This window comes from Myotis myotis, unplaced genomic scaffold, assembly GCF_014108235.1.
Source record: "Myotis myotis isolate mMyoMyo1 unplaced genomic scaffold, mMyoMyo1.p scaffold_m19_p_8, whole genome shotgun sequence".
Taxonomy (NCBI): domain Eukaryota; kingdom Metazoa; phylum Chordata; class Mammalia; order Chiroptera; family Vespertilionidae; genus Myotis; species Myotis myotis.
Window position 1 is genome coordinate 35192907 of NW_023416390.1, and position 116898 is coordinate 35309804.

The following is a 116898-nucleotide window of genomic DNA, read 5'->3' on the forward strand; positions in this document are numbered from 1 at the left end:
AAATATATTTAAAAAAACTACTACTATAAAAAAATAAATAAATAAATAAATAATAAAAAAGGATGAGTCACCGACATCAGAGATAGCTATCCAAAGGCATCAACAACACCTAGATTCCTAAAAATTGATGTTGATCATAAAAAAACATTCGTTTGATTGTCTTTACCTGGCCACTAATAATATTGGTCATTATAATAGTTACTAGAGGCCCAGTGCGTGAAATTCATGCGGGGGCGGGGCGGAATCCCCTCAGCCCAGCCTGCACTCTCTCCAATCCAGAACCCCCTGTGGGATGGCCGATTGCCGGTTTAGGCCCGATCCCTGGTTGCCCCACACAGCCTGCTGTTCAGTCATTTGGTTGTCCCTCACTAACCCCCTGCCAGCCTGGTCACCCCACACAGGCTGCTTGTTCAGTCGTTTGGTCATCCCTCACTAACCCCCCTGCTGGCCTGCTTGTAGGCAGCCGTCTTGTGAGGGTGTGAGCGTTAATTTGCATATTACCTCTTTATTACATAGGATACTTGTTCTCTGGGCTTTTCTCAAACCTGGTAGCCCAACTGTTAATAATTGCTGAAGGTGTATAAGATAATGTTTGTATTATCAATAGTATTTTTTTATGGTTTCTCTTTGGAAAATTTAGAAGGAATGTTATTACAGAAGGAAGGAAAGGGATGTGTGTGTTTTTGAGAGGAGTTAAAAGGAAGTAGTTTGTACAATATTAATTCTGAATGAGTAAAAAGAGAAACTAAGAAAGACAAGAGAAGTTGTAGAAGACCAGTAGAAAAGGAATCTTGAGAAAGGAATTTTATGTGTAAATGTGTGGACAAACTGGGACCACATGACAAGTTCAGGGGAGGCCTGCATGGCGGCCTTACCAACTCAGAAGCTCAAAGAAACCACTTAGGATGGTTTGAAATTTAAACTTCCTAACTAGCCCTTGCCACTTTGGCTCAGTGGATAAAGCATCAGTCGGTTGACTAAAATGTCCCGGGTTTGATTCTGGTCAAGAGGCAATCAGTCAATGTGTCTCTCTCACATCAAGATTTCTCTCTCTGTGTTCGTCCCCCTCCTTTCCATTCTCTCTAAGAAATCAATGGAAAAATATCCTCAGGTGAAGATTAAACAAACAAAAACCTTCCTAACTAAAAGTGAGTCATTGCATGTAGTCATGCAGGTAGTCACATCCTAGGCCGGTATCTTCTTTGAGGAAGGTCATTCTTTACCACCCTGGCTGGTGTGGCTCAGTTAGTTGAGCACTGCCCCATGTACTGAAAGGTCACCAGTTCAATTCCCCACAGGGCACTTCCTCCTGAAAGGTATCTAGTTAGATTCCCGCTCAAGGCACATGCCCAGTGGGAGTGTGCAGAAGGCAGCCTGCTGATATTTCTCTCTCACACTGATGTTTTTCTCCCTCTCCCTTCCTCTTCCTCTAAAGTCAATAAAAATAGATATATTTTTAAAGGCAATCTTTACCTTAACTGAGCCTGTCTGTTGTCTTTCCCATCTAGGATGACATACATTTGAAATGTCAAGGTTATTTCCTTTACAGACCCTTCAGGGCCCAACCTTCCACCAGAGCAGGAGACACAGAATTCCTCATTGATATCTTGTTCTCGAATATACCATCTCCATGAGCTATAAATGCTGATAGCTAACGATCCTGTACCCACCAATGTAAAAGAACTATGTGTCCCTCCATTTTGCCTTATTATCCAATCCCAGAGAATGGATTTCATGTAGCCCCCTTTACAGATTCCTCCTTTGACTGTAATCTATAAAATAAGGTGCAAAACTGCCACTATCCAGAGCATTTTCTCAATCCCTTGAGATTTTACTTCCCAAGAATTGTCATCAGTTTGGCTCAAATAAACTCGTGAAAATTATGCACAGGTTTGGATTTTTCTTATGTTGACAATTATGGGAAGAACCCAATTATGGGAAGATGCTTACTCCCTAACCCAACAAAAATTACTAACTATATTAATTCAGATGGAAGCTGTAGTGGTTATAAAAACATGGTCCTCTATAATGCTGCTCAGGCACAGGAAACGTACATATGAAACTCTTACTGTCCTCCTAGCCTCTGGAAAATGTTAGATGGTAATAATAATTTACACCATTGTGTTCTTACAGCCTTGGCCCTGATTTATCCTTAAAGTTACAGTCCCCAATTGTACAACTAGCAGGAATCAGGTTAATAATGATAATGGCAGTTGAGTGCTTCCAATGGGAAGTAGATAGGCCATATTAAAACAAGACCAACCACAACAACACCCATTTCATGGTCAGATTGTAAAAACCAAAGAGATGCATGGTGTGCCCTCAGACTCTAAGTAAATATTATACTGGGTACAAAATGCAGGAAAGTGAGATGGCAGCAAAACTTAAATCATGATAGCTTTCAGGTTAGAAGTGATCCAGAGGGCTTTTTTCTTTTTCTTTTCTTTTTTCTCTCTTTTTTTTTTTGTTAATCCTCACCCAAGAATATTTTTCCATTGATTTTTAAAGAGAATGGAAGAGAGAGGGAAAGGCAGAGAGCAACATCGATGTAGAGAAACACATTGACTGGTTGTCTCCTGCACAAGCCCTGACCAGGGAGGAACCTGCAACCAAGGTACATGTAGCCCCCTTCCGGATTCCTCCTTGACCAGAATCAAACCTGTGACCCTTTGGTCCACAGGCCGACGCTCTATCCACTGAGCCAAACCAGCTAGGGCCAGAGGGCTTTTTTATATTTCTTTTTAAAAAAATACCTTTTTATTATTTCAGAGAGTAAGGGAGAGAGAAAGATAGAGACATCGATGGGGAACATCATTGATTGGCTGCCTCCTGCACGCCCCCTACTTGGGATTGAGCCCCCACCCCGGACATGTGTCCTGACCAGGAATCAAACTGTGACTCCTAGTTAATGGGTCGACGCTCAACCACTGAACCACACTGGCCATGCAGAGGGGCTTTTTTCTTTAAAATGTTTTTATTGGTTATTTTAGAGAAGAAGGGAAGGGATAGAGAGGTAGAAACATCGAAGAGAAAAAAACATCATTGATTGGCTGCCTCCTGCATGCCCCTTACTGGGGATCTAGCCCGAAACCCGGGCATGTGCCTTGACTGGGAATTGAACCGGTGACCTCTTGGTTCATGGGTCGATGTTCAACCACTGAGCCACACTGGCTGGGCAAGAGGACTTTTTCTTCTCTTTTCTTTTTAAATATTTTTATTGATTTCAGAGAGGAAGAGAGAACCATCAATGATGAGAGAAAATCATTGATTGGCTGCCTCCTGCATGCCCCTACTGAGGATCGAGCCCTCAACCAGGGCATGTGCCCTTGACCAGAATCAAACTTGGGACCCTTCAGTCTGCAGGCTGATGCTCTATCCACTGAGCCAAACCAGCTAGGGTAAGAGGGCTTTTCTCTTAATGAAGGCCCATAACACCTGACTGCCTCCCATTTCTTTGTCTTTCCCTTTTGAGAAAATTTGGCGTTGACTTCCATCAGGTTTATAGTCATGCCCCATCCCCAGTGGTCCATTGTTCAGCAAGACAAATGATGGCACTAAGACTTCCTAGGAATGAGCCTTCCTAGCACCCTGGGAACACATTATCCAACCAAGTGTTTGGTCATCAATGCATCCTTTGGATTGTTTTATGACCTAAAGAAGGAAGTGTGGGTGAAAAGGGGACTACATACCAAACCTGACAAGCTTAGAGGAGACCTGCATGGTGGGCCCCACAAACTCAGAGACCAAAGTAACAGATAGCCTGAACATTAAAATTCCTAATTAAGAGTGGGTCACTGCAGTGGTCGTAACCCACGCCTGTCGCATCTTCCTTGACAAAGTCCATCTTTATATCCACGGAGCTCGTCTGCTGTCTTTTTGCAGCTAAAGCCACACACCCTTGGAATGTCAGAGCAATCTTTTCCGGACCATCTCAGGGCACACCTGCCGCACCAGAGCAGGAGACACGAAACTCCTCATTGTGTTTCGTTCTCTATGTGAGGTAAATGTTGTTAGCAGCCCTGTGTCCACCAGTGCAAAAGAAGTATGTGTCTCTCTGTTTTACTTGTTATCCAATCCCAGAGATTTCCACAATTTACTCTCTCCTACCCTTTAATCTACCACCAATGGATCTCATGTAACCCCTCTTATGTCTCCTGCTTTGATTTAATGTATAAAATAAATTGTAAAACTGCCATTCTCTGATGCATTGTTGTCAATTTGTTGAGATTTTATCTTTCTGGCAATTTTCATCATTTTGGCTCAAATAAACTCATAAAAACCCTCTGCGGTTCCAACATGTCTTACCTGGGCAGTATGTAATAAAGCAAAGAGCCCAAGTTGGGGGTGGGCGAACTTGCTCTTCTCAGGGGCGACCTGGAGTTTATGCTGTAGAGTCCGGTCCACCTGTCCAGCAGTGTGTCCTGCACCGATCCAGTGGGCAGAGGGTAGCCTGGTCCCTGGTGGGGCCTGTCCCTACACCCTGCTAAGTCATCAGAGGGCTCAGGACTCCAAGCCCAGGTCTTATTCATGCCCATCAGTGCAGGGCAGTTGCCTCTGGCAACGGATTCACTCTGGGTGCCACCTTTCCAGGTCCCTGCAGGTGCTCCCGAGTGAGTTGGGAAGAACTGGGTATCCCAGCCCTGGGTGGGTAGCTCAGTTGGTTAGAGCATAGTCCTGATAGGCCAAGGTGGTAGGTTCCATCCCTGTATATAGAGTACATACAAGAAGCAACCAATGAGTCCGGTTCGATTCCCAGTCAGGACACATGCCTGGGTTGTGGACTGGGTCCCAGTGGGGGTCGTGCAGAAGGCAGCCAGTCAATGATTCTCTCTCATAATTGATGTTTCTTTCTCTCCCTCTTTCTTCCTCTCTGAAATCAATTTTTTTAAAAACAACCAATGAATGCATATATAAGTGAAACAACAAATTGATGTTTCCCTCTCACTCTCCTTTTCTAAAAGAAATAAAATAAAAATTAAAGAGGAAAGAAAGGAAGGAAGAGAGAGAGAGAGAGAGAGAGGGAGGGAGGGAGAGAGGGAGGGAGAGAGAGAGAGAGAGAGAGAGAGAGAGAGAACCGTGCATCCCTGTGCTCAGGGCACCGCAGCCATGGGGAGAAGGCAACTCCAGCAAGGAGAGCGCCTGCTGGGAAAGGTGCCTGAGTGTCTGCCCCCTCCACGTGCTCCATCTGTCAATGAGGCTGGGGAGAAAGAATGCCCCGGGCCTGGAAGGAGGCGGGCGTCCCGGTTTCTTTCAGGGAAAAGGAAATCGAAAGGGCTGCGGGTTCAAGATGGGGAGAAGGGGCTCCGCAGAGCAGAAGTGCGGGACTGTGCGCAGGAAGGGACCCCGAAGCCGCACTGGCGCAGGGGCGCCGCAAGGGAGTGCTCCTGCCGCCTCGCCCGCCTCCTGGAGCGGTCCCACCGCGCCCTCCCAGGCTTCCGCTGCAGCGCGCGCCCCAGCCGGGAGGGGGCGCCGCGCGGTGACGTGGGCGGGGTGAGGCGGGGGTTTCAAGCTTCAAGCGTGTTATAAGGCGCGGAGCCTGAGAGCGATTCATTCCAGAGGTGCGCACCGCCTTCATGGCCGCCGCCGGAGCCCGCCTCCTGCTCTTCCGCGCCGGCCTGCTGGTCGCCGCCGCCGCCGCCGCCGCTGACCTCGGGTCCGGGGATGGCTGGGATGCCGGTGCGCCCCCAGGGAACCGCGACCGCCCGGAGCTGCCCGCCGATACCGCGGATCACCGCATGAGGCGTGCCACCACCGGCCTGCCGGTAAGACTCAGACCCCCGAGCCTCAGTTTCCCCACCCGGAGCCCGCACCTCCCTGAGGTCCAGGACACACCAAGGGAGGAGGGCGCTAGCTCCCGGGACCTGCCTGACTTCCGGTGTCCTTTCTAATGTGGGGTGTTCCAGGGAGACAGAAGGGGTCTCGACGCCCCTCTGCACAGCCGGGTATTATAAAACCCGGCCTTGACCTTGGCTTTTGGGTAGTTTTCTTTGGCATTAAAGCAACATTCTATTAGGCCAGTGGAATATGCCGTTTATTTGGGGTCAGAAGGTAGTTGGGAAATACGTGGAAATAACTTGATGTTCATGGGGTTGGAAAGAAACGTAAGCAAATTACTTACTCCCTCCCGCAATCTATTTGGTGAAATTCCCCGTGAAAACAACTACTTTTCGCAGGTCTGGGGGAAGGAGGTGTGAGGGCTGCAGAACCCCAGTGAGGGTGACTTCTGGATGTGCAGGAGTCCCCCTAGCTCCGCCCTGCTCCTTCCTTCCCAGCTGGGGCGAGGGGAATCAGGATGGGGAAGGTGGGTAGGAGGGTGTTGGGAGAGCCCTCGGTGTGGTGGGGCCTTTCAGACAGGAAGGTGGTCGAGTCCCTGCATTATCAAGATGCTCATGCGCTCTGCAAAGGAGAGAGTAGCAGTGGGGCCTCAGGCCTGAGCATCTGCTCTCAGCATCACACTTGGACCACCAAGGCCAAGGACACCCCTACCTGTGGAGGCAGCCAGCCCTTCTGTCTCCCTGGGAGGGCCTCCCTGAAATCCAGTCTCTCCACCTCAGCTACTTCCCATGGATTGAAGGCAGACCCCTCCCGGACACTCAACCACACCCCTGAGGGGCAGGGCCACCAAATGTTGGGGCTACACTGCTAGGAAGCAGATGGGGAGCCCGGGTGCTTCCAGGCAGGGTTCTGGCCTTGGACCCTCTTTGGGAGTCAAGGTTGCACCAGAGACTCCCCAGCTCCTTTCTGAGAGTCCCTGAGGCTGGAGACCTTCGTCAGCCAAGGCAGCTGCTGGACACCCACTCACACCACAGGCCCATCTCCCAGGTCTCCCGACCAACATGGCTCCACCTGTTTCTGCTCTCCCCACACCAAACTGGACAGGACACGGGGCCAGCTGTGAGGGCCAGCTCGCATGCTCGTGCAGCCCTCGTGGAATCCTGCCATGTGTTTCTACTGAGGGCAGTGTGAGGCTGAGAGTGGCATCACAGGTCCTTGTTTTCGGTGAGCAGCCAGCAGGTTGGCACCTCACAGGGCCCACCACCCAGTGAGACATGGGAAAGCTGGAGAGAGAGACAAGGCCCTGGACCCTTGGAGGCTCCTCCCACAGAAGCCCCCACATCCTCACCACGGCACAGTGGTTGCTGAAGAAAGCCCAGGGCTGGGAGACCACCAGCTCTGTCTCTGATGAAAGGACCTGACCAGCTCTAAAACCCTAGGTCCTTCCATTGGCCCTGGAGTCGGTGCCCATGACCTCATCTAAGCCCTCTGGGGCCAGTTTCTCTCCTAGCTGGCAGCCTTGCCTGGAGCCCAAATCATCTGAGGCCCGCTGCCCAAAGGGCTACAGACCTCTCCCTGGAAGGTACCTGCTGGCAACTTTCCTGTCTGCCATGATTGGTCAGAATGCAGTGTGCAGGGGAATGGATATTTCTGGACCGGTCACTGTCCTTGCTTGGGTCAAATGTCCTGGAAGTCCTGAGGAGGATGGGCAGTGTCACAGCCCATGCACAGGCCTTAAAATCCTGCCATCTCAGTGCTGGGCCACCCAGACCCCCGGACTGAGGGCTGAAATTGGCTTCTGTGGAACTTCAGAAAATGCGGGTGGGATGGGAGGCCGGCTGATAGCTGGAGACCTGGGTAATCAGTCGCCTCTTCCTGAGCACCTGTGGGTGTCAGTGGTCTGAGCCTTCCGGTAGCTCTCCTATGGAGGGAGCTGGAAGAGGCCTGGTGGTGCAGTGGGGCGGGATTGCCACCTGCTACAGAGCTCTGCACCTGTCTTCCTCTCCCACAACGCCCAGATCATGGGGCAGCCCATTCCCCATGGTCCTCCCCAGGGGCTGTGCTTCAAGGGCACCACTGAAGGCCAGTCCTGTACATGACCTCCTGAAAAGTGTCCTGTCCAGTCTGCTCGGTGGACACCCGCTGCGAGGAACAGGGGGTGGGAACCAACCTGATGCTTTCTAGGAGTCCACCACCGAGAGAACACCCAGCCAGGACCCCTGGGAGACCTGGAAAGCCTTCCTCAGGCACAACATGGAGAACGCTAAGGCCAGGAAGAACAGAGGCAAAGGCAGGAAGTTGGAGGTGAGCAAGGCCAGCCAGGATGTGTGTGCGAGGAGCCTCCAATTGTGGGCCCTCCGTGAACCCCCCGCCCACCACACCCCTCGCCGGCCCCCACTGGCACGCCCTGAGCACTTCACCAAGCAGACTCTTACCTTGGGCCTGGGGTCAGAGAGCACAGAAAGTGTCAAGCCAGAGGCTCAGGTGGCTCTGGGGCCTGTTCTTACCATTTACCCTGCACCTCTGGAATGCCAGGCAGCCCCATCAGCTCTCCTCCTTCCACATCCTGCTATAGGAGACCTGCGCTGGCCTGGGAGGGCAGCTTTCAAAGCATGGAACCTCATTGCCTTCTCCGCAGTCTGAGGCCCCAGTGGGAGCCCCTTTTGCCTGCCTGTTAGAGGCAGGAGCTTGTCAAGCAGGTGCCCATCGTTCCCAGCCTGTCCATTCAGATGTCTTCACTGCCAAGTTTCCCTTCCAGCCATGCCCCCGAACCTTTGTCCTCCTGAATGACTCAAGGCCCATCAACTCATCAGAACTGGTGAAGGAGTTCCGGCGGCTGCTAGAAGGTAGTAGATGCACACCATGTGGGAATATACCCCCGGGTGTGAGTGGGGCTGGGGAAGGTCTCCCACAGGAGCCAAGACAGGCTAGTCCTCAGGATCTGCAGCACCCAATCCGGCCCCTGCACTGTGCCAGGCTCAGGGTCAGGAGTTGGGGGTGGGAGTGTGGTAAAGACACTGCAGAGGAAGGCAGACGTAACCACTCGGTGCTCAGTAGGTGCTTGGGGACCAGCACCCACACCCAACCTGGGAAGTCAGGTGAGTCCAGGAAAGGCCAGATCTGAACCCATACCCCTCAAGTGAGGAGTGTCAGGGAGGGGGTCAGGGCTCTTTAAACTTTCACAGTGCTCCTCTGATTCCCCCAGTGACACAAGGGAGATTTAAGGCTCACCCCAGTCAACACAGGCCCTGACTGCAAACCCCAACTTCTTCCCCTCGATCACTTCTGCCCCTTCCCCTGACAGATCTCAGCTGCCGACACAGAGAGAGCCCCTTGGGAGGCTGCCTGGAGGGGCAGGGAGGACCAGGGGCAGCACAGGCTTAGCATCGCCAGGTCACCATCTGACCCAGGCTGGGCACTGAGATGGAAGGCATAGAGGGAGACAGCAGAGCTGAGCTGAGCTGTGGGACTGGGGGATGTCCCTGCACTGTGGTCACTGCTAATGGGTAGCTCACATTATTTACTAGATTAATTTTATTATGAAGAACCTAGTGACAGAGCCCTTCCCCCACTTTAATTCAGTGTAGTGGCCCATTAGATACCGTTTCAGAGGCTGAAGAGCCTACATATTATTTCCAGTATAGTTGCAATGATTATTTATGTATACCCAGCTTCCTTCCAAAGTTGACCAGGGCTGGTTGATATGATTGTGTTCGCTGATACAATAAAAGCATAAACAGAAAAAACACCGCTACGAAGGGGGCAATGTGGGTAGGATAGGGAGGTGAGGCAGAGAACACGGGCACTGGGTGTGACTCTGCCCTAAACTTCCCGGTAGCCGAAGTGTGAAGGGAAACAGGAGCAGCAGCAGGGTCAGGAGGCAGTTTCTGCCTGCCAAGCAGGCCGAGACTCTGTGAGGGGTTTGAGGGGTGGGGGGCATGGAAAGGAGGGCGGGCTGGGCTCAGCCACCACTTGCTCTGCCAGAATTGGTGCCACTGCGAGAGCGCTTGGAGCTGGGCCTTGCCCCAGAGGAGGCAGCAGGGGACAGGGACAGGGTGCCCTCGCTGACAGAGGCCCTGGCCATGAGCCCACCGCTGGTGGGGGATGCCTTCCACTGCCGCCTGCGCCAGAAAGTGTCGGTGGAGCGGCGGACGCTGCACGAACTTGGTGGCTACTACCTGGTGAGTCCTAGCCTGGAGGGGCCCAGGAGAGGGTGTGTGGTGGGCCCAGGTGACCCTGTCTGCGCTCCACAGCCCGAATCTGAGGGCGCCTTCTATCGCGGCCTGGGCCTGAACCTGACCAGCGGCCAGTACACAGCGCCAGTAGGGGGCTTCTATGCTCTTGCGGCCACGCTGCACGTGGGTAAGTGGGTAAGACCTAGCGCCAGAGTGTGTGGGACTGGGAGTGGGGTAGTGCGGGGGGGGGGGGGGGGGGGGCTCGACTCCGCCCACCGTGACTACTCCCTCCCTCCCCTAAGCCCTCCCTCAGCAGAGGAAGCCAGAGCAGCAGCGCCCTCGGGACCGCCTGCGCCTGCTCATCTGCATCGAGTCCCAGTGCCAGAACCACACGTGAGTGGGTGTGCGGGTGGGGGCGGGGAGTGCAGTTTGGGGCACTGGACCTGGACCCTTTCCTCCATCCTCACTGCCACCCTAACCTGGGTGGCCCCAACGCTCCCATCCCAGCAGCAGGAGCTAACTGGGCTTCCTGGGCACACCCCCACCACCTCAGCCATTTCCAGACCACTCTGCGCGACCCTTCCCCATTAATTCTCCCACCAGCTCCTGTAAACTTCCTTCACTGCGCATGATCATGCCCACCTTCCAACTGCACCTGGTCACTGAGGGCAGGGGTTCCTCCCTCTGTCCCCCCACCCAGAACAGATCCAGACCCAGGCAGATGCTGGCAATAGCTGTTGAAGAAAGGAATAAGTGAAGTTCAAAAGTTCTGATTCTGGTTTTGAAAGCCCTCCACACTGGCCTGACACGGCTTTCTGCGGCCCCTCCCACCTAAGCTGCAGCAGCCAGTGCAGTGGGGTTCCTCAGAGCTGCCCCCAGCTTCGGCCAGGCTTGCCTTTCCCGAACCTGCAGCACAGCTGGCCCTGGGGAGACTGGCCTCTTTTGGGAGCCCAGTTCAGACAGTGCCTCCACCTGGAGACCCGAGACAGCTGTCCCCTTGGCACCTTGCTGGGTCTTGTCAGTTGAGGGACGCAGGTGGGGTCTGGGGTGGAGGCCCTGTGACCCTCTTTCTGCTTTGGCCGCAGCTCCCTGGAGGCTGTCATAGGTCTGCAGAGCAGCGGTGAGCTCTTCACCATCTCCGTGAACGGTGTTCTGTATCTGCAGGTGCAGGGGCAGGCTTGGGCATGGGGGGTACCACCTGGTTGTGGCCATGGGGTGACCTGGCAGGGAGGGGTGCTGGTGGGCACTAAGGGGCTCTGGGTGCAGCACCCCAACTCCAGGCTTGGGAGAGGCGTTGAGACCTCCCAAATCCCACACTGAGGGCTGGTGCTCCTAGTGGTAGAACAGGGGTCAGCTCCAGAGCCCAGACTGACCTCCCTCATGACATCTGAGCCCATTGCCACTGCAGGAAGCAGCACATGTAGTTATTTCCTACACAAATCTCTTTCTAGCACTGGGGATTTGGGCAAGTACTCAAGGAATTGATGCAAAGGTGAGATTCACTAAAAAAGAAAAACTGTCAGTGTGGATGTGAACAGCAGCTCACATTTAAATAGCACTATGCAGGCCCCATTCTGAGTGCCCATTTCACTGTCACGGCGCTCTGAGGGGGGCACTGCCATTATTCCCATTCACAAACAGGGAACAGAGCACAGCACGGTTAGATAACTCGCCGAGCTCACGCAGCAGTCAGGACTGCAGGCCCAGCTGCTGAAAGGCATGTAGTGGTCTGGTCTGGTCACAGGCACCAAACACACGGGGGAGTCAAATGGCTCACGGTGCACCTGGAGTCCTAAAATGCGGGAGGGGTGGGTCCCCGGAGTCTGCAGTTTTGGGAGTTCCCAGGGGATGGGATCCTGCTGGTGTGTGGACCACATCTGGAGCAGCCACGCCAGAGTACTGATCAGTCCCACGGTAGCCCTGCCCCGCAGGTCAGAGACCAGGCCTGTGGGACGGGGCCACCCTCACACCCCAGGTTAGAGCTTTACAGGCTCCATATGCAGCACAGAAGCATGTTGGACTCTTGACCCCCTGCTGGCCCTGAGCAGAGGTTCGCTCTCACAAATGCGAACTGCAGGAGCCCATAAGCGCAGGGGCCAATGGAGCTGGAGAGAAAGCACTAGAACGGGGCAGAGGTGCTGTTTTGAGGGTGTGTGCCAGTGCCCAGGCTGACGCTGCCCGTCTCACAGCTAGGGCAGTATACCTCCGTCTTCCTGGACAACGCTAGCGGCTCCCTCGTCACTGTGCAAGACGGCTCCCAGTTCAGCGCTCTCCTCCTTGGCATCTGAGCAGTATCGAGCTGGATCCCAACAATCCTTGGGCAGTGTTGGAGTGACAGAGGCCACATGCAGGAGAGAGCCCATTCAACTGCACACAGTGGCCCCTGCAGTTCAGCTCAGAGATGGCCACTCCAGGCAGCCTGGGGAGGTGACAAGCAAACCTGCTGTCCCAGAACCAGAAAGGACTTTAAGATCCCGCTTCACCAGAGTTCAGCGCACCCAGGCCTGGGACCCCCGCTGCTGGCCTACTGGCTTGTCTAAAATCTCAGTTCCACCGGCCTGCATGGTTTAGTGGTTGGGTATCAACCTATGAACCAGGAGGTCACAGTTTCATTCCTGGTCTGGGCACATGCCCAGGTGCAGGCTCGATTCCCAGTGTGGGGCATGCAGGAGCCAGCCAATCAATTATTCTTTCTCATCACTAATATTTCTTTCTCTCTCTTCCTCTCTGAAATCAATAAAAATATATTTAAAAAATAAATAAAACCTCAGCTTCTTCACTGTGGCCAAGTCCCGCCCTTTCCATCTTTCTTAAGTGTTGAGAGTGCCGTCAGAGGAACGGCCGGTCTGCCTGCTGGGGTGCCCTGTGTAGAGGGGCAAGGCAGTCTGTGCAGGGCTGCAGGGCCTCCTAGGGTAAGTGAGCTGCATGGAAGGCCAGCTTTAGCAGCAGCCTTCCCACTGTGCCCATCTCCACCTGGGGCTCCCTCCCAACCACGCCTTTGGTCTGTACCAGCCGTGGGCAAACTACGGCCCGTGGGCCGGATCCAGCCCGTTTGAAATGAATAAAACTAAAAAAAAAAAAAAAAAGACCGTACCCTTTTATGTAATGATGTTTACTTTGAATTTATATTAGTTCACACAAACACTCCATCCATGCTTTTGTTCCGGCCCTCCGGTCCAGTTTAAGAACCCATTGTGGCCCTCGAGTCAAAAAGTTTGCCCACCCCTGGTCTGTACTGATCACAGGACCCAAGACTCTCTTTGTGGCCCCTTGGACATCAGACAAGACACTGGACAGGGCTTATGGGGTGGGAGGCGGAGAGTCTGGGCCCAGCTTCCAGGAGCTCCTTTCACTTCTAACATGTACAAGCTAACTGGCACGCTCAACTTGCAGACAGATGATTTATCAAAGAGGAGCGGTAAACCTTTTAATAGACCAAGTCCTTTCCCATCCCCTCTGAGGCTGACTCACTGCTAGGACCCACCAGCCATATGGAAGAGCTAGAACATCCTTGAAGGCCCCGTCCACCCACCTGACCAGGCTGAAAAGAGGCTTCCCAGAAGCTAGCAGCCCCTGGTCCCCACCCTAGCCTAGCAGGGTCCATGGGTTCTGGGGCTCTTCAAGCATCCACTCTAGTTAGACGGAAATAGGCTCCAAGCTCAGACAGGTAGAGATGGAGACCATACTGAGAAAGAACTGGTCTTGAGAGGGCTGGTTCCCACCAAGTCCCCTGTGCTGTTGCAGCAGTGACAGCACCTACATAGCTGTCAGCCTACAGCACATTCCATCTAAGGCAGTGGTTCTCAACCTTCCTGATGCCGCGACCCTTTAATACAGTTCCTTATGTTGTGGTGACCCCCAACCATAAAACTATTTTTGTTGCTACTTCATAACTGTAATTTTGCTACTGTTATGAATCGTAATGTAAATATCTGATATGCAGGATGTATTTTCATTGTTACAAATTGAACATAATTAAAGCATAGTGATTGATCACAAAAACAATATGTAATTATATATGTGTTTTCCGATGGTCTTAGGCGACCCCTGTGAAAGGGTGGTTCGACCCCCAAAGGGGTCGCGCGACCCACAGGTTGAGAACCACTGATCTAAGGAGCAAGAATGTCCCAGAGCAGGTGGTCCTTCTGAAGTTACCCAACCCCCATTCATACACACAATGGGTTCACATGAAATCTGCTACCACAGGATATGGCTCTTGTCACCTTAACCTCTTAGCTGGCCTCAGGATGACTTCCCCAGGAGCCTAAAGCTTCTACTCCTACACAGAAGTAAACATCTCACTCCCAGCTGGCTCCCAACATGAAACCCTGTACCCCTTGCCAGCCTGGCACAGGCACGATTCTCAGTAGGACCTGCACCCGCCCTACTAGGAAGTGCCAGCTGGCCTGGTGTCCTGTGTCCCCACACTCTCTGATAAGGGCTGGTGTAGCCACAGATATTTTAGGAAAGTTATCTTTTACCCTTGAAAAAGCCACAGATCTCTTTCATTTTCTCCACATAAGTATTATAGCCATTTATTAGAGTATTTACTTAGTATTGCCAGATGAAATAATTTATATAACTGACTTTATGAATTGATCAAGTACCTAAGAATTGTTACGTGATTATACAAAGTTACAAAAATAAAGTATAGACCTTAAAATATAAAATCTTAATCGTTTTAGGCCAGGTCCACTGAGGATGGGGAGGAATGACCTCTTTGAGGTGAGGTGGGGGATGACCCCCAGCTGGGGAGGCGGCTTGGACTCTATGAAGGTGGGGGAAGGGACTTGCCAGGGAAGCCACAGTGGCAAGCCTCTTCCAGCTCTGAGACAATGGCACGCTGGGAATTAGGGGCATGTGAGTCACATGTTGACACCTAGTTTGCTATAGGAGGATATTTATCGAGCAACTTATTTCCCAATTGGAGATGTTGAGGCTCTTTCCTTCAATGATGCCAGTTCATCAGCAGCAATGGAGCCTGGCATGTAACTCTCTGGGGAAGGGTGTGCTCAAAATGTTCCCCTGAGGTACTTGTAGCAGGACACCAATCCCACCAACCGACTGGGTGATAAGACCATGTGTGTATGCTGGGCGGGGGCCAGAGAACATTACAGAACAGCTTTCTGAATGGCAAGGTTCTTAAAATCTTACATCATCCCGAGGCAAGCGTTTGCCCAAAACGACCTTAGAGCTGCTTTCCTAAAAAGTAATTACAGCAGTACCGATGGCTTGTTTTATACAGAAATAAGAGTTTGAAAAGTACTTTCTAATCTTCCCGGTAGGCTGATCATGCATGCATTTTCCGCTTTGGACATCTGTAACCGAAGGGTACCACTGTAAGGTGTTATTGGAAGGTGGACTCAGCCCAGCAGAGCTCACTGAATGCACATTCTTACAATGCAGTTGGCTCTCAGAGGCCACACTCCACAGGAGCTTGACTGCTCCATCCGGGAAGTACATTCCACGCCCAGGGGATCCCGATGGGAGACCTGGTAAAAAGCCAGTCCTCCAGAGCCCTTCAGCCAGACTGTGCCTGTTCTCACAGGAATTAGAAACAAGCTGAACCACCGTGCTGCTTCGGAGAGCTCGTCAGGGGCACACCACTCTAGAGTAGATAACTTTGTGTACCAGTCTACTGTCCTGGCTCAGCCTGGATCGAGCTATAAAATGTTCTGTAACCTTATTTTTGTATGGAAATTTGAAAGAAGCTGGAGTGCTCCATTAGCCCTGGGGTTGGGATCCACCTGTCCTAACAAGACGACCAGAATATATTCAAAAGCAAACACAATTAGCTTCTGAAGGGTCACGAGTTTCTCCAAATGTAATGAGATAAGATTAGAAAAAAAGAGAAACTTTTATTTACAACCATGGGAATCCCACAGGAGTACACGAAACACACATAATGTGTACACACACACATAAACCTCTGAAGCCAGCGGCATGCCACGCCCTCAGTGCCCTATCCGCACCAACATCACCGTGACGTTATCCGCCGAACCCCGCTGCACTGCCTTGTTGGCCAGCCTATTGCAGGCTGCTTCGTAGCGGGTATCCACAGCAGGCTTCCCTTCCCGGCTCTGGATCTTCTCATCCTGCCGGGCAGGAAAGGGTGCTGGTGAATAGGGGAATCCTGCACCCCACCACTCTCCTGAGACAGCATCGCCAGAAGGAAGAATTGCTCAGTCCCCATCAGGGCAGGCAGGACAAACTGACCAGTCTCCCGGACATTGAAAATGCACACGAGGATACCCCCCAACAATGGGGATGTAGGGGAGGACTGGGGTGTCAGTAAGGTGCAGCTGGACAACTGGCACTCACTCCCTTGTGCAATTTCTTACCTCAAGGCAGGACAAGATGAAGTTCACAGCTTCTTCTGGGGTAAAGACCTTGAAGAGGCCGTCGCAAGCCAGCAAAATGAACCTACAATACGGGGAAGAAATATAAATGGGTTTTAACAGCAAACTCTATAAAATTGCCAGTGACAGAGGAAAAAGAAACAAACACTTGTCCAACTACAAAAAAAACTAAGATTTTTAAAAAAGTAATTTGACTTCTATGAGACAAAGATTAAAACTACTTAAAAATAATTGTAGGTGGGTCTAATACATCAAAACTGGAACATGCCTTCTGTTCACCAATATTGAAAGTATGAATTCAAACATTAGGTAGGTATTGCACTTTCTTATATAAACGCAAAAGGTACATCACTGAATAAAAACATCAGGTATTATGGTAAATATACACAGAATTTCTTTCGCCACCTGCCTTGAGCCATTTCCCAAAGACATAAAACTAGTGGTTAGACCTAAATGGAACATCCTAGAAGCCATGCTGAGTCCAAGGCCCTAGGAGAACCACCACCCACCTTCACTGTCTGAAAACGGGATTATTTCCCTACCAAAACCCCTATCCTCTGGGCTTCCCAAGGAAAGTCATTCTGAACAATGGTGGCTCAGATAGAAAGATTTTAGTTCTCCAAGCACTAAGGAATGTTCCCCACGGCTTTAACCACCTCTCTTTTCTCACTGTCATACCCAGGTCTTAGTTCTCCTCTTCTGACTGGGCATTCATTCAACAGGCATTGACCAGCACCTAGTCTGTGCCTGGGACAGTGTGGGGCACAAGTCCCAGAAGACTCCTGCCCCTTCCAGTGAGGTGACAACCATCCAGAATGGGGGAACTAGCATATCACACAGCAGGGGCCTGGTCTGGGGGCAGGCAGACAAGACTCTCTGGGGCATCACTCAGAAAAACAGAGGCGGGGCTAGTGGAAACATGTTCCAAGACCCTAGGGTCAGCAAGAGCATAGCGTGCTGAAGGCAGGCATGGAGAACAGGGAGGCTGAGCAGGGAGGACTAAAGTAGGGCTCCTTACTCGCAGCACTGAGACCAAGGCTCAGAGCTATGCTTCAGAAGAGTTCCTACCCGCAAGGCTGCAGCTTGATTAATGAGCCTTTCTCACCTCCCTCATCACTCATTCTTGTGAGCCCCTTATTGAGCTCTTTCCTATTCTCTGCACCACTGCCTCAATTCAGCCCCGTTCAAGCCAGGGCCACCACCATATCCTAATGAGCCCCTGGGCTCCATCCTGCTCCAAACCCCAGCATTTAGGGCTTCCTGCCACCAGGCAGCCAGGCAGTGTGGTGCCTCATCTTCAGGCAGCTTAGAATGGTGATGGACAACTGAATAGACCCTCTTTCTCAACCTAGCTTGGTCTGCCTAAAAATCGCCCATGACCCTCCATCATGAGAAGCTAAAATTCAAACTCCTCAGCATGGAACTCAGTCAGTGGCCATCATCTCTCACCAACATCCCCTGCCAACATTTGCCTATCAATCTGTCAAGGGCAGCAGCCTGGCGCCCTTTCACACCATCCCATTTTAATGCCTTTGTTGTGTGTTTCCTCTACTAGAAAACCCTCTTGTTCCTCCAACAGGGACACCTCCCACCCCCACTGGCCAGGCTCCCAGAGCAGCCCATACTCCTAGGACATGAGTGCCCCCAACCAGACTGTGTGGCCCACTAGAGCAGAACCGTAGAACTGTATTTTTTCTCTCTGCACCTCCAGGGCCTAACACAGTGCCCAAGACACGGCTCCTTACAAGCCAAGAGTTGGGGATAGATAGACCATATTATGTGCATGCCCATGTCTCTAGCGGGCATTTTTACCTGTCATTGGGGGTCAGCTGGCAACGTCTGATGTCTGGCACAGAAGTGACCCCGCAGCGCTTGTACTGCCCATCCCCAATGGATCGGGATACCTCCAGCACACCTAAGACACGCCCGTCCCTAAAACAAAGGGAAAACAATTCAGACTCCATCTGCCAGATCATAAGGCCACAGTACTTACAATCTGATCTTAAAATCAGAAAAATAGGACAGAATGAAAGATGTAGCCTGCAGAATTCACATTAAACAGCATCATGCCCTAGCCGGTTTGGCTCAGTGGACAGAGCGTCAGCCTGCGATTGAAAGGTCTCAGGTTCGATTCTGGTCAAGGGCACATGCCCGGGTTGTGGGCTCGATCCCAGTGGGGGCTGTGCAGGAAACAGCCAATCATAATTTTCTCTCATCATTGATGTTTCTATCTCTTTCTCCCTTTCTCTCTGAAATCAATAAAAATATGAAACAAATAATAATAAAAAAACAAAAACAGCATCATCTCCTGACCTCAAATAATACACAGGAGATGTGCTGAGTCCCCATTGCTCTAGGTCAAGCATGCCAAACTCTCAGCCCACAACAAATATTTTTGCTGCCCAGACAATATAACAGTTATGTAAGAAACGTTTTAATAAAAATTTCATAACTTAATTTTTACAATATCCTGTTACACATAATTATTAATAATGAACTACAATGTTCTAATGACTGATTACTATAATTGTGTTGCATTCATTTCCCTGGCGCACAGGTGCACCATTTCTCTCACTAATACTAGCAGCGAATATTTTAGCAGCCAATTGCCATGTCCTTAGTCTTGGACTAACTTGTTTGGTGTGTTGTGTGCTCCAGGAAATATTTCACTTTCAGAGAACAAAAAAAATAGGTTTATTTGCGTTACACTTATTAATATGCGCAGTTATTCATTGTCTGGTAAGTCAGTGTTCAAGGAAAAATATTAATTTACATTAAAATGTTCCATTATTTTATGTTAACGATGACTCATTTATTTCAGCCCTTTGTATTCAGCATGTCTCTATCGAAATAAACCTATGTTTCTATGAAAATCGAAGCTTTTGTTTTTTTGCGGCCCACATAAACTTAAACCTTGTTTATTTGGCCCATGTTAGCCTTTGAGTTTGACATGTTTACTCTAGGTCCATGGTCGGCAAACTACGGCTGGTGAGCCACATGCGGCTCTTTGGCCCCTTGAGTGTGGCTCTTCCACAAAATACCACGTGCGGGCACGCATACAGTGCGATCAAAACTTCGTGGCCCATTCGCAGAAGTCGGTTTTTGGCCTGGGCGAGGCTATTTTGAAGAAGTACTGTTGATATTTGGCTCTGTTGACTGTTTACTGACCACTGACCTCGGTCATTAATATTCCTGCGGCCTCAGCCAGGCTGTACATTAGAGGGAACAGTGCCCCCTCTGGCTGCACTTATGTGGTTGCAATGGCCAGTTGATTTGCCCAAAGCTGGGAGTGGACTTAACTGGACTGAATAGGGGCTTGGCTTTGTTTTTCTCTTTATCTTAAAGCTCCTTAGGTGATTTGAGCATGCACACAGGGTTAAGAAAAGGTGGAACAGAGGACTATTTTGCATTTCAATCTAATTAGGTTTGGAAAATACTCAAAGTGACCATTCCAGACTCCACAGCACCTTTTGTTTCCACTGGGTATGGGTATGATTAACTTACATACAATTGGTAACACTCTGCATAGCATTACACTTTTACCCATCCTATTTTTAGGTAAAGGATACAAAGATGGTAGGGTGACCCATAAGTGGGACCATGCTGAAATACAGGGGAACAGCAGTCCTTGACTCAAGGCCCCAAGAACAATTCTGGTGGTGCTGCCACTGTGTGACCTTAGGCAGCTGCCACTGGGGGCCCTCAGACTCTCATGTACACAGCCAGAGGAGAAACCAACTGGAGAAGATGCAGGAGAGCTTTTGGCAAACACCAAAGCTGGGCCTGGAGATGCTGCGTGAATGGAGGCACATGGCAGAACATCCTCGCCTGGGCCTGGGCCACTGTCTCAGAGTCAGAATTGAGCCTGGTCCTGGCCCTACACCCTGCACAGTCACCTTCCCCGCAGGAACAGCTGAGGGATCAGCAACAGACTTAACCAGGCACCTGAAAGAAGCAGTACTCCCCATACAATTACTACAGCAAACAGCAGCGGGCGAGGTACACAGGAGCAGAAGTGAAGATGGATATGGTAGGGTTGGGGGAGTCCCTCAGCCCTAAGAGTGCCATTAAGGAAGCCGCTCAAAGCATAAGAATCCAACCAAGTGCTTCTTCAGTGACCAAATGGCCAGGTGCCCGGTGTGGATACCCCTCCGCCACATCATGAATGCAGCTCATTTCAAGGAGACTGAGTATCATGACCTGGGCAGAGGGCTGGACCACCACCTTCATCCTCAGACAAGTTCAACAGGACTACATGCTTCTTCACTACCCTCAGAGTTCTCCCAGACCACCATGCTGAGGAGTGAGGGGTTCTTAAGTTTCAACCCATCAATCCTGGGTACCACCTTCTCTGGCACATTCCCCACTTTTGCTCAGAATTGTGTTAGTTCCCATCCCTTTCCCACCTGCCCATCAATCATAGCTTCATGCTTCCTCAGCCAGACAACTATTTTCCTGCTAGTTACAGACAGAAGCCCTGATGGCTGTGATCTTTGCTGGTACTTTGTTACAGTTTCTCCTTCACAATGAGAGAGAGAGGTACTGAGACGGTTGCCCTGGCGGCCAGGATAAGCTGCACACTGCTCTAACGTCAGCTCCTCTAGCACATCAGCAAAAGCAGGACACAGTCAGTCTCAATGCTTTTGCATCCTCTTCTGACTCAGATGCCCAAGTCCTGTGTCTTATTATGATGGATGCTAACGAAGTAACTGAAGGTGGATTCCAGAATAGCGCCTTTTCAATATCCGAGACCTGAATGTGACCTGGTCCCAGACACATGCACTGCATATTTGTTTATTTAATATATTTTTATTGATTTTCTTTTACAAAGAGGAAGGGAGAGGGATAGAGAGTTAGGGTAGTTAGAAACATCAATGAGAGAAACACCGATCAGCTGCCTCCTGCACACCCCCTACAGGGGATCAAGCCCACAACCAAGATACATACCCTGGATTGGAATCAAACCAGGGACCATTCAGTCCGAGGGCGATGCTCGCCACTGAGCCAAACCAGTTAGGGCTGTACTGCATATTTACATCTAAATGCTACACATGCAAGCTTGCCTCATCTGTCCTGTCCAGTTGCCTTCCTCGTAAAATAAAAATAAAACTGCACCTTCTCAGAGAAGTCCACTGAGATAGTGTGACACACTGCTGCACACAGTATGCTACCTTTGGTGGAAGAAAGTAGGAAAAATAAGAATCTGTACACAGATTTGCTTCTTTCTGTAAGAAGCAGCATTGGAGAGAATCCAGAACTATGAATAAGGGGGACAGGCACGGAATCTATAAATAAGCCTTTTTATTTAAACCATGTAAGTGTGGGTTTTTATTTTTAAATTATAGTAAAAATATACACAAGATAAGATTTGCCTTTAACTATTTTTAATGTACAGTTGAGTGGCATTAACTGAGTTCACACTATTGTGCAGCCATCACCACCATCATCTCCAGAACTCTCTTCATCTTCCCAAACTGAACCTCTGTTAAACACTCACACCACACCCTCTTTCCCTGGAGACCCCCATTTCACTTCCTGTCTCTATGAATCTGGCCATTCTATGCACCTCATATTCATGGAATCATACAGTGTTTGTCCTTCAGTGACTGGCTCATTTCACTCAGCATCATGTCCTCAAGGTTGATCCATGCTGTAGACAATGAGATGATTTCCTTCTTTTATAAGGCTGAATAGTATCCACTATATGGATGGACCACATCTGTTTATCACTTCATTCTACTGATGGACACTAGGATTGCTTCCACTGTTTGGCTGTTGTCAATAATCCTATATAATAAAAGCCCAGCGACCGAATGGCACAACAACCGGAATGACCGTAGCCCCTCACCCTGGCTGGCCCTGCCCCTGATCGGCCCCCATCGGGGCGGGCTGACTGGACCCCACCAGTGTATGAATTCATGCACTGGGCCTCTAGGATTACTATAAACATGTATGTGCACACACCCGTCCAAATCCTTGCTTGCAATTATTTTGTGGAATTGCTGGATCACATGGTAATTCCATTTTTAATATTAGAGGAACCTCCATACTGTTTTCCACCACAACTGCACCATTTTACATCCCCAACAACAGTGCACAAAGTTCCGATTTCACCATGTAAATGGCTTATAATATAGGGGGAAAAGCCCTAAAATCTAAGACAAATTGAAACTAGTGATAATGACCAAGGTGGTTACACAAGCACAGTGAAAGCAATTATTCTAGGTTTACAAACATGTCCTTCATGAGAAATAGTTCAAGGACAAGAGAAAAGGAACTCAAACTTTGTAATAGTGATAATGCAAATAAATGTACTGTTATTAGGAACCAAGATTTTCAGCAAAAAGGACAGATCTATGACTACTGACCCACAAAAGAGAAAGCCCTGTACTGTTAAATTTGAATAACAAATAGCAGCCTACGCTCACCATCTAAAGAGTACTGAACAGACTTAGAATTAGTGACATCCCAGGTGAAACAAGAGTCCCCAGCACACGGAGCTAGGTTTTTAAAGATGAATGGAACAGTCAGCTCAAAAGCACTCCCTTTCACTGGCTACACTGGGGGTAATGTGAGCAGGAAACGCACCAGGACCCTATGACTAGCATCAGCACTGAAATCACACCCCCTGACAAATGGTTCACAGAGCAAGGAGAGAGGAGAAAGGGAGAGAAGCGGAGTGAAAAGAAAAACCACTAGGCCCCTGGGTAGCTCAGTTGGTCACAGCATTGTTCTGATAGGCCAAGGTTGCAGTTTCAACCCCATCAGGGAACATACAAGAATCAATCAATGAATAAGTTAAATTAAGTTAACAAATCAATCTTTCTCTCTTTCCCCTCCCCTCCCCTCTGTCTCTAAACATCAAAAAAAAAAAAAAGAGAGAGGGAAAAACCCCACTAATTTCCATAAGTGCAGGGGGCCATCTTACTTTGCAAATTGATAATGAAAGAATTGAACATCGACCCTGCTTTCTGGGAAGCAAGTATGGTTCATTCATACCCCACTGATGAAGGAAAGCCTCTCCTTGTAGGATGCCTGTTAATACCTGTGGCAGGAATTCCAGAAGCAGGAAATCATCTTTGTCATCCCTATGAAATAGATTCAGACAAGAATCACTAAGGGACCTACCACCATGAGATGAAAGATGGATGCAAAACAGAATGTTCCCAAGGTGCTAAAGCACATCTCTCCAGATCACCTGCTGATCACACAGGAAAACCTGTCCCTTTCCCTGTGGGGACTCATTACCACCAAAGTCCAGTGCTGGGAGCTCAGCAACAGTGACCTGACGTGGCCACTAAAGTGAGGGATAATCAAATATAGGCCACCCCCCAATAAATATTTTTCTAAAAATGTTTAATCTGAATCTAAAGAAGACTTTAGAGCTAATTTCTAGTTTATAGGAAAAACATGCAAACAACTTAAATGATAACATGAAAACACAGGCAAACTCAGAACGTGACCCTATACAACCACTGGCCTAGACAACTGCATGATCCAACCTGAGGAAGAGTGGAGACCATTCTACACTGAATGATGTGAATCCAAGGTGAGCATGAGCGCTGGCTGGACCCTGCTTTCAAACCAAGACACTTTGGGGACAACTTGGAAAAATATGAATACAGACAGAATTACAGATAACCTAAAGAATTATTTTCTTAAGTGTTATCTGCAACTAACTTCCAGATAGTTCTGCCTAGCATACACACACAAGAAGCAAATATGGCAAAATGTTAATTACTAAATCTAGGTGGTAGATATTAAAATGTTTACTCTAATTTTATAAAATGCTTGATAATTTTAATGAAGTGGGAAGGGTAGAGGGAAATAAATGCCCACCAGTCCTAGACTCGGGCAGATGGGGTCACAGCCTGGCCCTACTGCTGAGGAGCAAGGTCCCTGCCACCTGAGCCTCCTTGCCCTCTTCTCTGACGTGCAGGGTTCACCTTGAGCACACTGTCAAATGAGCTCCCTAAGGTGGGTACTGGGAAAAAGGAAGAACCTGCAACAGAGCTGACCATTCACCCATAGGACTGTCAATGTCAAAAGCCTTTCCAAGGAGTTCAGGCAAAGCAGAATTTTAAAGTTATACGAAAGGGCAGAAAAGATGATACTGACATTAACACTGGGATCACATTCTCGACCATTAACTTCTGCAGCAGCCACAATGGGAAAATGGGGCACGTGCCACTGCCCAAGGTCTAGAACCATGCCCACAGTCCCATCAGTGCAAAGATGGCCACACTATGACCAAGGTTATCTCTTACTACCATTCCAGCAATTTTGAACAAACTCAAAGAGTGCTGCCTCCTCTCCAGACCTCTCTGCACTGCTGGCTAGAATCAGCCTGGAGTAAAACTTGTCTAAGGACAAGTGATTGCAGCCTTATATTGCTGATATTTCTCTCTCATCTCCAACAAAAATGTAACACTAATGGTCAAACTGAAAAATGAACCAGAAAACACTTCTGGTCAAATCCATAACACCATGTCCCAGGAGTGAATCCCTGTTAAGTGTATTAAGACTGAAGCCTTGGAGAGATGAATGGAGGTGCTGTGGGCAGAACAAGGGCAGAAGGCCCCTGGCCAGGGGAGCTACTCCCCAGGAAACCCAGAGACCGTCAACCTGTCACATACTTCCTGTCTACATACTTTAGATGTTCTCTCTGAGCAACGCCCCTAAACTGTAACTTATTTAGTTGTGACCAATGATAGTATTTATGGAAGTTCCCAGGACCAGAGAACTGTTGCAAATGGTGACCTTGAATTTGAGGCAGGTTTCCTCCCTTTGCAAATTTAGGAAGGCATGTTTCTTGCACACATTTTGCTCCCACTTGGACCTAGTGAAATCCTACAACCTTCATTCACCTACTTCACAGGTCAGACCTCAGACTCATCGCACTAAAGACTGCATGACAAGGAGAGTTCTCCCCTTGGAGGACTCATGGCCATTCCTCCCTCCCTCCCTGGAGTTCCCACAGTCCCTGGTTACCTGACGTTTCCTCCAGCCTTCTGTATTCTCATTCGTTCTTCATACTGTGTTGGGTTATGCTCCTTGCTGAGACTTAAGGCTGCATGTTTTTGACTCTCCTCATTATAACGACACAGGATTGCCTGGGAAGATGGAGATTACAACAGCAGTAAAATTCAGGAGCCCAGTGCCCAGAGTTACCAGTTGAAGACAAAGGTCAACCATGAAGTTTCAGAGTCAGCTTCCTGCCGACAAACGCGAGTCCAAAGAAGAGCCCAAGTGGCAAAGTGGTGCCACAGTGACACTAGCCAGGGAGAGAGGCCCCGGTGCGGGCCTCTGTTGGGTGACCAGAGTGGGCACTCATCCTCTCTAAGATGTTGTCCTCTCATGGGTGACGCGGAAAGGAGGCAGTTAATGAGCACCAAAGCCCCCTTTGGGCCCAGTTACTAGCTCCCAAGTCTACATGAGGCAAAGATGAGGGCATGCTGACCAAGTGCATCTCCATGTGCTCCTGACACCACATTTACCATGTAGTAACTTCTGGATAAACCTGGATTTTACAGAGGAGGGAGCTGAGGCCTGGAGGATAGGTATCATGTCCAATGTCACACACAGGATTCAAATTTGACTCCAAAGTCCCCCCTCTCCCTTTGTCTTGGTCCTATTTTACTCATGCTATTTTAAGTCACTTGGTCAAAACACTTATGTACTGGAGATAGCCTACTAAGAGGACCTCCAGAATATAAACTCCACTAGGCAGGGACTGTCATCTGTAATGTTCACGGCAGCATCCCTACTGTTTATTTCTTCAGGAAATAAATCACCCTAAAAGCTACAGGGGCTGGGGGCAGCTGTCTTCAGTTCTGCAGATGGTGCTTATGGGTGGGAAGAGTCACTCTGTCACTGTGACTCCAAAGGAACACGAGACGGAGGCTGGCTGAAAAAGCTCCTGACTGAAGGCAGGGGGCTGAACCCACCTTGCAGGAGGCCAGCCTCTAGCTTCGTTTCCCACCACAGGCTGTCAGCAGTGGGAAATGACTGGCTTTTCTCCCTTAGCCTTGTGAACTGGGCTCCTTGCATGAATGGCGCATCACCTAGCACTTTCCTAGCTGCAGCTCTTGAGTTATTCTAACATAACAATGATTTTGAGAGGCAAGGGCCTGTGGTCAGAGATAGGAAGTTAAATGATATTTGTAACTGCACACCAATTAAATTCCCACCTATAGCACTACCCTGACAGAGTACACACACAAAAGGAAACATAGAAAACAAAAAGAATGTATTTGGGTTTTAAAGCAGAAGAGGTCTACTGCAGGATGTAAGTCTTCCCAGGGAACAAAGTGACCCAAGCTCAGCTGCTGCTCCCGACCCAGAATCTACACTCTGCACTGGAGCCCCTGCAGCAATCCCGCAGAACATTCCGACCAGCCTTCGTCATTGCAATCTTAGTCAACAAGCGCCTACTGCCACTCTTCCCCACAGAACATGGTGTTAGCTAAGCGGGTGGCTCCAGAGCCGCATACCCGACTATCTCCGAGGTTGGCAATATAAAGAGTGTTGTCTACAGCCAGAACACACGTGGCAGTGGACCCATCTTTCCAGGCAGGTTTCCTGGGGGGAAAGACATCAGAAATACAGTCACCACCAACATGCTAGCACTTCGAAACTAATTTCCAGAGTTGAATGGGAAGTGGTGTAAACTTTAAAATGAAGAGTTTCCTTAATACTTGCTTTTTTTCTGTTTCAGATTTAGTTAACAATTACAAGAACTTACTTGGTGCCAGGTACTTTTCAGACAGTGAGTGTTAGTATGAAACAGAATCAGAAGATCTGAAATGCATCCAGGAAAAGAACACACACACACATACACACACACACACACACACACTTCATTCATACGTTTTCATGTGGTTTCACTTACTGGCTTGAAGCTTGTTTAAGAAACTCTTCATCAGTATGCTTAAAAGTGTCCAAAAGGCATCTCTTCACAGTTTTCTCCACACTGATTACATCTCCTATTACAGAAGGAACAAAAGAAAAACTCTTAAGGAGGAAAGGTTACCCTCCACCCACTGTCATTCTGTTTCTGAACTACGACCAAGAACAATCTGCATGGCTGGTGTGGCTCAGTGGTTGAGCATTGAACTATGAACTAGGAGGTCATGGTTCAATTCCTGGTCAAGGCACATGCCTGGGTTGCAGGCTTGATCCCCAGCAGGGCGTGTGCAGGAAGCAGCCGATCAATGATTCTCTTTCATCAATTATGTTTCTATCTCTCCCCTACCCTTCCTCTCTCTGAAATCAACAAAAACTTTTTTTTTTTTAAATAAAAACTATCTATTTCTTCACCTACAGGACAGTGCCACTTGCACTGGTGGTAGTAGACTCCCAAGTATAAAGGCAGGACACACACTTGTGTCACAGACATCTCAGGAGAGGTGCCCATCACTCAGAGACATGAGGAGCTCTACAGGCACGCCTGCTCACCTCAGAGCCCACTCCTCACAGGTTTGCTCTTCTACTTATTTATTATTTTTAAATATATTATTATTGATTTCAGAGAGGAAGGGGAGAAGGAGAGATAGAAACATCAATGATGAAAGAGAATCATTGCCTCCTGCACAGCCCCTACTGGGGCTTGAGCCCACAACCTGGGCATGTGCCTGACCAGGAATCGAACTGTGACCTCTTGGTTCATGGGTTGATACTCAATCACTGAGACACCTGGCTGGGCTCAGCTCCGCTCTTTTAATTGTCATGATTTTTGTAAAAGCCAAAACAACATCTCAGTGAGTCACACAAACAGCAAACACCAAGATGAACATGAACTGATGTATTTCTATCTCACCTTTAGGAAATTTCCTGATTAAGTTCTGATGTAAATTCTGTGCAGCAAATTTTGAGGCCCGAATTCCTCCATGTCCATCAAAAACAGCAAAATAGGAAACCCGGGTACTAGGAGAATGATTGAGAATCAATGAGAGTCTCACAGCAAACATTACTCCTCTCCATTAAAGCTTTCCCATCTTATTTCAAACAGTGAACTTTGACACAACAGAGGAAGTCCCACCGGTAAGACACCAGTCACACTGTCATGAATGGAAAACAGGTAATGACACTGAGACAAATGTGTAAATAAATTTCATAGTATTTCAAAATTAAACATGTTTTAAAAATCAAGGTCTATTAACCCTGACTTTTCACTGAAGGTGAAACTAAAATTCAGGATTTTTTCTATTTAAACTAGATTTGGTTTTAAACACCAAGACACAGATAAACAGTTACTGACCAAGAATCAAAAATATCTGTAAGGGTAGGGGGCAGGGTTGTTACTCAAACTTGGACAGATATCTAAATCTTAAAGCCTACCGCACCAGACTTATTCCTATCCCCCTCTCAAGTTTTGCCAGAAAACTCACATATATATGGAATAAATGGCATTTATAAAGGGTTTCAAGAAAAAAATAAAATCCTTATGAGAAAGAACATTTTTACTGCAGAGCTGCTTTTTCCAAACATTTTTGTAATATCTTTTCATTTGGGACATCATGAGCCACAGGAAAAATAAACTCAGAACTCAAAACTGCTATCTTGCAGCATGGTATCTACCAGGTATGGGTTAGTGTTCCCCACCAAAGGGTTTGCCCCCCCGAGGGCTCCTTAGAAGTACCTATCCTGGCTTTAAAAGCAACTCCATAGTACACTCCTGACCCTGGTGAGCATGAGTGCATGCATAAATACACAGATGACCTTATAGGGCCATCATCTCCTCATCTACTGGACAAAAGCCACTAGCACCAATGGCTCCAGCACACTGTATGTTAACAACCAACTGGTGTCAGTTAATGAATGTATCGTATATGTTATGTAATTACGGAAATTAGGTGGTATATATGTAATTATTATATATGTAAACATGTAAGTTAATGACCACCTCCACATCCCACCTTTGGGTTGCTTTTTCTACCACACCAAAGACCTTATCCAGAAGGCTTCATTGAGTTTGTATGGGTTTGGTAATTAATTTCCTGTTTTTCTTCTCCTGATGCCATTCCTGCATCTGGTTCTCTTTCTGTGCCCTCACTAGCTGCACTAGCTCTCCTTCACTGCTGTGTTCAGTGGTTTCCAGCTCTAGCTTCTGGGTCCCAGAACAAGAAAACTCCCTGCAAGCAGCTCTTCAGATTGTGGGGAAGAGAACACACCCTGAAGGCCCCCAATGTGGAGCCATTTCCCATTTATCAGGTTTCTCGATTTCAGCATGACTGACATTTGGAGCTGCACGATTCTTTGTTGTGGTGCGACCTTGGGAGTTGTAGGATTTAGCAGCATCCTGAGCCTCCCCACCAGATGCCAGTAGCACAACCTTCCACTGTGACAACAAAAAATGCCAAAGGGAGGGGGGCTAAAATCAACTGCAGTGAGAACTACCACTGTTGAACCAAGCAGCTCAAGTGTTATGTGTCAATCTTCCTAATAAATACAAAGTGGACAAAGTCCAAAACTGAAATCAGAGCTTGGTCCAGAGACTTTTAGGCCCACCAGGCTTGCCAGAGCAGGGACACTCACATGAGGGATGATAGGGGCCTACACTCCTCCGTGATGTCATTCAGGATGACATGGGCATCCTGCATCTCCTCCCGCTCGCCCTTCCGCTCAGCCACGTAGCCTTTCAAACCAAAAATCACTGAAGAGGCTAAGGAAAAGAGAACAAAAAGCCAATACAAAACTGTGCCCTGCCCTCCAGAAGCCCTAGTCCCAGAGCAAACAAGAGGGAACTCTGGCTATTTTACTCGGCAGTCTTAACAGGCAAACAAGCTCTTCTCCTCAAGGCATCTCCCCACTACAAGTCTGTAACTGAAATCAGACCACTGATGGTCAGGGCTGATCTCTGCAAGGCTAAACACTGGAGAGGAGACAGGCAGATGACAGCAAGTTAGTACAGGACAACTCCGTTTAAGGCATTAAAGCAAAATACCAGAGTTAAGAAATGTACTGTCATTTGAATGGGGGGAGAAGGGGTTCCAGTAAATCTAATCTGGTCAATAATTTAATGAGGACAGAAAAATTCCTACTCTAGAGAAATGCAAGTAGAGTTTATCCCAAAGGTCCTGCTGGACATATGAAAATATGTTATTTTCATGCCTGAGGCTTAGTAAAGAATTTGAACAACTGGTAAGATCAGCTGCTTTTACTCTAAATGAGGGAGAAAAAAATAAAGGGGAGGCACAGATGCCTCCTTCTATTGAAAAGCCTGACTAGCTTAAGCTCACCCTTTGACCCCTAGGGTCATGCAAATGAAGTGAGCACTTTCCGAAGAGCAGCTGTGGGTGGGCAGAGCTCTTTAGGCTAGGGTGCTGAAAACTCAGCTGAAGACCAGCAGAGCAAAGTAGGTCCTCTCACATACCTCCAAGTGCACCCTGCAGCTTTGAGGTGCTTTGTGGTAAAAAAGCAAATAAAACCAAAGGGGTTGGGACAGTGAATGAATCTACAACTATTTATCTTTAATAGGTACTTTTCATTTCCCTTACTCTGTGACAAATTACAAAGCTGACTACAAATTTCAATTGCTTTCCCCAGCCTTGGGCTCTTTCTAGGGAAGTTGCCTACTGAGTTAACCATAGTATCAAAACGCTAATCATCAGGCTATAACAAAGACAGGGAATTTGAGAGAAATGGGTGGTCTGCAGGCTACCTGATCACTAGAAAGGGTTAAGTGAAAACTCTGTGTTGTTTAAGCCTAGGAACAACTGTAGGTTTCCTACCTGACCCAAGGTAGGGTCAGAGACAGAGATGTCCATGGAAAGTAGAGAGAGAGAAGGCAGGAGTAAACTTCAGGAGTCTGTCTGCAAAAAGGGAGCCCTACCCAATTCTTAAATACAGACACAGAGAGTAAGCAGTATCATCACAAAGCTGAGCTCTGGGTTGTTTTAAATTATGAAGTCTAATACATTTGTTTTCAAACTGTCTGAAAACCTTTACAAACTTTCTTTTCCACAAGCTCTTCACTGCCATTCTCCTCTTCTTCAGAGGGTTTTCTCTTTGCTCCTTTCCCTTCATTCTTTACCATCTGGGATATGGAGGTGTCAAGAGAACCTGGAAATAAAGTAAAAGCCAGACAGAAACAGCTGTAGACTTACAAAAAGACCCCTGCAGATCAGGCTCCATCCCAGCCCTCAAAGATAAAATGTCATGTCCAGCAGTCATAGCTCTGAATCCAAGGGCCAGGCCAGTGTGCCTGGGCACCCACAGTGGGAGACCACACCAACCATGAGAGGATCTGCAAGAGAGGCTTCTCAGTGGTAAAAAGAGACATCTGTACTCGGGCTGTAGCACCTGCATGGTGTTGTACATCCACAGGCCCTTATTTACAATTAGGGAAGTTTCCAAAATCTGCAAAGTGACACATACTAAACAAGTTAAAAAAAAAAACACCCAAGTACCAAAAAAGGCTTAAAATGAGATAAAAGTCAGGCTTTAAGAACAGCTGCTGAAGCTATTCTCGGTGACAGAGGGATGAATCTGTGTTCAAAGCCAGAGCTAAGAGCACCTGCAAGGCACGAGCGTGGTGGTGGGCATTTAGAAAGGTCTAACTTCAAATCTTGGTTCTGCCGCTCACAAGAGGGTTGCCCTTACGGCAAGTTACTTAGCTTTCAGCCTGTTTCTTCTTGGGAAGAATATGGTAAACTCAGAGGGTTGTTTGAAAACTGATGGGGACAAGTTATGTAAAGCATTTACCACAGCGCTTCGTCGATCAAGTATCCAAGAAATGGTAGCTGCTGTCATGATAAATGGCCCTACGTATTTTTTGCATTTAGCTATAAAAGCATGCAACTATTTATCAACTACTCTTTGCCAGGCATTTCTAAGTACTGAGGAAAAAGGAAGATGTCTGCATTTTGTAATGTCCTTTTGCAAGTAATTGACTCTTATTTCATACAACAGTATAACACAGCACACATATCCCAACCCATATAATGTGGCAAATTAACAAAATTTCCTGGGTGTTTCCAACAGGATGTCCCAATGGTCTCTTCATTAACCTCCTGTCACTTACTGTTTGTGTTCCCTTTTCCCAATGTGTATGTAAAAGAACCTTCCTTGCTTTTAAATTGGAAAACAGAACATTTTAAAGCTTTGTTTTTGACTTCTAAAAGAATCACACTGAAATAAGAGAATGTGGTCTATCTTCGTTGGGATTTTACTTTATGTCCTAGAATGTAGTCAATTTTTATAAATGTTTCTTGCCTGCTTGAGAAGAGTATCTTTTCAAGAAATCCAAAATAGCCCGGCCGGTGTGGCTTAGTGGTTGAGTGTCAACCTATAAACCAGGAGGTCATGGTTCAATTCCCAGTCAGGGCACATGCCCAGGTTGCGGGATCGATCCCCAGTGTGGGGTATGCAGGAGGCAGCCGATCAATCAATGATTCTCTCATCGCTGATGTGTCTATATCTCTCTCCCTGTCCTTTCCTTTCTGAAATAAAAATATATATTAAAAAAAAAGAAATAAATCCAAAATACTGGATGCAAGATTGGATTCCATATCCAAAATACCTCAATCTTGTTAAGAGTAATGTTGAAATCTTCTAAGTTGTTACCAATTTACTGTCTTTTGCCCTATGGACAACTAAGCCACAACTATGCTGAATCTTCCTTAGTTTTATTAAATCTGTTAGGGGCCCTGCTTGCACACAACATTCATTATAACTAAAAGCACTATCTTTATTGGGAAGATCTTTATTAGGCTAAATTGTATGAGTATGCTATAATTTTTTGGTATAGGTATGTAAGATGACTGTAATACTTTTTCTAAATACAGAAACTATAAGAATTTAATCCATATTTTCTAGACTACTTCCAACGACTTTATGGTAATGAATTAATAATACAAAAAAGAAGTGCACTTGACCTCCAGGGAGCACGCTTATGCCATTCCCTTTCTCTCCTCCACCGCGCCCCCCAGCATATGGCCCCAGGCTAACCCCCTGAATGTCTCCAAGCCCCCCTTCCACCCTTTTTCTCTGACTTCCTAGTGAGCCAAAGCAGCCTAGCCCAGGCTCTCCTGTTGCTTCTTCTAGGTCAGTGGTTCTCAACCTGTGGGTCGCGACCCCTTTTGCGGTCAAACGACCCTTTCACAGGGGTTGCCTAAGACCATCCTGCGTATCAGATATTTACATTACGATTCATAACAGTAGCAACATTACAGTTATGAAGTAGCAACGAAAATAATTTTATGGTTGGGTCCCAATGTAAGGAACTGTATTTAAAGGGCCAGAAGATTGAGAACCACTGTTCTAGGCCCTTCTCTGTTTCACTGCCCTAAAGTATGTTTTTGGTGCAGTTAATAAATTCTTATTTGCTTTCCTACAAACAAAAACCCAACAACAAACAAAAAAAAACGAGAGGTTTGAAAAGCAAGTGTTCTATTTGACAAGAGACAAGGTCTTGTTACCAGAAGACAATTGCATTTGAAAAAAACTGCATCCCCAACTGTTCCCAGGCCACTATACCTTCCCTTCCCCAGGGGAATTCCATGTCAGTTCTCAGTGAGACAGAGTAATAGGTTCCTCATATGATAATCTAGACTCTAGGTCAGTGATGGCGAACCTTTTGAGCTTGGCATGTCAGCATTTTGAAAAACCCTAACTTAACTCTGGTGCCGTGTCACATATAGAAATTTTTTGATATTTGCAACCATAGTAAAACAAAGATTTATATTTTTGATATTTATTTTATATATTTAAATGCCAATTAACAAAGAAAAATCAACCAAAAAAATGAGTTCGCGTGTCACCTCTGACACGCGTGTCGTGTCATAGGTTCGCCATCACTGCTCTAGGTCCTACAGCAGTGGTTCTCAACCTTCGTAATGCCGCGACCCTTTAATACAGTTCCTCATGTTGTGGTGACCCCCAGCCATAAAATCATTTTCGTTGCTACTTCATAACTGTAATTTTGCTACTGTTATGAATCATAATGTAAATATCTGATATGCAGGATGTATTTTCACTGTTACAAATTGAACATAATTAAAGCTTAGTGATTAATCACAAAAACAATATGTAATTATCTATGTGTTTTCCGATAGTCTTAGGCGACCCCTGTGAAAGGGTCGTTCGACCGCCAAAGGGGTCGCGACCCACATGTTGAGAACCGCTGTCCTAGAGGAATCCACTCTATTCTTACTTCCTAAATTGGGACAGGAAAAGAAGTTAAACATTTACAGAACAGGTAGAACCAATGTTAATAGGCTCGATGAAAATAAAATTAAATCAATAAACAGAATCTCAAGAACATATGAATTGACTGGGAAATAACTACGTTAGGTCTTGAATTTCAAGACAATTCCTCCACAGGGTCTATACCAAACACTAAACCAGGGGTCCTCAAACTTTTTAAACAGGGGACCAATTCACTGTCCCTCAGACCGTTGGAGGGCCGGACTATAGTTTAAAAAAAACTAGTCGGCTGCTAAGCAACAGGCAACGGCAGCAAAAACACCCGGCGGGCGGATAAATGTTTTTGGCGGGCAGATAAATGTTTTTGGCGGGCCGCATGTGGCCCGCAGGCTGTAGTTTGAGGACCCTTGCACTAAACCAATGTCATTCAGACCTCATTTTTTTCTTCTTCTTCTTTTTAAAAAATATACTTTTATTGATTTCAGCAAGAAAGGGAGAGGGAGAGAGAGAAACTTCAATGATGAGAATCACTGATCGGCAGCCTCTTGCACACCCCACAATGGGGGTCGAGCCCACAACCCATCATGTGCCCTGACCGGGAACTGAACCGTGACCTCCTGGTTCATAGGTCAAAGCTCAACCACTGAGTCATGCCCGTGGGCCAGACCTCATTTTCTTTCTTTTTTTTTTTTTTTAATATATTTTATTGATTTTTTACAGAGAGGAAGGGAAAGGAATAGAGAGTTAGAAACATCGATGAGAGAGGAACATCATCGATCAGCTGCCTCCAGCACACTCCCCACTGGGGATGTGCCCGCAACCAAGGTACATGCCCTTGACCGGAATCGAACCTGGGACCCTTGAGTCCACAGGCCGACGCTTTATCTGCTGAACCAAACCAGTCAGGGCCAGACCTCATTTTCTTAAATCAAAATTCTTTTTAGTATAAGTGGCAGAAAACAGAAGACCTACATATCAGTATTTATGGGTTCAGGGACACTAAACACACACACACACACACACAATTTATTTCAGAGAGGAAGGAAGAGGGAGAGATAGAAACATCAATGATGAGAGAGAATCACTGATTGCCTCTTGCACGCCCCACACTGGGGATTGAGACTGCAACCAGGGCATGTTACCTTACTGGGAATCCAACCGTGACCTCCTGGTTCATAGGTTGACGCTCAACCACTGAGCCAAGCCGGCCGGTGACACTAAATATTTTAACTCTATTTCATATATTCAGATACTTCCGCTGGATACATTTGGGTCAGGAACATAAGGCAAACCAGAATGACAGATTTTTTAATTAAAAAACATTAATTACGAAGTGGAAAGTAAATTACTAAACTCTTAATTCTTAGTCCACTGTAAGAGGCTGAACCCCAAGGAAGAAAAAAAAAAATCACCAAAAAGTGATGTTATAGCTAGCTAATCTTTTTCCTTCCATCTGATGATGCCTACTTGCGTTTAATAAATCTATGCTATAGTATAATTTAATGTCATCCTAAACCGTAAAAGCTATAAATAAATTTCACAAAAGAGTAAAATATGTATTATTTCCACTAGCACGTTGGATTTTTCCCTACTACTTACCTGACTCGCCACTGCTGGCTGGTGGGAGGTCATCAAAAAGCAAAGGTCCGCCTGGTCCTGAAACACAGCAGGACACTCCGTGAGCCCACAAAACCTGGGTAAGGCATAAGTGTCAGAATCCATCCCACCAGGACGCCTATGCAGGTCACTGACATAAACTCAAAACTGTGTCAATCCAGTGGCAATTCACACTGCGGTAAATAATGTCTTTTAAAGTCCTATCATTGAAAGGAAACAAAAACCTGCCTTACGGAGTTACATCATATTTCAGCTATAATATACTCAAATGAACCAGAGAAAACTGCTCAACATTTCACGCAGTTCCTCAGAGCTAGCAACTAGTGGATTTTTCTGCCTTACCTGATGCCATGGATTCAAAACTTAAGACAGTCCAACACCTAAAACATCTGTGTGTTGAAAATGGGGGAAAGGGAAAAAGATTGAGACAACTACAATCCCAGGATGACACGTTGACACACACCTGGGAGAGCCTGAAGACTGTACCTGAGTCAGTACTGCTGGCCGGAGGGAGGTCATCAAAGAGCAGAGATCCTTTCTGAGCTTCTTTCCCTAGGACATGGAACACCTGCTTAGACTGCGCTTGGGCATCAGCCAGGATGGCTTTTCAAAGGGGGAGACTTTGACATAGGTTTGCTGTTAAGGTCAAATTTTCTCCTCCCGTGGGAAAAAATTTATTTTTAAAATATTTTCTTCACTGCTATTTAATATGGACACTTGTTTCCAACAGTTACAATCAACAACAAAAAAAGCAATAAAAAATGACCCAACAGGCATTGTAAGTAAGGGCCAATGAGTATTTTGAGAAAAACATTCTTCTTGATACCATAATTTCATTACTGAAAGCAACCATTAAAAAAAAACAAACATTTTTATTGATTTCAGAGAGTAAGGGAAGAGGGAGAGAGACAGAAACAGCAATGATGAAAGAGAATCACAGATCAGGTGCCTCCTGCATGCCTCCTCCTGGGGGTCAAGCCAGCAACCCGGGCATGTGCCCTGACTGAGAATCGAACCATGACTTCCTAGTTCAGTGATGGCGAACCTATGACACGCGAACTCATTTTTTTGGTTGATTTTTCTTTGTTAAATGGCATTTAAATATATAAAATAAATATCAAAAATATAAATCTTTGTTTTACTATGGTTGCAAATATCAAAAAATTTCTATATGTGACACGGCACCAGAGTTAAGTTAGGGTTTTTCAAAATGCTGACCTGCTCAAAAGGTCAAAAGGTTCGCCATCACTGTCCTAGTTCATAGGTTGATGCTCAACCACTGAGCCACACCAGTTGGGCCAGTAATCAACATTTAAAAATAAAAATTTTTAAATGAACCCTGGGAAGACAAAAACTGATTTTAGAGTAAGAAAATAATATATACCTCAAGATATAAATTCAGTGCCTAGTAGATTTGTCTCAGTGGATAAAGCGCCAGCCTGCGGTCCGAAGGGTCCCAGGTTCGATTATGGTCAAGGGAACGTACCTTGGATGCAGGCTCCTCCCCTGCCTGGGCCCTGGAGGCAACCAATCAGTGTGTTTCTCTCTCTTTTCCTCTCTCTAAAAGTCAATGGAAAAATATCTTCGGGCAAGGATTACCAACCACCCCATTCCCCCCCACACCAAAAAAAAGATATAAATTCAGCGATAGAGGGATTCTCCAAAGATCAATAGATCTTAAAATTTCCCATTTCAATAACATTCTGAATTAACCACAAAGTAAAATCTCAAAGCACAGAAATAAGAGGCTGAGGGAACCCCATACCTTAACTTGGTGCCTCCAGCCCAGTATCCAATTCAATACAAATCCATGGAAACGATACGGAATTTCAGAAACTCCAAGATAAACTCAGGAGAGAGCCAGGCAAATTTTTAAATTTAAAAATCTGAATGATAACACAACAGAGTACTTGTCTTTAATGTTTTATACTCAATTTTCCCTTTCCACACAAAATTTAATTACAATTCCTTCTTCTCCAACTCCCCCCCCCAAATCTCTATTTATGCTATTAAATACATGAATTGGCACCCGCAGGGCTCAAAATGAAGGTGCGCACGTCCCATGAAGTTTCACATACTGTCTCAAGACAGGCTCTGTCCCATCTCCTATTCCTTGGAGTTCAAGGACAGAAATGTGCTCACTGAAAATCCAAAGCATCCATACTGTCTTTTTGCTTCTATATAGATATGAACTGGGTACCAATTCCATTCTTTTATTTTATTTTATTTTTTTTTAATATATTTTATTGATTTCTTACAGAGAGGAAGGGAGAGAGATAGAGTTAGAAACATCGATGAGAGAGAATCATCGATCAGCTGCCTCCTGCACATCTCCCACTGGGGATATGCCCGCAACCCAGGTACATGCCCTTGACCGGAATAGAACCTGGGACCTCTCAGTCCGCAGGCCGACGCTCTATCCACTGAGCCAAACCGGTTTCGGCAATTCCATTCTTTTAAAAACAAAAACTTTAATTAAAATTTATAAACTCCAAAGAAGGAAATTTCTTCAGGAGTCTTTAGGTCAGAAATACCTTAAATACCTGATAAGTTCCTGATTTAATAAAAAATAACTCTTCTGCCCTAACTGGTTTGGCTCAGTGGATAGAGCATCGGCCTGCGGACTCAAAGGTCCCAGGTTCGATTCCGGTCAAGGGCATGTACCTGAGTTGCAGGCACATCCCCAGTAAGGAGCGTGCAGGAGGCAGCTAATCGATGTTTCTCTCTCATCAATGTTTCTAACTCTCTATCCCTCTCCCTTCCTCCCTGGAAAAAATCAACAAAATATATTTTTAAAAAATTAAAAAACAAAAAAACTCTTCTGCTTTATACATCTAACTCAAATGGAAAATAACTACTAAGCCCTGGCCGGTTTTGCTCAGTGGATAGAGCATCAGCCTGCGAACTCAAGGGTCCCAGGTTCGATTCTTGTCAAGGGCATGTACCTTGGTTGCAGGCACATCCCCAGTAGGGAGTGTGCAGGAGGCAGCTGATCGATGTCTCTCTCTCACTGATGTTTCTAACTCTATCCCTCTCCCTTCTTCTCTGTAAAAAGTCAATAAAATATAAAAAAAGAAAATAACTACTAATTAAAGTATATCCTAATTCCTCAGTATTACCCTTAACATATTAAGTAGTTGCAAATACTTTCATTTTTCTCACAAGCAACAAAGACTCTGGGAAGAATTCAAAAGTAGCATTAGAAGGCCATTAAAAGGCATTCAGCGTAACCGCTTACTCACGAGGAGTACAGGAGAAGGCCAACCTGAAGAACAGCCAAGCCTTCCACCTGTGTCAGGTCAGATATTAAGTTCTGAATTAAAAACTTCTCAGCTAAATCAGGTCTTTTCACTGCCAGTGTCCAATGCAGGAAGTTCTCTTTTACCCAGGTAACACATTTTCAGTCTTGCAAGAATTAATTCCTCACAAGAGTTTCCAGCTTGAGAACTAGCCTGACCCCTCTTCTTTGGTTACAACAGTTTTCAATATGTGTGCTGCAAGAATTTTTAAAACATGCAATACCTGACTACTAGTCAGAGGCACTGATCTCTTTTTCCTTAGATTGTCAAATAAAAAAATGACAGTCAACACAATAGTTGTCCGATGTGAATGAATCAAAATTATACCTATTTTTGGTTCAGATTGGCAAGAAAACATTTTTGGCATGGCGCAGAATTTTTGTAATAAGTTTATGTGTGCCATTACATGAAAAGGGTTGAAATCGCTGGACTAAAATAGTGTCCCAAACTGGGCATCACTCCAAAGACGGCCTATCTCCTACTGCTGAATGGAATGAGCCTCTCCTCTCCTCTCCCCATCTTTCTCACTCTGGAATACGGAGTGATATTTCCATTAAAAACATGAGATTACCTCACATTTTTGTTGGCCACAACTGAGAATAACTTATAAAAATGATAATTAACATTTACTGCCTTCCAGGCACTGTTGTAGTGCTCTCCATATTTTAATACATTTAATTCCTGTAATACTCTTAGATACTACTGTTACGTACTGATGGTGAGACTGAGGCACTTTAAGATAAATACCTGCCCAAAAGAGCCAGTGATGAGTGAGGACTCAAAACCAGGCACCCCGGTTTTCCCAATCCATGCTCTCAGTAAGGTGCTACATTATCTCCACACATAGGCGCTGTTCCAGGAACTACTGCAAGTTAAAGGACCATCTCATTTAACCTTACAACAATCCCATAAAAATAATCCCAAGGCTCTGAAAGATCACTGGAATATCTTCTGCATCAATAAAAGGATCAAACTTAGTAATACCTTGCATCTGGATTCTATAAATAAATAAATACATACATACATACATACATACATACATCCGTAAGTCTTAGATGCTAAAGGTTGCTATCCTATATAATAATCCCATACAATAAAAGGCTAATATGCAAATAAACCAAATGGTGAAACAACCGGAACAATCGGTCACTATGATGTGCGCTGACCACAAGGGGGCGTGTGTGGAACATAGCGGGCATTGGCCACAGTGGGATGGTGGAGCAGGTGAGTTGGGGGCGCCAGACCAAGGTGGGGCACTGCTGGTCACTGTCATTGGGGTGAGCCTCTGGTGGTTACTGAAAATTCTCTGCTCCTGCGCCACAGTCCTGCCTGGTGCTTGCACCTGCTGCCGGTCCCAATCAGATCACTCAGCGCCATCAGCGGGTGCGAGCAGCAGCAACTGGCCCTGATCGCTCCTGAAGGCTTCTCCACCTTCCCCTGTTCTTGAGGGGCAATCAGGGCAGCAGCCGTGGCTTGCACCCGCTGACACCACTGGCCCCGCTCGTGTCCGCTGCTGGTACCGGCCCCAATTGCTCTGTGCTGTCAGCAGGTGTGAGTGGGACCAGTGCCATCAGTGTGTGGGAGTGTCAGTGTGTGGGAGCGGCGGGAGCGTGGCTGCCAGCAGACAGGGGACCGGGGCCATGGCGGGAGGGGCTGGGCGGGGCGTGCGGAGGGTGGGCCAAGACCCGCCCCAAGGCCCACTGCAGCCTTGTGGCCCACAGTTCCTTTCAAGGTGCACGAATTTGTGCACTGGGCCCCTAGTGTACAATAAAAAGATTAGTTTGCCTAACCAGTTTCTTTAAAAATATATTTTTATTGATTTTTTACAGAGGGGAAGGGAGAGGGACAGAGAGTTAGAAACATCGATGAAAGAGAGACATCAATCAGCTGCCTCCTGCACACGCCCCAATGGGGATGTGCCCGCAACCAAGGTCAAGGCACATGCCCTTGACCGGAATCGAACCTGGGACCCTTCAGTCCGCAGGCCGATGCTCTTATCCACTGAGCCAAACCAGTTAGGGCCTAACCAGTTTTTTATGCCTGAATTTTCTCTTCAACTACAAATGCAAAACATGTTTTCCAAACACGAGGTATTAGAAAAAGGCCCTACCTCTCCACCACATTCCTGGACCACAGTAACAGTTGAGTGTATAAGTTCCATTCTCCTTTATGCTCATGTACTTGAGTATGTTGAGCAAAGGACATCCTGGACATCACTCATTCACAGGGTCACCAGAAGTCGGAGCCAACTCAAGGGCATTTTAACACCCAGCACCCACACTTGTGTATGTGCATTTTAATTTTTAAAAGGTAGAAGTATTCTGTACACAATATTCTATGTTGTGTTGTTCACGTAAGCCATCAGGGCATGGTCCAGGCCAGCACACCTGGGTCAGTCATTCTTTCCAATAGCTTCACACTATTCTATAGGGGAAGTAGTGCCCAACACTTGTCAAATTCCCTTACTGACAGGCATGCAAGCTGATTGTTTTGGTTTTTTTTACATGACAAACAATGCCACAATAAATAACCTTTGACATAGATTCTTCATCTGCTAGAATGCTTAAGGTCTGAGTAGTTTAAATTTAACAGGTGCCAAAAGCTGTTCCAAAAAATACTGCGGTAACTTCCACTCCCAACATACTTCACGAAAATGTCCATTCCTTGATATCCTCACCACTATGCTGCCAATTCTTAAAACTGATGAGTGAAAAACATGGTACATCAGTGATCTGCTCCTTTCCTCCATGACTCAGGAAGCTGAGCACAGGACTGGTTCCTGTTTGTGGGCTACTCCCATTTCTTCTTCCATGACCTATCAGGATATAGCCTTTGATGATTTTTCTAATGGGTATCTGCCTTTTTCCTATATTTGTATGAGCCATTCACTTATTAGAGATAGTAAACTTCAGTAATATGCATTGTCGTATTTTGTCCTGCAGAAATTTTTATCTTTACATAGTTAAACCCATTTTAATTTTTATGACTAGAGTTTTTTCTTGCTTAACCCTGAAGTCTTACAATTAGTCTAAGTTATTTCTAGTATCTTAATATTTATTTTATATATAGATGTCCAATTTTAAAAGAAATATTTTGAAAATGGCCTGCCAAGCAAATATGTATTTAGTCCTTGACAGCTGGCAAAGTGTACTGGTGTAATAACCTTAAGTGAAAGAACTACTCTATAATACTAAAACTGAGTTATTGCCAAAGTAACTTTAAACCAGGACACCTTTAACTTGTTTGAAATATCAAACATAAGCTGTCAATATTTTTAAAAATGTTTTTATTGATTTTTAGAGAGAGAGATAAAGGGAGAGGGATATAGAAACATCATCAATCAGCTGCCTCCTGCATGCCCCCTACCAAGGATCAATTCCACAAACCTGCAACCCAGGCATGTGCCCTAATCAGGAATCAAACTGGTGATCTCTTGGTTCCTGGGTCAATGATCAACAGCTGAGAACACCAGCCCAGGAAAGCAGTCAATTTAAAAGACATCAAGTCAAAAAAAAAAAAAAAAAAAAAAAAAAAAGACATCAAGTCAGCACTTCTAGAACTATGATATAGCTGAGAAGTTATTTCTGTCTGATATCAACAAACATACTTCCTCTTTTGGTAAACTATACACACAACTTAGGTTTGAACTGTGCATGTCCACTTACACACAGATATTTTTAACTAACCCGCACAGGTCAAGAGTCACCTCTGCAGTTGGGAGTCCATATACACAGAGGGCAGGCTGTAGTCATATATGTAGTTACAGAAATTTCCATTGTGTGGGAGGTTGGTGCCCCTAACCTCTGTACTGTTTCAACTGTATGTGTGTAAACTTGATTGAGCAATCAAATCCGTAAATACTGGGACAAAAAAAAATACTAATTTAGCACAAAATCTGAAAAAATTTATAAGCACACCTTGCTTCACTGTGCTCCCCTTCATTGGGCTTCACAGGTATTACCTTTTTTTACCAACTGAAGACAAGACCCTCCACCTGCAAAAAGATTAGTGACTCACTTTATCGAGATGCTTTATTACAGTGGTCTGGATCTGAAACTTCAGTATCTCCGAGGTATGCCTATAATGTGTTCTTTCTATATTTTTTCAAACCATAATTAATTAAGAAGCTTAAAGGTGTGATGTTTAAAACAAAAATCATAGAACAAAATACACCTGATGTATCTGAGCAGTGTGATATTTCCTCCCATTGGACACTTAGAGTTTTCACAAAATCCAGTGAGGAGTGCATGTTTTCCCCTTTTAAATAGCTGTTAAAGTTAAGAGCTTACACACTACCTCTACTGAGCACGTGCTGCACCCTGCGCTAAGCCCTGTACAGGTAGTGCTCTCCTACCTGACTAACAGAGGCAGGAACAGCCACAGAAAGCAGGTAATAAGAACAGAGTTGGGATGTGAAACTAGTCAGATCACATGTCCTGAACAATCCTTGTTTCCTGCACAGCTCAGAAATTTGTGATCCCACACACCATGTGTGAGGGTCATGATGGTGCAGTTCAACCCATCCTTCCATCCACTTTATGATGCCAACATTATTTTCTGTTCACTTATTCCATTTTTAATTTTATCAGCCAATACTACAGATTTTCTGAAACAAAGTGTGGCACCTTGTTGGTTTAACTAACTGCCTGTCAAGAGAACTGTGATCCCAATACTGTCACTCACTTTTAGTACTTACCCCTCTCAGCTTCCCATCATCTACAAACATACACATCTTCTTTATTTATAAAGCTGTTTTAAAAAATACATACAGCCAAGCAGGGCCTGTGACTATGTCAGTGCCCTTCTGGAAGGCAGGGAGACTTCACTAATCCATTCCAGGGAAAGGGGTTTTGAACACCATGCATGCAGCCCCCTGGCTCCTCAACCAGAGTTGGAGATGCCCTCCCCCACTGTAGCTGGTCACAGGCTACCAACTTGTAAACAAACCAGTGTGGCACAGCTGGTTGAGCATCAATTGTCTCATGCACCAAAAGGTCACCAGTTTGATTTCCAGTCAGGGCACACGGCCAGGCAGGCTCTATCCCAAACATTGATGTTTCTCTCTCTCCCAAATCAATAAAAACAGCCCAGCGACATGGTTCAGTGGTTGAGCATCAGCCTATGAACCAGGAGGTCACGATTCAATTTCCAGTCAGGGTACATGCCCATGTCCGGGGTGCAAGCTCCATCCCCAGTTGGGGGCATGCAGGAGGCCGCTGATCAATGATTCTCTCTCATCACTGATGTTTCTCTCCTCCCTTCCTCTCTGAAATCAATAAAAATACATTTAAAAAATCAATAAAAACATATTTTAAAAAGTTGTTAGGATCTTCACCAGTATGTAAACTACAACATAGGGAATCTACCTATCTATATATCTATATATAAAACCCTAATATGCAAATAGACCAAACAGAGGAACAATCGAACAACCGGTCGCTATGAAGTGCTCTGACCACCAGGAGGCACGCACGGAATATGGCAGTCGTTGGCAGCAGCGGGATGGTGGAGCAGGTAAGCAGGGATGCCAGACCAAGGTGGGGCGCCGGTCCCGGTCACTGAGGTGAGCCTCTGGTGGTTTTTGAAAATTCTTTGCTCCCATATGCCACAGTCCCATCCGGTGCTTGCACCTACTGCCAGTGCCAGCCCCGCTTGCACCTGCTGCCGGCGCCCAGTCACCCCCTATCGCACCTGCTGCCAGTGCCACAGCCACTGCGTACACCCACTGCCAATGCCAGCCCCGCTCACACCTGCTGCCGGCCCTGATCACCCCTGATGGCTTCTCCACCTCCCCCTGCTCCCGAGGGGCGATTGGGGCAGCAGCCGCACTAGCACCTGCTGACGGCACTGGCCCTGTTCACAGCCGCTGCTGACGCCAGCCCCAATTGCTCTGTGCCATCAGCGGGTGTGAGCAGTGCCAGCGGGACCAGGGGCCACAGCAGGAGGGGCCGGGCGGGGGCGCAGAGGATGGATCGAGACCCGCCCCTGTGCCCACCGCAGCCTAGTGGCCCACAGTTCCTTTCAAGGTGCAAAAATTTGTGCACTGGGTCCCTCGTATATAAATAAAAGGCTAACATGCAAAGTGTCCCCTCAGGAGTTTGACCTGGAGACGTGGAGACCAGGAGTCCGATCACTCGCTATGACGTGCGCTGACCACCAGGGGGCGGCATGAAATGAAGGAAGGCCCCAGCCAGGCCTAGGGACTCTACCTGTGCACAAATTTCATGCACCAGGCCTCTAGTACAGTCAATAATATTGTAATAACTATGCTGTGCATTATGCCGGATGGGCAATAAACTTATGGGGGGATCATTTTCAAGTTACATAAATGTCTGATCACTATGTTGTACACCTGGAAACTAATATAATATTGTCAACTGTAACTGAAAATTTAAAAAAACCATTTTTTAAAAAGTTGTCTGGTTGTTGTATCATCTCAAGGATGCCTTCCTCTAAGCAGGCCCAAATTGATTTCAGGTAAAAAATTATATATATATATATATTTTTTTTTTTTTAAATGAAAAGCTTATAGGCACATCTGTGAATCTAAACTCTTCCCCAAACATAGTTAGATACACGTTATACTCCAACAACAAAGTAAAAATGACTGCATACACAAAGCCACAGTTTTTATGCACAACAGAAAACGAATGGCTTCTGTACCAGTGCAATGGTCCCTGGGGAAAAGCCTGGTGCCATTACAGGGAATAATGGCAGACAGAGACTGGCCAGGCTGTTCCCACGTGACAAGCCAGCATCCAGGCCACGTGAAGGACAGGAGCACCCCCGTTCCAGTGCCCCAAGTTGCAGTGCTCCTCCACACTGGTCTGCTCCGACTGGAGGGCTAGATGTTCCCCCTTTGCGCATATCGCTGCCTGCCTGGAATCTCTGCCAATCACAAGTCTACCCGTCTGTACTAGCAGAGGCCCAATTCCAGCACCGCTTTCCTTCCCACTCTGTCCTGCAACACTCAGCAGTTCCCACGGTCCTTAACTTTTGCCAGTTATCACTGCTATCGCTTGCATTCAGAACTAAGCTCTTAGAAAGCAAAGGCTGGCTCTTATTCACCCTCGTGTCCCCCGCAGTAGCAGTTCTGAACCCGCCTTCTCCGGACTCCGCCTGAGCAGGCACGGCAAAATCCCCTGGGGACTTTAACAGACTCAGGGCCCAGCCCCAGACTTTCCGATTTAGTGGGGATGAGCCTGGAAATCTGTATTTGTTTTTCAAGTGTTCCAGGTTTTCTGCCAACAAGTCGGGTTAGGAAGTAAGGTCTCACCTGCAAATGCAGCACGGAAACGTCAGCAGGATTTGTCCAATTAAAACGCGGACACACAGCAATAACCAAGGCACTGGTCTCCAACGGCTACTGCGTGAGGCTCAAACCCCAGCCTGCAGGAGCTCACCCCCGCGGTCAGGGGCGGGCGATGGGTGGACCTGGGCTGGTGCTCCTGACTCTGGGGAGAGGGAGACTTCCCGAGACCCGGGAAACTACTATCAACCGAAAAATCAGAGAAGCACAGAGGATGATTCTAAAACACGAAAGATAACGCTGACGATTCCTTCAATCTCTGGGGTCAAAACAAACCAAAACAAAACCCTGAACTTGTACACGCACGCGCGGAAAAACGTCGCTCCAGGGAAAAGCGATTCAGACCCAGGCCGAGGGCTGCGGGCTAGAGGCCCCTGACGCCGCGCCACGTGCGAAGGCGGAGGGACTCTGCACCGAGCGGACGCTGAGCTGCCCCAAGCTGGGCTGCCGGCGCGTGGGGGCCGCACACAAAGGCCGCGGGCCCCCCTCTCCCCTGCCCGGTCCGCGCCTCGAGCAGAGCCCTTTCTTCCTACGCAGCGAACATGGCGGAGCGCTCCGGGGCTGCAGTGCGCACGCTGGGGCCGGGCCGAGGCAAGCGCGCTTGCCCGCCCTCTCCTCCCGCCGACCACCTCAGGCGCCGCGGCCTCCAGGCCACCATCCGCCCGCCCGCCCGGCCGCTTCTCCTCGCCGGCAGGGCGGCCCCTCACTTACCAGCAGCCGGCGAGCGCTCCGGCTCCGGCAGGTCCCCGAACAGGTCCATGGCGGAGGCTGGTCGGCGGAGGCAGACACGCAGCCCGCAAGCAGCGGCGGCCTGCACACTCGGCGACGGCAGCGGCGGCGGCTGGGCGGTGGCAGCCAGGGCGCTGTCAATCACCCGAGGGCGGGCCCCGAACGCCACCAATTGGCGCGCGACGTGGCTTGGCCGCCCCAGAATCCTACGCGCGGGCGAAGCTGGGCGGTGAAGGAGTGGGGCCCGGCGCACGCGCACAGGACTCTAGGGCCGCGGCCCAGATGCTGAGGCCGCCATGTTTCCCGGGAGTCCCGGCCTCTCCTGCTGTGCTGTAGCCCGGGCATCCGTTCTAAAAAAGCCTGTCCAGAGAGAAATGTCTAAGCTCCAGGGCAACTATAGTGAGCCCTGATGTCTGGGAGGGCTCCATGGAGCTTTTCACGTGCGTCCGCCCCGTCACCCTCCCACTCCCACTGGGGGGCGGACGTCCGTTCCTAGATCATTCGTTGTAGAGCTGGAGAAACCGAGGCTGAAGGGAGTGGCCCTGTGCGTTAGGACTGAAACCCCCTAAGGTGCCAGAGGGACAGGAGGCATCCCCGCTCTGCCCACACCCTTCCGGCAGGTGCGGGGAGCGGGGCAGAAGGACGCGAGGTCCCAGGAAAGCAGCCTGTGCCCCGGGGGGCCTGGCGCGCACAGCCAGACCTCTCTGTTCTCCGCTGAGTGTGGACGGAAAGGGGCAGCCCACTACCCCTGTCCAGCCCCGGAGGACTGCGCGGGGGCCTCATAAACTCAGGCCTAAGTCACCACCCGGGGTGGCCTGAAAGCAAAACTTCCTAGGTGGGTATCTTCTTGACAAACGTCAATCTTGACCCCAACTGAGTCTGTCCACTGTCTTTCTGCATCGATGACAATGATAACACACCTTCGATGGCAATGATAATACCCCTTCGGGATTATATACCCGGGTAGTCCTTCTCCCCGACCCTCAGGGCGCAGTCTCCCACTGGAGATTGGTTCCCCACACATACCATCCCCGTGTGCTGAACATGTTGATGTGAACTCTCCCGTGCCCACCAAGGTACATGAAGTATGTGTCTCTCCATGTTACTTTTCATCCAATCTCAGAGTTTCCCCCTGCTTTGCCTTCTCCTGCCTCCCCCATCTACCACCAACGATGTCACTAGCTCCCCTCATGCTTCCTCCTTTGATTGTAATGTCTAAAACACAGACTGCAAAGCTGCCCTTACCCAGAGCATTATCTCAGTCCCGTGTAAGATTTCACTTCCGGGCATGTCCTCAAAAGTTGGCTCAAATTAAAGTTCTACGACTTTTCTAAGGGCTGGACGTTCTTTCACGGTCAGTGCCAGTTTGGGGCCAGACACTGGTTAGATGTTTTGCAAATGTTAATTTTATTTAACCTCTCAACAGCTTGTGAGGAGAGTAATGCTGCCTTTCTTAGGTCTGCAGGGGGTTCCCCTGGAGCAGCGGTTCTCAACCTGTGGGTCGCGACCCCTTTGGAGGTTGAACAACCCTTTCACAGGGGTCGCCTAAGACCATCGGAAAACACATATATAATTACATATTGTTTTTGTGATTAATCACTATGCTATAATTATGTTCAAATTGTAACAATGAAATTGGGGGTCACCACAACATGAGGAACTGTATTAAAGGGTCGCGGCATTAGGAAGGTTGAGAACCACTGCCCTGGAGTCCTCAGGTGAGATCCCATTAGCACTGGAGTAAAAAGTCTCTTATCAGGAATGGTTCCTATATCTACTAGCTAGAGTGGGAAAACCTCATAATACATGGGATATGTGTGTGTGTGTTTGCAGGAATGTGCCCAGGGCACATTGGAAATGCAAAGAAATTGTCGACTCTGAGCACACTTGGGCTAGACACCCCCAGAACCTCCTATGATACGTGGAGTTCAGGGCCCAGACTCTCCTCCTTGTGGGTTCTTGCCTCATGAAAATTAAAGAATAAAATTCGCCCTGACCGGTTTGGTTCAGTGGATAGAGTGTCGGCCTGCGGACTGAAGGGTCCCGGGTTCGATTCCAGTCAAGGGTTTCAGGCACATCCCCAGTTGGGGGTGTGAAGGAGGCAGCTGATCGATGTTTCTAACTCTCTATCCCTCTCCCTTCCTCTCTGTAAAAAATCAATAAAATATATATTTTTTAAAAAAGAATAAAATTCTCGGACTAAAAGAACTTGTTAGTAAAAGTGTGGAAATTTATTGGAAGCAAATACATATTCCCACATAGAGAGGGGTTCTCAAGGGGGTAACCAGCTAAGCCCCTTTGTCTAAAGTTTTAAAGGCTGTAAGTTCTTTATCTATGCTCCCTTCTAATTGGACCCCTTCCCCATTTATGATCCCTGTGCTTTCCTAATTGGTCATTCTGCAGAGTATCAGTTTCAAAGGTCAAAGCCCACATGGTGCCCCCCTTTTTCTCTCCCCCTCATCTTGCAACATTCCTGTATCTTCTGTAACATTTCTCTATCCTCTGTGAAAGTATGTCTTCCTCTTGTAACATTTCTCTATCCTCCTCTATCCTCTGTGAAATAAGGTAAGCATTCTGGTGTCTTGGAGCTACCTCTGTCCTTCACATATGCATTCCTCTCCCATGAACCCCCCTTTCCCTAAAACTGCCTGTCCTGTCTCTATAATTCCTTTCACTACCAGGGGCTTCGTTTAGGGTGGAAGGTGTAGCACAAAGGCATGGATGTGGGGGCTGCCATGCCTCTGTAAGGGACAGAGAGGAGCTAGTTAGGTGGGTGAGACAGTTAAGGTGGAATCATTTCATCAGTGTTTTAGCTCAACAGGGGAGCCATTTTTTGCAGTGAGAAAATCTCAGTGTTCCAAAAAGGCAGGGTGGGGTGCACCCTCTCCTGCTTCCACCCTGTTTGGTATCTGTAGTCATTTCACAGAATTACAGGCCCAGCTATTGTCACAGCAGAAAGAGCCCTAGAGGCGGTGTGCTCCGCCACCCCCCTTCACATTAGGCCCACTCTGAACTGTTTGCAGATTCAATTTACTGGCTCCTTTTTATCTAAATGTGCTGTGCCCCAGGGCATATTTTCCTAGAGCCTCCTCCATTTATTCTCTTCCAAAGTTATCTTTATGACTTCTTTGGCCTTAAATACAACTGTATTCTAATGACACATTTGTGCATATCTCTTTCATGACTCTTCTGGGAACTACCAACATCCCCACTTGGATGTCTAATAGGCACCTCAAATTAAATATGTGCCAACTACAACTCCTGCTCTCTCCCCCAAATCCCGTTCTCCCCAGCCTTTCTCAAATCACCATCCACTCAGGGGCTCCTGCCGAAACCTAGGCAACACCCTTGATTCCTGCCTTTGCCTCCTCCCAGACATCCAATTCAGTAGGCCTTGCCTGTTCACCTCAAAACCTCCACATCCCTTTCTGCCACCGTATTTCCTTACTATGCACGAGACTACCTCCTCTCTCTTAGGCTCTTGTCCTCCTACAGTTGATTTTCCAGAGAAAAAAAAGAGGGATATTTTGAAAACCTAACTCAGCCCATTGCCCTCCTCTACTTTAAGTCCTCCAATTGCTTTCCATTTACTTTGAGTAAAATCCAAACTCCTTGCCAAACCGGTTTGGCTCAGTGGATAGAGCATCGGCCTGCGGACTGAGGGGTCCTGGGTTCGATTCCGATCAAGGGCATGTACCTTGGTTGCGGGCACATCCCCAGTAGGGGGCGTGCAGGAGGCAGCTGATCGATCTCTCTCATCGATGTTTCTAACTCTCTATCCCTCTCTCTTATTCTCTGTAAAAAATCAATAAAATATATTTTAAAAAAAAATCCAAACTCCTTGCCATGTTTATGTGGCCCTCTATGATCTCACCTGTATAGGGATGTCCCACCTCCCACAGCCCATCCCTTGACTGTGGCCCAGTCCCCTGGTTCCTTGCGTTTCCTGTGAACAATACAAGTTTTACTTATGAATATACTTGACTTTCCGCAAATGATCTGACTTTTCACATTTTCTGAAATTTTGAACCATGAAAATAGATCTACCAGAAAACTATATTTCATTCACTTAAGACAGGGATTAGTTCACGGTTATTCACTTTTTATGTGTTCCCTCCTCGAGAAACTTGCCTGAAACAACCCTCTCCTTCCTCGACATCAGCCGCTGTTAGCCTTCGAACCTCTGGGGAGCTTTTACTACCGCGACGTGCAGACCGCGGTCGGTGGCTGGCTCGGGTCCGATAGGGGACCCATCCCAGGGGCCCTGGGCTGGAGCCAGCGCAGATGTGCGGATCCAGCTGCGGAGGACCGGTGCTGCGGGGCACTAGCCTTTATGGCTTCCTCTCCCGGTGGCTGGGATGTTGGAGAGAACACAGGCCATCCTGGTGGGGATGGGAGTAGGGGTGGACGCTGAACTCAGTTGACACCGCGGGACACCAGGACTCCAGCCCTCGGCGGAGGGGGCGCGGCTTTCGGACCGGGGAGGTTTCTGGGAATCGCAGTCCCGGCTTGGCCAGCAGCGGCCTCGGAGAAAGGGAAGTCGAAGGGTGGAAACTACATCTCCCAGGAGGCTCCGTGGCTCACCTCGGGCAGAATGGGAACAGAGGGGGCGCGCCCACAGAGAGGGGCGTGGCCAAAACTCTACAACATTCCCCGCCCCTGGAGTTCGGCACCCTCTTTCCGAAATCCCCCTGGCTTCCGCAATGCAGGCTCCGGGCTGTCCGCGGGCTGGTGCGCGCGCTGAGCGAGACTGGCCGGATCGCGCTGTCGGGTCCCTGGCAAATGCCAGAGCCTAGAGCAGAGCTGCAGAAGGGAGGTCAGGCGAGTCTTAAAGGCTTCGGCCAGGCGCTCCGCGTGGAAATGGCGAGGCGAGTTAGGTCTGCTGCTCAACTCGGGTTAAGGATGAAATGAGGGTGCCTGGGTTCGGTTGCTGGGAAAAATGACCCAGGTGGAACTAGGAATTCGAACTAGAGTCATGGATCTGATTGAGTGGAAATGGGATGACAGAAAAAGAAATAAATCGAGGGTGACATATTTTTTGCCTAATCAGTGGGGTGCCTGGAAGCGGTAACAAGTACAGTGACAGTGCGTTTGGGGGTGAGAATCACCCCTGGCTTGTGATGTCCACCAGACCTAAGTGGAGACATTGAGTACACAGGATGGAGGCAGGCCAAGGGTGGAGATGGGCTTTGGATGGAGGGCACACGGAGGAAACCAAATGGGCCACATGGGGTTTCCTGGGCAGGGGTGATGGGGAAGAGCTGGCACACAGCCTTGAATGTGTCTGCCCACATTTGGAGTCTGGCACGGGGGGGGGGGGGGGGGGGGGAGCATCTAATAAAGGACGAAGATGGCCAGTGAGTTTGGCTGACCTGGGGAGCGACGTTCTTGAGTTGGAGAGTTTCAGGACAGGAGTGGCACCATGCGGAGTGCTTCACTGGAAGGTTGGGTATGGACTTGGAAACATGGGTGTCTTTGGAGATCTTGACAAGGGCAGTTTCAGTCAGAGGTGGAAACAACATCCAGACTGGAGAGGAAGGGAGGGGAGTGAGAGGTGGGGAGGTGAAGACAGTGAATGTAGATGTTGCTTTTAAGGAATTTTGTTTTAGAACTGAGAAACAAGGCAGAAGCTAACAGAGTACCAGGGAGGTTTTGTCTCCCCTTTTTCCAGATGGAGGTATTATTACAGCTTGTTTGTAGGATGGTAAGAATGATCTAGTGCAAGGCGAGATTTATGACGCAGTGAAGAGAGCAGAGTCACTGAGAGATCAAAGCGGGAGGGAACCCAGCGCCACAGTGCATCGTGGTGGAAGGCAGAATGCCTGGGCAGACACGAAGGTGGATGTGGTACACAGGATAATGGATCCCCAAAGTTATGCACATCCTCATTCCCAGAACCTGTGAATGTTACCTTCCATGGCAAGAGGCCTTGCAAAACTGATGAAGGATTAAGAACCTTGAGATAGGGAGAGCATCCTGGATTACCAAGCTGAGCTCAATTTAATCACAAGGGTCACAAGGGACCGTAAAAACAGAAGAGGAGGGCCAGGAGTTGTGACTATGGAAGAAGGGTCAGATAGATGCAACGTTGCTGGCTTTGAAGACGGAGGAAGGGGCCAGCAGCCAAGGAATGCAGGTAGCCTCTGAAGCAGGGAAAAGAAAATAGATTCACCCTCAATCCTCCAGAAAGGAGTGTAGCCCTGCCTTGATTTTAGTCTAGTGAATTCTGTCTCAGACTTCTAACCAATAGAACTATAAGGTGATACATGTGTGGTGCTTTAATCCACCAAGTTTGTAGCCATTTATGGCAGCCAAAGTTCACCACAGTGGCCTCTGGGTGCTGCTGGGAGCCACAGGGGACAGAGGTCTCACAGGTGGATCTGCTCTTCATGTGTCCCTGTGGACACATCCTACATCTATCTGTGGGGGGCAATTAAAATAATCCCAGGAATAATATTTCTATCTTCTCAAGTCCTGTCCTATGGACCTGCCTCCCTCCACCCACCCCTTCGACAACTTATCCCCAGTCACTAAAATTAAGCTGCATCTGGTTAGGACCTGATGACTGAGGCCTAAGACTGAATCATAAGGAAGCCAGTGTGAAATGCCTCTGGGGGCCTTTGTAAGAGGGCTGTTGGGAAAGTTGTTCTCAAAGCACAGAGGAGTACTGAAGCAAAAGAGGGGCTGGATTACCTATAGCAGTGACTGCTGTTAACTGACCACATGCTAACTGCAGGTCTTGGCCCAGCCCAGGAGGGAAGTCTCCCTACACCCCAGCTGCCCATCCTTTCACTCTCCTTCCAAGGTTCTGACCTCCTGAGCCCAGTTTGACCTCCAGTCCAAGCTGCCTGCAGCCATGGTTCTTTCACTTCAAGTTGTGATCTGGGTCACTGAAGTCGCCAGCAGTAGTGGAAGCTCGCTCTCAGTCAAGAAAAGTGACAACCTAACACAAGCAGACTGACACCACACTCATGGATTCTAACACAGGTTTTTTAAAGAAACTTCCAAACCATGTGGCTAGAAATTAGGCACTAGTTTATTCCTGGGAGTTCATGAACCAGAGAATGGTCCAGGGGATAGGCTGTTTCCCTATTGCTTGGTTACTTTGGAGACAAACCCCATGCCAATGATATCCAGGCTGCACACAACCCCAGGGAGAGCAGGTCAGGCCTAAGGACCTGCAGGGGAAACCCACCTGGAGCTGCCATGCAATAGGGAGGAGGAAGCACTGTCTGCTGTGAGATAGAGTATCCCACCTGCACTGCCATTACACTGCTTACTTTGCTGAGGAAGCGTGGGCGTTAGGTACCGGAAACACTCACTTAGTTTGCTATTTATGTATTTGACACATTAGTGACACCACATCATTCAGTAATACTTCAGAAGGGTAATAACTCTCCAAAATCGTTTATTTAGTAGAATTGGAATGTTCAATACCAACCTAATTTACAAACTCAAGTCTGCTAAATGCAAGACATACAGAAAGCCTTGCTTCTCTCTGACAGCTAAGGGCAATTCTGCACCTGCCTCCCCTGTGCCTTGGCTGAAGTGGCAAGTTCAAGTTTCTGCTCAGCTCAGGGCTGCCAGGGCCTGAGGTCTCCTTCTGCCCCAACACTAGTGCCCTGCACTGAGGAGAGGCTCAGCACCACTCCGGTCACCCCTGCCCCCAGGTCCACACAGTGCCTAAGAAGGGTAGACAGGCAAAAGCCTGGGAGCCCTGGTAGCTCTGCAGCTCTCTACTTAAGCTGGGGGTGGGGTCCATAAAAGTTACTCTCTTAAGGAAAGGGTTATCCAGGACTTCCCTACAAGCCATCCACTAGAAAAGGACAGATGTGGGAGACATCAGGACCCTGCCCCACCACATCCGGACTCCAGGGAGGAGGAACTAGAGGTGGGAAGGCTGGGCCCACCTTTGCAGGCTCAGGACTGGCAGGCTGGTGTTGGTCACCAAGGCCTCCAGATGCTCTGGACTATGCCCCTAGAGGTCAGGCTGCCCAAAGCCACAGGCACCAAGTGCAGGCCCTCTGCAGATGCTCCGCTCAGTTCAGCCTCCGGGGCCTCCTCCAGGTCGGAGCACAGGTCATCCCCGGGAACTGGGGGGCTGGGGACAGGGGGGCTGGGTATTGGGGACACCAGGGCCCCTCTTGTGAGCCAGCTGCTTCGCCTAGGGTCTCCCGGGGGCCCGGCCAGAGTGTCCCCCAGCAAATCCCGGAAGCTGCTGCCCTCTCGCAGTGGCATGGACTCAAGCAGGTGGTTCAGGAGCTGGGCGGCGACGGTGGCGTCGATGGCCTGGCACGTGGATACGAACGTGTGCACCTCATGCATGCACTGGATGTAGCCGGCTGCGAAGCGCTCGCTGGCTTCTGCCTGCAGCTGCTCGCGCCCTGCACCCGGGGATGGGAGGGAGAGAGCCGCGCCCGGTCTGGTGAGCCTGGACTGCCGTGTCCTGACCCACCCGGCAAGCCGTGATAGGGCTCACCCCGGAGATGCTGGGGCACGCCTTGCTCCGGGATGAGCTCTCGCCCCGACTGCACAGGGGCGTCAGACGGAGAAGTCTTCAACTCGCCGCGCCCCAGCCCGCGTGCCCCACCACCACTCACCGCGAGCCCTGCCCCGCAGCACTCCCTGCACGCGCCGCACGGTCAGCTCCAGCACCTCGGCGTTCTCCAGCTTGGCCTGCACCTGCGCCGGAGGGGGCGCCAGGTGGGGAAGGGAGGTGAGGCCAGGCAACGCCCCGACCCCCGTCCGCCCGCTCAGCAGCCCCTGGGCACCGGCCCACCAGCCTCACCTCGGTGCCCGCCAGCAGCTGCCGCAGCTCCTGCAGGCTCTCGTTGATCCGCGCGCGCCGCTTCTTCTCCACCAGGGGCTTCCGGGCCTGCGGGAAGCGGGCGACTAAGCCCCAGCGCCAGGCCGCCCCCGTCCCCGCACGCCCACATGCCCGGGGCCCCAGCCCTCACCTTGCGGTCCCCCCGCGCCTCCCAGCGGTCCTTATTCTCCCGGCCCGCAAGGTCCCGTCGAGGCGCCAGGGGCGAAGCCATAACCAACACCGCCCGAAGCGCCGGGCGCGCCCAGCGCCCTTGGCTACACCGCCGGCAACAGCCCCTGCTCTCCCCACTCTCGCTTCTTCCGCCCGCACACGGCCCCGCCCCTTTTATAGAGCTTTATTTGCATCTCTATGCGCCGATTGGCCGCGCAGGGCTGGAGCCGCTGGCCGCAGGCGCACCGCAACCAATCAAAGCGGCGCGCTTTGTCCAGCCCCGCTGCCCTAGACGGTAGGCAGCTGGCGGGGCGTGCCGAGCGGGCGTGGACCCCAGCTCCGCCTCTGCACGACCCCCTCAGGGGGAGGCACAACAGGGGCGGTGACCCTAGAGCTGAGGCTGGGGTGCGCTGGTTTCCCTCCATACCCTGAACAACACCCCCGGGTCAGCTGTGTGCGAGCAGGAGCTCATCCATCCATCCATCCATCCATCCATCCATCCATCCACATATGCATCCACACTTGGGTTCACCAAGTGCCTCCCCAGAGGAGCGCTGAGTGCTGAGTGCTGAGTGCTGAGTTCTGGACATGGCGGGCAAAGTCAGTCAAGCCCGTGGTCTCCAGATTGGAGGGGACCCCGGGTCTGGACTGGCGTGGCAGCAGAGCGCCGGAAGTGGGAGCCCATAGGGCAGGCAACTGGGACGGGAGCGGGCCGTGGCCCCCTTGCGTTTCTTGCGGACTTGTGTGTCTGGACTCCGCCGCCCTCCGTCTGCGCGGGGATACTAATGGGGCGAGGTTCATCGGCTTTGCCGCACCTCCAGGCTCCCCGTCTCTGGTCATTCTCCCCACCTTGTCCTTCCCTCCTCTGCCCCGCAGCCCCCACAGCTGGACATCATCCCGTCCCCCTTGAGCCTCTATCTCCTCCTAATCCTAATCCTTCGCTCCTTCGTTCCCCTTGGACTTCCCTTTCCCCTCTTAGCTCCACGCCCACCCCTCCCCGGTCGCAGCCCCCGTTTTCCTGTCCCCATCCCAGCTCACCCCCTACCCCCTGATTATTCCCCACCTCCCGCCCTTCCCTGGTCCCCATCCCTGGTCCTTCGCCTGGCCCCCCTCTCCTCAGTCTCCTTCATCCCTCCCGCCGTGTCCCCCCCCCCTTCGGCTCCCTTTACCCTCCTGCCCCCCATCCCCCGCCAGGCTCGCAGAGGCCGCCGTCTGGACCCCGTAACTTGATGCCCGTGACAGTTGGCAGCTGCAGCCGCTTCTGCGGAGAAAAGCCGCGGCCGCGCCAAGAGAGACAGGTGTTGGCCGCTCTTTTGTCGCTGCCGGCTTTGTCCCGCGGGCAGGAGGCGGGCGCGCCTGTGTCCGCCAGACGACCGCCACCCCCACCGCGGGCCGCCCATCTGCCGCCAGCCTCCATGCGGGTGGGATCTGTGGGCCGTGGAGGCTCGCCCTTGGACAGCACCCTGGGGACCCTGGTCAGGCCCCTGCCCCACGGGCCTACGTTCTCACCACCAGGAAGAGCCAGATGCCAAGATGCCTTGTAGCATCACCTTTCACCAAGAGCACTCTCCAGACTCCCCCTTCAATGGCTATTTCCTCACTGCTCAGGTCTCAGCTTCCTTATTCTCTCGCCTGGTGGGAGTGCACCTGTTCCACAGGAGCACTGCACCCTTAACCAGTGCTCTACTACTCACCAGGGATTAGGATTAGGATTGTACCTCCATCGCTGGTCAAGCCTATAGACTGATCTAGGGCCCCCTATCTACCTGGTCTCCTAGGAGCACTGGGTGGGTAGGGAATGTCCAGGAACTGTGGATTGGTAGGACTAGGCCGTAGAAGCTATCCCCACCCCATCCCCAGCCACTTAAGGCAGACCTGGCAGCCTCCAGGCGGCTATTTCACTCTGGCTCCCCGCCAGAGGGACCTCACAGGCAGGGCTAGTTTCAGTAGAGGTTTGAAGGTTCCCAAAGTCACCTCACTGACTTCTATTATTACTTGAGAGCCCCTTCTGCTGATTCTCACCTGTGTCTGAGCTGCCTCTTGGTTGCTTCTTTGTGAGTGGGCCCCTGAGACTTCCCCAGCCCAGCACTACTCACCCAGGTATGAACCTGCTCTTTTACTTTGGTCACCCTGTTGTCTTCAGTCTCCTTCCCAAGGCAGAAAACAGCTCTCTTCCTTCTGCCCTCTCCTGGTTGCTCAGAGACCCAACTGGCCTGCCATCATCCATACCTACTGGGGGCTCTGGCAGAGTTAGGGGGTGGACCCCAAGCTGGCCTGTAACTTAATTCTTCTTTGCCATTTAGACGTCACTCCAGGAAAGGAAACAGCCCTGCGCTCGTGTGCGCGCACACCCACACCCACACCCACACCCACACCCACACCCACACCCACACACACCTACAGTTAAGTTTTCACTACTTTGAGAAGCTGAGATATGGAAAAATAAACTCAGTGATATTTCTCAAATTATTATTCATACCCCTGTCATTAGCCATTATATTATTTGAACAAGGCCAAACGTGTTTTAGAGTGCTCTCCATGAAAGTCAGCTCACAATGGAACCGGATGATCAGGACCCTGGGGGAGGCCTCAGGGAAAAGATCAATAGAACACCTGATTGGGTACTGAGTGGGGGCCAAGGAGGACAAATAAAGGCAAATGGTGCAAGCAAAAAATGAAAAGCAACAAGGAACTCCAGAAAAAAAGCAAAAAAAAAAAAAAAAAAAAGCAGTTCCAGAATAATCTCAGCACATTATTTGGCTCAGTAGCCAAATTTTTCACAGTCACAACACTATTCGTAGGGTTTCAGCATTTAGAATCAATCTATAGAGAAGGCAAGGAAGGCTTAATTATGATCACAGGACATAATATAAAATTGGTTGTAAAAAGAAAGGACAGGAGATAGTTGTCCTGAGAAGGGAGGAGGAGAAAGGAGGGCTGGGACCTGAAAGCCTTGTCTTGCATGGGGTGGGGGTGGGGTGGCGGGGGGGGGGGTGGTGTTGAAGAATGCTGTTTAGAGTTGAAGGAAGGAAAAATTAAGTGCTGGGATATGTCCAACTGGGATATGACCAAGTGCCCTTGGGGGGAAAAAAGCATCAGGATAGAACAGGTGTGTTAGTCTTGATTGGACTGGAAGTTGCCCAAGGCCCCATCTTTGAAGTCAGCCTCAATTTTCTCTCAGTGGGCCACTAGTTGGCTTGTTTGGCCTTTTCCTTACAGAAGCCTGGCTACTCCATCTTGGGGCCACAAGTCCTCACTTCCTCCTTAACATGGGCTCCCTGAGCAGACCTATTTCCTGCCATTTGTCCCTTGGACTGATCCCACCTTCAAAGGTTGCCTGAGCTCAGACTTCCTGCGCATACCCTTTGATCCCCTCAGGCCCAGGAGCAGCGGCCAGCAGAGGCGGGGCGGGGCTCTGGTGGTCACAGGGGGACCAGATAGGACAGAGGTGGCAGGCCATAAACCCCCAGGGAACAAAGGCAGTGGGCAGCCTGTGGATGTCTAGGCCCCTTGTGGGCAATCAGCCCAGGGGCGCTGAGCAGCTCCTTTTAGTTTGTAAGAACGGAGGGTGTTGTGCCCTTGGGGTTAGCCTATGTAATAAAGAGCTAATATGCTAATTAGACCGAATAGAAGAATGACTGTCTGGATGACCTTCCAGAAGACCTTCAGGGCAATGCTGGGGCTGTGAGGGTCGAGCTCCTTGCACGAATTTTGTGCATGGGGCCTCTAGTATGGTAAATAAAAATGCAATTAAGGGTCCCCAAAGGCACTCAGAGCTTTAGTGAAACAGCCATATCTGGCTATTTAAGGCCAGTTTTCAGAAGCCCCTGTGCTCACTGGGAGGACTTAGCCTTTTGTCCCCCTCCCTCCATCACCATGTGGATGTAGACAGCCAGGCCAGGAGGCAGGGTCAAGCCTCCTGATTACAGGATGAGCTTTATATCCCTTTATATTATGTCCTGTAATCACAATTAAGCCTTCCTTTCCTTCTCTATAGATTGATTCTGAAAGGCTGGGGACTGGGTCCACAATTCGCTCATCTCTTCACTCTGACCCCCCATGATCCTCTACTCCTTTGACCAGGCCCTGCATGGCTTTATCATGACAGAAGGAAGGACTGGGCAGGTGGGCTGGGGGAGATGGTGCTGTGCTGCCTGTATCATCTCTGATGGAGACAGTAGGCTTTCCTGGCCCTGCCACCCTATCCTCAGGCCTGTGGCCAGCATCTAAGCAGCCAGCCCAGGCGGGACAGACAATCCTGGGAGGGCACAAGGGGACAAAGTCAGTGGCTGGGGTTATGCAGAGCAGAGGGGAGCTCCGGGGCTGAGCAGAACACACCGCCCCGCCCCGCCCCACCCCACCCACAAGTGGTTACAGGATGAGCTTTATATCCTAGAAAGTCCACTGGGGAGGGCCACACTCAGACAGGAAGGGACCAACTCGAAGCTGCCGTGCAGGGAAGAAGAGGGGGTCCTTTGTGAGAAGAGTCTGTACGGCAGAATTTCTAGAGTTCTTTTAAAAACACCTTTTGATAATCTTTTATCTCTATTCAGTTTTGTCTCTGTGTTACATTAAAAATACAAATAAAAATAAAAATATACTTGCTTTATTTACCAATTTTCTAAAAGGCAAAAAAGTCATAAAAAGACACAAGCAGTAAACAACATATTGCACTGGGCGGAGAAAGCTTGGTTTGGGCGTGAACCAATCACTTGTCCGGCAAGGCTAACCAGTCATCACGCAGACTCTGGGAGCTTATTCACACACATTTTAGAAATATATTAAAAAGAAGGCTCAGTTTAAATTTGAGGAAAGGTTTTCCTAACACCTGTGTCAGCACATACACTAAAGGAAACATGGCACCGTGTAAACAATTTCACAAAATGCTCCTGTGTCATTCTCAGCACAATGGAGCTATGCAGTCAACAACCAGGGGTGTGCCTTAAATAATGAATAATGCCGGCAGTAACACTCGTAACAGTAGAGAACGTTTTGGCAGTTTGTGTTCAGGAGACACATGTAATCCCTTCAGGACCTCACTTCAGAGGCAGGAAGCTGTCTGTAGCATCTAATTATCACACAGAGGCACAGACTACATCCTCAACTTGGTTCCTGAAGGTGATATTACTTTGTAAATAAAATTTAAAAAGTTAGACACTGTTTTGTGTTTGAGTTAATAAAAAATAGGATTAATATTCAAGAATAGGATGGTTTCATTATGAAAACCAACTGGATTAAAGGGGACTTCACTATTCTGGTAGCCACTTCTTCATCAAAGAACAAGCAGAAACCTGCTTCCTTTAAGTTTCTATAGACTCAATGCAGTTTTGTCAACTGCTTCATCAGTGGGAACTTCTCATTCACTCCAGGGACAAATACAATTTTTTCCAAACAATCTTTGGGATATATGATGCAACATGAGGTTTTGCAAAAAGTTGGGCAGACTGGTCTCACTCTTCCCCAAGTGTCCCAATGACCTGAAAGTGCCAGAGAAACTGGGGGAAGTCACCAAAGAGACAGAAGCTGCACCAGGTGAGGTGAGGTTCATGAAGAGACTAAGGGCTGTCCCAGCCCAGGGTGTGGTGGGAGGGGTGAGCTCACAGTATCAGCGGCTGCTCTGCCTGAGCCAGAGCTGATGTCTGGGACTCGTCAACTGAAGAACACAAATGGGTCCCAAACGCAGGGATCAAAGCCCGGTTTGCAGGGGGAAGTCACCATGAAGAGATGACAGACAACATGCTTTCTTGTACATACTGGTCATGGTCTGAAAAAGAGCCAAGAATGATGTTCTACATCAATGCACAGAAGGGTCTGGGTGAGTGTTAATCTGATGGAGTTGGTTACACAAATCACTAGGCCTTAGTCCAGAGCAGGCATTTCAACTTTGTTCACCCCAAACTCGAGTGACATCAGGTAGAAATATCTGGCACTACGGTGCCTGAAGCCAAAGCTGCCGGTTTGCTTCACACCACTTAATGCGAAACATTTTCAAAAAGAAAATTAGGAGAGGCCGTCATTTCCACTTGGTATGTTTTAAAAACATCTAGATAATAATTTAGATAAAAAGCAGCTTCCGAGAGAGGACAGAATTTGATCCGCGCACACTCACCCTGGAGAGCTACAGGAGGCGGCCCTCAGCTCATGTGGAGTCACACACGGGCACAGCCTGGTGTGATGCCTTGGACACGCCCGGAAGCCTAGTTGGTCCAGGAACTTCTGTGAGCGCTCAGGTGGCCTCCCCGACACTTACACAGGGATTCAGTCTTTCTTAAGTTATATCACAGCTAAGTCTCTTCCTTGTCCTCCAAAGTCCACACTTATATTTTAAATATAAAAATGTATTTCTTTCCAAACTCTTCCCACCCTCCAAAAAACTATGGATTTTTTTCCTAAAACAAAACAAAAAAACAACAAAAATTTATCTGTCCATTTCCTTAGAAACAAATTGTGAAGCTCTGTCCTCTTCCATCACCGTCTAAGGTAGATTGGCTGTTGGAGTGGGCGGGGGTGGTTGGGGGCAGTTACGTCTGCCCTTCGTTTTTGTGGCTCAGGGGAGGTCCATTTTCCTTTTCTTTTTTGTCTGTGGCTTCGCTGAGTCCCAGAGGAGGACTGTCTTCTTCATATGGTACACAAAAGTTGCTTTTTCCTTGGCTTTCACAGTAAACACATTCCTTAAGAGAAAAAACATGAAATCAGTAACAAAAATGTAGTTCAACCCGAGTGAGGTACAGTGACCAGGTGTGAGCCGTGAGGCTGCTGGAGGAGAGAGGAGGGCCAGTTGTTTCGGAGGGTCCTGCTCGGCTGTGGGAGTCGCGCCTGTTTTGGGAGGAGGCCAGCCCTGCTGGACCCTGATCTGAGAGGCGGTCTGCCTTGTGGGACCTGGAGTTAAGTTACTGGCCTCAGTTTTCTCATCTGTAAAGTGAGATATCAATAATGTGCCAAGGGAGGGAGGGTCCTAAGGGGAGTGACTCACTCCAGATGCCGCTAAGGTCAGCGTTGTGTAAGACGGGGACAAAAACTGCAGCAGTTCAGAGGACACCGAGAACTGGCAAGAGCAGCTTCCAGGGTGCGGGCCTCAGGAGGGAGTGGGGAGAGAGGCTGGGGTACAGACATGTCTTTGGAACTCTCAGAAAGGAACATAGACCGAAGGGGCAGCTGGAGAGAGGCAGACATTAAGAGCAGAAATTTAATATTCTTATCGTTACTGAACAGCCTACATGGATATTGAGGGGTTATGATAAGAGAGGTGTTCTTTTTTTTCCAACATTGTTCCCAAAAAGGTCTTTTAAATATCTAATCTCATAGGAAGATTAAAAATTTTTATTTACTTATTGAAAGAGAGAGAGAGAGAAAAAGAAATATCGATTTGTTGTTCCACTTATTTATGCATTCATTGGTTGATTCTTGTATGTGCCCTGATGGGATTGAACCCACAACCTTGGCGGCATATTGGAACTACGCTCTAACCCAGCGGTCACCAACCTTTCGGACCTCATGGACCATTAGTGGTCCGCGGACCACCGGTTGGTGACCGCTGCTCTAACCAACTAAGCTATCTGGTCAGGGTACGGTATTCTTTTTTTAAACAGAAAACAAAACTAAAAGAAAGAAAAAAACTCAAATTTCACACACGATTGAGATTAGATATTTCAGAAGACCTTTTTGGGAACAATGTTGAAAAGCCACTGGAAGAAAGTTCTTTGAAGTAGACTTATAGTGTGGCAGTATCTTTTCTCTTTTTCAATAAACATTGAATTCTGGAAGTTTTAAACACACAGAACAGTAAGCAGATTACCGGATGCTCCTGAGAGCCTTTTCATGCACTATCAGAAAAGCAGCTCGGTGAGCTTACCGACACATCGATGGCCGTGGGCAGCCCGCCCGCCCGCATCCATGGGTGCATCTCCTGCAGCTCCTGCTTCTGCCGCTCAGTGAACCGGGGCTGCAGTTTCTGCAGCAACTTCAGCTTCTCTCTGTCCTCCTTCAAAACCGCGTCTACGTTTCTTCACAGCGTGTTTAGAAAGAGATAAGCTTTAGAATGTCTTTTCCCTTAAAGAACACACTTTTCTTTCAGTATCAATAATGGAATTTTAGATGAATTTGATTAATGCAAATTTCCTTTTCATTTAAAATAGATTACCCCTGTTTCGGGTTACTTACGATCCCTAGTAATAATCTGTGGTTTTTCTATTAAAATGACAATCCAAGTCACAATTTTACTTTTACTTAAATTATACACAGGAGCTGGGTGTCTGCAGATGCTTGGTTCTGTACAGGGTGATTCATCTGGGCAGTTCCTACCAGGAGGCGGTGGGTAGAATACCTTCCCTTGCCTCCTGCCAATGCTGGGCCAGCGGGAAGCGGCCCTGGAGAGGGAGCCCTGGTCTACCCTAACCCAGAGACCTGGCTGTCCTGACCTCAGAGCTAATCCTCCCTTCCTTCCCTCCTCTCTCCCTCTTTCCCTTCCTTCCTCCCACCTGCCCTATGGAAGAAGCTCCACAGAGGCAGGGACCATGAATGTTCCTTGGAGCAGCTGGGGACAGACCCGATTCACTACAAAGCAGCTGGTGGCCATTGGTTTCTGCATCTCTAAGACATACACACCCCATTTACCCCACAAGGTTACTGGGAAACAGAGCAAAAGAGATGAAGCTGGCATAAATGCTTCATAAATGTGTAGTATGACACCCACAGGGTCGCCGGGAGCTTGTCTTTCCCCAGCCTGCAATGGATTACTCTGAAGGGCTCTATGGGCCCAGGCAACCATCGAGAGGGAACCTGCTTCTCTATCTGCTGCACTCAACTCAACCTGAGAGGTGGCTTTCAGAGGGAAGTGCCCCCTGATTGGCGGCCTTGTTTGAGGACTCTTTCACCCAACCCTTCCCTATCCCTAGGGAAAGGCCGAGTGATTACCGGGAAGGCATCTGGTACGTCATCATGACACTGTCATCGGTGTCGGCCATCAGCAGCCAGACGGGGTCCTGGAGGACATACTTGATGAAGTGCTCACTTTCTTCCATGTCTGCCTTCACTTTTGCTTTGTGATTATTCTCTGAAGAGTCAATGCTTCCAAAATATTTGCTGGTGTGGCTGGTGTTACTACTGCCTTTAAACACACAAAAAGTGGCGGGTTAGACCACTAGTGCCTTGCAGACCATGCTTGTGGACACATGCTGGGTTAGGGAGCCGAGAGTCTTATTTGGTAACTTATTTGGTGGGTTTCCCCTTTTCTTCCCAGTCCTTGAATTACCTGGATAATTAAAATGGGATACCAGCTAGTGCCATGGAGTGGCTCTCCTGGGGAGGCCTGAGCAGCACAGGTGGAGCCTGTCTTAGAAATCATGCTCCCTTTCTTAGCGCTCAACACCTCTCCACCAAAACAGGCCACAGAGAAGTTGGTTTTGGCTTTGTAAGTGGAGGCAGCTGGCCTAAGCGCGTTCCAGCGAGCCTCCCGGAAGGAGCAAGGCCAGAGAATGGAGAAATGGAAGTTCTGTTTGGGGCAGCAGGCATCTTTGAGTTTGTGGGGAGGACCCGTTTTAATGTGTACGGATCACACTTGTGCGATCTGGTGGGTGAAGCACGCCAACCATATGCTAGGCTTACCCAAGGGGAACCAACTCAGGAAGGCAAACCCTGGCCAGCCCTCCCAGCCTGCCCAGGGAGCCTGGGGGAGGGTCCAGTAAGGGCCAGTGGGGTGTGAGGCCTGCAGTGGCCCTGACATGAAAGCCAGCAGGTGAGAATGCGAGTTCTGACTGGGTAGGGCCCGCCACCTAGAGGCAGAGCCCCTGTCTGCCTGTCTGAACTGCTGTGAGCTTTGAGTGCCAGCTGGACACCTGGTGTGCACCTGGTGCTAGGCCCTGAGCACATATGGCCTGTGGCTCTGGTGCAGCTGGGTCCCTCTAGTGCGGGAGAAGTGGAGGCTGCCCAAGAACCTCAGGTACCAACATACCTGTCCCAATTCTGGATGCATCGCAGCCCAGAGAGCTGGAGCCCAGAGAGTCTGAGGTGGCAGAGGCCCCACTTCCAGACAGGGCTGACCCTGCAGCTGAGCAGAGGTCCTCGCGCAGTAAGAGGTCAAGCAGGTCACTGGACGTGGAGAGGGCATCACTGTTCTGGGCATCTGAGGGCTCATCTTGCTTTAGGAACAAGAGAAGACACCAGTCAAGACAGAGTCAGGACATAGCCCCTCAGAGCTGGGGGGCAGCTGCAAAGCGGCTGTCTGCACAAGGCCACTCAGGGAGATAGTGGATGGCATTCCTCCTCAGACCCTGCCTTTTCATGTGCCAAATGAACTGACCTGTGGGTATTAGGACTACAGCGAGGATCTAGGTGGTGGCCTATGAATGCATCTCATTCAAGTAGATTTTGGGAGAATCACAGTTCTCACATCCCCGAGGGGAAAGTTTTATGCCTGTCCCTCCACTACAGCCGACACAGAGGTAGAAGAGGCCACCACATACCCCAAGGCTGCTCTTTGGTGGTGGGTTCTGGCTTCCTGTACCTGTGCCCCAGAGTGGAGGCAATCCTGGGAGCACCCCAACCCTTCAGCCATTGGAACTGGGACTGTAGGCCAGACCCCAGAAACAGGAGTGGGGAGGGTGGCAGACACATTGGAGGCTGATCTGTTTCCTGGGTCCCACTTTCTCCCCTGGGAGTATGCCCTCCACAGAGCACCTACTAGTTATACTGCCATAGTTCAGGCCACTGCACACTGAGCTGTCAGGACACAAAACCTGTGGGAAACTATAATTTCATTAATGGATTAAGAATACGCCAGCAGTCCTAAAGGCACGGGATAATGGGGCAGCTGGCTCACTGTGAGAACCTCTGCCCCCACCGCCCTCTCAGGAGCTGAGTTCTGGCATTTACCCTGCTGTGCTGTGTGCTCATATTTGTCACATAAAATCTCAAGCCCGCCCTGGCTGGTGTGCTCAATGGTTAGAGTGTCCCCCATGTACCTAAGGGTTGAGAGTTTGATTCTCGATCAAGGGCACTTACCTGGGTTGTAGGTTCAATCCCTGGCCTTGGTCGGGGAATGTGTGGGAGGCAACCAATCAATGTGTCTCTCTCACATCAATGTTTCTCTCTCTCTGCCCCACCCCCTTCCCATCCCTTCCACTCTCTTTAAAAAACAATGGGAAAAATATCCTCCGGTGAGGATTAACAAAACAAAAAATAAACAAACAAACAACCTCAAGGCCCATGACAACAAGTCACAAAGTCATGTGGGCTGTTTGGACCTTTCACTTATCATCAGACAATCAATCTTCCTTTGTTTAGATCCAAGACAATAAAAAGGCCCCACGTCTACTCTGATGAGGTTGTTGAGCTCGAAAACATTAATTTCCAGCACAGGTATTTATGTCAAAATTGAAATACTTGGTGGGACCTTTGGCCTAAAACACTGGCGTCTGAGATGATGACCTACCGTGGGTGCTGCGGGGCCACCCGCTGTAGAGAAAGAGCAGCAGGGGATCCTTGCATTCGGCGGTGCCTTTGGTGGCCAGTCCCAGGATGTGCCTGGTTTGCAGTCCGGCCCAGCACCTGCTGTCTCTGCTGTCCCTGCAGCTGTAGTGCTGCCCTCAGGGGCCTCCTCCAGCTGGAGCAGGTTGAGCTGCAGGGGTGAGCTGCCACGGGACTGGAAAAGTGGTGGGGAGGCCCGACCCAGCGGCCCGGTGGACGACACTGGTGTAGCTGGGGTGGCCACACGTGACACCGGTGGCCAACGCTCTGCCCGAGGACAAGCACACGACTGTTTGGGGGGTGAGGTTTGACCAGGGAACTCAGGCTGCGAGGCAGGGATCATCTGGCCAGGGAAGAAGGTCGGGGGCAAGTTCGGGGTCACTGTGGGGAAGGGATAGCTGGGTAACACCAAGGCCATGACTGGGGCTAAGGGGGCCGTGAAAGGTGGGGGCTGGATGTCCATGGGCACAGCGGGCACCGCGAAGCTGGTGTGGGGCTCCATAGGTGCTGCTGCCACGGCCCCTGGCACTGGTACAATTCCTGTGGCTGGGAGCACTGGCAGGGAGTAAGCTGGCACTGGGGTAGGGAAGGGCATCGAAGGGCAGCTGGACTGGGATGTGTCTGATGGTGACCAGGCTGTGGCATTCAGGCCCACCAGCGGGGGCCGGTGGGGCACGGACGCCCCAGACCCAGTGCTCTCGGAGGAGTCCCGAGGCTTGACCCGTTTGGACTTGAGTTTTCTGTTCTTCCCAGTTTTTTTCCAAGCTGAATCTATTCCACAAGTGTTTCTTAGTCCAGGAGCAGCTACAATAATGGGAAAACAACCAGAGTTGAAAATGTACGTGATTTCTATTACGTCAATTCTCAGAGACACATAGAATCTCAGAAACTTGAAGGCACCTCCTAGTTTAACAGTCCAGTGTTCCCAAATGTTAGCCTGGGAATTGTGAAAAACACCATACAGTTTCCCTGATCCTTGATGCAGGGAGAAAAATCAGGGCAAAGTGTTAAGTTTTTATAAAACTGGATTCAATCAATTTAAAGGACCATTTTTAATTGCAAGATCACATTTGTTTTCTTCTGACATTAAAATGTCCTTTCTTTTATGAAATAATGATGGTGATAAGTGGCATTAAAAAGGTTCTATTTGTCCAAAAAGATAAAAATCATAAAGCTGCCAATTCTAACCTGTTCCCCAGTACTGGTTTGTGAAATCGGATGTCATCTAAGCTATTTTTGAATTTTATGAGCTTTACCACTACTGGTCCTTAAAAAGAGCTGCTTCCTGTCTCGCCTGTGATTCCACCTGAGTGCAAGTCAAAGGGCGGGAAGGAGCACTTGCCCTCAGAGCCAGATTCTTCCTCTCCTGTGACAAGTGGCTGAGCTGAGCTTCTTTAATTGGCTGGAGGGTCTCAACTGGTGACAAAAGGGACTCTGGGCATGTCCCCTTGCCTCCCCTGGCCATGGGCCAGCACCAGGAGTACTATGGCCGGGCGGGGAGTGGAGGCGGGGTTGAGGGGGGGAAGAGTCATGCCAAGCCTGGCTGGGATGGGCAACGGGATGGTCCCAGGAACCTCAGGTTTTCCTGTCATGGCACACAGGCTGACTCAGGGTTTTGTAGCAGGTGTGTGGGACCCCTGTCAGCCGTGCCAAGGGGGTCCTCACCTTTGCTACATGCTGGAGGCAAGTGGGCCAGCCAGAGGTAAACTGCTAAGGGGGCGAAGGTTTTGTGATTCAGACTCTCTAGCGGGTGTTCTTCCAGAAAGAAATCTGCCCCTGGTGGGACTGGTAGCTAGAGCACTGGGCTCCTGGAATGCCATGTCAGAGTCTGGGCAGGCCGCTGTACACAGCTCTGCAGTCTGTGCACCTCGCAAACTGCTGGGCCAAGGGGGCAAGGAGCTGCAACTCTGTCCCAAGCCAGGTCCACTGGGTGGGTCTGCCCAGGGCTGGGAGGACACCTTTTTGTAATTTCCAGAGGTTCCCTAAAGCCTGGCAGTGACCTAGGGTCTGGGGAAGAAGAAAATGACAAAGAGTAGAAAAGACAATCTTTACAGAGGGTGTTGGCCTCTCTCACTTCATATTCACTTTGCTGTGCCTGCCCTGAGGCCCAAGGGAGTGGGGTCTTGTGCTGTGTGTCTCCTGCACTCGATAACCCTGACCCTGAGTCAAGCCCTGGGAGCCCAGGAAAAAGGTGGCATCTCTGACCAGCCCAGCCTTGCCCATGGGGGCTGGGAAGGTGGCTAGGGGTCTGGAGCCAGGCTCCTGGACCAGAAAAGGGGCAAAGAAGCCAGTCTATTCTCCCTCACCCCTTGCCCTTCAACCACCCAGTGGCAATCTGCCTAAAGGACAGCGCATGCACCCACAGGCTCTGGAGGCTGCAGCCCAGCCCTGAGTCAGCCTGGCCAGGAGGGTACATCTTCTGGTATCAGCTTGGACTCCCTCCTTCCTCAGGAGCCAACACCAAGTACCTCATCAGTACTGTGCCCATTCTCTTTGGGGTGAGTTAGCTGTGGCCTAACTGGTTTTCTGAGAGCTCCACTGGGGTGGGCAGGTGGGGTGGAGTCCCCTGCACCTCACAGTCACCCAGGCAAGAAGTGTCTGATGAGGTGGCATTGCAACTGCCCCATCCTGCACTCCACCACTATTTAAAGCACCGTTCCCTGGGGAACACGAGATGACATCCTTGAGAGGGGTCCATGGAAACAGATGGCATCACTAGTAAAGTCCCAACAGCACTCTTACAAACTCAGGCTTCCTAAGCTGGGGGTATTTCACACTTTGAGAGCTGCCCTGACTCAGTACTATTAGGATTAAAGGTTTTTTAAATCCACATACAATTCAGGTATCACCACCTACCTCTTTCACTCAATTGCCCCTTGGATCTTTCTTGTAAGTAATAAGTGCAGTGAGACTGGAGGACACTAAGTTTCCTCGTTTCCTTGAACTTCAACAGGAAGCTCTGCTCCTCCTTCTGGGTGTGGGCGGCCAGCACTTCCTTGGTGAGGCCCAGCCTCCGGAAGGGCTCCTTCTCCTGGCTGAGGCTGCAGGGCATGGCGGGGCCCACGGGGCAGTCCAGGGACTCAGGTCCACTTGCAGGGTCTTCCGCCGTCTCTGTAAGAGAAGATGCAGACCACTCATCTGCAAGGGCCCCTGTGCTTTAAAACAACTAACAGACCCTGAGACCACTGCCATGTGAGATACTGCACGAAGCCCCCACACGGGGGTGCAGTCCATGAATGTCTGTGTAGCCTTCTGAGAAGGTTCACAATAAAAGGCAAACAGCAATGGCAGAGACCCTGCTCCCCAGGGCTCCAGGGTCAGTCTGCTTAGGCTGAAGTTCGGGTACTCGGGGCTTTAGCCTCTGACAGGGAAGGTACGCTCTGGCTGTCATCAGCTTCAGAGCACAACAGACTAAGGCTGCTGTGTGCCCCGCCCAGGTTCAGGACTATGGACATGACAGCTTGGATCATGTGGAACTGGGGTACAGACAGGACAGGGGCAGGTGGATGCAATGACCATCCTGGAAGGGGGTCTGGACACTGACTCTGACATGTATTTTTTACTCATCGTCTCCCTCTTCTGGAGAACTCGGAGATGCCACCCTTGGCTGTACTGCTGTTCAGACCTGTACTGGCTCTTTCCTGCCCTCACACAGGGAAGCAGGGGCCCTGAAGGGAAGGGCGAAGCTGGCACGGGAAGCGGGGAGAAAGATCCAACGCCTGAGGGTGCTCTCAGCCCAGTGAGGGGAGGTTGCTTTGGATCCCTGGCTCAGCACCACCACGTCTGAGCAGACAACTGCCAGTAGGTGGCACCAGAGCACAGCGGGAATCAGAACAGGTGGGGCCACACCCTGCCCTGCACGTCAGGTCTCTGGGTTTCCTGGACTCCCTTATCAGGCTGTGGTAGGGCTGCACTGCACTTGCATAAACTTAAAAGAAAAATTTAAGATGGCAGTCAAAACTTCTCATTTTGATTGTTAAAATTAGCTTCCTCTCAACATTATCCCAGAGGCAACAAGCGTACCTAGCTCAGGTTGTGGCTTCTTGTCACCCACGTGCACGATGGTGCTGCTGTAGCTGCACTGGCTGGTAAGAGACACCACGCTCCCCGCCTTGCCGGGCAGTGTCAGCGAGGTCAAGTGCGCGCTGACGTCCGCATGTGTGTTTGCTCTAGAGGGCACCACTGCCTCTTTATAAGAGAAAATGGAAGGAGACACAAAAATGCAATGAGAACGAACCATTTGTGTAAGAAATGCCACTGTCTAGCAGATCCTATACCCAAGTGATTGCACACATCCTGGCATGTGACAGCTTATCTTCACGTGTTTATTCATGGGAGGAAAGTAGAGAAGAGAAATTCTGAAATGGGAACAATTCGACTCTTACATCCTGGGTCATCTGGGAGGGGCAGGCGGTTGGGCAGCTCAGGGGGCTCAGGTCAGGGGCCTCTGCTGGGAGCCCAGCCCCTCGAAGGTCTGTGGGCAGAGCACAGACTGTCCATCACAGCATGACTGTCCAATTGCATGTGCTTACATCACAACGGGATACCTGATTTCCCATCCTAGTAATGACCACCGGGACGAGCACCACGTTCAAGTGGCCTGCCGTTTAACCTAACCCTGTGGTCGGCAAACGGCAGCTCGCGAGCCACATGCGGCTCTTTGGCCCCTTGAGTGTGGCTCTTCCTAAGCCTTGGGAGTACCCTAATTAAGTTAATAACAATGTACCTACCTATATAGTTTAAATTTTAAAAATTTGACTCTCAAAAGACATTTCAATCGTTGTACTGTTGATATTTGGCTCTGTTGACTAATGCGTTTGCCGACCACTGATAACCTAAGTGGATATTCAGACATCATGGAAAAGGACCAGCCTGAGAATGATAACCTCAGGCGCCCCTGGGCCTCCAGCAGCCCCAGGGGTCCTGTTCTCAGAGTCCAGAGTCACCTTTACATCTCTCTTATAGGAAGGTGGCTGATGTTTATGTACCATAGTCATTTACAAAAGAGCTTACACCCCACACTGTGTCCCCAAAGCCACTCAGAACTCCCATGGGAGGAGCGAAGGGGGCTCCAGCCCTTCTAATGATGCCTGATCTCACCGGGGGATTTAACAGCCCAAACAGGATACCTGCAGGAGGTGGCCTGGGGCTGCCTGTGGCCTTTCGCTTGTCACTGGCCTTCTGCGTGGAAGCATTCAAGGGGAATTCACACTTTCTCTTCAGGGTGGTGGCCTCACTGCAGCTCTCCAAGTACCTGTGAGGAGGATCACAAACGGCTTCACATAATGGGGCCAGAGCCTGGACAGCAGGAGACCATGGAGTAGGGAGGTGGGAGGTGCCTGTACCTGATGACACTGTCCAGGCAGCTGATCTGCTGGTAGGAGCCGGCCGGCTGGTTCCTGCAGGCCAGCTCCTCTGGAAAGGCGGCAGTGGGTGGGCTGGCACCGGAGCTGTCCTCTACGGCCGGGACAGCTGTCGTCTGAGCAGGAGAACTACTTTGCATTTCTGAAAGAATGGCAAAATTGCTTTCAGTTAATACTTGTTTTCCCCAAAGAGTACACTCTGTATATTTCTACCTAAGGATAAAGCTGGGGACTCAGAACATGGCTCACAGACACAGAAACCCAGAGTCAGCCTGACACCTGGGCAGCCCTGCTGGGGCAGCGGCCACTGTGCCGTCTGAGGATGGAGCCTGGAGGATGCTGTTGACTGGGATATAACTCAGTGGCATTTGGGTCAGGGACTCAGCAGTGGGTGAGGCCAGCTCTTACTCGAACTCCTGAAACTCTGGGGCCAATAAATCCCAGGTGCTTTATGATCAATTAGTATTCCCTGCCTCCTGGAAGTCCCTTCTTTTCAAAGGTGACTCAGCAACCTCTGGGGCAGCCTGCCATGGACACTTCTGTTCTTGTCACCACGTGCACTGCACGCTGTTCCCCTGGGGGCGTCCAGGGCAAAGCTGTGTCCTGCTCATTAGTGGGTCCCCAGCACCCAGCAATGTGCGCCTACCCAGAGGCCAACAGTCCTGGCCAGAAGTGAGCTCTGGCCCCAAGATTCCCTAGGAGGCTCCCTGGAAAGATGTGGCCCAAGCACAAAGGATGAGTGAGAGCCCACCAGGGCAGATGCCTGGGGAGCATGCATGTGCACACCTGAGCAGGAGCCCAAGCATGAGGGTGTAAAGTCGTGACACGGTAAGGCAGGGTCAGGCTGCAGTGGGGGTGGACTAACAGGTCCCCATGCTGGTGGGGCCCCACTTGAGAAGGCAGCCCAGGAGCAAAGCCGGCATTTCCACTCAGGGTGGTATTTGAGTGTTTGCAGGACAGCTGGGCAGCGCCCTTGGTGCGAGTGTATGCACACGTTCACTTGCGTGCAAACATACGGCCCACGGCCACTCCGTGGAGCGAGGGCCTGCAGGGTGCCAGATGCCCGCACAGAAGCTTAGGGCTGTGCTTTTTGTTTTTGCTTTTTAAATATGTTTTTATTGATTTCAGAGAGAGGAAGGAAGAGAGAGAAACATTGATGAGAGAGTATCATCAATCAGCTGCCTCTTGCACTCCCCCTACTGGGGATCGAGCCTGTAACCTTGGCATGTGCCCTCACTGGGAAGTGAACCAGTGACGTCTTGATGCATAGGACAATGCTCAACCAACTGAGCCACACTGGCTGGGCAGGGCTGTGTGTTGAAGGAGTGAAGGCCTTGCTGCCTGAGGGACAGGGCAGGGGATGTGCACACATTTAAAGGGTAAATTCCCTGCCACCCACAGTTCAGGTGAAAGATAGAAAAACCTGGCCGGACTACAGTTTTACTGAGGAAAGGGTGAATAATTTTTTACCTGTAGCAGATTTTCTCTTCTGTTCTCCAGATTCATCAGAATAATGACTTTTGGTTTTGACCTTGTTAGCATTTTTAGAATTTTCCTTGAATAAAGACAAAATAAGTACATTATTCTCTATCGGAGACTGCATAGTGCTTCAGCCCCACCTCAAAGAGAGAGAAGCCAGAGTAATCCCAGCGAGGAGGAGGAGGTGCTGAGTGGGAATCTGTGAGGCCAAGTTAGAGAAAACGGACCTGTGATTTGGAAGAATAATAAAAAGAAAGGGGGATGCACGTTCCATTTTCTTCCTTCTACCCTAAAGTTAAACCTTCCCTTTTGCTTGATTTGCCTTCTTTAAATAACTTTTCATCCAAAGCTTTAACTACAGTTTTAGCTGCTTCAACTATTTTCCCCCTTTATTTTCTTTTTAATCCTCATCCGAGGATATGTTTTTATTGATATTAGAGAGAGAAGGGAGAGAGAGATTTCACATTGATTGGTTACCTCCCGTATGCACCCTAACTGGGGATCGAACCCACAATCTGGGTATGTGCCCTAGGGATTGAACCCATAACCTTTTGGTGTATGGGACGAGGCTCTAACTGAGCCACCCGGCCAGGACTTGCTTCTTCAACTCTTAGAGATGATAAAGTAACTCCCCATGAACAGAACTTAGAGAGCAGCCAGGGTTGGTTGAATGTGCTTTGTGACTCCCGCATGCACCATAGACAGGTTCCCAGGGGCGGGGCAGAGGGACGTACTGCTCTCCTCCTGCGGGCGTCCTCCTGGCCATTGCTGTCACTGGAGGAGGTCTGGCTCATGAGGTGTTCGTGGGACCCATTGCTGCCCAGGCTCCCATAGCCGCTGGAACCACTGTGCGGGACGGGCTGAGGAGAGAGCAGACAGGAGGCTTAGGTACAGGGTTGGGGGAGGGGCACAGCTGGCCTGTGGGTTTGTCTTCCCGAAGCCCGATTCACAGCTCTCAGCCTCTGCCCACAGCACCAGGGTCCCTGGATCACAGGTCCTCTGCTCACATGGGGGCGGGGGCGGGGGGGGAGGGGCGATCTTGGTTCTAGTAAGGGTTTTAGAAACTAAACTCGATATATTACAGTTTTGCCCCAGTCTGCTGACCAGGAAGCCGAGAGCGGCTCAGCCATGGGGTTACTGTTCTCGCACTAGTTTTCCTTGAGTACTATGTCCCCAAGGATAGTGGTAGGCGTTCACAAGTCCCTCTTCGTGCCAGCACAGCATCCTGAATTGGAGTGACCCCATCCACCTGTGGGAGGTGACATGTGGGGTCAGTACCCAGGACTCGGGAGCTGAGTTGGGAGAAAGGGTCTAGGTCAGGGGTGGACAAACTTTTTGACTAGAGGGCCACAATGGGTTCTTAAACTGGACCGGAGGGCCGGAACAAAAGCATGGATGGAGTGTTTGTGTGAACTAATATAAATTCAAAGTAAACATCATTACATAAAAGGGTACGGTCTTTTTTTTTTTAGTTTTATTCATTGCAAACAGGCGGATCCGGCCCGTGGGCCGTAGTTTGCCCACGGCTGGTCTAGTTGCATCCTTCAGCTATTAGCAAAAGGCTGCAGGTCAGAGACAGACCCCAAAGTGCAAGGCTGGGGCTGCCCCAACCTGGGCAAGCAGCAGGTGTGCCCAACTGTCGGGGCCTGGCACAGACTTTGCCCAAGCCACCCACACAGTGGACGAGAGAACAGGCACCAGCGTGCAGGGCAGAGTGAGACGCCGGAAGGATGGGACCTCAGGACTCAGAGCAGTCCTCAGGCTGCCTACAAGGTAGGGATTGTCCTGCGGGTGGGCACTCACCTGCAGCAGCAGCCGGTGGATCTGCTCCGTGAGCTCCTGGATGCTGGGGTGCAGGGCCGGCTGTTCCTCTGCGCATGGCTGAGCGAACACATCCTCGTTCAAAGGGCCCCTGCATGATATTCATGGTCTGACAGTCAGGCTGTGCTGCACACCCCTGCAAGGCCCCGTTTCCTCTCTGCAGCCCCCCAGGCTGCCACCTGCCTGCTCACCACCCTCTTCCTCCCCCTCACAGCTCTGCTTGAACTAGGCCCCTCCCACTTGGGGGCAGGGCAGGGCAGGGGCAGGTCCCCACAGGACTGCCTAGCGGCCCAGGGCCCTGGGAGCACTCACACTCTGACTCTGTGCCGGCCAATGATGAAGGAGATCTTCCTGCTCCAGGGGTTGACGAAGCTGGACCAGCTGGTGTCCAGTGTGATATACTCCCCATTCCGGGTGCGGAACCGAAGGGGAGAATAGTCGAAGGGCTGCCCGCCAGACTGCAGGACTAGGAGGGAAAGAGCGTTCGGGGGTGAGAAGCAGTCAGGTTCGCAGGAAGAGAAAAGACAAGCCCAGATGCCTCGAGTTCATGGCTATTTGAAAATTTAAGAGCTGCCAACAGCTGGTCTAAGCTGCAGCTCTCAGTCTCAGTCAGCTTTCTTTGTGTGTGTGTGTGTGTCTTCTTTTTACTTTATTTTTTTTGAATTATTATATTTTATTGATATTAAATATTTAAAAAAAATCTTTATTGTTAAAAGTATTACATATGTTCCCCCTTTCCCCCTATTGACCCTTTCTAGCCGCCCCTCCCCCCTCAGTCCTTCACCACCCTACTGTCTATGTCCATGGGTTATGCATATATACATACAACCGTTCCACTTTCAATCACGACAAATGTTTGTTTTTGGCCACATCGTGATGTTTCAGGACGCACATCTCTGTTAGCTTCCACTGGACGTCTCCACATGTCATTTGTATCTATGAGGCCTGGGCTTTGGGGCACACGTGTGACCACTACCCCAGCCTGGCCACTACCTCGCCCACCACAGCTGAACCTGTGCCCCCTCCTCCCACCTGCCGGGGATACCAACAGTAAGGATAAGATGTCACTCAGGCCACAGGCCACAAAGGACCCACGGACAGTGCCAGGACTCCCGCAGGAGGTGGGGCATCCATCACCCATACGATGCAGGCCAGTCTGACCTATCTTTGCTGGGTGCTGACCTCGGGAGACACCCCGGCACATACCAGCTTTTGTCAAAGCCTTTAGGATTCACCAGGAGAAGGGACCTACTCTTTTTGTGGATGGCAAGCATCAAGGGCCGGTCACTGGGGTGAAGCTTCAGCAGCACGGGGGTCTCGATCAGGTCCTGAGGTAGGTAGCCCAGGAGCGGGACCGCTCTGCAAGACAAGTGCACAGGCGTGTCACCCCTGCCGTTGTGCTTGGGGACACATTCCATAATGCAGCCTCCAAACAGGGGAGCAGACCATCTCTACAACCATTCACAAGGAAAGAAAACAACTACCAGCTCCCATGATAGCCCCATTTACAGGATCAAAATTTAGGAATTAGGCTAACAGAGAAGCAGTCTTTCAATTAATTAGTGAAAGACTACAGCATCCCCATGGGTCTGTAATACAAAACAAGACCCTACAAGGTCCTACCCGTCATAAGCTGAGTGGTTTTAGCTTTGTGTCCATTTCCTGAAAGAATCAATCATGAAAATGTTTTTCTTCTTCTGTTAAGATATTTTTCTTTTTTGTGCTTCCTAAGTTTGGCCAGATATGGTCTGGCATGGATATTATTTATGTTCAATTTTTTTGGACTGGATATTTTTAACAAGTTTTGAAAACTTTTTAACAAGCCTGCACCTGGAACCCCTGCCTGCATGTCTTCTCCAGCCCAAGAGGTTTTCCTGCTCCTGTTACTGTGGCCACTGTATCTACTTCTTATTTACTGTGGCTTCCCTGGGGGGTCACCAGTACTGCCTGGAGACCTGCCCTCAGTGCCCACTGATCTTCTTGTAAAAGCTGTTTGTTTTCCAAGAAATCGTTAGTGTCCCTCTTCCCAGAGTCCTGTCCCCTCTGCTGCCCTGTGCCCTCTGCAGCCTGGCCGCTCTCCCCTCTTCTGAGCTGCACCCCAGCCTTCCTCTCCTCGGGCAGCGTTCTTGCATCCACACAGATGTTTTCCCAACTCTTCTGCTCATGTGGAAGGACAGTCTCCTTTGAGTCTGAGAGAGGCCCCCCTGTTCCCTGCGGGGGAGAACTCTCTTGGGCCTTGTGTTTTCCTTTGGCCGGATGTACAGAATGTTCTTGGCGTCCTCCCAGTTCCAGGCCTGGCCAGGAGGGAGGGGGAAGAGAAGGAGGAGGAAGGGGAAGAGGAGGGAAGAAGAAGAGGAGGAACAGGAGGAAGAGGGGGCAGGAAGTGGAAGAGGAAGGAAGAAGGGGAGAAGGAACGGGAGACAGAGGAAGGAGGAAGAGAGGAGATGAGGGGAAGGAGGAGGAGGTGGTTTTGCTGAGGAAGGCTGTGCTGACTAGGTGTGCCTGCTCGCCAATCCTTCTGCATGTGAGTTAAGTACATTCCTGGGGTGGGTTGCAGATAGAAGTTCTTAGATTTTTGGAGGAATAAAAATTATGCTGGGGTTGCCTCACAAATGCAGCTCCCAGCCCCACCCTCTGAGATCCTGGTTGGGCAGGGCTGGTGGGGCCCAGGAACCTGTGCCTTGAAGCCTCCTCTCAGTCATTCTGACACAGGTGGTGGGCAGCATGCACTTGAGCAGCCCGGAGCTGGAGGCCGCTGATCCCAGGCCACCTGGGAGCAGACCTTTCCCAGGAGACCTCAAGCTCTGTGCCCAGGGGTGGGCAGTGGAGAGGACCTAACTCTTGACGGTGTCGGTGGAGGTGACACTGGCCCATTTCAGAAAGCGCAGCATGCTGGCTCTTCTCAGTCTACTTCCCGTGGGTCTTCTGAGCAAACTCCTCCCCGACTGCCAGCAGCCTGGAGCATTTTCTGTGCAGAAGGAGCTGGGGAAGGCACACCAGGGCCCTGGCCCAATGCCGGCAAACCCTCAGATGTCAGTGCTCCCAGCAGTTGCAGCATCCTGGCTGGGACACCCCAACGAGGCTCTGGACAGAGGGTGCAGGTGACACGCAGGCTGGAAGGTGCACTTGTGCTGGGAACCTGCCCACTGATGTGCACCTGTCCCTGGCGCACCATCCCCACTTGTACCAGTGCTTATCCGTGTCTAACCTTGAAACGAGTTTAAACAGTCTTAGAACAATTACCAGCTCCCCTGACAGCCCCATTTACAGTCTTTTTATGTCAGGAGGTTTTTAGTGTAATTCCACAATTATCTCATTGCTTAAACATCCTCAAATGCTTTTGTTGATTACCACACATAACATGCAGGCTTAGCTTTAGCTTAACAGCTTCAGTGTCAAAACCATGAACATTGATTGAGCTTTCCTTAGTTATGAAGTAATTACCAAGACAACGACAGACGCTAAATGTCTAGGGAGGGAACCTGCGGGCCTGGGGATGCAGTACTGGTTCTGAGACAAGGGTGAGCACAAGGCGTGCATGGGCAGCGGGGGCAGCACACGGGGCTTACCTTTCGTCTACGTCCTGGAACAAACAATTGGGTGTATGTGTGGTCGTAAAAATTCTCTTTTCTGGAGGAATTCTAGGGGCTGAAAGAACAGAATTTTGCTCAGATGTCTGATTCTGAGGAATGCACACATTTTGTAGTTACATGACAATGACTAGAAAACCACATGCTTCGTTCAGTGACAGGCTCTGACGGCAGCCCGAGAGCCCTCGCCAGTCCCTCGGCTCTGTGGGCCAGACCTAGTCAGGGAAGCCAGGACTTCCCATTTACAAAACCGCACGCTACACACAGGCTTCTCAGAAACTCCTGCTGACTATGTCACAGCTTGGTACGGGGGGTCATTAGGAGGACATGATCAGGATGCTTGAAGAACCCAGACTTGGTAATTTGGGGGGGGTGGCCTGAGGAGCTGGCAGGACCAGGAAAGGACACCTGGCGAGATAAGCCTGCTGCAGAGACTAGATTTCTATAGGCAGAGATGGGGAGGGGGCGCTAGGAGCAAACAGGGAGTTAGGGGGCCAACTGTCTGCAGGAACCTGGTGTCAGGAGGACGGCAGACTCAGTGGGAGGTAAGAGTGGGGATGGCTTGGGGTTCTGAGGAAGAGCTGGTGTCCCTGCACTTCAGAGGGACCAGGGCCAAGGCCTGGGTGTACACAAGGATGGGAGGGACTTGGGCCCAGTCTGTCAGGGCTGTTCTCACTGCATGGATGGAAGGCAGTGGGTGGGGAAGGGGAAGGGCACCCACGGTCACAGTGATGGCCCGGACATGGGTGAGATGTTGGCACACAGACCCTTTAAATGCGTGGGGAGGTGGTGTGGCAGGGTCCCAGGAGGGCCAGGTGACAAAGGTGGGTGTGCTGAGTCTCGAGGGACATGGAGACCCTGTCCATGGCTGGGGAGGGCTGCGCTGGAGTCCACCGAACAGACATTACATCTGAGCCAGGGGAGTAACTGAGGGACCAGAGGAGCCCTTGGCTGGCCTGGGCCTGGCAGTCACCTTCGTAGCCGGAGTGCACCCTCTCTGCCAGCAGCACGCAGCACAGCTGGCTCTCAGCACCCTGCTGCTCCGGCACCTTGACCAGGTAAGGCGTCATACGGAACGGGTGGTAGTGGATCTCGTCTTCATGGTTCTTCCCGAAGCTGAAGAGGAGGGTGCCATTAGAGGGTGGAGTTATGACAGAAGGAACTGTTCCTCCCCCACAGCTGGCTGTCATCTCAGCAATCCCTTCATTTGTTGTAAAGATGCCCTCCCATCCCACCACAGCATACTGGTAGATGGATGGGCAGCCCTTGGCATGCTGTCTGGGCCTCATCTCCACCTGAGAAGCTGGGCCCACCACCCAGCCCCTCAGATTTCCGATGACGTCACAGGGTAAGTCACAGTCATCAGCCCTGAGAGATCTATTGAGCTGTCTCTAGAACAGTTTGCGTTTTAATTAGGGAAAGGGATGCTGCTCCAACAGTGGGGTCCTGCTCCACTTTCTGAGGGCACCGCTGTCTGGCCAGGGGTCGCTCCTGACACTGCAGCTGGAGGCTTATCTGGTCACCCCGTTTTAGGCTAAAAGCCCGTTGGGAAAGCTACGGAGCTCTCCCCAGGAAAATGCACTTAAAAAAATATACATTCAAACCGAAGGCTGCATGTACTTTTGGGGTCCCCAAGGACCCCAGGATACACGCCTCCCCAGGTAAGGCCCCTGGCCCGTTTCCAGGTGATGGACAGCAAGTCCCGGCTCCTCAGGCTGCCATCCTCAGTGAGCACTGGCTGAAATCACCCCACTGTTGACCAGGCTGTCTTAACCCCTTGTGAACATTTAAAATGCAGCTCTGGCCACGTGCTTTCTTTTCACTCACTTTTTTAGAAGTATGAGTGCTGCATGGCCCCTCGCTCCAAAGATGGGAGCACAGCCAGGCTCGTGGCCTTCCCGCCCGGAGTGGAGCACGGACTGGAGGGAGACGTCTGGGCCTCCTGCACCTCCCACCAGGTGCTCAGGATGAACTGGTTGGGCCATTTCAAGTTTAGGAAGACCTGTCACTGGGCTTACCTGACACGGCAGAAGAAAGACTTCTCCTCCATGCATTCTTGAGTGGAAGAATCTGAAAGAAAAAGCCTACAGTCACCCACCCAATGACACGACGACGTATGGAGAGCGCTGGGTGCTCCTAAAGACAGTACCAGAATCAGAGCCAAGGTGTGGCACAAACCTGCCAGAGCTCAAAGCGAAGCCTCAGAGAGCTTTTATCCCAGTTCTGGCTAAAATGAAATCTATTCATGAGCGCGGCACATTCCAGAGTTTACAGCCAGGGGTCTAATGCCCCCAGATGCGCCTGGGCTCTCCCCCCTCCGCAGACTCACCTCAGACTCCAGCTTCTCAGAACTTCATTTCTAAAATGCCTAACATGTCCTAAAAGCCTCTGAGATGTTTGCTCCCTCTCTGAAATTCATGAAAAGACTAGTTTTCTCTCTAAATTTATTCTGAACAACTTCTGATCTCTCCCCTGGGACAGAGGCCGCCACGGCTGTGCTGGTCTCCAGCAGAGGTGACATGGGCAGCACTCCCTTCCCCTCACCTGTCCCACTGCAGACACTCCACGGAGGAAGCTTGTAAGGCGTGGTGGAGCTGTGGAACACGCTAACGTCATGGGGCGCCAAGAACTCCACGAACTTGGCATCGTGAAAGGTGTCTCTCTTACAGTGGAAGATGGAGGCCACCTGGTTGGAGATGTACAGGGTTTTCCCGGTGACCAGGGACACAGCCGCAGCAAACATGTCCTGGAAAGGAAGAACATCTTCGGGTCAGAATGGGCAGAGGGGCCGGAACAGGACGGGCACACGGGTGGGACAGGTGACAGGAAAGGGGCACGGAGGGTCAGGGAAGGCCTCTGGGACCTTCAGTCCCGACCAGAATAACTCTATTTCCCCTCATATATACTGGCAACCAAACAGGATATTACTTGAAGAATCACATTGGGGCTCCATTCCAAAAGGAACCCAGGGGTGCGGATTCCCACAGGTGTCATCCATTCAGTATTCTTGGGTACAGAGCCCCTGGCGTCTGAATTGAGAGGTAGAAGGGCCCTGCACACCTCCCCCTTTGTCACCAGGGCTGGGGTGTCCCTCTCCTGGGGTGCCGGGGACTGTCTGGGGGCTGCAGGGCTCTGGACCTCTTGAGCTAAGGACTGGTTGGGGGGGTGGGGAGTACTGGAGGAAGGTGAGAAGGAGTGGGGGAGCCCAGTTTTCCAGACAGCTTTGAGAAATGCTGCTCTCTGAGAAATGGGGGCTCAGGGCACGGCCAACCTGTTCCTCGTCCCGACCTCCAAGGGCCCCACCTTTATCAGCCACTTTAAAATGCATCAGGTTTGGCCCTAGCTGGTTTTGCTCAGTGGGTAGAGTGCCAGCCTGTGGACTGAAGGGTCCCAGGTTCGATCCCGGTCAAGGACATGTACCTCAGTGCAGGCGTGTTTCCTGGCCCTGGTGCAGGAGGCGACCAATTGATGTGTCTCTCTCACATCGACTTTTCTGTCTCTTCCCCTCCCTTCCACTCTCTCTAAAATATCAATGGAAAAATATCCTCAAGTGAAGATTTAAAAAAATAATAATAAAATAAAATGCATGAGGTTTGGAGTCTTATGAAGCTGAGTTTAATCCCAGGGCACCCCCCGATGAAGCCCTGAACAGTGAACCAATTGCCCCTGGCGTGTCCTCACCCTGAAGTGCACTGTGCTTGGTCACGGTGTGTGAGGTGCCGGGTGGAGCGGCCAGGAGAGCACAGGGTCTGGGAGACATCTGGAGCAGGACTTCTGAACCACTGACTCTACATTCTTTTTCTAAGGTCTGAACTCACTTCCTGCAACTCCAAACTCTGCTGCCATCAAGCCACCGGCCAGGCGGTCACCAGCTCACCGAAGGAGGACTCCCCGCAGGAGACACTCACCGTGCTCTTCATAATGGCCTCGGAGGTGGCGCTCCGGATCTCCTCTATGGTGTAGGAGGGCACGTCCGGGCCGCAGCTGTGCTTCTCGCTGGACATGAGCAGCTGGTAATACTCCTCGTTGGCTGCAGGAGAGACCAAGAGGCAGCTCCTAACTCACTTTTCTCATGAAAAGTGGGCCAGGAGACCATCTCCTGGACACTGAGAGAACGGATCACAGAAAGACAAAGGCAAAACAGAAATTTGGGGGTTTCCCCTGAAAATCAGAAGGCCGATGGTTACAGAACTTTGTAAACAATAAATACACATTATCTTAAATGACAAGGCCACAGAGTTCCACCTAATGCTCACTTTCCCCACGAGGTGGTCAATCATGATGCAATGTCATCATGTCCATGCAGGATGGCTGTGGTACCCCTGCTCTGCCTCCCGTGGTGGTCTCAACTGACATCCCATCCAAACAGAATCGACTGCTAAGGTCACTGGGCACAAGAAACAACATGTGGAACAAACTGCTCAGAACAGACCCTGAAGACAAGGGCCACTCATCCTGGAACATCTGGCATGGCTTTGGGGTGACCCAGCCATGGCCAAGAGGCTGAAGAGGACCCCTTAAAAGGCCACACAAACCAGCACATAGCCACTTTCCATGTCTGGCACAAACTCTCCCAGCCAGACTACATGAAACAAGCCCTTCCCATGGAATTCATCCAAACATTAGAAATGTGAACACTATTTGAAACGTGGCTTGGTATCCTCATTGGTGACAGGCTTTGCTTTGACTGCAGGCTGTACCTTGAGATAGTAGCTGATGGTAACAGAATAAAGCACTGTTTCACCTTTCTATCAGCCTTGGAGTTTTTTTCTACTCTTAAGCACGTTTCTGATGTGTGGTGTCCACTGGGACTCAGTGCATGTGTGAAATACGTAAGTGAAGGTCAAGTGGTGGGAGGGTTCACACATCTACCCCAAGGAGATACAGTGGGGCCTTGACTTACGAGTGTCCCGACTAACGAGTTTTTCGAGATACGAGCTGTCTCTCGGCCGATTTTTTGCTTTGAGTTGCGAGTTAAAATTCGGGTTACGAGCCAGCTTCAGATACCCCACCGCTAGTTGGCGCAGCGAACGTCACAGTGAACGCCACAACATCAGCCCAGCATCACGTGTCTCACTCGTTCACAATTGATTTGACATACGAGTAATTTGAGTTACGAGCTGTCACAGAATGAATTAAACTAGTAAGTCAAGGTCCCACTGTACTGACTTTCCCTCTGACTCAGCTTCTCGTCAGTGGACCAAACAGCTAAGAAATCCCTCCACGTGCAGGGGCTGGGGGTTTCACTGTAATGACAAGGGTCCATGGAGTGTCCCCTGTTGCAAGACTAGGACTGCACACATGCATACCTGCCCCAAGACTTCTACTGTTTCTCTGAGGCACTGAAGACATTTAAGAATTCTCAAAGTTCTCATCCCGTTTCCCAGCAGCAGACTGAGAGGCCAGGCTGCGAGGACCTCTTGACCAACTTTATAGCTAAACCATCCTGAGGTGACCCTGAGCACAGGGTCCTGGCCTGGAGGCAGAGGCACCGAGGTGACCAGAGACCCAGGACATGGGGTGTCTGCCCAGTGGAAGGTCTGGTGGCAGGAGCAAGTGAAGGCAGATACTTATGGGCTTGGAGTTGATTGAAATGGAAAGTGTCTGAGCCCAATGAGCTAACATGTTGGGTTTGCAGTGTTTGCTCATAGGTTCCTGCATCTGTGAAGGTTCCTGCAATGTGTCCTTAGACAAAAGCCTTTCTCTAATCCACCAACTACCGCCAAAAGCTGTCACATGCTGCCATCGAATGATAAAATCCAAACATGCCCACAGGTGGATGGAGGCTGGATTTCGGAGGTCCTGTTACCATGCACCTGTGATGGAAGGAGGCACTCTGCCCTGCCTGCCTTCCTGATCCAAAGCCCACCACCATTGAAACTCACACATTTTTAGATAAACAAGAAATAAAGGTGTGGCTTAGTGGTTGAGTTTCAACCCACGAACCAAGAGGCGGTTCGATTCCCGGTCAGGGCACATGCCTGGGTTGTGGGCTCAATTCCCAGTAGAGGGCGTGCAGAAGGCAGCCAACTGATGATGTTTCTCCCTCATCAATGTTTCTATATCTCTATCCCTCTCCCTACCTCTCTCTAAAAATAAACAAAAACATATTTAAAACAAAAAGAAATAAAGAGCCCGGGGTCTTGAATGAAGAAGCTCTAAGATATTGCCTTTCAAGGATGAGCTCTGTTAAACCCACCCACCCCTGGGGTCCCTTCATGTTTTCTTTTAAAGGAGGGGCAAGTCCTCAGCTAAACACTATGGGATGTTTCGCTTCAATTCCACTCTGAGCTGCCCACATCACCGGGCCGTCGGTGGTCACCCGCTCCAGCCAGAGCTTGGAAGATGCTGTACCCTCCTCACCATGACCTGACCTAGCCCACAGCACAGAAGCTTTATGTTGTACATAGGTTTCTGCTATCAGCTGGCTTTCTATCCGCTTTATTTCTTCCTCTAAAAGTCGAGTGCAATAGACAGCTCCCAGTGAACTGAGATTTTCAATTGTGACAGCTCCACGAGACCCCGAAGTTTCTTTCTTCAGTGTCAGGATTGAGTCTTGAAAGCCAACACAGTCCAAGCGGTAATGTGGGGGGATCTGACACTCACTTCTACAGGCTGGAACAAACACATGAGGTAGGCATACCTTTCACCTGCTTCACGCTCCTCAGGGCGTACCTCAAGGTCGCCAACGTGCTGGCTTTCCCCTTGGCCTTCTTGTCTGTGGGGAGGTGGACCTTCAGCTCCTTGAGCGTTCTGATCAGTTCCTTGTGCGTGTTGGCTTTGGCAGACTGCTCACTACTAGAGTGAAAAAGATCAGACGTTAGCTTTCTGGGTCCCTTTTCTGAAGAGATGTCCGTCTGGTCCAGTTTCTTAACCTGGCACTAGGACATCTTGGTCCATACAGTTCTCTGTGGTGCCTGCAGGATGGTGAGCAGCATCCCTGGCCTCACCCATGTGAAAAATAACATAAATGGAGGCACTTTAAAATGGAGTTGGAGCTGCCATCCCCAAGCAAGCTGCCTTGTAGTCTTGCTCCTCAAAACTTTGGAGTGTTAAAACAGGGCAACATTGTGTCCCAAAGAACTGTTTACAAAGGTAACAGGAAAGCAGATATTTAGCCACCAGACTGAAAATTAAAAACAGTGTTTAGAACTAGTGTCACTATGTTACCTTATTTGCACTACAGAATGCCTTCCTTCTATGGATATAATTGCTCCCCTTCCCTTTCTCATAAACACCCCTTGCCTTTGCCTCCTAATTGGAACACTATTTGGGTTTCTGCCTGAATCAGTGCGTCCTAAATAGCTGTTCTTTTTTACCTACAATAAATGCTTGTTGCCTCTCACTTTGGCCTTTTATTTTTAGGTTAACAACTACTGGAGACCAGCAGTACCCTCACCAGCTGTGACAACCAAAATGTCTCTAGACATTGCCATATCTCTTGGGGCAGACGACTCACCCATGGTTGAGAACCACTGCTTTAACACAAGTGAATGGGTCAGACATCCCTCCAGCTGGCTCTTTTCCCCACGAGTGAGAGCCAGGCTGTGCCCAGCAAGGCCTGCTGATCGACCCTCAGAATCTGGCTGAGCAGACTGATGGTTGAGCTGGGCCTTCCTGTCTGCCTCAGCTAGAAGATGATTAAGTGATGGAGAATACAGAGGACAGCAGTGGCTTCCTGGGGCATAAACGTGAATAATGAGTTTAGGAAGACCCCCAAGAGGAGAGGAGATTTATAGAAGGATCTTCAAACTTAAGGAGCAGAGACGGGGAAGGCAGGGCAGGTGGGCACCTGCTGAAGGAGATGGACGTGTGTAGAGCAGAAGGTGCGGAGAGAATGGTGGACATCAGGTGTCTACGATGGCAAAGAGCCCTCATGCCCAGGACTAAGAGCTGGCTGTGGCTCCAGTGAGATATGAAAGTGTCTGTGGATAGGAAACTAAGGATACACTTGTTACAAATACCTAAACAGGGTGAGGAAGTTCCAGATGAACAGGTCTCAGACGCAGACAAGGTCTGCTTGGATAGAGCTGGAGGAGCAATAGACCCAGAGCAACATGGGGGGCTCAGGGCAGCCTGCAGGGACAGTCGTGACTGGAAGGGCACAGCTGGGTTCACAACACAGACCAATAGGTTCTAGAAGAAGCTTAAAACAAGTCACATATCCCCCAAACCTAACCTCCAAGGACAAATCTCTTGGTTTCTCCTAAGATTCTAAGTCAAGGAGGTTCTAACTGGCCTTACCTGCAGCCGCTTGTAGATGGGTTGTGTTCAGACTTCGCCAGTATCAGGCTGTAGGCACCTGGACTGTAAGGACAAGAAATAAAGACAGAACTCAGAGACTCTTCCACCCACAGCTCCTCCATCTAATCAGCGATAACAGGCTGGATCACACCACAGTGAGAAACACGAGGGTAAGGTAAAACTGAAACAAAGCCTTCAGAGACCAGGAAAAGTAGGTATTGGGAGATGAAGAGCCAGTGCTAAAGGAGCATGTTCATGTTCTACAAAGCACTCAGCTGCAGGCGAGGTTACCTGACACGCAGCCTCCTAAGATCTCATTATGCACTACCGATCTGTTGGCAATCGGATCTTCAATGGCCAAGTGGCATCATTAGGAAGGACAAACCCTAGTACATTTTAGTTATTCTAAGTTAACAAGATTTTCAAAAATCTGGAAAAAGTTGATCATCATGATTTAAAGATGGTGAAGCAATCAAATTACAACAGAATGAGACCCTGAAAAGACAAACAAGGGCCTTGCCTCCACGGGCCCCGGCTGCCCCTACCTCTCTTGAGAATCGGGTGACTCCACCAGCATCCCCAGCTCCTTGCTACTGTCGTCACAGTCACTGCCCTGCGAGTCCCGCCCTGTGGAGCAGTTCTCGTTGGTCTCATTTCCGCTTGAGCCACTGCTCATGTCGACATCTTCCTGGAGCAAGACCCCATTGGGTGTGGGATCCATGGGCTCCTTTGTGGGGCTACTGGGGTTGGGGGCAAATCCAGCAAATTCATTCATGTTGGCTCCTGAAGGAAGCTGGCAAACGAGAGAAATGTTGTCAGCCAGAAAGCGTGCAGCCTTTCCGTGGCTGTCCCATCAGGGTCTTTCTTCATACTTTGCCAAGTGAGGGGGTAGCAGTCAGGGTCATTCACAGGTATCTCATGGGTATTTTTGTTCTTATTCACTGAGCGCCCACCTGCCGTGAATTCGGAAGGCAGTTGAATTAGGCAGCCACAGCCCTGACATGGCAAGCTGCTGATGGCCTCATGAGAAGGCAACAAGAGCACTGATGACCACTGCCCAGCATGTGGGAACTTTGGGAAATACAGTGGGGCCTTGACTTACGAGTGTCCCGACTAACAAGTTTTTTGAGATACGAGCTGTCTCTCAGCCGATTTTTTGCTTTGAGTTGACAGAGTAATTTGAGTTAACAAGCTCCTTAACAAATTAAACTCGTAAGTCAAGGCCGCACTGTACACCGGTTCCCACTGAGTGGCTGGCAGGGCCTGGGACCCTACAGGTTGTCTGGGATCTCAGAAATCTTGAGCATCACAAGTTACAGGAGACCCTGAAACCAGGCTGCAGGCAGGGGGAGAGGTGAGGCTGTGAGGAGCGGGTGTTACCCTGTGAGGAGGGCAGAGCAGGTGGGAGCACATGAGTTCCAGGCCCTGCAGGCATTTCCAGTGTTTGACTAAGGGGATCCAAGTGGAGTGCAGAAGTAGGCAGAGTGCAGAAGGGAGAAAGGCCAGTGAGGAGTTTACACATAAATTACACATAAGTTATCTGGGAAACGACTAGGAACCATTGAAGCACTGCACTGTAAGTACAGACTGATGTGCCTTAATTTGCATTTGGACCCAAGAGCAATCACACTCCCTGGGGTGAACTTTGGCCACAGGGGACAGGTCAGCGGAAGTGGTCAGTGGCTAAGTCCTCTCTCCATCCCTCCATTGATTGGAGCGTTCTGAAGCTTTCTGTCTGTCCTTTCCTTTCCTCTCTTTTCCTTTCTTTCTTTTTTTTTCGGGGGGGGGGGGGGGAGTCTTGCTGATGAGATCTCCAGGGGCTGAGTGATATGCTGGGTGTCCGTGAAGCAGGGCCTCATCATTAGGACGTCATCACATGTGTGTGTCCTGCCTTTTCCTCTTCATTTCCCTTTCCCTCACCATGGCTGCCCTGGGATTGCATCTCTCAGTAAAGTGTAACCCTCTACCCAGACTTTGTTTTTAAAAGAACCTGAATGAAGACAAACTGAACAGAGTGACAGAGCAGGCTAGCTGGATGCAGAGGAAGAATATTTTAGGTAGGGACAGCAAGTGCAAAGGTCCTGAGGCAGGGAGTTTGAAGAAGATGGCTGAGTCTGGAGCAGAGGGCAAGGCAAGAGGAGAGTGATATTAGATCAGAGCCAGATCTGCACATCAAAGTGGCAGAACCTGGACTCTGGCTTTATTCTGAGATGGGGAACTGCTGGAGAGTTCTATGTAAGACGTGACTCATACTTTAACAGGATTGCAGGGCATGGGCAAGGTGGAAGCAAGATCTCTCAGAGGGCTTCAGTGGAGTTGCCAAGGGGCTGCCCACCCAACTTCCTGGACACCTCCTATGTCATCCGGCAGTCCTCCTCAGACAAGCAGCCAGTCCTTTTTTGCTGAGTGAATTATGAAGGCTGAGTGGTTACATGAGTAGCTCCTGGGTGGTGGGGCTTCCGTGGGTCCCCCACTTTCTGACCGTGTGGTCTTGAGCAAGTTTCCTTCCCTGTCCCTGTTTCCTCATCTGTCAGATGGGGCCACAGCAGCACCTGCCTCCTACTGGCTGCTGGGAGGGTGAAAGGATGCAGCCCATGCAAGGTGTCTGGGATGCAGTCAGTGTCCAACAGAGGCTAGCTTTCATCATCACTGTCCGTTACAATGGGAACACAGACACTGTAACAGAAGTAATTTGTTTAAAAGGAGATATTTCATTGCCAGGAGAGCTATCTCTGGCTGTATGTAAAGGACTAAGCGCTCAGCTGGCCCCACCCCAGGCGTACAGACATCCTCAGGAAAGAGCACCACACACTTCGCTTCCATCACGCCCTGAGGGCTTCGCTTAGCTCCTTGCAGGAGCTCCTGGCTTTCATGGCCCACCACCGGGGACACTGAGTAGGGCTCACTGAGTAGGAGTCACATGATTACCTTAGGTGGAAGACAATCTTTTTTTGCAAAGAGAGTCAAGTGAGCATGCAGAAATGTGAAACAACAAACCAAACCAAATCATCCCAAACTTCATCTTTCCAGAAAATGCATCACTCAGCACCGACAGCTCTAATGGACCGACCTCAAATTGCCAAGTTGGCAAAACCAATGTGCCCATCAAATCAGACTTTGCCTCCTGCCTTCCACAAACATTTATGGAGCACCTGCTCATGCCAGCACTGCCCAAGCCCTGGGGAGCCCCGGGAAAGCTGGGTTTCCAGTTCTGGGGGTGGTGCTCATGGTCCAGGGTGCCAGGGGCCCAGGAAGGAAAGGGGCTGCCAGAGAAGCTGGGGCCTGCACACCTGCCCCTCGAGGTTCCTTTGCTGCCTCCTTCACAGATGTCTACACGCTGGCTCTGTCCCTGGAGAACAGTCAGACCCAAGGAAGGGGCTAAGCTCAGGCCTTGACTCGGGTCATTGATCATACCTCCGGTGGCAAGCACTGCCTCTGCCGCACAGAGGGCCGTTAGAAAGTGCAGTCTGCAATGAGGTCATAGTCTGAGATGGGTTTCACAATAATACAGGAGGGGGAAAAGGTGGGGATGGAAGGAGGGGGCCAGAGCTAAAACTCTTTGAAGCTGACCGATGGGTTCATGGGGATTCATTACACTATCCTCTCTACTGTCATATTTTAAGAGGTTCCATAAGAAATAGTAAAAAAAAAAATAAAAATAAAAAAGGGAACAAAAGCATAGCCTGGGTCCCAGTTCCACTTACCATGGCCACCCCAGGATAGGTAAGGCTGCTCTCATTCAATAGCCTTGAGCTTAAGGGGAAGTTCATTTCCTTGTGAAAATCTGAAATAGGCTCAATCACTTAAGGCAATTGGCTTTTTGAAATGAAAGTATAAATACACACAGAAAAGTCCCAAATCATAAGGTCACAGCTTGATATATGTCCACAAACTGAGCACCCGTGTCCCCAGCCCCCCAGATACCCCTGGTGGTCCTTGAGCCACCACTCAACCCTGGTCACACACCACCAGTCTGACTTCTCACAGCCTGATTAATCCTGCCTGCCTTTGCACTTTATATAACAGGATCTCACAGCCTGTGTTCCGTGTCCACAAGCTGGCGGTATGTTACAACCCAAGATTTATAATACGTTTGTGTCTTCCTGGTAGGAGCCAAGTCCCCAAGGCCAGCCTGCTGTAATCTGAAGAAAATGTTTGTCCTGCTAAACAAACACCGTGCTCTCCATGGCAACAGCTGGGTAACTGAGGAAAATGTGACGGCAGTGTCCAAATATGGAGGGGAAGGAGGCTGGGGAGACGCACGTCCTGGCCTCACTAGACACCTCCACACTCTGAGCTCTGCCTGGTGACATCCCAAACATGGAGCAGCACAGATTTAAAACAACAAAGCAAAAGCGCCAGCGTCCCAGCTGTGGCACTCAGGGAGCCGGCTGCCACAGTGCCTGTGAACAGCGAGCTGTTCTTACTCTCCTCTCTGTCACCCCAGGGAGAAGAGCACTAGGAACCCCCAAGGCCTTTAAGAGCTAGAGCCCCTCTGCCTTCATGACTGCCAGTGGCCTTGACTCCTGCCCACAGCCGGTGGCTGCTCACCTGGTCATTTACTGCTTCTGATTTGCACTAGACTTGGAAACACAATAACAAACTTGTTACGATGTGCACAAAGGAGCATAAAGAGTTGACAGAGGCCCCTGTCAGGACCTTCAGGTCCCCTGCTGGATCCGCAGGTGGGCCAGTGTCTGCAAGTGTGGGGCACAGAGCATCTGCATAGCTTTGGGGTTGTGTGTTTCTAGTGAGTTTTGCCTAAGACGTAGTTTTCGGCATCACTCTTTCTTTAGACTAAATGCTGAGAGGTCCTGCCAGGCGCTCAATGACCTGACAGAGCCTGTGGTTTGCTGAGGCCCAGAGAAGTTACATCATCATTTAAACACAGAGGTGTGCCTGCCAGGATTTTTCTAAAAGTTGTGTGTGCATCAGAAATAGTACAAATGAAAGGAAACTTTCCTGTTTCCTTCTAAGCAGGCAGACATGCCTCACAGGGGATGTGCCTTCACAGAGTAACCTTATGTGGCCTGAAAGCAAGACTGTGTCAGAAATCTGTGCAGGTGCCTGGGGAAGTCATCCTCAGAGTGAGAGGAATCCAAAAACCTAGGAATTGAAACAGACCTCAAAGATGGCCTAATCCAGCGGTTCTCAACCTGTGGGTCATGACCCCTTTGGGGGTCGAACGACCCTTTCACAGGGGTCGCCTAGGACCACTGGAAAACACATATATAATTACATATTGTTTTTGTGATTCATCACTATGCTTTAATTATGTTCAATTTGTAACAATGAAAATACATCCTGCATATCAGATGTTTACATTACGATTCATAACAGTAGCAAAATTACAGTTATGAAGTAGCAACGAAAATAATTTTATGGTTGGGGGTCACCACAACATGAGGAACTGTATTAAAGGGTCGCGGCATTAGGAAGGTTGAGAACCACTGGCCTAACCTGAGCCCCCATTATAGAGAAGGAAACTGAGTCCCAGAAGGGAATCTGAGTCACCCAGCAGCAGTGGCAGCAGGGCTCCCCCTCTGCACCCAGCATCCAGTCTCCACAGAGAGCCAGAGCTGCGTTCGTGCTGTACCAGTGAATCACACAAGGATGACGATGGCAGAGAACTGCAGACACCCACGATATCATCCCTGTGTTGGCATATCACGTAGCTTCCACTTAAAAAGGAGTCCTTTTCCTATTTTACCCACGCACTTTATAAAAAGTGATTAGCCTTGTATTTAAAAACTTAATGGCTAATTAAAGCCTCAGGTAGAGTTCTGTTCCCTTCCTAGTCAAATCCAGCCTGGGACCAGACACTCTGGGTACGGGTAGGAGCATCTCCCATTTGCAGCCAGGGAAGTCAGTGGCCTCGCTGTGTCAGACAGGGGAGGTGAGAAGTACTCGTGGGGGGCTTCTGCCATGCTGCTAGGGCTCTTAACATTGGGGATCTGAGGCCCCTCCTCCAAAATTCCAACCCTCTCAGGGAGTCAGCAACCAACTTCAGGCCTTCATGGAACCTCAGAAGCTCAACCTGACCCAGCTCATGACCCTCAGGCTGATGGGAGGACCCTGCAGGCACCCTGAGCTCAGGCCTGGCCGGGCTATGATGTGTGCCTAGCAGGGATCTGGGCTCCAGTGGCCTCATCTGTCAAGCCAAGGGGTTACCCTAGATGATTTCCCGGGTACCTGCTGGCTCCGTTGTTCTTTGAGTATGAATCAGCTTCCCAAACTGGTTTCTTTGCGTGGGTTACAGAAACCATGGCAACCAAGTTGTCATCCCTTACCCTGGCCTTCCTGGAGAGTTTAGCAGGCTGCCACCTGCCCCTTGGCCTATGTCTGGGACTCGGCAGCCAAAGGGACACCAAGAAGGATGGTGTGACTGATGTATCACAGTGGGACCCCCTCTTCTACCCAAGCTGGGGAGAGAGAATGAAGGCAGGGAAGTCCAGGGTGGGCATAGGGGGTGAGCATGAGATGAGGTCTTCCTGTCCCCAGGGTTCCAGGCCCACCAGTGGCCCTTCCCTAGCTGGAGATTTGGCTCTCTGGTCTCAGAGCAGGAAGCCAGCTCTGAGAAGGGGCCCTCGGCGCTCCCAGAGACAGTTGCACTGACCCTTGGTTGCCTTCACCTTTCCGGCCCTCTCCACTCTGGGCGTGGGAGGGTTCATAGAAGAAAATCACCTAGAGAAGGACAGGCCAGTGTGGTGTCACAGCCGCTCCGTGACCTTAGACAAGTTGCATAACCTCTCTGAACCTGTTTCCCGATCTTCAAAATGGGGATAACAGTACCCACCACGCACCCCAGGCCAGTCTCAAGCCAAGAAGCAATCAAATGGCCCAGGAAGCTCTGGGATCGAGCCTCCCTGGGCTGGCGGAATCGCCGCCGTCGCTCGGAGGCCGCCCGCCGGTACCCTGACCCGCCCGCCCGAGGCCGCGCCGGCCAGGCGGCGTTACGTAACCAGCGAGCCGGCGTCTGGCCGGCTATCGGCGTCCGGACGACGATAGCCGCCCCGGCCTGGCGCTGGTCTCCCCGCTGCGCACTTACCGCGGAGCCGCGTCCTCGCTTGTCCGCGGGTCCGTTCGCGAGTCCGCCCGCCGAACTGGCGCCTGCTGTCGCAGCCGCCGAGAGCAGCGCGTAGTGAGCAGCGTGTAGCCGCAGCGCAGCCCGCCTTTGCCGCCGCTGCCGCTGACTTGCCGCTGTCACATAGTGGAAAACGTGACCGCGCGCGCTGCGCCCGCCCCCGGCGCCCTCTATTGGTCGCGAAGAATCTTCATTTGCATACCAGGGAGGCTGGCCTGCGTGTGTCGCACACCCATTGGCCACGTTGCCCGTCGCTCTCTTTACATAAGACGCACATGGAACTCCATGTTCACCGCGTCGGTTCTTCAATGAAGACACGGCACTCTCTTGCCCCCCTCCTCGTCCTCCCGAGTGGTCCCTTCCACTTCCGGCCTAGGTGTCTTCCATTCAAGACAGCTCGCATCCCCCAGCTCGGGGAGCGCGGAGTGGCGCGTACCACCGCGGGACGGGGGGCGGAAACAGGCTCCTCTGCACCTCGTTCCAGCCGGCCGGCTGGCGAGCCCTCGCTGAAGTCCATGCCCCGGGAGGCTGCCACCTTCAGCGACTGGCCAGAGGCGCGTCCCCAGCGGCCGCGGGAAACTCCCTGAGGACATCTTTCATTCACGCATTCGCATTCATTGACTCTCATTCATTCGCCGCTAGGCGCCGAGCTCCGGTGAGGACCAACACCAGGTGGTCCTGCAAGAGCTCCTGGAGCACGCCCACCCGGGCCATCTAGGTCCCAGATCTTCCAGAACTGCCAACTTCCAAGAGGCCTTTCTTAGTTTTTAGACCATGTATCTCATTTTTTGGTTCAGGAAATAGGATCATTTTTACTATGGGAGGTACGAATGAAATGATGTTGTCCCTTGCATCCCCACGTCATTAGGGAATTAAGTAAAATACTGAATTGGGTATTGTGAATCATAAATTAACCAGAGCGGCAATTATCCCAGAGGCCCCATGATGGAGGCAGCACTTGAAGAGTGAATGAGAAAGTAAGGCACAAGCCACAGAGACACAGAGTGCTGGGCCCTGGACACCTTGGCTGAGGCCATTTGTTCTTTTAGTAAACACTGTTTGGAGCATGTTAAGCCCCCAGCCTTCTGTCTAAAGTGTCAGGATAGTGACCCAGTAGAGAGCAGAGGCCTGCTTGTAGGACCTGACACAGAAAGCAGACTCCAAGGCAGCAGGCTCTGAAATGCAGAGTCTGATGGGAGAGGCAAAGCTGTCAGGGCTCTGAAGGGCTGAAGGGGAGCTAGCTGTCCAAGAAGCTGGGGCCTGCAGCATCTCCCTCCACGTGCCTGTTCTCCTTGGCCTCTCCTGGGGACCAGGGATGGAAGGGAAGGAAGAATTATGATCTGATAGCCTGCAGGCAAACTAAGCTGCCATTTCCTGAAGCCAAACCCACATTCAGGAATTCTTACCACTTCTTTCCCTCTCCTTAATAAGGTGTGTATGCAACTTGGTCAGACATAGATGCAAACTAGGGCAAATACCAAGTTCATTGGGACAAGCCTTCCCATGTAGGCCCTGGGAGGTCTGCTATGTGGTCCACACTTCACTGTGAGACTGTCCCCTCCTCCTGTTTCTCTGACATTGAAACCTGGACAGACTCCCTGCTCCACTCCCTAACACACACACACACACACACACACACACACACACACACACAAGCAAATCCAGGCCCAGCTGCAGTGACACACCCACCAGCCCTTTTGTCTCTTCACAATCATTGACGTCAATGGTGAGCTCCATTGTTCTGGAAACAAGTGTAAACAGACAGCTCATCCACACAGAGATTTTCCTGCTGCTCAGCTTTCCTAGGTCTTGCTCCATAGTCAGCCTGCAGCATAATGTCACATTTCCTCCCTAACCTTAGCCTTTTCTATTTGATATTAAAAATATTGAAATAATTTTTTTAGAAATTAAATGCTGTGGGCTTCTAGACTCTTCAGAATTTAATCTATGCTCAGTGTTCCCACAGCTAGTTTCTTCATCTTGTTATGGGAAACTTACATTCACCGCATGGATATTTGTTGATACCTGGGTATGGGGAGGCGGGGGGGAGGGGAGGTGAGGAGGGTGCAAACATGCATCTCATTGGATCCTTTGCTTGTCAGGAGTTTGCAATGTAGGAGTGATGAGGCAGGTTCAGAGGCAGTCCAAGACGGGGTGTAAGTCCCGGGAAAACAGGACAGCCCTGGGCAGAAGCCTCCACACCAGCTCCAACAGAAGAACACTGAGGGGTGCAAACCTCCAGGACCAGCCCAAGTCCATGGGTGCCGTTCCCACTGAACAAGGTGGTGTGTGTTGGGGCATCCAGATTGGGGGGGTGGGATGAATACTTTCTTGATCAGCCTGCACTGACCTGGAAACATATTGGGATTAGCTGTCACCTCTAGCCCAGAACTGTTGGCCAGGCAAATTGCTCTTGGCCCCAGGGGAGGCAGGCTGGCTAGAGAAGGAAGCCTGGGGGTGGGGTGGTGAGCCAGGTCCCCAGCTGCCTGAGGAATGCTGTTCTGGAAGGGGCTGGTCTCCAGTCTCAGCCTTCCCCCCTTTCTCCTAGCCAAAGGCTGCTCTGCCCCAATCCCAGGTCCATTCCCACCACCCTGTTTCTTCCAATGGGTCTGGCTTAAGTTGGTCCTGCCCACCCAGGTCTGGGCCCTGCCTGCAGGACTCCTCTACACCTGAGTCTCCATGCCCTCGCCAGGCCACTCGCTGGCTCTCTGATTCATTTATGCAGTCAGCCAGCTGTTTTCTGGGCAGCTACTGTAAGACAGCATTGTGCTGGTCATTGCTTCCTCTTCTACTAATCACATGGTTTGTGGGTCAGCAAGCAAGGACATGGGCTGGGATGGCAAAGACAGGGAGCTGGGAAGGGCCAGTGTTTCTAAGGAGGTGTTAGGACACTGTCAATCTTTCTCGTCCTCTGGAGAACCCCCTTCCTGGGTCCAGGGACTTTGGTGATGAGAATGCCTGAGTTTGACCTCAGTCTTCTTCATGCCTGGTTCTGGTACATAGCTGCTCAACCCAACTGCTCTAGGCTGGGGACAGTGGCAGCTCCTGGCAGGGACATCCTCAGGTGGATGGGCCCACAGGGATGAGCAGCTGTGTCCAGGGGCTGCAGACACCGGTGAGACAAGGCCCACCTATCCCTCGTGGTCAGGAAGGCCCTGGATCAGACAGCACCCAGAGAGCTGATGCATCTGTCATGAGGTGGTCTATGGACCAGTGTAGAGAAGGTACATTTATTGGGTGCCAGCCACCTGCTGAGAAGGTGTTTTTATTTATTTGTTTGTTTGTTTTTAACTAAACGTAGATCCATGGAAGGCTGTTCTTTGTTTTGGGGAGATATGTGGGTGTTATATGTGGTTATAGGTCTTCCCCAGGAGGTCATAGGTTGAAGCATCAGCAGTGAACAGCCTCCATCATTCTCCCCCACCCCTGGAGAAGACACTCTAAAGGGAACCGAGCACGTCTTTGCGGAGTGCCACTTGGCCGTCTCCCATTGCCCCTTTGTGAGGCATCCCGGACATCACAGGATGATGGCACAGGCTAGGACCTCTAGTACTGTGTCTAGTAGAGGTGGTGCGCATAGACATCCTTGTTCTATTCCCGGTGTGAGGGGGAACGTGCTCAAAATTTCATCATGAAGTATGATGTTAGTTTCAGGTGCTCAGTTTTTTTTTGTGTGTGTGTGTTTTTAAATAGCTGCCCTTTGTCATATAGAGACAGTATTTTTCTTTGATAGTTTGCCAAGAGCCTTTTTATAAAATCATTGGTACAAAGGGCTTTTAATCCATGGCAACTACTCTTTTAAAGTATTTCCCCCAATAAATCTAGTCCGTATTTGCTGGTCTGCAAAGAACTTAAATCACACAACTTTGTCTCTACTATGCTGCATTCTGTAGAGACTTGCTTACTGGTACTTCATTATTGTGTCTTAAAAAAATGAATTTAAAAATTGTTGCCAAGCCGGTTTGGCTCAGTGGATAGAGCGTCAGCCTGCGGACTGAAGGGTCCTGGGTTTGATTCCAGTCAAGGGCACGTACCTCCATTGCAGGCTTGATCCCTGCCTGGCCCTGGCCAGGGCTCATGTGGCTGGCAATCAATCGATGAGTCTCACATGGATGTTTCCCTCTCTCTGTCTCTCCCCCTCCCTTCCACTCTCTCTAAAAATCAATGGAGTCCGGCTGGCATGGCTCAGTGCTTGAGCGTTGACCCGTGAACAAGGAGGTTGCAGGTTCCATCCCCAGTAGGGAGTGTGCAGGAGGCAGCCGATCGATGATTCTCTCTCATCATTGATATTTCTCTCTCTCTCTCTCCCTCTCCATTTTTCTCTGAAATCAATAAAAAATATATTTTAAAAATTCAATGGAAAAATATCCTCAGCTGAGGATTAACCACAACCAACTTCTCTTATCAGTTTTCCAGAGAAAAGGCATTATTTTAACTGAAGCCAAAAAACTGTTTGCTATTGTGTCACTTAAGATAGGGTTAAACTTCAAACTTCCTGGTCCTGAGGCCATTAAATGAACAGCCCAGGACTTAACCGTGGGGAGAGCTGTGCCCTTCGGTGAGGGAGATGGGCGGCAGTGGGTAGATTGAGTTGGGCAGATCTGTGCCCTGGGACTTCAGGGTCAGTGTTTGGGTCAGCTTCTCTGGTCTCTGGCAGCTTGAGCCCCTTCCCAGAGTTTCCGGGCCACCATCCCTCTCACTGTCCTGGCGGGCCCCAGAAAGGCAGCTTACGAGCAAGGCCCTCCATGTCTGAGGTGACCCCCGTGTCCAAGGTGACTCCCATGTCTGAGGTGACCCCCATGTCCAAGGTGACCCCCATGTCCGAGGCAACTCTTCCTTCGCAGGTCAGAGGATGTCTCCTCAGCTGGAGTATCATCCAGCTGGTCTCTGAGGCCATGGGCCTGGGCTGGGCAGGCCCCTGCAGAGTCTGCTGCCTGTCACATTCTGCCTGGTGTGTACGCCAAGGCTGTCACCTCCGCTTTCTGCGGCCAGCATTGCTGGGGCTGGTGCTTGGGAGGTAGCCCAGCTGACACCCTCAACCCTGGATGTCCTGGGGCCGTGTCAGGACCTGGGGACCAATAAGGCCCCTCCCTGTCAGGGTATCTGACCCTTTAGGAACCGGGGTTCATCGATGGGCACGGACCTCAGGGTGCCCTTACCCTGGACAAGCATCACGCTGGGCACTTTTTGGGAGTTCTCTTATTTAACCCTTACGCCTCTGTGTGGCCTGTGTTCAGATCCCTCTCCCCTTTGTAAAGAAACCCTTGATGTCACAGTGTGGTAAGGAACCGTGTGGGACTGTGCCTATGCCATCGGGGAAAGACAACCTTTGTGTGCAGAATGATCTCATGGCTGCCCTCACGCCCCACCCCTGCAGAGCCTGGGAATGAGGTGACCAGAGTCCAAACTCCAAAGTCCTTCTTGTCCCCAGAACCTTCTCTCCCGCCCCGCCCGTCTGTGACGTGTGTGGCTGGCCAGCGCTCCCTGCACCCTCTCAACTCCCTTTCAAATTCATGGAGGCTCACAGGTGGGGCCGCCGGGGGTGCAGTCCTTCTGGTGGGCCACCATCCACCATCCGTGCCTACAGCCACTGGGGCTCACCGCCGCTCTGTTGGACTGACAGCCCCTGCATCCTGCCTGGGTCTCTGCCTCTGTGTTTCCTCCAGTAGCCTCTTCCCTGCGCCTCACCGCATGTTCCCTGCAGTGTCGGTCCTTGCTCACCAGCTTCTCTTGGAGCCCAATATGGGAAAACACTAGTTGTCTCCAGACCAAAGCTTTTTGAAAGCAACAAAGGGGTTTGACTGGACCTCTGTGGGTGGAAGGCATCCCCTCTCGGGGTGGTGACGGGTAGCCTGGTTGAGCTGCAAAGGTAGGAGACCAGGTAACTGGACGGCAGTGGCCTTGGGGCACTAGTCTCATTGTGAAGGAGACTTGGGGAGACTTAAGGGGGAAAGCTGCTGTGTGCCCATCCCCCCTCCTCCTCAAAAGATTGAATCCTAAGAGGGAAAAGGAGGGAACATAGGAGACGCTAGCCCCACGGTGCGAGGAGGCTGCTGCTGCCCCATGTTGCAGGGGGGACCACGTGTAGGTGGGAGTAAATGGGGTGCTTGGAGGAGAGGGGGCTCCTCCTGGTATTGCCACTACCAGCATCCTGGACTCTCAGAAAGCCTGCTGGTTTGTCCGCACAATGAGAGGCAACATCCATGCTGCTGAGCAAAGCAAGTGGCAGGTAGAGGAGGTCAACCCAGGACTCTGACTGCAAGGTCAACAGTCTGGACTGGCTGGCATTCTGCCCGAGTATTGGCCTGGGTGCTAAGGGAATTCAGTATACCTACCCCAGAGGATTTCCCTGAGACCTTGAGCATAAATGAGGACACCCCACTGAGGCTACGGGCACCCAAGATAGCTTGTGGGAATCCAGAGAGACCCCTGACAAGATGCTCTGAACTCAGAAAACACTGAGCAATTTAATGTCGGTGGGGCCCTGCACGACGGTGATGCCCTTGGCATTGCTCCTCCAGGTGGGAGGCACTCCTGGGGACGGAACAGTCCTCCCAAACCTCTGCCTGAGTCAGGAGAGGGGAGCAAAGACAGGGAAGCCCTGCCTCCCTCCCAAACTGTGTGGCTATGGCTTGGGAACAAAGGGCATTGAGAGGAAAATGACTGCTTGCCAAGCCCTAGGCCAGGAAGGCTGGTAGACCAAGAAGCAGGACAAAGGGCCTGTGGCAATCGTGGTGAAGGGACTACTGTGGGGAAGTGTGTCATGTCAGATGGGGAGATGGTGAAGGTAGACTGTGAAAACTGGGGGACAAGCTGAAGGCTGGAACCAGGGGCTTCCTGGAGATCAGAGCCTGTCACTTTCACCACTGTGGGCCACTCTGCCCAGCTTCTTGTCCCTCTGGACTCGGGAGATGAAGCTGGAGAGCTAGCTCACCAGAGCCTGACAATACTGGTGGGTTCCTGAAGGGAACGCTTGTGGCTCCAGGGTCCACCCTGCAGGACTAGTCCTCCCCACCCTGTTTGAATCCTTCACCAACAGAATGAGGCCCTGTCCCCACTGTTCCCTCCTGGGGATCACCGGTGGTGTGCTCCAGTCCATGCATGCTGAGAATGAGGGATCCCAGACAGTCCCAGGCTTGCTGGACTTCTGAGCCCAAGTGGCTGTCACTCATAAATGCTGTTGGGTTCTTCCCATACCCCTCCCTGGGCACGGAGCAGGCCTTATATGTAACCAGTGGGAGGCAGGAGAGAGCCAGCCAACCAACTCCTCGCCTTTTGCCCTCCACTGGGCAGAAGTCCAAGGCCTGGTTTTTCATGCAGCCAGTCCAGAGAGGTCCCAGGGGGCTGGGTGTCTGGTTGGTTACATGGTTCATCTCATGGGGCTCATCGGGAGACAGTGGCCAGCACGGAGAGCCTCATCTTGTGTTTTCTCCCCTTTTCCCTCCCTCTCGCTGCCTGGGATTGCACCTCCTGAGAAAGCATTAATGCTCATGCCTGTCCTCAGGCTGGTTTCTAGGGCACCCAGACTAGGACTCAGATGCTGAAAGTGGCTCTGGAAAGCGGGCCCTCAGGGATTCATTTTGGAATTGAACTGCCCACTTGTCTCAAGGTCATAAGGGCCCCATTGCTAGTGGTAAGTGGGATTATAGTAACCGGGGTCCAGCCATGGTTTATGTTTGTGCAGCCCTTGAGCTAAGAATGGTTTTTACATTTTTAAAGGGAAAGAGAAGTGAAAAAAACCAAAGATTATGCTACGGAGTTCACACAAGGCCACAAAGCCTAAGTTATTTACTATCTGGCACTTTACAGAAAGAGCTTGCTGACCCCTGGTGACCCTCTATCATGCGGAGATATCGTTATTGAAATCATCCCCGGTGCACGGTTATGATGGGGCACAGGCAGAGGGCAAGTAGGTGTGGGGCCCCACCGGTGGGGAGCAATGGTCATGATCTTATTAATGGAGAAGTGGTGGAGACCTTGAGAAAGGAAAATGAGAGGCTCGGGACAGTTCACTGTCAACTTCAGACATTTCCTGCGGGTCTGGGGGCCTCCTGGCAGCTCAGCGATTCACTCTCCTACAGCCCCCAGGCAGACTCTCTGAAATCAGGCCTACACTCTGATTTCAGGGCTACAAAGGAGACCAAAGTCACAGCCTTGGCAGGTCCTTTATGCGAAGGTCAGGAGGCCATGCATGTGGGCAACCACGTAGAGGAGCTGAGTATTTCAAAGCCCCGAGTTCTCAGGAGGCTCCTAGGTGGCAGAAGCCTCCCCCTCGCCAGAGAACAGATTGTCCTTGCTGAATGCCTCACCTGGAGCAGCCAGATAATGCTTGTCCTCCTCACGAGCCCCCTCAGCACCTCTCTTTAATTCCAGGCCTGTGACGAGGTCCGGTCTCAGCACAAGTGGAGCAGAGAATGTAAGCCCTGCTCAGGCAAGAATCAGCCTGCACACCTAAGGAATTGCAAGCCGGGCCTAATGGGTGCCAGCAGGGCCTGAGGGACACACATGATGGGGATCTTTGAAGTGTTGCAGGGAGCAGCTGTAAGGCTAGATTGGGGCCTATGGGAGAATTCATGGTCAAGGGACCCTCAGCTGTGATTTAGGACTCAATGTCTTGGCAAGGACAGCAGGCATTGGTTCTGGTCATTTCTCGAGATGACTCTAGTGGTGTGTTAGTTAAAGTTTAACAAGCGACCTCTCTGAATGGGGAAACAATGTGTAGTGAACGATTCATCGTTCAGGGCACTCCTGCTCTTGGTGGCCGTAAGGTCTGCTGTCAGCACAAAGGAGGCTGCTCAAGTTTCTGTCCCCTGAGTGAGGGCCCTGGTAGGACAGCGTTGCTCACCCAAGTGTTGGTGAAGGTCGTTAGGATTTCAGTGAAGGAGAGGTGGCTCCAGGCGTCACTGTTTCTATTTTTAAAAATATTTTTTTATTATTTATTTATTTGAGAGAGAGAGAGAGAGAGAGAGAGAGAGAGAGAGAGAGAGAGGAAGAGAGAGAGAGATTGATGAGACAGAAACATCAACGCCTTTCACTGCCTCCTGCATGCTCCCTTCTGAGGATCGAGCCCACGACCTGGGCATGTGCCCAGACTGGGAATGGATCCGTGACCTCTTCATGCATGGGTCCACACTCAACCACTGAGCCACACTGGCAGGGCCTTCCCTGTTTCTTCCTCTGGGAATGACCAGTGCCTCCTGGCCCCGCCTCTCACTGTCAGAGCCTGTGGAGCTGGAGTCTGGGCTGACCTTGGCGTTCCAGCCCTGAACCAATTCCAGCCCTCAGGGTCAAAGACCAGGAGGAGGTCAGCAAATGTCCCTGACAGATTGCTCGCAGTGGTGGGGAGGGTGAGCATGGCCAGCAGTGGACGAGCTGGACCCGAACCCTTCTCCCTTTGATATCAAATATTTGCCAGAGAGACCCAGACTTGCAATTTATGAAAAGAAAATGGACTTACTTTACAGATGAGGGGCATAAATTAACAGTCTATGTTTTTAGGGAAGTGTGTGTGTGTGTGTGTGTGTGTGTGTGTGTGTGTGACTGTACAAAGAACAACTAAAAAGAATGTCAAAACTTGTAAGAGACAGCGGGAAGGCTGGGGAGGTTTGGAGGGGGCGGGGGAAAGAGATCAACTGAAGGACTTGTATGCATGCACATAAGCATAACCAATGGACACAAGACACTGGGGGGTAGGGGAGGCAGGGGGAAGGTAAAGGGGGGTGAAAAAGGAGACATATGTAATACTCTTTGTAATGCTTTGAGCAATAAAACAAAATTTAAAAAAAACTTGTAAGAGATTTTTCTCTGGGTTGTGGAATATGGGTGACATTAATAGTCTTTATATGTTCTACAGTATTTATTATGTTACATATTTTGTATTTATAAATTATAAATTCTATATAATCTGAACTTATATATTACAATAAACATATTATAAGTATAAAAACATAGTTTTAAATGTTATAATCTAATAAACATAAAATAAAAAGTTAATTTTGAATATGATGTTTGGTATCAGTTTAAAATCACTTGCTTTGTGACCTGGGTTACATGAGCAGGGGTGAGGAATCAGGACCAGAGCAGCAAAAATCAAAAGCACTGAATTCTTCATATTCTTCAAAAATTCTTCTGTATTTTTATTTGATTCCTATTCATGCTCCAGTGTTTGTCTTAATGATTAGATAAATAGGAGTTTCACACCATTGGAGATTTACTGGGCTTATATTTGTGGTCCAAACCTTTACAGAAATTTTAAACAAATAGTTCACAGAACAAAAATCAGATAAAAAAAAAAACTACGAAAAAGGATGCGACAGACATGGCCAGATGTGGCCATGAGGGCAGCACACAGTGGCTGGAGTAGGAGCTGAGACATCAGGTGGGCGAGCACAATGGGTATTGGGGGTAAGGGTCATGCCAGAACACAAACGCCCCAGGAAGGCCAAACATAACGATGAGGGTGGATATACCTGTGAAGTCAAAGAGGCAGACCTGGCCACGGGGTGAAGGCAAGCAGAGTCTGCACCTTGGGGCTGTATCTTCTGCGCACAGCCACACAGCACATCTGTGCCGGTGGACGACCCCGGGAGGGGTCACAGAGGGACACACTCCCGTCAGCAGATGGAGTGACTGTTTTCCTCACTCGTCCTCCCCACTCTGCGTGGACTTATCTCTCTCTCTTTCTCTCTTCCTCTCTGAAATCAATACAAATATATATTTTTAAAATGAAAACCTTCTAAGGAGGTTTGCTTGCAGGCCATCAGCTCTCCCGAGTGGGTTTCAGACATCGGACGCAGAGAACTAGGGGGAGGCCCTTCTTCACCAGCCAGAGCAGAGTAGGTGGGTGTGCCCAGTGAGCCCTGGGCTGGCGGGTGGGCTCATCCCTGCTTCTACTCCGCCTCCTGCTCACAGCTCAGGACCCTCACCGCCCAGCCCAGCCCAGCGAGGCTTCAGCAAGCCTCTGGATCACTTTGCAGCCCCTTCCTCCTCTGACACCTGTGGCCACTGGGTTTGGACATGGGGCTGCCCTGCTCACACTCTTCATCACCTGTGTTATCAGGGTGAGGACTTGGAGCCCAGAAATAACACGTCAGTCACACTGGGTGGGGCTGATTAGTGAGTGTCCTGGCAATCACCTGATTTGAAAAGTCTCCACCTGCCCCCAGCTCTGCGTTTCTGCCTGAGCTTGAGACAGGGCACTGTGTCCCCATGCCCCCCACTCTAGTCCCCAGCTCCCATTCTTGCCCACCTCCTGTTCTCACCTCAGGACTCCAGAATTCTTCCCAGTCTCAGAACACAGCATCCAACTGCCCCTTGTAGTCATCTTTGGGTGGCATCCAAGCCTGGGACAATGAAGGGAGGCATTTAAACTATAATTTTTTTTTTTACAGAGAGAATAGAGATTTAGAAACATCGATCAGCTGCCTCTTGCACACCCCCTATTGGGGATGTGCCCGCAACCAAGGTACATGCCCTTGACCGGAATCGAACCTGGGACCCTTCAGTTCACAGGCCGACGCTCTATCCACTGAGCCAAACTGGTTAGGGTGAGGGAGGCATTTTTATTCTTAGGGGCTATGTTCTTGTCACCTTGGGCTCTCCAAATCATTTTGGAACTTACTCAAAATAAGAATTATTTCCTCCCTTTTTTCAAGGATGAGCTTCACCTCATTCTATTGAAGGATATTTGTGTTTTTCCCCCATCTTTTAAAAAATCTATTTTTTTTTTTATTGATTTCAGAGAGGAAGGGAGAGAAAGATAGAAACATCAAGTGATGAGAGAAAATCATTGATCGGCTGCATCCTGCACGTCCCAAACTGGGGATCGAGCTCGCAACGCAGGCATATGCCTTGACTGGGAATCTAGCCGTGACCTCCTGGTTCATAGGTCTACTCTCAACCACTGAGCCACACCGGCAAGGTTTCCCCTCATATTTTATCTCCACTTCTCCTTCATCCCCCTCAATATTCAGGTCACCAAGATTTCAGGCCGCATTTCTGTAACTGCAGAGATGAGCTACCCTCTGTGACACTCTTCGCCAGCCAAGAAAGGAACTTGCTGTAGGCTGCAGGCAGAGCTTCTAAAACTCGGAATCATCCCTCCAAAGACCTGGTCAAGATCAGGAAGAGTCATGTCTGTCCCTGGTGCTCTGGGCCTCCAGCTGCACGGCCGTGTGTGTGTGTGTGTGTGTGTGTGTGTGTGTGTGTGTGTGTAGTGTGGTGTGCCTATCACCGGGGACCCATATTTTCCACTGGTATCAAAAGACTGACCCATTTTCAGTAACCACCTTCTTGCAGTGGGTGAGGCCTTTGTTGGGTTTGTATGGAGGCCTGAAATATGTCTGCAGTTGAGCCCAGCTGTGCCTGAGAGCAGTGGTGGGTGCTTAGCAGGTGGGAAGGAAGCACAACCATGACTCTCATCTCTTTTCTTTCAGGAGAATTTCCAGGACTCTGGTTACTCAGTCATAATTTAAACCTCTGTTTAGACACAAAGTCCAGAGTGGACAATGGGAATATCTTAGGAGCATAACCTGGCTGGTAACTGGTAACTGGGACTCAGAGCCGGCAGTGAAAACCTGCGTCCAGGTGGTGGGGGGCCATGGGGGCACCAGGGTGAGCTCCTGCACATGGCTGAGCCCCTCCCTCTCAGGAGAGCTTCAAGCCAAGCCAGGTGCACTCAGCATGTGTCGAGAGTCTTCTAAGTCCCAGCAAGTTGAACTGTGTTTGGTTTGTGTGTAAAATCTCATTGCACTTACAATAAAAATGATTGCTTAAGCTCTGAACATTCTCTGGTCCTCCTGCACATGGGCCCCAGAGTCCCGGGGCTGGGCCTGGCCTCCTTCAGGGGCTGCATTCACCGGTGCAGCGGGCTTTCTTCTAGATGCTGGCATCAAGCCTGCTATTACCTGCCTTAAATTTATAACAATTGTTAGCATAATATGAAATCCATCTATTTCTATTGAACAAAGAGAATGGACAAGACTAATGTCTAAATTGTTAGCCAGATATTGCCTTTCTTTAGAAACACCTCAGGCCTGGCTTCTGTCTCAGTAAGTGTCTGAAAATGAATGTGTTCTCCCTCTTTCGGGGCAGTCTAAGGGAAGTGTTCCCGTCAGTCGAGGGCAGGATGTATGGTGTGGCTGCTGAGAGCAAGCCTGGGGAGCGACCCCAATCCCAGCTCTGCCATCGCCTAGCCTCAGGACCTGGAACAGGGCTTGAGCCTCGGTGTTCTCCTCTGTAACATCAGGTTATCAGAGGCACCGCCCCGGGGGGGGGGGGGTTATTATTATTTTTTTTTAAATAAAAAAAGTTTAAATTGTGATAAAACACGTAACATAAAATTTACCATCTTAACCTTTTTCAAGTGTACAGTTCAGTAGTGTTAAGTACATTCACACTGTTGTGCATCAACTTCTAGAACTCTTTTCATCTGGTGAAAGCGAAAACTTGTGCCCATTGAATGATCCTTCTCTCCCCGCCCCCCCCCCCCACCCCGCCTCTGTCTCTATGAATTTGACTATGTTAGGAACCTTATATAAGTAGAATCATACAGCGTTTGTCCTGTTGTGTTTGGCTTAGTTCACTTAGCACAGTGTCCTCTAGGTTCATCTATGTTGTAGTCAATGTGAGAATTCCCTCCTTTTCAAGGCTGAATAATATTCCATTGCATGGATGAACTACATATTGTTTATCCATTCATCAGCCCATGGATTGCTTGTACCTTTAGGCTGTTGTAAATAATGCTGCTGTGAACATAGGCATACAAACATCTCTTTGATACCCTGCTTTCAATTCTTTTGGGTATATGCCCAAAGTGGAATTGCTTGATCATATAGTAACTCTATTTTCAATTTTTGAGGAACTACCATACTGTTTGCCACAGAGCTGCACTCGGTGTCTGGGGCCCCAATGGAACAGCTGACGTCCCCGAACCAAAACAAATGGGAATTTAGCAAATGTGACTAAAATTTTAAAATAGCCTTTTAAATAAACTGTGAAGTTGGCTACTTGAATTATGAAATCCAAGCCACTGTTCTACACCGTGTATACACAACATACATTTTTTTATAAGATAAAAAATAAAAACAAATCAAAGGATAACCAAGGGTTGGCATCTGCGAAGAGACCTTCAACTCCCACGTCTGGCCTGCACTGCCCCTTGCCAGCTACCCCCACTCCTTTCCCTTTCCCTGTCAGGTTGATCCCCGCCCCCCTCCCCTCCTGAAAAAACAACAACCCTGTTTACTGCCTTCTGAACAAGATGTGGTATTGCCTTCCCTCTGATGCACACACTTTCAAATCAAATCAACATTGTACAAATGAAAATAACACGAGCCAAACAGGAAAATAACATTTATGCCGACTCTCAGTGTTCATCTAAGGCAGTGGTTCTCAACCTTCTGGCCCTTTAAATACAGTTCCTCATGTTGTGACCCAACCATAAAATTATTTTCGTTGCTACTTCATAACTGTGATGTTGCTACTGTTATGAATCGTCATGTAAATATCTGATACGCAGGATGGTCTTAGGCGACCCCTGTGAAAGGGTCGTTCGACCGCCAAAGGGGTCGCGACCCACATGTTGAGAACCGCTGATCGAAGGCAAAGAAAAGGCTGCTGCTGAAAAAGAAACAGCAAACATTGCTGGGCACTGCTTGACCAGCTGCCCAGTGGGTGTGCTCTGTCCCCACCTTCGGGGTACAGAGAGGGGAGGTGGCCGTGCTAGCCTGATCCGTGCGGGTCCTTCCACTCGCCCATCCCCCAGTGACATTGTCTGCCTCCTGCTGCCTGCCTGTATTTTTCTTGCGCTTTCTTATGCTTACTGTTGATGGGTTGGTTTTTGTTTTTGTACTATGTTGTCACAAAATCCTAGAGCATATCACTTCAAGTTGCTTTCTCATTTGCACTATTTTGCCCGGTGGTCTCTGGGGGTGGCCTCAGGTCAGGCTCCCTGGGCACGTACTGGGAAGTGGAGGTTGTGTGTGGGTGGAGCGGAGTCCTCTGGAAGCAGGCAGGATGGGGCGCCAGGTACAGCTGAGGACTCCAAGGAGCCCTCAGCCCTGGGGCTCTGGGCTGGGCATGGCCCTGCAGGGACCCCCTGAGTCCTGTTGAGGGGCTGGGCCCTTACTTCCATGGAGCAGTCATTGGAGGCCCACAGACCTGTGGTGGGACTGGCGGGAGCGCCCCCTGCAGGACTCCCCTCCAACCTCACTGCTGGGGAAGTTTTCATGGTTGTATCATCACAGTACCTGGGGTTCAGTTCTCCCTTTTACACCAATCTTGGGGACTCGGGTCAGCTGGCTAGTGGGTGATTCAGCTCCCCAAATCTCAGGTTAGGTGCTGCTTCCTCACACCACTTCTGAGAGCAACTCTCTCAGGTGGGGGTCCCTGGGAAACTAGGTTTGTACCCCCAACTCAATCAGTCCTCCCATGTGGGCTGCTCCAAGAGCAGGGCAGGTAGGCGCCTTCGGATGAGTCTCCCCAGAGAGGAGCTTAGCAGTGACTGACAAGGACCAATACTTGTGAAGTGGGCCTTGGTTTTGAGGGGCATCTGGGTGGTCGGCCACAGCGTCCACTGCAGTGATTAAGACTTCCTCCTTCGGGCCCATTCAGCTGGGGTTCATCGAGTGCCCTGGGGAGACAGCCATGCGACCTGGCCTTCCTGGAGCTCGAGTTCCAGTGGGAAGAGAGACATTACACAACCAGTTCCATGACTGCCATTTAAGTGTGCCCGGAGGAAGCCTGATGGGGAGCAGGGGGCATCTGATAGAGGTGTGGGGGCGGCAGGTGGGGATAGTTTAGGCGGGAAAACTCAGATTTAAAATTTAAAAAAATTCTCATAGTTGACATACAACATTATATTAGTTTCACAAGAGCAACACAGTGGTTAGACATTTGTATATCTTATGAAGTGACCACCTGATAAGCCTAGTACCCATCTGGCACCATACATAGCTATTAAATCTTACTAGTACTTTACATCCATGTGGCTACTTTGTAACTACCAATTTGTACCTCTTAATCCCTTCACCTTTTTTTAAAAAAAATATGTATTATTTATTTCAGAGAGGAAGGGAGAGGGAGAGAGAGATAGAAATATCAATGATGAAAGAGAATCATTGATCGGCTACCTCCTGCATACCCCCCACTGGGGATCTAGCTCCCAACCTGGGCATGTGCCCTGCCCGGGAATCGAACCGTGACCTCCTGGTTCCTAGGTTGATGCTCAACCAGTGAGCCATACTGGCCAGGCAATCCCTTCACCTGTTTTCCTCATACCTCTAATCCTCCTCCCCTTCTGGCAGAACTCGGTTTTTATATAATTGGAAAGGAAGCTGTGCCTTCAGCTCCTCTCTGAGGAGGATTGGTGTGCTGCAAGCTGGTAAACGGTGCACACAGAGGGGCTGGGCACAGGGAGCAAGGCGCACTGCTCCCTGCTGAGCTGAAATTCACAGGACTTGGCACCTGCCAAGGTGGGCATCTGTCCACTCTCACCTGCCCGTCAGCCCGCCTGCCAACACCTACTCTGGCAGAAAGTCCAAGCCCACAGGTGTGTCCTGTCCGCATTTACTTCTGGAAAGGGCAAACCGCGCCTGCCCGTGGACACCGGGGAGGCAGGCTGGAAGGCTTGCTTGGGACGCCAACAGCAGCTGACTGGCTTCCTGTATTCGAGAAGCAGCCGCTGTGTCAGTAGAATGAAAGCAGGAAGCGCCCTCACCCAATTATTCTGTGGCATTTCAGGATGCAGAGCCCTCCATCACATCTGGGTGACCCTGGTTTAAGGATGCGCTGGCAGAATTGGGCTTTGCCCCAGGTCTTCTGCGGGGAGTTGCTCTGAGCATTTGCCATTCAGAATGGTTCTCAGAAGAGAAGTCCGAGCTATTTAGTGCAAATGCTTCACTTTCCCTGTGAAACGGTTGAGTGTTGAAAAGGCCAGAATTGACCGATGTCACATGCTGGTCACAGGTACCAGTAAAGGCAACACTCAGTGCCAGCTGCCCGCTGCTAACGCGGGGAGCTGGCCGCAGCACCAGTGAACTTGGTCTTGTCAATGGTCCTGAAGAGGCAGTCATACACAAGTGCTGTGAATGGGTGCCCGGACATGGTCCCCAACGGGGCATTACTACCCTGGTTTTTGCAAAGTGGGGGTCTTGTCTGACAACTTAACTTTTAACTTTTGTTTTTGATTTTAAAGTTTTTATTGAGAAATAAATCTAAGAGACAATGAGGTATAAAAAAGCGGAAGAAATGTCCCATATCCTAACTCCCAGATACTCTCTGAAACCTTGACACTGTTGGATTTGTTCACACACACAGACACTAACACTCACACACACACACATGCAGACTCACACTCCTACCCTCATGTGCACTCACATTCATTCGTCCAGACACACACACATTCACATACACACACACACTCACACACACACACATTCACATACACAGACTCACACTCCCCCCCACATTTATTCATTCAAACTTACACTCCTGCGTGTGCGCGCGCGCGAACACACTCACTCACATACATTCATACATATGCAGATATTTAACATCACGGAGATCATTTTGTCTATATCAGTGGCTCTCAACCTTCTGGTCCTTTAAATATAGTTCCTCATGTTGTGACCCAACCATAATATTATTTTCGTTGCTACGTCATAACTGTAATGTTGCTACTGTTATGAATCGTAATGTAAATATCTGATATGCAGGATGGTCTTAGGGGACTCCTGTGAAAGGGTTGTTCGACCGCCAAAGGGGTCACTACCCACAGGTTGAGAACCACTGGTCTATATAATGTTACAGTTTGATTTTTAAAAATTTAAAATTGTGACATAGCAAATCATATGAAGTGCCCTTTGGAAAGAGCAGGGTTGTTTTTTTAAAAATATATACTACTATCTTTATTGATTTCAGAGAGGAAGGGAAAGGGAGAGATAGAAACATCAATGATGAGAGAAAATCATTGATTGGCTGCCTCCTGCATGCCCTCTACTGGGGATTGAGCCCACAACCTGGGCATGTGCCCTTGACTGGAGTCAAACCTGGGACCTTTCAGTCCACAGGGTGACACTTTATTCACTGAGCCAAACCAGCTAAGATTAGAAAGAGCACTTTTTACATGAGCATAATCTATTCAACATTCGGCCAGTAGCTATCATGTGCCTATAAGTGTGTGATAGCATGGAAGGTAGAGGGGGTTCAGGGGTGAGCAAACCAACCAGGCCTCTGCACTCAGGGGGTGGGGGAGGAGACAGAAAATAAAAGGCAGATGTGAATAAAAATTACCTGAGAGAGGACTTTGGAGGAAATAAAGATATTGGGCTGGAGAGTTCAGATGCGATGTGTCTGATATCCTGAGGATATCACATGTGAGCTGAGACCTAACTAATGTCAAGAACCCAGCAGATGAAGATCTGGGGGATGGGTGTTCTTATTCAGCTAAAGGGACCAGCAAGTGCAAAGGTCCTGAGTCAGAATTGATCTTAGCACGTGTAGGGACAGATAGAAGACGTTGACTGCTTTTTCTCTAGGCTCACGTGAGAGGAGGGGACAAGACCCCCAGGTTTCACAGAAGGGTGTCAGTCACCTCCCCGCTTAGATGATGCCACACACAGGAAGGCACTTGACGGGCCCCACCAACTGATATTTGCCCTTCTGTCAGGGAGTTCAGCCTTGGATACAGGGTTGGTAAGGCTGTCTCCAGACTCGGCCCCCTTTCCTTACTGGCACCTGCTAACCCAGCCCTTCCCACAGGCTGACCCACATCCTGGGCTCTTCACAGAAGTGGAGCTCTGAGTTGGGTCTCCCCAGGCCTTTGTCTCCAGGAGTGTTTGCCTCCCCGGCGAGGGCAGGTAAGGCCTGGAGGTCTCCTGACTTTGTGGAGCTCTCTCTCCTGGGATGAGTCATGGTCATAGTCCGTAGGTCATCTTCATTTATTCAGAAACTGCTTATTTCAAAAGCACTTCCTGCCAGCCTTTTATGTTTCAAACAAGTTTCTTTGCTGTAATTTTCTACAGTTATTTAACCAATTATCTTTTTTTATGGATGACTCTTTTTTATGGTTTTTCCCCCCTTTTCCTTTAATCTTTTCATGACTCTGAGGAGCTCAGGAGTAATTCAGGCTACAGTGGCCACCCTCCTCCCCACTAGCTCCCAGAACTAGAGGCTCTGGACTGGCCCCTGGGCGCCTCACCTTCCTGTGGCCCTGCTTCCAGGTCTCTTTGTTGGAGTGGAAAGTCCTTACCTGCATTTCATCAGCCCTGCTTTCTACGGCACCAGAATACGCCCCCCCCCCCCCACCCGCCCCCACAGTGGAGAGTGTGGATTGGCCTAGGGCCGTGGTCGACAAACTGCGGCTCGCGAGCCACATGCGGCTCTTTGACCCCTTGAGGGTGGCTCTTCCTAAGCCTTAGGAGTACCCTAATTAAGTTAATAACAATGTACCTACCTATATAGTTTAAGTTTAAAACATGTGGCTCTCAAAAGAAATTTCAGTCGTCGTACTGTTGATATTTGGCTGTGTTGACTCATGAGTTTGCCGACCACTAGGGGCAGTGTTAAGGTTGTGACCTCCAGGGATGAGTGTCCACTCCACAGCCGCCTCCCCCCAGACAGGCCCTCAGTGGAGCCAGGCAGCTCTGCTCCCTTGTCACAGACCCTCTCAGATCCTCCTTCATGGCCTCGAGGTCCCACAGAGAGCAGCAAGACCTGGGCCTCGGGCCTCTGCAGGCCTAGAGGGCCCCCTCTCTCTACAGGTTTTGGGAGAACTGGGATCAGGCTTCCCCCTGTGGGGCCCTGGCTGGGGTCCTTAGTGGAGCCTCAGGGCCAGAGAGCTCTTAATGGCCACAGAGACCTCCCCACTGCTCACAGACAAGCTGGTTGCTGGCCTCAGCTGCTCCTGCAGCCCTGGGCTGTGAACTGTCTGAGAAGAGCCTGGGATGGCCGTTGAGAAGGCAGGGCACTTGGGGTCGGAGGCCAGGGTCAGGGACCTCCCCGAGTGCGCCCTTCACCCCCTAATCAGGCCACCCCCCAGCCAGTGTTCAGAGCTCAGAGGTGGGTGCTCCTCACAGCAGCCTCTGGGCCACAGTGAGCAGATCAGAGAAGATGTCTGGGCCAACACTCCAGCCCTCAGACACATGGCATTCTCTGAGGGGCTCCACACACCCATCCTGGGAGAATGACACCCACTCCCTCTCCCCCTAACACCTCGTCCTTGTCTCAGAGCTTAAGCACTTCCGAGCTTTGGGCCAGCCTTCCTGAACTAGGGCCCCAACCGTGAAGTTGACCGTCCCACTGTGGCCTCACTTTTAAAAGTGAGGTGGGGTTGGGTGATGGGCAGGCCAGGGGAAGGACAGGCACGTATACCCTTCTCCCTGTGAATGGGAAGGGTTTGTTTCAGGGTGGGTGATAATGTGCAGAAATGACTAGGCAGTTGGGAAACTATTTTATTTTTCTTTATGATGAACTGTCTGAGAATTAATGTTTGTTCTTGGGAAATGGGACACATGTGATAAAGATAAATGTGTGGACAACCAGGGAATAACAGGGATCTAGGAGACTTGGAAGGAGCCTCATTCACCATGCCAATCATCACCCCGGACTGTTCCAAGGGATGAATGCCAAATGTCACAGCTGACTGTCCTGCGGAGGCCTTGTGGTGTGAGTCTGGAGAATTCAGACTGGGAACTGTCTGGCAGGGCTCAGAGAATGGAGGTGCTCTGGCCAGCGGTTGGGGAGCAGGGTTACTAACTGAGAGCCACGAATGATGGAATCTCCCTGAGGGTCAGTTCACGAGGTCTATTTCCCATAGTGAGTGTTGTCAGATTCTTCTCATGGAGTGTCATTCTCTTAGGCTTCTCCCAACCTCTCAGTAAAGTCTCATACAGTCAACCCACCTGCATGGTGACATGTGGAAAGAATGAAGCTGTCACTGCTGAGGGGAGACATGGCCTGCCTGTTCACCTGGCCTGTCTAGGTGACCAAAGTTCACAAAGTCCTGGATGCAGTTTGCAGCAGGGAGAGTGATGCTCCTAGGAGCAGTGGACAGCAGTGGACAGTGAGAAGTTGCCTACTAGAGGGTATGTAGTTCTCTATGAAACCCCCAGCACCTAGGCAGTGATTCAGTAAATGCCTGCATGACACTGTATGGGCTATCTTCACCAAATATCCTATCTAATAAAAGAGAAACATGGTAATTGGCGTACGACCGCTACCCTTCCCATTGGCTAATCAGGGCAATATGCAAATTAACTGCCAGCCACAATGGCGGCCGGCAGCCAGGCAGCTTGAAACTAACATGAGGTTTGCTTGCTTCAGTGACGGAGGGCTCCAACGTTCCCCGCCTGCCGCTGCAGGCCTCTGAGCAGCAACTCTAAGCAACTATGTAACAAATATAGAACCTAAACAAAACCCCAGAAACCTGCTTAGTCCAGCCAGGCTTCAGCCAGCAGGATCGCAACATT

General features: G+C 50.0%; 4 protein-coding genes across 40 annotated transcripts; 1 reads left to right on the forward strand and 3 right to left on the reverse strand.

The window, feature by feature from the left end:
- Positions 1-5515: 5515 nt before the first annotated feature.
- On the forward strand, positions 5516-12638 carry ERFE (erythroferrone). Of its 5 annotated transcripts, XM_036320746.1 has the most exons (8): positions 5516-5762; positions 7960-8079; positions 8534-8621; positions 9760-9956; positions 10029-10137; positions 10253-10343; positions 11036-11114; positions 12140-12638. In XM_036320746.1, exons 1-8 carry the CDS (start codon positions 5574-5576, stop codon positions 12236-12238), a joined length of 972 nt encoding a protein of 323 aa, XP_036176639.1. In that variant the 5' UTR covers positions 5516-5573; the 3' UTR covers positions 12239-12638. The 5 variants fall into 5 exon arrangements, with proteins under 5 accessions (XP_036176639.1, XP_036176637.1, XP_036176638.1 ...); XM_036320744.1 differs by having other exon boundaries at positions 9760-10137; XM_036320745.1 differs by having other exon boundaries at positions 11036-12638.
- Positions 12639-15788: 3150 nt separating this feature from the next.
- Positions 15789-47547, reverse strand: LOC118661112 (ILK associated serine/threonine phosphatase). Of its 20 annotated transcripts, none has more exons than XM_036318678.1 (13): positions 47393-47524; positions 46649-46841; positions 36537-36625; positions 36056-36149; positions 31417-31669; positions 29846-29972; positions 28128-28234; positions 27201-27294; positions 26803-26890; positions 25301-25422; positions 18122-18241; positions 16292-16373; positions 15789-16045 (listed from the first exon to the last, which is right to left on the reverse strand). In XM_036318678.1, the coding sequence occupies exons 3-13, from the start codon at positions 36590-36592 to the stop codon at positions 15905-15907; spliced, it is 1284 nt and encodes a 427-aa protein (XP_036174571.1). In that variant the 5' UTR covers positions 36593-36625; positions 46649-46841; positions 47393-47524; the 3' UTR covers positions 15789-15904. The 20 variants fall into 20 exon arrangements, 19 of the variants coding, with proteins under 19 accessions (XP_036174571.1, XP_036174574.1, XP_036174573.1 ...); XM_036318681.1 differs by having other exon boundaries at positions 36056-36112; positions 36560-36625; positions 47393-47523; XM_036318680.1 differs by lacking the exons at positions 46649-46841; positions 47393-47524 and adding exons at positions 37839-37959; positions 40120-40489 and having other exon boundaries at positions 36056-36112; positions 36560-36625.
- Positions 47548-54801: 7254 nt separating this feature from the next.
- On the reverse strand, positions 54802-56536 carry HES6 (hes family bHLH transcription factor 6). Its single transcript, XM_036320517.1, has 4 exons — positions 56368-56536; positions 56199-56285; positions 56011-56092; positions 54802-55794 (listed from the first exon to the last, which is right to left on the reverse strand). Exons 1-4 carry the CDS (start codon positions 56446-56448, stop codon positions 55355-55357), a joined length of 690 nt encoding a protein of 229 aa, XP_036176410.1. The 5' UTR covers positions 56449-56536; the 3' UTR covers positions 54802-55354.
- A 4441-nt stretch (positions 56537-60977) lies between these two features.
- On the reverse strand, positions 60978-95553 carry PER2 (period circadian regulator 2). Of its 14 annotated transcripts, XR_004969253.1 has the most exons (25): positions 95396-95549; positions 90601-91023; positions 88893-89140; positions 88348-88410; positions 86747-86901; positions 84012-84133; positions 82648-82849; positions 82122-82173; positions 81077-81219; positions 80083-80161; positions 77766-77872; positions 76826-76979; positions 76496-76604; positions 75427-75552; positions 74684-74768; positions 73196-73355; positions 72980-73104; positions 71874-72038; positions 70707-70988; positions 67816-68654; positions 66337-66523; positions 65301-65493; positions 64240-64390; positions 62497-63058; positions 60978-62151 (listed from the first exon to the last, which is right to left on the reverse strand). XR_004969253.1 is itself a non-coding variant. In XM_036319109.1 (24 exons), the coding sequence occupies exons 3-24, from the start codon at positions 89120-89122 to the stop codon at positions 62909-62911; spliced, it is 3879 nt and encodes a 1292-aa protein (XP_036175002.1). In that variant the 5' UTR covers positions 89123-89140; positions 90699-91023; positions 95396-95549; the 3' UTR covers positions 60978-62908. The 14 variants fall into 14 exon arrangements, 13 of the variants coding, with proteins under 13 accessions (XP_036175002.1, XP_036174999.1, XP_036175000.1 ...); XM_036319109.1 differs by having other exon boundaries at positions 60978-63058; positions 90699-91023; XM_036319106.1 differs by having other exon boundaries at positions 60978-63058; positions 86747-86898.
- Between the last annotated feature and the right edge of the window lie 21345 nt (positions 95554-116898).

Coding starts and splice junctions, on each gene's coding strand:
- ERFE (XM_036320743.1), top strand. CDS start 5,574: ATGGCCGCCGCCGGAGCCCGCCTCCTGCTCTTCCGCGCCGGCCTGCTG. Junction 5,763..7,959: donor GTGCCACCACCGGCCTGCCG/GTAAGACTCAGA, acceptor GATGCTTTCTAG/GAGTCCACCACCGAGAGAAC. Junction 8,622..9,759: donor GTTCCGGCGGCTGCTAGAAG/GTAGTAGATGCA, acceptor TTGCTCTGCCAG/AATTGGTGCCACTGCGAGAG.
- LOC118661112 (XM_036318677.1), bottom strand. CDS start 43,314: ATGAAGGGGAGCACAGTGAAGCAAG. Junction 25,423..26,802: donor CCAACCTCGGAGATAGTCGG/GTATGCGGCTCT, acceptor CCATCTTCCCAG/GCAATCCTGTGTCGTTATAA. Junction 16,046..16,291: donor TCATCTTGTCCTGCCTTGAG/GTAAGAAATTGC, acceptor CCTGCCCGGCAG/GATGAGAAGATCCAGAGCCG.
- HES6 (XM_036320517.1), bottom strand. CDS start 56,448: ATGGCTTCGCCCCTGGCGCCTCGACGGGACCTTGCGGGCCGGGAGAAT. Junction 56,093..56,198: donor AGCTGCTGGCGGGCACCGAG/GTGAGGCTGGTG, acceptor CCTCCGGCGCAG/GTGCAGGCCAAGCTGGAGAA. Junction 55,795..56,010: donor GCTGCGGGGCAGGGCTCGCG/GTGAGTGGTGGT, acceptor CCCCGGGTGCAG/GGCGCGAGCAGCTGCAGGCA.
- PER2 (XM_036319105.1), bottom strand. CDS start 90,621: ATGCCCTGCAATCCTGTTAAA. Junction 68,655..70,706: donor GGGGCAATTGAGTGAAAGAG/GTAGGTGGTGAT, acceptor CCATTATTGTAG/CTGCTCCTGGACTAAGAAAC. Junction 63,059..64,239: donor CCACGGCCATCGATGTGTCG/GTAAGCTCACCG, acceptor TTTTCTCTTAAG/GAATGTGTTTACTGTGAAAG.